The 140,155-nt window shown below is 32.7% G+C and overlaps 10 protein-coding genes and 1 pseudogene across 16 annotated transcripts; 8 read left to right on the top strand and 3 right to left on the bottom strand.

The window, feature by feature from the left end:
- Nucleotides 1–3,348: 3,348 nt before the first annotated feature.
- On the bottom strand, nt 3,349–5,118 carry LOC123891321 (CBL-interacting serine/threonine-protein kinase 14-like). Its single transcript, XM_045941155.1, has one exon. It carries the CDS (start codon nt 4,708–4,710, stop codon nt 3,421–3,423), a length of 1,290 nt encoding a protein of 429 aa, XP_045797111.1. The 5' UTR covers nt 4,711–5,118; the 3' UTR covers nt 3,349–3,420.
- A 29,754-nt stretch (nt 5,119–34,872) lies between these two features.
- On the top strand, nt 34,873–36,344 carry LOC123893126 (transcription repressor OFP1-like). Its single transcript, XM_045943048.1, has one exon. The coding sequence runs from the start codon at nt 35,077–35,079 to the stop codon at nt 36,103–36,105; it is 1,029 nt and encodes a 342-aa protein (XP_045799004.1). The 5' UTR covers nt 34,873–35,076; the 3' UTR covers nt 36,106–36,344.
- Nucleotides 36,345–66,821: 30,477 nt separating this feature from the next.
- Nucleotides 66,822–70,756, bottom strand: LOC123891282. Of its 3 annotated transcripts, XM_045941124.1 has the most exons (4): nt 69,941–70,756; nt 68,831–68,965; nt 68,638–68,678; nt 67,095–67,247 (listed from the first exon to the last, which is right to left on the bottom strand). In XM_045941124.1, exons 1-4 carry the CDS (start codon nt 70,375–70,377, stop codon nt 67,225–67,227), a joined length of 636 nt encoding a protein of 211 aa, XP_045797080.1. In that variant the 5' UTR covers nt 70,378–70,756; the 3' UTR covers nt 67,095–67,224. The 3 variants fall into 3 exon arrangements, with proteins under 3 accessions (XP_045797078.1, XP_045797079.1, XP_045797080.1); XM_045941122.1 differs by having other exon boundaries at nt 66,822–67,247; nt 68,638–68,965; nt 69,941–70,750; XM_045941123.1 differs by having other exon boundaries at nt 66,822–67,247; nt 68,638–68,962; nt 69,941–70,746.
- A 2,925-nt stretch (nt 70,757–73,681) lies between these two features.
- On the bottom strand, nt 73,682–77,796 carry LOC123891281 (probable serine/threonine-protein kinase WNK5). 2 transcript variants are annotated; one of them, XM_045941121.1, is made up of 7 exons: nt 77,708–77,796; nt 76,918–77,183; nt 76,509–76,732; nt 76,100–76,257; nt 75,705–75,996; nt 74,927–75,286; nt 73,682–74,273 (listed from the first exon to the last, which is right to left on the bottom strand). In XM_045941121.1, exons 1-7 carry the CDS (start codon nt 77,792–77,794, stop codon nt 73,852–73,854), a joined length of 1,809 nt encoding a protein of 602 aa, XP_045797077.1. In that variant the 5' UTR covers nt 77,795–77,796; the 3' UTR covers nt 73,682–73,851. The 2 variants fall into 2 exon arrangements, with proteins under 2 accessions (XP_045797077.1, XP_045797076.1); XM_045941120.1 differs by having other exon boundaries at nt 75,116–75,286.
- A 3,282-nt stretch (nt 77,797–81,078) lies between these two features.
- On the top strand, nt 81,079–86,740 carry LOC123892442. Its single transcript, XM_045942223.1, has 9 exons — nt 81,079–81,285; nt 81,387–81,449; nt 81,588–81,643; nt 82,400–82,493; nt 82,636–82,696; nt 84,542–84,623; nt 85,648–85,703; nt 86,209–86,272; nt 86,359–86,740. Exons 1-9 carry the CDS (start codon nt 81,145–81,147, stop codon nt 86,420–86,422), a joined length of 681 nt encoding a protein of 226 aa, XP_045798179.1. The 5' UTR covers nt 81,079–81,144; the 3' UTR covers nt 86,423–86,740.
- Nucleotides 86,741–90,336: 3,596 nt separating this feature from the next.
- On the top strand, nt 90,337–94,284 carry LOC123890479 (serine/threonine-protein kinase STY13-like). Of its 3 annotated transcripts, none has more exons than XM_045940086.1 (8): nt 90,337–90,500; nt 90,656–90,732; nt 90,991–91,195; nt 91,967–92,099; nt 92,259–92,454; nt 92,635–92,759; nt 93,007–93,165; nt 93,744–94,284. In XM_045940086.1, exons 3-8 carry the CDS (start codon nt 91,008–91,010, stop codon nt 94,029–94,031), a joined length of 1,089 nt encoding a protein of 362 aa, XP_045796042.1. In that variant the 5' UTR covers nt 90,337–90,500; nt 90,656–90,732; nt 90,991–91,007; the 3' UTR covers nt 94,032–94,284. The 3 variants fall into 3 exon arrangements, with proteins under 3 accessions (XP_045796042.1, XP_045796044.1, XP_045796043.1); XM_045940087.1 differs by having other exon boundaries at nt 90,339–90,500; nt 91,007–91,195; XM_045940088.1 differs by having other exon boundaries at nt 90,338–90,500; nt 90,656–91,195; nt 93,737–94,284.
- An 11,544-nt stretch (nt 94,285–105,828) lies between these two features.
- Nucleotides 105,829–106,541, top strand: LOC123891875 (non-specific lipid-transfer protein 1-like). Its single transcript, XM_045941748.1, has 2 exons — nt 105,829–106,184; nt 106,523–106,541. The coding sequence occupies exons 1-2, from the start codon at nt 105,829–105,831 to the stop codon at nt 106,539–106,541; spliced, it is 375 nt and encodes a 124-aa protein (XP_045797704.1).
- A 4,540-nt stretch (nt 106,542–111,081) lies between these two features.
- Nucleotides 111,082–112,575, top strand: LOC123889938 (non-specific lipid-transfer protein 1-like). Its single transcript, XM_045939462.1, has 2 exons — nt 111,082–111,518; nt 112,224–112,575. The coding sequence occupies exons 1-2, from the start codon at nt 111,169–111,171 to the stop codon at nt 112,231–112,233; spliced, it is 360 nt and encodes a 119-aa protein (XP_045795418.1). The 5' UTR covers nt 111,082–111,168; the 3' UTR covers nt 112,234–112,575.
- A 2,091-nt stretch (nt 112,576–114,666) lies between these two features.
- LOC123891874 (protein FAR1-RELATED SEQUENCE 5-like) lies at nt 114,667–115,910 on the top strand (the record flags this gene model as incomplete). Its single annotated transcript, XM_045941747.1, has 2 exons — nt 114,667–114,717; nt 115,257–115,910. Coding segments are annotated over exons 1-2 (705 nt in total), but the record flags the coding sequence as incomplete, so codon positions are not given.
- A 6-nt stretch (nt 115,911–115,916) lies between these two features.
- LOC123891873 lies at nt 115,917–117,601 on the top strand (annotated as a pseudogene).
- Nucleotides 117,602–118,384: 783 nt separating this feature from the next.
- Nucleotides 118,385–124,181, top strand: LOC123890538 (serine--tRNA ligase-like). 2 transcript variants are annotated; one of them, XM_045940175.1, is made up of 10 exons: nt 119,202–119,412; nt 119,492–119,562; nt 119,818–119,979; nt 120,067–120,172; nt 120,835–121,028; nt 121,775–121,878; nt 121,960–122,143; nt 122,599–122,778; nt 123,226–123,416; nt 123,845–124,181. In XM_045940175.1, the coding sequence occupies exons 1-10, from the start codon at nt 119,280–119,282 to the stop codon at nt 123,960–123,962; spliced, it is 1,443 nt and encodes a 480-aa protein (XP_045796131.1). In that variant the 5' UTR covers nt 119,202–119,279; the 3' UTR covers nt 123,963–124,181. The 2 variants fall into 2 exon arrangements, with proteins under 2 accessions (XP_045796132.1, XP_045796131.1); XM_045940176.1 differs by lacking the exon at nt 123,845–124,181 and having other exon boundaries at nt 118,385–119,412; nt 123,226–123,703.
- The last annotated feature ends 15,974 nt before the right edge of the window (nt 124,182–140,155 follow it).

Here is a 140,155-nt window from a genome sequence, read left to right as displayed (position 1 = left end):
AACTCAAATTTGGTGAGTGGTGACTATGGGGAGGGTGGGCGATGTTAAGAAATACGATGATAATTTTTCACATCTAAGGCTCCAAATGACAATGATTTATTTATGAGTAATATTGGTAGGTGTGTTAAGGGACGATTTGTAACGTTAATTAGTTAATGCCCCAATATGAAACTCATAAATAGTTAAGGCACCAATTGTCCAATTTAACCTTTTTTTTTATGAGTCATGCTAAACAGTACTTGGGGGCACTTGTTAAACATATTAAAAGAGGAAATCAAAGATAAAATTAATATTGAAAAGATAATTTTGTAGTAGTTTATTTTAAAGTATTAAACACCCAAAATACAAGATGAAATTTCCTTATTAATATATTTAACTAGTATCCGAAGACAATATTTAACACAATATATATCTATATATATGTTTATAAAAAAAATATCAAAAAATTTGGTGTGGCTTTAGCCACACCATGCCCCTTAGTGCATCCGTCCCTGACCGTAATCTAAATTTTGTTCTACTGTTTACTTTGGTTTGCGCAGGGATCCGGGCGTATATACTATGGTATCACTCTCCTACCTCATGTGTTTCAAATTTGTCTGTGTCTGGAAAGCAATTTAAATACTTTTTTCTTTTTTTTCAATAACTGGTATCCGACCTAATAGACCGACTAATCTGGTTTGGAGATCAATTCTGATATGAAGTGATTTATGTCTTCTCCTGACTGTAATTGCGGTATAAAGTTCAACGTCAATCATCACTAAATCAACTGTATTGATACTTTATGTTTCTTTACATGTGGATTATGGAAAAAAGAGTTCATCATAAACTATGTAAAGTTTGAAGGAAGATACTCAAATATAATTTTTGCCAATAGAGGAAGTGATAATTATATTTACCACAAAAAATTCACATACGTAACTGTTAGATTTTATTTTTATATATAATTTAAATTTAAATTTGAATGAAGATCAATGTTCAATCTAATAACATTAATAATTGTTGGTTGAGTTATGTTTTACATATAATATATTTTTGTTTGTTTTTTTTGTTTTTTGTTTTTTAAACCAAAAGAGGAGTAGCAAAGTGCTACTACCTCAAAATAGATAGATAATATATTTTTGTTGGTTTATGTTTTACAGACTTATAAATATATTTTTAACTGAAACTAATTATTTACTTGATGCTGAGACCGCTATTTTTTTAATTAAAACAAAAAATTATTTAATTGATGTTCAATCTTGTCATTTGTAGTTGTTTTAGTAATGACACCATTAAAATGAAATTATAAAATTGGTCAAATAAAAAAGTAGAGGAAACAAACTCTTAATTAGTTATTTTTTTTGACAAACTCTTAATTAGATCCCGTTTGAATTAACTTATTTTTGAGCTTATGCAAACAGCTTATGCAATTTTTATGTATTTTTTTCTTTCTAAAACTTGGTATCCGGCCTTAGGACCGACAAATCCAAGAGGACCAATCCCACCGTCCACTTGTGGGGGCCCCATTTAAAGCCAGAGTTTTTTTTTCTTTGTATGGACTTAACCCACCGAAATTGGCTCCAGGGGGAATCGAACCTGAGATCTTGAGAGGAACATACTCCAAGGACCCATGCCAACACCACTAGACCAACCTCAAGTGGGTTATTTTTATGTATTATTATAAATTTGTCAAAGTAGTTTATAATAAAATAGCTTATAAAAAACATAAGTCTCACTAGTGTGAACTTATAAAATAGCATAAAATCAAATTTATATTGCATAAGCTCAAAAATAAGATAAACCAAACAGGACCTTAGTTAATTAGAAAGACATAAAATAATATTGGGTCAAGTAGAGATGGCAACGGGCGCCCATGGGTGCGAGTTTGACACTTACCAAGCTCACACTCGAAATCATCACCCAAACCCAAACCCAAAGGCTGTTCGGGTGGCAAAACAACACCCACGCCCACACCCATTGGGTTCGGGTTTTTTCCACCCAAACCCACACCCGCAACGCATTTGAAAATAATTTACAAATTTAAGAAATTAAATTTCAACGTAGACTTTGAATTAAATTACAACTAAAATTAAGGTCTTCTAAGGAAATTCAAACATAGACTTTCAAGAAATTACAACATAGACTTTCAAGAAATTAATGTACAACTAAAATTAAGATCTTCCAAGGAAATTGAGGGAAAGTATGAGGGGTAATTAGGAAATTATAAAATATTTCGGGTGAGTGTATGAGTTTCGGGTGTGAGTTTGACCGATACCAAACTCACACCCATATTATCGGGTGTCACCCGAACCCATACCCAAACTCAGTCAACTCGGATTTCGCCCATTAACTTTGGTTTGAGTTCGGGTGGATCTCTCGGGTTTGAGTTTTTCTGTCATCCCCTAGGTTCAACATGTCATTCAACACAAGTCCGTTTGGTTGAGTGGAAAGAAAGAGGGAATAAAAAAAATTACGAAAATCAATAAATGAACTTGAATTAAAATTAATCTAAATCTATTCATTGATTTTCGTAATTTTCTTTTTTCCTCTTTCTTTTCACTCAATCAAACCAACCTATATATCTTCTAAATTTGGTTAAATACTTATCGACCTCTTTTCTTTTTCTGAAAGGTACTTATTCCTTTCTTTAGATTTGGTCCCTTTCCCTTCTACTTGTTTCTTAAGTAAAACACCAAAAGTTCACTTATCACATGGATATTCTCTTCATTTTTTACGGCATGACATGGACATTTTTTTTTACGAAATGGACATTCTTAGTATGTGTTTGGTTTTGCGGTGGACAGAATTGATTTTGACAGAATTGAGTTTGACATAATTGATTTTAATAGAATTGAGTTTGATAGAATTGATTTATGTTTGGATATATTCATACAAAAGTGAGTTGAACAAAGAATTTGAGTGTAAAAATCAATTCTAGAATGAGAAGCTACAATTTCTAGCTTCAAGTAGAATCCATTCTGGAGGCAGAATCAATTCTACTTTTGAGGAACCAAACAAGTCAGAATCCATTTTACATGTCCAGAATCAATTCTGGCTACTCCAGAATTGAAACCAAACATACACTTAAAAGGTTAGTATTAAGTATTTACTATTTTTTTTTTGGTAAAGTCAAATTAAAATAGACAATAAAATTGAATTCATAACGAAATTAAACTTAATATTTTATTATTTTATAGAAATTAACAAAAAATATATCTAATCCTTAAAAAAATTAGAAAGCCAACAACCAGTAAATTGTGAGTATCATACTTCAAAAAAAATTGTTACCAATGGATTATTATTTTATTTTTTTACGGAAGTTATCGATGCAAAGATGTTGGTACTTGGTACCATATACAAAAAACAATATAGATTCCAAATAATAATAATAATAATAATAATAATAATAATCTAATTTAATTTAATAAACTAAACAAGAAGTCACCGAGAAACCGGCACTTTCTGTTTCTTAGTCAACTCAACAAGCAAAGGTTTCAATTTATTTTTCCACAATTGCGCGCCATATTCCTCCCCTTTTCCACGCTTCTTCATTTCAACTACAACTAACTCATCCGTTAACCGGTAAACCACAACAAGAGCAATCAAATTACCTTCTTGCCCTTCCAACTTTGCTCCACCACAATTCTCCATTCTTTTCACCACCACTTTTGTCCCCTTCACCACCTCAACCACCCTCTCCAAAATCCTTGTCGGCACCTCGGCCGAAACAACCCGTTCAATTAAAACTGATTTGTCATTTTCCTCGAACATACTCGACATATCCAACCCAGTTGAAAAAGATATCAAGTCAAATGCATTCATTGGTTTAAATCCGGTTCGATTCTCCTCCTCCAGCTCAGACTTAACTAAAACCCGGTCCAACTTAAATCCACCCGAGCTGAACCACGGGTCTTCAAGAATCTCATCAACGGTTATCCTTGTCTTGGGATTCGTATCCAACAAACGTGATAAGAGATTCTTCAGATCACAAGATATCTCTTTCGGTAAACGAAATTGACCGCGGTAAATTTTTCTATAAAGCACGGTAATATTATAATCATTAAACGGTAAATACCCTGTGGTAAGAGCAAACAAAACGACGCCGCATGACCATACATCAGCTTTCGCACCATCGTAGCCTTTCTTCGCGAGTATCTCCGGTGCCACGTAGGACGGTGTACCACAAACGGTGTGAAGTAAACCGTCGGGTCGGATCTGGTTTTTAACGGCGCTTAAACCGAAATCCGTTACTTTGAGATTATCATTCTCGTCGAGTAAAAGATTATCGAGTTTAAGATCGCGGTGGAAAACGCCGCGAGAGTGACAGTGTTTCACGGCGGAGATGAGTTGCCGGAAGTATCTTCTAGCGTGGCCTTCAGTAAGCTTTTCTTTGCCTGCTACTTCTTCGAAGAGTTCGCCGGCGGCGGCGAATTCAACGATGAAGTAAATTTTGGACTTCGATGCGAGAACTTCAAACAGGTCAATGATGTTAGGGTGGTGGAGACGGCGGAGAATTGAGATCTCGCGTTCAATGTTGGCGGCGAATTCTCCATTGATGAGTTTTTTCTTGCTTATGACTTTCACCGCCACGCTCTTCCCGTTTTCAACGTTTGTCGCGTGATACACCTTCGCGGATGCACCAACGCCCAATAATCTTCCAATTTCGTATTTACCGAACAAAACGACGCGTTTTGACTCGTTTTGTGTTTGAATTTGCGTGTTTTCTGCCATAACGGTGTCGTTTTGTACCTTATATCTAACTGATTTAAGATAGATAAGGATTTGTTTGGGTTTAGAGTTGCCGTGGTTAATGATTATTGGTGCTGGAGATTTTCTAACGTGCTTTTGGAGATTAATGAATAATCTTTAAAGAAACTAAACTTCAAGAGCCACGCACTATTAAAATAATGGCTGTTTTGAAGTATATTTGGGTGAAAGGAAAGGAAAAGAAGAGTAAGTTATGTGGTGTAGTGAAGAGTGGAATACGGAAGCTATTTAAAGATAATCACTTCTAGGTTGGATGCTGCCTTTGAACGTACGACAATACTTAGTACACGATTTTTTTTTTTAATGTAAGTTGTAAACAAACAGGTGTATTATTGATGTTGGTACAATAATAATAGTAATCATTTTCATATACGTAACACAAGTGTTACTTGGGGTCAATGGTTGTGGGATGTCTGATTTTGATAACACACGGTTTATATTTTAAATTTGGTAATTTTACAGTTTTTGATTCTTAATTAAAAAAATAAAATTCTTTTTTAGGTTAATTTAATAAATAATGTATGTGACCTGTAACATATGCCAAATACATTAGAAATCCAATAAAATTAAATAATATTTTAGTACACAAAAATACTTCCACTTTGAAATTATTGATCGATATTCTAGTACACAAAAATATTCCTACTTTATTTAAAAATTGAGGCTAAAATTAGTTTATAAATAACACACATTTTTCAATATAATGAAATGTCTTTTACAAAGATTAGACTTATGATGCCTTGTACAAATCTCAAACACGACAATACCTCAACAATGTAGTATGGTGAAGTTGAAACAATTGGTCTGAACAACCATAAAATTGTTTGAGAGAATTTAAGAAATATTTTATAACATGTTGATAAGTTTTTTCAAATTATTTTTAACATATTTTTTTGTAAATTCTTATTTGTTATAGCTTCTTCACTATCGATTTTCAAAGAGAGATTTACAATTGACCAATTGTTAAGTGATCCAATGATGATCTGTGTTGTTGAATTTGATAGGGAGGATCACAATTCGATTCTCTTTGCAAATGAGATTTGGATGGGCTGAAATCACTTTATGTCAGAACTGATTTTCGAATCTGATTAGACGTTCTAGTAAGCCGGATATAGACAGTGAAAACTAAAATAAAAGAAAAAAAAAAAAAAGAGAAAGAGGCTTAGGATTATGTTAAGGAACCGCGTTGGCAATAATAAGGAAGAAAACACGTTGAAATGAATGTGTCGTGTACATTTTCTTTTGGATGTAAAAGTTGGTGCTTATGGATAATGGTTGTAGTAGCCAAACATTCATTTTAGTGATGTAAAGGGTGTGTGTGAGAGAGACAGAGTGGTGACCACATAACCATTGATGGTAAATGTATATCAGTACAATACATACATGTTCATACTATTGTACCATTCTTTGTCTATAAATGAGCATTAACTGCCTCGTACCTACATGAGGGTATCCCTAAGGCCCATACTTTTTTATTTTGCACTATCAATTACTCCTTGATTTATCTTTCGCTTAAATGCAATTTCAACATTTTTATTTTGATTCAATTTGAACTTTAATCTTCAGAATTTTAGTCTTATGTTTTACTGTGCACTTTTTAGCATTTTGTCGGAGCACATAGTTATTTTAGTTCTTGAAAGTGTCACTCGTTATCATAATAATCCTTGAATCATAAAAAAATATTTTAAAATCTATAAATGTAACTTCCGTTAGTAAGAATAGTCTCTGACATTAATTTTTAGCAAAGAACCGTTTGATAGTGCCGACGACGGTTTGTTGATTTCGTTGACTAATACATGTCACTTCCGTTTAAAATCTGATGCCAAGTAGGCAAAGACCATATTGAAAGCAAAATAGAACAAAAAGGAAGATGGATGGTTATATCTATAGTATATTTCATTTTTCAGACAAACACGTTTTCTCTCACACAAGTATCTCAAAGTAACCTAGCATACTCTCACTCATCTTCTTCTTCAATAACCCTTCCTCCATTGTTCTCATTGAATTTGGATGTATGATAGAAATATCATGGTAGAAGGGAAATTAAAGCGCGTTTTAAAGATGGAGTTGAAGAATTTGTTACTTCCACGATGTAACAAGATATTGTTAAAAGAGCGGGAGAGATAAGATTTTTGTGTCTTAAATATATGTATGAGTTCAAAAGATGTCATAGATCATTTAGAGAAGGTGGGATTTATGAATAATTATTACATGTGGAGAGTGGAGATTATTACGTGAACAAGAGCCACCGAATATATTAATGCTCGGTTTGATGTTAATATGCACGCTTTGAGCAGTGGAGCAAAAAGGAGTGTGAAAACTTTGGCCAGATGGAAGATATGAATGGTGACGCTCTCGGGGTGAACATGTCTTACGAAGGGAGCGGCGAAGAGGAAATAATTGCGAACGAGAAAACGTTGAAGTTTTATTCAATGATGGAGGAAGTAAACGAAGCGTTGTTTGAAGGGTCATCTTGGAAGTTTCTTTGCACTCAAATGAATCTAGGCACGTTGTTGTACACCTACGAACGAGTGGGAAACGTGGCAATTATTGTTCCCTAAAATGTCTCTTCATTTCTGCATAGAGTACACGTCAGCACGTGCTAACCGCTATGAGGAGCAAAAGATATCCCAAAAGTGTTTCACTTTCACAATGTTCCTATGCCACCATAGAGAGTCTATAAAGACACACAAGATAAACGTTTGCTAAAGTACATCCGTACTCTCTAAAATCCATCCTATTGAAGATTTTTCACATATAGTGAACACACTTCCATCTTGATTCCTCAAGAGTGAATATTTAAATCCTTATTATATCACATAGTAAGGACATGAGGGCAACTGTTCTGGACTGGCCAAAGACCCATAGACATAAGTAGCCCATTTCGTCACAACCCATCAACACGTATACATTTAACTAATGTGTATCATCTTCATAGAGCTTCATGCATATATAATGCTTCATGCATAATGTATAAATGACATATCCCGGAAGTCTAATGTATTTGTATAATTCATCAACACTAGCGGATAAATGATCCCCTTATAAGATGTTTGTGACTCATTCCGCTCACATGGAGGGACCCACAAATTGTTATGCACGTCATTATTTTATATATGCACATGCGCATTCATCCTCAAGATACACATTTTTACCCAATTTACAATATCTCACATCGAGCAAATACTTTTTTGAACAAACCAAAATGATATATATATATATATATATATATATATATATATATATATATATATATATATATATATATATATATATATATATATATATATATATATCATCTTCCCAGCACAAGACGTGCCAAGAAAGACTAAGTAAGGATACAAAGAGTCAAGATACATGAACCAAAAGAAACTATACAAGGCCCAAACAAAGCATAAGACTAGACCACCAGCTATGACAGTTCAAAGCTAAAGTACAACTCGTCGCTTTCAACCACATGTAGAAAAAAGTCTTGATCTTGTCCAACATGTGATGCACTGAGAAATCTTGAGACCAAAATGAACATTATTCAGAGCGCGTAACAGCTAGTTTGTGTAGGACTGATTGTGCAAGACTGACTTGAACTATTTTTCACATTGAGCAAATACTAACTTGAACGTTGAATTGCTAACATTTTTACAGGTACATTTTCCAGCCTACTTGAAGGAACCATATGTTCTACTCGTCCGGAACATATAATAATAACTAGAAGGAGTATTATTAATATTTTATTTTAAATAAAGTTTCTACTTGAACATAATAATAAACTTAAATATCATTTGTACAAGTCTCTAGTTTCAATATAAAATTTGAAAAATAGTTGTTAATGATAATTTTATCTAAAGATTACATATTTGAAAAAACTTGTTATTGATAGAGTTTCTTAAAAAATGAGAAGCTCCCTCCCTTCATTTTGTTAAAGCCAATGTTGATGATTGCGGCAAGAATAATCTGGATAATTGTATTTTATTTTTAGTACATTATAAAATTGATTAATTGCTCAATTGAGTTAAAAAAAAATTTGTTAGAAGATATCAACCTCTTATATGAATATCAGTTACTTCGAGGAAATTAATCTTTACAATTGTACACAGAGAGTACATTTGATTTAAAAAAAATGATTAATTGCTCAATTTAGTCCAAAAATAAAAAATAAATTACTCCAAACAATTAATGGAACCAGTAACCATCCTATTTCCACTCCTTTTCCCTTTCTCTGACTTTATTTCCTCTCACTTTCTTCTAAACCACACATAATGTAAGTAAGATACAAATACATACATACCACTGATACTAGAATGTCAAATGAAATTTATATCGCGGTAGAAAAGTACGGATGCTTTTTTCAATATAAGGAGAGAAGTACGGATATTTCAGAAGAATAAAACCAGCCCTGGCTAGCTATTTAATTTTTTTTTTCTTAATTAATAAAATGGTCCCTTAAAGATATTTTTAGTTTCACAATGACCCCTTAAAAAAAAGTCTGAATAGGTCCCTTAAAAAAAAAGTTCGAATAGGTCCTTAAAGACATATCCGTTAATTAGTTTGGTCCTTTTCGTCCAGTTTTTCCAGAAACGCTTAAATGATTTACTACATATATGTCATGTAAGCCGTCACGATTTACCACATAATGTATGCCATGTAAGCAGCCACAGTGCCACGTGTACACTACTTAACGGTTTCTGGAAAAAATGGACGGAAAAAACCAAACTAATTAACGAATATGTATTTAAGGGACCTATTCGAGCCTCTTTTTTTAAGGGACCAATGTGAAACAAAAAAAGTCTTTAAGGGACTATTTTACTAATAAAGCCTTTTTTTTTCTATTATATTTTACCAAGTAATTTAAGGATTGTCTTTCTTTTTCAAGCAAATGATTTTTTTTTATTATATTTTAAGCTTAGATGGAGTTTTATCCCCCTATTTTGATTGAATCAGAATTTATCCCCTATTTTAAAATTCGGAATTTTAACCCTTTTATTTTATGATTTTTTGGATTTTGTCCCATTTTATGATATTTGTCACCAAATAGCTTTATACATGTTGAAATTAAGTAATTAATGTGATTTATCATAGGTGTTTATATATAAATTATTGTATAAGTTGTTTTGTTTACAAAAGTTAATATGAAAAGCTTATTGAAATTGGTATTTTATGAACATGTATCTATTTGATAGCAAATATCATAAGGGCAAAATCCAAATAATTATAAAATAGGAGGGTTAAAATTTCGGATTTTAAATTAGAGAGTAAAATTCCGATTCAACAAAAATAGGGAAATAAAAATGCATTTAAACCTATATTTTACCAAGTAAATTAAAATAGCAACATAAAACTATTTTGATGTGGAAGCTGCATTAGGATCCAAATTCCTAATAATTGCGGTGAGAATGACCGAGAAAATTTTGCAAAACTTAAATTCAAACACCATAAAATCAATGTTTCAAAAAAAAAAAAAAACCATAAAATCAAATTGTAATTCATATTTTTTAACATATATAAAAGTCTTTTTTTTTTTTGTTTTTGAAAAAGTACACAAGGAAAATTTTCTAACATAAAAGTCTCTTTTTTTTTTTTTTTGTTTTTGAAAAAGTAGATTGTATAACAATAATAATAATAATAATAATATAAGTAGAAAGAAATATACCAAAAAAATAAAGACATTTTTTAGAGGACTATATTAGATGAGGATTACAGTTTCATTTTCCCCAGCTTTTTCGTTGATTAATCAGATTTCAAAATGAGGAATAAAAAGAAAAAGGAAAATAAAAACATAATACATATATGATTAATTATGATATAATGATTATCATTATACAAGAAAAGAATTCATAGATCCTACGGGGCTGGTATAATTTTTCAATTAAAAAATAAAATAAAAGCGCTCGTATAACATGCAATTCCATTATCAATTTTTGTTTTTTTAAAACTTTGTGAATTCACATTAATTTTGTGGTTCTTATTCTTATGTAATAGTGGTTCTGTATGACTCATCGAAGTTTCGTGGAAGAAAGATTTTGAGAAAATGCCAAATGAGTGTTCATCAGTCTCCACATGACAAGTCATTATCAATGTATATACTCATGCAAACAAATTTTGCATGTGAACTACTAATTAATTATATCGATTTAATTGGTTTATTACACTAAAAATTAATTACGCATTAAGGATGAAAACTTCCTCAAAACACACACACAAAAAAAAAAAGGAATTTTAGAATATTGAAATAATATCATTTTCCCTTGTGCTTAATTATAATAGACAAACAATATTTTTATAACTAATTTGAAACAATTGTGACTTTCATATATTGTGTTCTTAGGTTTTTTTTTTTCTTTTGGTCAAGAGTGTTCTTACTCTTCCTTCTATCTCTCTTTATTATTTTTTATCCAAAAAGAAGATTTAAAAAGAAAGTTGTCTTAAATATTGTCACAAATTATTCGTTCAAATATAATAACTCTATGACCTTATTTTTGTTGGAATGTCAAAATATTTTTTTCATGTGATAGAGTAATAGCGAGAGTTTGTAAAGTCTTGATGATAATCTTCAACTTGATAGTTCTATTTATAGGTAGAAGAAATAGATTCGTTGAAGATAACCGTTAAGAAGCTTGTTTGAACTTGTAATTTGCGTTCAACAAAAGCAATTGCAATCTGGGTAACAGCCGCTCCAATGACTTTGACGAAGAGGATAATGTCTTCAAATTTCAGGCAAAATGACAACTATTCCAACTGCCGTGACAGCGACGTTGTACTTTCTTCTTTCCTCTTAGTTAACTTTAATGGGAACCTTTGAGTTACAAAAGTCTGATCTTCCAAAATCTGACTAGTTTGGAGTTTGATGTTCACTACTTCTGTCACTCTTCAGCTTCTGAAAGTTGCATTGAAATTTAATAAGCTGGAATGTAATTTTGTTGTCCCTAAGGTATATGATACATTCTCCATTTGATTGCAGGAGATAAATTTGCTTAATCTTCTTTCACATCAAACATTGTTCAATACTATATGGGAGTGAGAACTGGTATGCCAGAAAATTCCAAGTTTTGAGAAATTAAATAATGACCATAAGCATGTGTATGAACTCTTTTGTTCACTCATTTCCTTGTCCTTACTTGATTGTTGCCTCTATTTGTTGAGTTAGTTGATGCCATTTGTACAGGGAATAATGTTTGTGTATGTTGATTTTTTATTTTTTTTTTTAAAATTAAGAGTATTTAGATATCAATATAGGGATAGAAATTCTAAATATATTTGTAACGCCCCAATATTTTATATATGTATTTTATTGATTTATTATTTGATTAATTAGGTTGTTAATAATTTATTTATTCTATTTGATTGACTCAACAAACTTTTTTTTTACTCAATAAACTTGAAAAGATTAAAATATGCTATGAATTATTATAGTGGACCGAAACATAATTTCTCTTCCCTCATGAACCTATCATCCAATGCTATTTAAGTGTTTTGATCATGGTCAACCACAATTATTTCCATTGATTCTTTCATTTAAATTCCACTTAATATAGTTTTAGCATGCCAATGAATCATTTCTCTACGTTTTCTTTCTCACGTGAACTGGCTTTGTGAGAGTCAACGTTGATGAAGCATTGGTAAGTAAGATTGAACAATAATACTAAACATTGGCTCTTTGAGAGTGCGACGTTGTGTTGGTCGTCGTCTTGGTACGGCGTTGTTGATTTTCTGTCTTGTTGCGATGTTCGTTCAGTTCATATTGAAAGATCAACTTCAATCAATTGCAGATTTCATCAATGATTTGGGCATCAACGTTGCAGATCAGAAAACATGGACATTCCGGTGACTTTAATTTTATCATATTATTTGTAGGTATTTTGCCGTTGTATGCTATTAACTTGGATGCTGTGAGTTTGTTCGCAAATTCATCCTTTTTGTTTTTAGCGATGTTGAATTTGTATTTGCATCTGATGTACTCTATCGATTATTGAAATGAATGAATAAAAAAAAAACCTAAATATTGCTATCAATGATATATGCGACACCTCAGTCTCATCAATTCTCTCCAAATTGCTAAAATTGCTACATTGTAACTCTTCAATTGATTATAAATGAGATTCATGTCAATCCTTTATTCCTCACATGATTATTTCTTCAAAAAAGAACAATATAATATCATGATTTTCTCTTGAGTCAAACCTACGTGAAGTTTTGTATTAAGGCTTGCTCATGCTAAATTAATTGTATTAAGCTTTGCCAACTCATTCCCGTTTACTTCTTCCATTCACACGCCTACCTCTTGCCTTGTGTGATTTTCGTGGACGGTAGAGTGCTAGATAGAAAAGCGTCTAAGGTAAAAACTTTTGTCCTATACACTCATTCTTCATAGAAATTGTGTTGTGATATGGTAGTAGATCATTTATTTATCGAGAGAAACTAATAAATTAAAAGAGAAACTAGATAGAAAAACTTTGTTACTATTTGTATGCATTTATGCATTTTGTGGTTCCGTTTATATTTTATTAACTATGCTTCTAATTTGATTAAAATACATCGTTAAAAAGTCTCACATCGGTTGAGAGATGGCATGACTAAGTGTTTATAAACTAGAGGCAATCCTCATCTTACAAGCCGGTTTTGTAAGGATGAGTTAGGCCTCTCATGCATTCATTCATGTCCACTCGATGAAGAATAAACGTCTACGTCTCAACAAGCTTGACGCTTGGTGGAATGTGGTCTGATACAGGTCGACCTCATGAAGAACAAACATCTACTCCTTAATAGGCCGGCTTGACGATTTGTGGACAATGGACTAGTACAAACTGACCCGATGAAGAACAAATGTCTACGTCTTAGTAAGATTAACGCTTAGTAGACTGTGGGCTGATATATATGGAGGACCATACCAAGTGAACTCTATTACATCTTGATCATTTAGGTCACATTAAACTTTAGTTTGAGCATTCTAAGCTCGGCTTGACCATGAGCTCTACATTCAGCAAGCCTAGCTCAACTTGACCACGACCATCAACAGATCCGTTTCTATGATTTTAGTGGTCCATGGCCGAATTTAAAATTTGAGATTGACTACTAAATGGTAGTATAAAAAAATTTAATTCCTCAAAAAACATTGAATTTTTTATTTAATATCAAAATATTCACACACACACACACACAGATATATATATATATATATATATATATATATATATATATATATATATATATATTATTTTTAACACTTAAGAATTTTGGTATATAGAGCCCGTTTGGAATAGCTTATTTATTATACAAAATAATTTATGCAAATAAATAAGTTTTTATGTTAATTTATAAGTTTCAACCAACAAAAATTGTATTTTTATAAGCTACTTTTTTCACAAACTACTTTGAAAAATTTATAATAATACATAAAAAACTATTTATTTATACAAGTTCAAAAATAAGTTATTCTAAATGGACCCTTATTTATTTATTCATTTTTTTTGGCATATATAATATTAATATACCCATAAATAAATTATTTTGGTGTCAAAGTAATGTTTAACACTTGGTGTCAATAAATTATTATTGAAAATGTGCACCTTGCTAATTAAGACCTTCATATTTTTAGATGAGTCTAAATTAACAAACCCCATATTACATCGTTGCGGCCCTTCCCAACATTTTTGTCCAGCTCCGCCACTGCAAGTTCCTGAATAGTCGGTTTCATACACAATCATTTGAAAAATGTTGTAATTATTTTAACATCGTTTTTTTTTTTAATGGCACACTTATTTTAAAATCAGTTGATTCTGTTTGCATTGTCATATTTATTGTAAAATATTTCATGACAAAGGACGCACTATATGTTGAATAACATAGTCTAATTTTAAGAAGCAACTTTCTCTTGTCAAAAAAAAAAAAAAAAAAAGAAAAGAAAAAGAAGCAACTTTGTTACCTTAATTATGAGACACGTACACGACCTAATTTGAGATATTTATGTTGTTTATGCATTTAATATTTTCATATCTGAGGCATGCATTACTATGAAAATAATAAGAAATATTGATGTGAGATATAGAAAAGTTAAACAAGAATTGTTTGTGATCGATGTCATTACCCATTAGCTAGTGTCGGCACTAAGAGATTTTTTATTTTAAAAATTCGTATTACTATTTGAAGTTCAATTATTTTATGATGAAGAACTCAATGGATAAAAAAAAAAGATAGATTTGAATGGTTGTTAATTTGGCATACTATTGTGTGCATTATTTTGAATTCTTGAAATGATGTGTTCTTTTCGGAAGGAACTTTTCGATCGAGTGTCTGGTCAATTAGGTAAAAATCATGGCTCCACCTATTCCTTCTACGAGTGGGGTACTCTACTTTATGTTGGAACTGGTAGAGTTTGTTGTGGTTAGGGGTGGGCATGGTTCGGTTTTTAAGGAAAACCAAACCGAAATGAACCAAATTGTTTTCAAAATTCATAATAACCAAATCGAATTGAACCGTTTGTCTTTTAAACCGAACCGAACCAAACTGTTAAAATGGTTTGGTTTTATGGTTCTGAACCAAACTATAACTAACTTTTGACTAAAAAGAACTGAACCATTAAGATAACCGAACCGAACCAAACCGATAATCATGAACCGAACCAAACTGTTTCATTTTAGTTTTAAAACTGTTAGTTATGGTTCCGTTTTTTTTGGTTTGGTTCAGTTTAGTTCTGCAGTTCGGTTCAGTTTTTGGTTTTTTCCCCACCCCTAGTTGTGGTATCGTGTTGGGTCTTGATGAGTCAGGGGGATTGGATGTCCTCTTATTGTTATGTCTTATCTATGGTTGATCCTTACCTTTCTCATTCTGAGGGGTATTCTTCCTCTCGTGGTGGTGCCTTTGAGGAGCTCTAGTTTGTTGGGGTGGGCATTATTGGTTAGGTTTATTTGTGTGTTTGTTTACTTGTCTTACCTTAGAGTTGAGTTTGGGTTTGGTCAATTTACTACTCATCCATTTGTGATCCATTTATGAAAGAGATAGACACAAGTAAAGATTCCCACCAATTAGTGGGTCCCACTAATATTCATTTGTGTCAATCTCTCTTATAAATGGATGAGTAGTAAATTGATCAAACTCAAATTCCTTAGTGTTTGAGTTCTGGTGAAGTGTATTTATATGGTTCTCTTTGTTTTTTGAACCTCCTCTTATATTTTTTTTTAATTTTTTATATTAACATATAATATAGTTGTCATTAAAAATTATCTTTGTATTATTCTTCTAGTTAATTGCTATACAATTTTTTTTTTGTTTTGAAATATTCAATTTTGTTTTTATGTTTGATTACTTAACATTTCGTTGCTAAACAAGAAAGCCAAAAAATACAAAACAATAATTTTTAATGAAAGATAATTAGTGATGAAGATACAAAACAAGAAAGCCAAAAAATACAAAACAATAATCTTCAATTTTGAAATGATGTATACAATATGCATAAAAAATACAAGAAAGAAAAAACATCTAAATTGAGTAATAACATATACACAAGTTTAGTTTAATAAAGTTAATTAGGAGAATGAAGTCATACTTTATAAAATGTCCCAATCCTCAACTGAAGAGCCTCTTCTAAAGGGTCGTATTTTGTTTAGAGACAACATATAGTTACATTTGTGTTGCGCAGTAAATATAACGTTTGAAGTCCCAAAATGAAGTTTGAGCAAGATATATGTGAGAGGCAAGGTTCAACTAGTTCGTTTGTGTGGTTGTTTTATGAAAAAGGTGTTAAGAATCATGATCCTACATAAATGATCCTTGATTCTCTCTTTGTTTTGTCTGATTTAGTTTACTGTCAATATTTAATTATTGCCTTGTATAGCTACTTCTGATTAGCATAATAGTTAAGTTTCCTTTGTTTTAGGCATAGTTTCATCACTCTCTCGTGTACAAATAGACAGCAACAAGTGTAATTCAAAGATATCAATAATACACTAAAGATATTGTGTTCTTTTACATGGTATCAGGAGCAACCAAACCTCTATAGCTCAAATACCCTTTTAATCATATTTTCCATGGAAAAACATGATGAAACCTTATCAACGCCCAAAGCATCGAACGACACAAAGAAACCCATTATCAATGTGTACGATGATCCAAGCGATCCGCTATATCTGCATCACTCTGACCAACCAGGTTTGGTTCTTGTGACTCAACAATTGTCACAAAGCAATTATCCTCTTTGGAGTCATGCCATGCTCATGGCTCTCACCACTAAAAACAAGGATGGCTTTGTGGATGGATCCATCATGAAGCCATCAACAACATCCTCCAAGGAATACAAGCAATGGATCCGCTGCAACCTTCTTGTCAAAGGCTGGATTCTCAACACTATTTCACCCAACATTGCTCAAAGTGTAATGTACACTGATGATGCCTCTAAGATCTGGATGGAATTGAAAGAGCGTTTCTCTCATACAAATAGTGTGCATCTCTTCCACATTGAAAAAGAGATTCATGAGTGCATTCAAGGAGATATGAGCATTGGTGACTACTACACCAAGTTAAAGGGTCTGTGGGATGCACGTGATGCCCTTAGTTCTCTTCCACAAATTAATGGTGACATGGCTAAAAAATTAAAGGAGTATCAACAATCTCAACGCACCATTCAGTTTCTGATGAAACTCAACCCAGTTTATGCTGGAGCTCGAGGACAAATTTTACTCATGGATCCATTACCACCCGTGAATAAAGTATTTTCCCTCATCATCCAAGATGAAAAACAGAGAAACATTTCTCCACAAACAACATCGGATGCAATGGCATTTGCTGTCAGAAACGAGCCACCAAATTTGAAAGGGAATCATCAACCGAGGAATCCACATATCAAATGTGACCGCTGCAATCTTGTTGGACACATTGCTGAACATTGTCGTCAACATCTAAAATGTGATCATTGTGGCTACAAGGGTCATACCATCGACATTTGTCGCAAGCTGAAGCGAGTAAATGTTCAAGGGGATAAGAAAGATCCTTCAAACTCACTCTCTAAAGCTCATCATGTGAGTTCCAAACTTGACAAGGTCGAAACAACACCCTCCTACAGCCTGACTGCAGAGCAATATCGTGATTTACTTGAACTTATTGATCGGACAAAATCGGTTAGTGTTGCCAATCAAGTGTCGACAATGAACAACCTTTCAGGTATATCCCCTACATCTCCCACATATGGTAAGAGTGTTAGATGGATATTCGATACAGGAGCCACTGATCACATGGTTTGTTCGTCTCAATTTTTCACTACTAGTAGCCCGGTTACAAATCGTTATGTCCATTTACCTAACCATGCCCTTGCTCAAGTCACACATATAGGGACAATACATTTTTCTAAAAGCCTGATACTTTACGATGTGCTTTGTGTACCTTCCTTTGAATTGAATTTAATATCTGTGGCAAAATTAAATCAAACCTCTTTTTGTTATGCAACTTTTACCAACAACCTTTGTTATGTGCAGGACCAACATTCGCGGAAGACGATTGGGACGGGAATTGAGGAAGCTGGACTTTACTACTTGGATACGTCGAAGTTTTCTGGGTGTAGTATTTTCACTGCCACGGTCACTTCAAGAAATCCTCTTCTTTGGCACCAACGACTTGGTCACCCCTCAAATAAAAGCCTGCACGCCATCTCTTTATGTTCTGATTTTGTAAAATTTCATTCTATTAATGATTGTTCCATTTGTCCACTTGCTAAACAAACTAGACAACCATTTTCTGCTAGTTATATTAATACAAAATCTTGTTTTGAATTGATTCATGTTGATATTTGGGGCGGTTATCATGTTCCAACTTTACAAGGGGCAAAATATTTCCTCACTATAGTAGATGATTTTTCTCGATGCACATGGGTTTACCTTTTACATACAAAATCTGAAGCTAGAAATTATCTACTTACGTTTATAAATCTAGTAGAAACCCAATTTGAATCGCGCATTAAAATCATTCGTCGTGACAATGGTCTAGAATTCTCCATTCCAAACACATATCATGACAAGGGAATTATTCACCAAATGAGTTGTGTCTCAACCCCACAACAGAATGGTGTTGTAGAACGAAAACATCGTCACCTTCTCAATGTAGCCCGTGCCTTACTTTTTCAAGCAAACCTTCCCAAAACCTTCTGGGGTGACTCTATCCTTACTGCCGCCTACTTAATCAACCGCACATCAACACCCATTCTACATGGAAAAACACCTTTTGAGATACTATTCCACAAACCACCGACTTACCACCACTTACGGGTTTTTGGTTGTCTATGCTTTGCCTCCAACCACCATCATAAACCAACAAAGTTTGACACTCGTTCAATTCGCTGCATTTTTCTCGGTTACCCTTACGGTACCAAAGGTTATCGAGTATATGATCTAGCCACCGGTAAAACTTGTACTTCTCGAGATGTCATTTTTCATGAGCACATCTTTCCTTATTCTTCCGCTGCCACCATGTCCACTCCTTCAACACACCAAATTCCCCTTCCAAATATTGAGCCTTTTGATTCAAGCTCCCATGAAACTACGCCATCCTTTCCTACACACACACCAACTGCTTTTGATGACCAACAACCAACACCACCTATTGTGACACCAACTATAGAGTCTCAAGATACAATTATTCCTACCATTGTCTCCACTATAGAAGCCTCAACTTCAGATTCTACAACAATAACACCACCAGAAGCACCTCATGACATTCCTCCTCCCGCTCTTATGGCTAAGCGACTCATACGACCACCCAGCTATCTTCGGCAGTACCATGTGGAAGTGTCCTTGCCTACTCGTTCTTCACCGTCGTCTCACTCGGTGTTGACTGCTCCTAAAGGTATTCCTCATCGCTTATCTAGTGTTCTTAATTACGATAGACTTTCTCCTGCACATCGTGCTTTTACCACTTCTATTTCAGCTATCAAAGAACCTACCTCCTTTCACCAAGCAGTCAAGGATCCTAAGTGGCGTTTTGCCATGGATGAAGAACTTCGTGCTCTCCATGATAACGGCACTTGGTCTCTCCAACATTTGCCTCCTAACAAGAATCCAGTGGGTTGCAAATGGGTTTATAAAATCAAATTTAACCCGGATGGAACCATTGAGCGCTACAAAGCTCGTTTGGTTGCAAAAGGGTACAGCCAGATTGAAGGTTTTGATTATCGTGAGACATTTGCACCCGTTGCTAAACTTGTTACTGTTCGGTTATTGCTTGCTGTTGCATCTTCCATGAATTGGCATCTTAGACAACTAGATGTCAACAATGCCTTTCTCCATGGTGATCTTGAGGAAGAGGTATACATGTCCTTACCTCCCGGTTATGGAAGAAAGGGAGAGACACGCGTTTGCAAGCTTCATAAATCTTTGTATGGGCTAAAGCAAGCCTCTCGTCAATGGTTTATCAAATTATCCAAAGTCCTCATCCTTGCTGATTACACTCAATCAAAATCAGATCACTCCTTATTTGTTAGACACCGTGACACTAGTTTTACTGCCCTCCTTATTTACGTCGATGACATCATCTTGGCAGGAAATAATCTCCAAGAAATTGAGAGAATTCAAGCTCATCTCATGGAGCAATTCAAGCTCAAGGATTTGGGTAACTTAAAATATTTTTTGGGCATAGAGGTATCTCGATCCAAACAGGGAATCACTCTTTCACAAAGAAAATATGCACTTGAAATATTAGAGGACATGGGTTACTTGGCTGTAAAGCCAGCCAATTCTCCAATGGAGCAAAATTTGTCTCTTAACAAAACTGATGGTGATTGCATCGATGAGCCATCTTCTTATCGAAGACTTGTTGGGAGATTGATCTACTTAACCATTACAAGGCCAGATTTGGTGTACGCAGTTCACATCCTCAGTCAATTCATGGACAAGCCTCGCATTCCACACTTGGAAGCTGCACAACGGGTACTGCGCTACATCAAGAAAACACCTGGACAAGGTATTCTTTTCCCTTCCACAAGTACATTACAGTTGAACGCTTTCTGTGACGCGGATTGGGCTCGATGTCAAGACACACACAGGTCAACATCAGGTTATTGTGTTTTTATTGGAAATTCCTTGATATCTTGGAAAACCAAGAAGCAAGTCACTGTATCCCGCTCAAGTGCAGAGGCGGAATATCGTTCCATGGCGTCTGTTTGCTGTGAGGTCACTTGGTTGCTATGTGTTCTACATGACCTTGGAATAGAGCATCAACAACCGATTAAGCTATTTTGTGATAACCAAGCCGCTCTGCACATAGCCTCCAATCCGGTATTTCATGAACGGACAAAACACATAGAGATTGATTGTCACCTTGTTCGGGAAAAGGTTCAAGCTGGGGTTGTCAAAACTTACCACATCTCAACATCAGAACAACCAGCAGATGTATTCACTAAAGCATTGAGCGTTCCACAGTTTTCCAACCTCATCAACAAGTTAGGAATGATCAACATCTATTCCAACTTGAGGGGGAGTGTTAAGAATCATGATCCTACATAAATGATCCTTGATTCTCTCTTTGTTTTGTCTGATTTAGTTTACTGTCAATATTTAATTATTGCCTTGTATAGCTACTTCTGATTAGCATAATAGTTAAGTTTCCTTTGTTTTAGGCATAGTTTCATCACTCTCTCGTGTACAAATAGACAGCAACAAGTGTAATTCAAAGATATCAATAATACACTAAAGATATTGTGTTCTTTTACAAAAGGAGCTATCATACACGTTAAATATGTGAGAGGCAAGGGTATGTTAGGTTTGAGATCAACGGAAATCCTAATATTTCTTGTTTGTTTTGGTGTTCAGATGCCTAAGCATCTGTCGGTTTTGGTTGGGTTCAAGCCGAAAATCGTAAAATCGATAAAAACCGCAACCATTTAATTTGGACCCAATTTCGACAGTCTACATTTTCGATTTGTTGGGTGGCGGGTAGAATGAGTCGATTATTACAGATTAGATTGAAACTTTGTTTACATCTAAAACCCCATTATCCAAAAATTTGTAATTTTCAAATAGTTCAAAGAGGGTGAGATGTTGTTACTTTATTTCAAATTTGTAGATCTAAAGACAATAATATATCAAGTAGAAGAGAAGTATTAAATATATTAATTTTTTTTGAAGAGAAGAAGTATTAAATATATATTTCGCACCTCCTTCATCAATATATTATAAGCTTGTAAAATATAACATTTATCTCCTATATCGAATATGGATAAAAACAACATAGCAAAGAGTATACAAGATTAAGTGGGAGAGGGAGAGAAGGAAAAAAAATTAATTTGCATCTTAATGGTTGTTCGATCGGTTACTAAGAGATAGAACTTTCGAGACCCGCATGTGCAACCATTCATGTCCGATTTTTTGCAATTGTTGACCCGAGACCTGACCTGTACCCAAACTTATTTCAAAGAAAATCCATAAAAAATTATTTCAAATTATTTCAAAGAAAATCCATAAAAAATTATTCCAAATTATCATGTTTTACATTTTTCTTAATAACTGTGATTTTTTATTTTTCCCTTATAATTTGGGACAGATGGAGTATTTGTAGTTGATTTTTCGTATTTTAACGCAAAGTAAGGTTATGTTTTGAAAAGTAATAATAATTGTGTCTATGGAATTGAAAATGAGCTTATATTTAAGAACAAATTTTATGTTTAAAATAGTACATATAATTAGGAACGGAAGGAGTACCTATTACACGATATGTTCGGAATATTTGATTTGACTCATGCATGTATGATGGGCATTATGAAGTGTTTTTTGCCTCATAGTGAAGTGGTAATGATAATGATATCCATCCATCCATTGTGACACAGAGAATGCCTTCAAAAGCTAAGTTCCAAAATTTGGTAATTTGGATTGTAATTTCCGAAATACATAAAAAAAACTTAAAAGGTTTATCATAATTCTGACATTGTGTTCCAAAATGATTTTTTTTTTTTTTTTGCCGACATTGCATTCTGAAATGCACATTTTTTATCATAATTCGGAAATTGGTCAATCTTTTTGAAAATTTTGCATTCTCAGTCTTTATTCACTTCCATTGCAGAGGGTTATACTACTATTTTTCATGATTTTCAAAAATGTTGAAACTAGGCATGTGCATGTTCATACATATCATAATAGCTGTTATTGAAGATGGTTGGATTTATGGGAATTGTCTTCCTTTTTTATACTGTTAATAATGTTAATAAAACTAAGTCTCTAAAATAAAAATAAAAAGCACAAACCAGAACACATGAAACCAGCACACATAGCGACCCAACCACATGAAACTTCCATTTCATATATAAGAGATCATTACAATATGAGTTCATACAATAGTCTGGAATGCAACCCAACCAACTACAACAACCACTAATTTTTGACAGGCTAACTAAAACTATTTCCTGCCTCATTACACACCTTCTACACAACTACAACATTTGATAAACTAGTCATAAAATTCAGACAATTTAGAATTACAAACTCAATTTCAGCAATCACAAGAGCACCATAAAGACTTTTAACAATGCTATACTTTTTAGAATATGTTGTTTCATACCAAATACTTTGTTATGAGTAGCAGATGACTCAACCTCTAATAACAAATCATTCAGATAGAGGTTGTGCATTCCTGTAATGTAGTTATATGAGGGAAATTTCCATCAAAATAAACAACAGATGCACAGTTAACTAAGATTGGGTCAGGATCTGACTTCCAATCCCCATTTTAACATTCCATTAGCTTTAAGAGTGAGATTCAATGTTCCAGACATTACATCTCAACTCAATCCAACACTAGTGGATGGTGCAACTATCAAACCATTTGCATATAAAAAAGATGACAGTATATTTGTCTCTAAAATATCCTTGGTCAAATGATTGCACAATTGAATCATTGGTTATTAAATGTCAATTCTCGTGTTTGGGTTTTTTGATAAAAGATCGATTTTCATCGTTGAGATTAGGATTGTTCCTGACAGATTTAATGCTTGGATGTCAAAGAGTTGAAGTGAGAATTGAGGTTTTGTGGGATCGAATGGTCTGAGTTTGAAAATTACAGAAAGGATAAGAAATAAAATTAATGTGAAAAATGTTGTGAATGCACAAAAGATTTTTTTACAATTTTTTAGAGACATGTTCAAACGTGGTTACTAGGTTTCTCGATTTGTTCATAAAAAATTAAGGGAGGAGAGTGTGTGAGGGAGAGAGGTGTTTTGTACATATGATTAATTACCAATTATACGTACCTGGTTAACGTAAAAAAAAATGATAGTACCTGGTTCGTGGAAGTGGAAGAACACTTCAAAGTACATTAGTGTTATTTGATATCTCCTTTTACGTGCGCACTCACACGTACGCACGCACACACGTGCATATACACACATATGGTGATCCATACAAAATTTCAAACTCCGCTATTTACGGTCCTCCCAAAAAAATTAATCTAGCCCCATCACTGTGTCTACGCCATTTTTCTCGGCTTTGAAATGGTTTTCCCCACTTTACTTTTATCACCCTTTGGATTAGATACACTCTCCATGACTCCATCAAAGCATTATAAACCGCTTTAACTATTGATGTATGATATTCACTGAACAACAAGCGATGATGGGGGGCTACTCCATATTATTTTCTGCTACTATTCAGTGACAACAATTCCTCAACAAATTCCTGATGGGGGGCTACTCCACTATTATTTTCTGCTACTATTGCTGTATGCACTCCCTCCTGCGGATTCTAGTCCAATGTGTGATTAAAAGCAGACTGGGCCAGTTCTGGACTCACCGGCCCATTAACACTAGAGCATATTGCTCCTCTGTCTGCTGTTAGCACCCTCTGTTTCTCTGCCGGTCAATCATGTTTTTGGTCGAATATGTTATTAAAAGAAGCAGACTGGGCCTGTTCTGGACTCACCGGCCCATTAATACTAGAGCATATTGCTCATCTATCTGCTGTTTGCACCACCCCACCCCCCTTTTACAGAGTAACATTTTATAAAATCTAGGATATGAATTGATCAAGGAGTTTCTCATCACATTAAACATATATAATCATGTAAGATTATACTCTATTAACTTGAATTTCAAATTAGAGAAGAGACATATTTTGGAACAAGTCATTTCTCTTCTCTTGATTGATGTTTTGGTACTTCTATTTTATTTTGTATGTTTTTTAGAGTTCAGATCCCCTCCATTATAAGGTTTTGCTACATTATTTTGAAGTTTGTGATGAAGATACCACACTAGTATTCAATTTTTTCAAAGTAAATTCAATATAATCTTATAAGCATCACTCTTTTCGACTTAGCTCTTTAAAATAACAAAGGTGAGAAGAGGAGAAACCACAAAGTTACGGGAATTGAGGGTTCAGTACTCAATAATAACTGAAAAAGGAACTTTTTAATGTAAACGTCTCTACTATAAGTGCTATTTGAAGTTAAAATACATCATGTTGAAAGTGGGTTATTATATTGTACAATAACAAATATAAAATTTGGGAAATTTGTAGTTCATACAAATATATTCTACAAACAGTTTAAATCCATTTTTCCTATTCAGTTTAAATCCTTTTTGACTCTACAAATACTTCAACTTTAAAATTTTTCGATAGTTTTATGCAGGTTATCAAACATGAGTGCAGCAGTGCTCCATTTACACCTTTTAATTTCATAAATGTGTAGTAAAAAAAAATTGCATAAATATGTGACATGTGGTAAAAAAATTGGGTTAAATATGTTTTCTTTTCTTATAAATATCTCAAATTTCATTTTTAGTCCCTATAAAATTTTTCAGCAACTTTTGGTCTATAAAGTATTTTCTCTCATGATTTTTTGTCCATACTTTTCAGTCAACTAGTGTATATATCATTCGAAATTTTCACAAAAAAAAATAATTGCAGTTATGTTTAGTATATTATACGAATCTCTCTTGCAAAAATTTAAATTTTTTTAAACAAAAGATGAATTAAATATAATTTTTTTAGTTTTATACGATTAATAGGTGATTATTATTTTTCTCCATGTTGCCTGATATTGACCGGACCCATCTAAGGATGATAACAAAATAAACGGGCCGATAGAAGGAATTGGTCTTCTCCATTTTTATATATGAATTTTTCTCTTCTCATCCTCCGTATTTTTTTTCTACCACCCGCATTTCCATTTTTGTTCTTGGATAAATATTTCGTAACCCGTTTTCTGTTTCTTTTTTTGCGTTGAAAAAATCTTCGAAAAATGTTTTCCAAATTTTTTTCAAATTTGAACTAAAAATTTTCAGAAAAATTCGAAAAACGCGTTCCGAAGTTTTTATACAAGACAAAAATGAAAAAACGGGAGGTAGGAAAGAAACATAGGGATAGGAAGAGAAAAATTCTTCATATAAAAGTAAGAACTTTACATATTTTTTTAATCTTTTATAGGGCCAATTCTAACATGAACAAGCACATCAAGTGATGCATCATTCCGATGTTTACATGTGAAGAACTTTACCCGGATCTGGATGTAGCTATTTCATAGCTATTTCACAAGGTAGACGATCTCAGCCCCACACAAAGTATCAAATGACTCTAATTTATTTAATTAATTTAGTTCATTTTATAGAGTTTAATCTCGTTCATTCATTATTAATTGAATGGTCATAACCAATTACTGCAATAACTAATCCTACTTTAACCATTCTTAATATCACATCACATTAAATGTGAGTCAAATATAACAACTATTATCAAAAGATGGCAACAAATACCCAGAAACGCTTGTGTCTCTTCTAACTTAACCAAGGTCTTGTGTTCGATTGTTGTTATGGGCATTGAGTAGCGTTAAGACTATTAGAGAGAGTTTGCTGCCCATTTGAATCCGACAAAATTCGAGGGATTAGTCTTTGCACCGATTTACGAAAAAAAATCATCATTATCTCAAAATTCTATCACCCCTGTGCCTAAGGAGAATCAATAAATTCATGCATCAATTCCACAAGTCACAACAGTGTCTGAAATGAAGATGAAGTTGTTGCTTCAAAGCCATGTGTAGTATCGATCTTTGTTATGTGACAAAAGTTTGACAATTCATTATGTCTTCTAATGTTCAAATTTCTAAGCTTATTATGTTTTCAAGGTGGTTTTCAGATGTTGAGCAAGAGTTATTACAGGTAAGATCAGAGATTGAAAATGTACCACTTATTCATCACTGATCAATGATCCAAGATTCTATGCTCCTATTCATCACTTAATGAATCATGGACACTCCTCTAATTAAGCGTGCTCTGGAGTCAGACATATTGATAATGCACCAATTGTAAAGAATTATCCAAAACTCTATGGTCCTATTTATCACTTAATCAAGCATGGACACTCCTCGTTCAATTCTTCCGAAGTAATTTGGATCCATTTCCTCGTTCGAGAACTAATTCGGCCAGTATTCATATATTCTAATTGAACACTTTAATTTCCTTTTTTATTATTCTAAAAGGGTTTTTGTATAATATCGAGAAATCTTATTAAGGGGCAAAGAAGTCTCAAATATAAATTTTATAATAAAAGATAGAGATAGAAAATAAATTGAATTATAGGGTACATTTGACTCGCAAAACAGTAAATACTGAATAGACGCAATAATTGCCCCGCTTATAAACTATATACGCAATAACCGCTCGTTTGTCAAAAAAAAATTTATGAAAAAACTTACAAAGAATTAAATTACTGTATAGACGCAATAACTGCCCGCTTTTCTACTTTAACCATACTATCTAGCAAAATTAAGTAACATCACATTCCCATCAATCAAAATAAACAACACACGCATATGAATAGCCTTAACGTTGAATTAGGTTCATTCATTCACTTCATGTTACTAGAAAAAGATATAAAACAATATGGATAATATTTCACAATGTACATGTTGTCCACCCTAAAAATAACAACAATCTGATCAATATTTTTCATCCCTTGAGAGAAACACTCTTTGGTCCCCTCCCTTAAAATAAAACCCATCTTTCTCAATTTGATTTAAGTCCAGTTTAAGACACCTCACATTAGTCAGACCGTTAGGGGTGGCTTATGGTCTTGTACCTTTCTACGGTCACTTAGTAGGGGGACCAATTGACCAGCTTCAACCATTAGGCAAAGTAGCAAAGGCTCATTTTTTAACCATATGATTTTAGGAAGAAAGAAAGAATTTTGTTACAATTATATTCCCAATGCAAATTTACAAGATTGGTAATCAACATTAATTTCCCTCTATGATTGTTGTACAATGTGTACCAATATATCATTCATGATTTAAGGCATTATGGATGCGAATTTGTCAATTTCAAATTCTAGACTTGGTCGAGTTCAGCTAGGCCTAGCAATCTACTAGTATGTCTTAAATAGTTAAATGTCTTTAGTCAAGCAGCAAATAGCAAATATCTTGATAGTCCAGTCTGAGATGAACAAGTGGTTCAAGCACAAGTCTTGGATAACATTATAACGAATACGAATTTTACAAAATCGACCATTAGATTGAAATATTATATCATATAGATCATCCATAGAAATTTTTAGAAAAAATGAAAATCATTTGATATATTATTGAGACCCATCAAAATTAACGGTATTTAATAAAACTCATAAACCGTTAATTTTGATGGATCTCAATACATATCAAATTATTTTTAATTTTTCTAAAAATTTCTATGGATGATCTATATAATATAATCTTTCAATCCAACGGTCGATTTTGTAAAATTCGTATTCGTTATAATGTTATTCGAGACTTGTGCATGGTGCACCACATGAACCACTTGTTCACATTAGAAAAAGCCTATCTGGATGTCTAATTTTAGACCTTGTATTGTAAAAAAAAATATTTAGACCTTGTATGCAATCTCTAAACAAGTTTCTATTTTGTTTCTCATTATTTTGCTTTTTGCTAAATTGTATTTTTGCATCCTAATTTTCATAAACTTGTGATTTTGTCCCTTTAAATGTTACGGTAGCACTTTTGACCTCCTAACTTTAACAAACTTATAATTTTGGTCCCTAACTTTAATTTAGCCCCTTTTACAAAAGGATGACTCCCAATAATTTTGACTATGTCAGCCGACATGTGGCAAACTCACAAGCTACGTCAACATGTCTTGCCACATATATTGAAGTGACAAATGAAAATAAATTCTCAATGAGTTCGTGTCTACATGGATTGTGTCAAAGAGGTCAGTTTCGGTTAGGAACTAGACAGTAAAAGTAAAGTGCACCCGCTTTGTTTATTTGAAAGAGTTTTGATTTAGAAAAGAAAATAAAAGATAAAAGATAAAAGAAATCAGATAAGGAAACTAGGTTAAGCGGTTTCGAATCCCCCCTACTCCTGCTTGTTAAGTGGCGTTATATTGCTTACTATCATTTTTATTATCTAGTGCATTAATCTTTAAGTAGTGAAATGTGTTGTCACATACTAAAATCACCCTATTGCAATTGAGAACGCTTATACTAAATCAATGATAAGAGAACCCTTGTTTGTCACGTGTTAGCCTTTAACAAGTTCTCAACGTAAGCTTACCTTGATTGAACAGTTGTATAACATGCAGAAATTAACTATGTGTTCCATTAATCCTTTGCCCCTAACCTCGGGTACTTGTATTACCGTTCCGAATACTGGCTAGCTATATTATCTCTTAGTTCGGGATTAGAAGTGTTGTCACGATATCACTTAATCCTAAGGACTAGTATTCATTATATGCGCGCGTTCATATATGAAAGTATATTACATCAAAGATAATAATAGATAGAAACTGAATAGTAATTAATATAAACTTTTTAAAACCAAATTACATAGTATCAAACATTCATAGATGAGTTCATCTACTCGGCTTAACCTAAAGAGATTTAGCTACTCATAAACATATTAAAACAAAAAGAGATTTGCGGAGGAAGTTGCCCCTCCCAATGTTGGGGAGAGGGCCCTTCCATAGAGAGCTCATTAGCCCTCATTTGATTCTCCTCATTTTCTCCTTAGAGATTTGTAGTTCTCTAAATTTCTAAATGAATAATTGTGGTGGAGGAGAGCTTTATTTATAGTTAATTTGGACTTGGGTTTCACGCACCATCGTGGCACGATGCATCTCATCATGGCACGATGTCTCACAGAGATGCTTCGTGGCACGATGCACTCTATCGTGGCACGATGAAATTGATTTCTTTCCAAAATTTCGCAAATTTTCTTCAAATAAATGTCCAGCCCATCGTGGTACGATGGCTTCCATTGTGGCACAATATATTCCGCTCTTTTCTTCAATTTTTGCCATTTTTTATGCATTTTCTTCTACTCTTACTTCTTGATCAAGTAACTTCATAACTTTGGATTTTTGCTTGCATTTGATCTTCAAAAGATATTAAAACTAATAAAAACTATCCTAAATAATACTTAAAAACATCATATGAAATTTCTGTTATCAATAAACATCTTGTTAGCACCCTCTTCAAAAGTCACCAACATTTTTTTTTTGTACTCCATCATTATCTTGTTTGAAATCTATTCTATTTCTTGGTGATTTTATGTTTCATTGTTTTTTTTTGTACTTCAAATCTGATTGTTTTTCTTATTTCTAGTTTTTTTTTTATAATCAAATAATGAATTATAAGGAGTACAAGGGATATCCAACCCTTATGATTATAAGAAGCCATTAGATGCTAAAAATCAAGATAATGAATTTTTACACCAATCTGAAAATAAGAGAAGACTTATAAGCTATTCTACCAACAAACCAAAATCAGGAGATATAAATAATTTGATCCATTAAGGTTTGCAAGTTAATAACATCTCCTCTAAACATTATATTATTACGGACTCGCCATAAGTTCCAAGTGGTTGCCAACCAAATTATATGTCGAGCTTTTGCATATGACTTATTTCTAGTTTGTTTCAAGTTCGTGTACTTACTGAAATACATAAGAATGACTCATTTTATCGGTAGTGTATTTTGAGTAAGACTTATGACAGCTATCAACAAATTCAAAATCCTCTCAATCTCACCAATGACATGTCAACATACGATTCAATTGGTCTTCTTAGAGACCTTCAATAGTCGATATATTTGAGCAAACACCTACAATTATTATTATATGGATTGGATTAAAGATTTCTGAATTTGCATTATTATTGACTTTTGCAAAAGAAATTGGCCGTTAAAATTCAATTTTTTTTTGTTACAATGTTGACAATGGAAATCAAACCTAGAACCTCATGCATATTACCTAAGCTCATCATTACTAGATCAAACCTAATGACTTACTCAAATTTTATTTTGTTAACGCCATATTGGCTTTCTAAAACTTCTATGTATCATTATTCATTAGTGCAGGTTCTGATATATCAAAATATGGATGGGGTATGTCCCAACTCAAGATCCTTGTGGTGGTATTATACTAGTATATATTAATGTATTAATGTTAGCATTTCGAATGAGACTTATTTTTACATAAATATTATTTTTAGTATTATGCTAGAAGTAGGGATCAAACCATCAACCTTCTTATCATTCTTTTTAGATCATTTACCCCAAGCACTAAACCATTCATAAATCCCCTTGCTACATAAAAATTATTTTTCACAATCTAATCCAATATTAATTAATATTACAGGGACCAATAAAAATAACGAGAAGGAAAAATATTTTTTTTTGTCATGGACTTTAGCCCTCTTTTTTTACCAAATAAAAAAAATAAAATCAAAAGGAAACTCAGTGCCGTTGCTTCCTTTTTAAACTGATGTATCCTCTACCTATAATTTATCGAAACTAATCTCTTAGATGATTGAGATCCATATAAGGGACTCACCTCTTTTCAATTTTTTTTTTCATTTTCATACAAGCCGATTAGTGGTCGAACCCCTACTAAATAGTTAAGAAATTCGTACATCAATCAATTGAAACTCACATGTTGTTAAAGGCACATTGGTTAATTTATCTTAAATTAACCTATATACTTGTAAAAAAAAAAAAATTAACCTATATATTTTTTATTTTTAAATAATGTATAAATGAATTTGTGTTCAATTACAAAGAGTTTGTTTTTAAAAAACAATCTTCTATTTTATTCACCCTACTCATTACAATCATATTGTTCTAATAAGTGCCAAAAAGTGGTAATCTTACACACACATATATATATAGACACACACACATTTTATGTACTTATTAACTTGTTTTGCAATATATATGTATATAAGTCCCCCAGAACTTGTACATATATGTGTTGATCTATTTTTGGTTAGTTTATCTTTAATCCCAATTATTTTGACAAGTTTTTGTAATTAAAGTTGATTTTTTGATGAAGAATTAATGTTTGAACTTTTAGATGCTCGATGGGCTAGAGAAAGCCAAAGAAAGCTAAAGACATCCAAGAAATGGCAGGGAGTTTCTGGCTCCAGCCAGAGAAAGCCAGAGACAGGTAAGAAATGGCAGGGAGTTTCTGGCTCTAGCCAATGAAAGCTAGAGAAGCTCAGAGGTGACTCTAAGGACTAGTGAGACACGTGTTAACAAACCCAGCTGTGAAGTAATATAGCTGGCTGGGCGAGCTATAACTGGCCGGGCAAGCTTGAATTTCTAGATCTTATAGAAATAGCTTTTGAAAACAGAAAAACAGAGTTGATTCCATTCTAAACACTCAAAAACACCACTAGAAGCAGAGAGAGACCCAAGGAGGCAGATTCAAGGGGATTGAAGGTGGATGCACAACAATAGTTGAGACATCATCATTGATATGTTTGTTCATCTCTTTTCTTCTTTATCCTTTGTAAAGCTATCAGGAAAATGAGTAGTCAATCTTTCTTTTGTTGGGATTAGATGTAACTAACTCTAGTAATATGTATACTTTATTATCATGGTGTTATATATGATTTTAGATCATCCATTAATATTGATATTATCTTTGATTTTCATGTTTTGATCTTAATATTTAAATTGTTATAGACATATACCTTTTGAATCTAAAAGAATTAGGATAATATCTATTAAATTCTAAATTCTAGATATAGATTTAGGTTTAATATTCACTTTTTGTATCGGATCTTAATGCTATTGTATTGATTGATGATCCGAGACATCAGAGGTTAATAGGTACAATAGATATCCCGAAGTTATCTGGACACGAAAACGTTCGACGAGTGATACGTGATAATATGAATGAGTTAGCGATGTCTAAATCCCAGCAAACTTATCACACTGTGATTTCAATCATTTCTTTACAATCACTATATTTTCATACTTTCTCATAAACAAACTCTATCAACCACTTTACTTAAAATTATATTAATTGTTGAACGACATCAATATCGCACCAATCCCTGTGGAGACGATAAAAACAATATTTACTTTTGTACTTCAACATGTTCCTAAAAAATTACAAAACGTAACTTCTCATAAACAAAATAAAATCCTTAAAAATACTTTTTGGGTTAAAAATACTTCTATTTTATCAACAAGTTAAAATCCTTAAAAATACTTCTATTTTATCAACAAATTAATTTCTGACAAATGTACTATTATATATGCACAATAAAAACACATATGCAAACATATTTTTTCTTATTTCTTCTGCAATATAGGAATCTATACTGTATTTAATCTGGTTGAAATATTGATTCCTTTTCTTACTAAATAGTCATGATAGGTCAAGAGTTTTCCAAGAAAATGATGATGGATAAATAGAGTGATAGTGCCAAACCAAGACTCCTTCACAATATATCAACAAACCCATGTTCCTAATTTCCATAAGCATGAAACAAAAACAATGATAAGAAAAGAATATAACAAAAAAAGTATAGTAATCCAAATTTATACAATCTTACTATTAGATGGGCCACTGAAAATTTTCTAAAAATTGAATACATGTATTAAATTTTTCTGACCCACATAACAAGCTTCCAATCCTAAAAGCTTCTATGTGTGTTCCTTTTCCCTTTATCATAAGAACAATTTTTTAACTAAAATTACATTGCTAGCTCAATACAATAATCCAATGATCTTTCAACAAAATAGTATCTTTACCACTTATAAAAGTAAACTGCTTTTTACTTTGCATCTGAGCACTTAACCAATTGGTCAATCTGAGTCAGTTTTTCTTTGTTAGTGTTAGTGTCTGTGTTCATGTCACAACCACTAGCGAGGAAAACACTCCAAATATTGCAGAGAGCACATACACAATTTTGGGGTAATTGTTACTCTACTTTTAGGTCACAATTTTATATAATATATAAACCTTGTTTCATAAGCCCATAAGGACTATAAATTTTGCTAGGAATAAAATATTTTATCAAGGGGTATTTCAACTTTAAACCACTTTTGTGATACTTTGTGGTGTAAATCATTGTTTTTGGTTTTTAAATTTATTAATCTTAGTATAGTTAGTTCTAAATTTAATATTTCTTCAAATATTTTCTTTTTTGTTTGTTTGTATATTTTAGAGAAAAATCTATTTGAAATTAAGCTAACTAACTAAAGACATACATAAAAATCAAAATGATTAATAAAAGACACATTTATATTTTTTTACTAAAGGAAATATTTAGGTGAGTTTGAGAGAGTGGATCAAGGTCACGGTATACTTCAAATATCAAAGATTACCACATAAATAACTTCAAATTATCCACCAAAAAAGTCCTTACATCGATAATGAAATTGAAGCGGAAAAACATAATTATCACAATGTCTTTTGTAATTGCCCTAAAATCTCGAAGATCAGAAAATCACATAAACACTGCAAGTGATGCACTGGGCGCGGTGCGCACCCATCCCGACGCGGGGTGCATTTGCGTGGCCTGTAACCAGTTTTGGTAGTGGCGTTGGCACGGTGCTTGCCCATCTCTTGCGCAAGGCGCAAATCGCGCCTGATGTTTCCTGAAGTTTCTGCTTGCTGCGCGAGGCGCAGGCCAACTGGTGTGATTGTTTTTCCGTTCTTGCTTTATTGGTTGCTTAATCCTATTTTCTTCACACATCAAATTTTATTGATGTGATTTTTCGACCGATTCATAACAATATTTAGCCTATGAGTATTAGTAAATGAACTTTTGTTTAAATTTTTTTGGGATTAGGTAATTAATATATTGTGCACAACAAAACCTAATAAAGTCATTAACCACCTCAACCTCACTTATTTTCTTTATTTTCTCTCAACCTTTTTCTTCTCTTGTGGACCCCATATTAATCCCTACCTCCAATTCCAAAAGTCTCCTCTGTCTCCCTTTTTCTATTTATCTCACAATACCAAGTTTGCCAAATAAAAAAACACTCATAGAGTTACCATGATCACATCCTTCATTCATCACATAGAGAATTAGAAAGCACACAACTATTTAGAGAGAGAGAGAGAATAAACACTAGTTAGTGAGAGAGAGGTGATGGGAAATTACAGGTTCAAATTGTCAGATATGATGCCTAATGCTTGGTTTTACAAGCTTAGAGACATGGGAAGAACAAGAAATCAAACACAAACACAAACAACTCAACAACAAAGGAAGAAAAAGAAATCAACAACCTCAAACACATCAAAATCAAAGCAACCCCACCAAACCAATCCAAGAAAATCTTACTACTTTACAAGAGAACTTAACCAAACAAGCAATAACAACATAATCTACAACACTTCACCTGAACAACCTAGAAAATCATCATCAAAACAACAAAGACCAAAAATAAGAACACCAAAAACATCATCATCAACATCATCTCCACTTGATAGCTTTTCAGAATCAGAATCCCCTGACCCAGAAATCAGAACAGACCGTGTTCTTCTTCCCACAAATGACATCATAATAGATGTTGACAACAATTCTTTAATTTCAACAAGAAAAGATGATAAGCTAAATGGGTATGATTCATTATCAGAACTCATGAAACTTCCACCAATTGTGACAAAACCAGAGAATTTCAATTACTTGCTAAACTATACAAAGAAGAAACAAACAAAACCCAGAAGCAAAATTTCATCAAATGATGAACATAACGTTAAAGGGTCACTAAAAGTCAAGATTTTGAAGGATGAAGAACAGAGGAACATCAACACAAACACACCAAGTAGAAGATTCTCTATGAGTTCACCAAGTGTGAAACTTAGAATCAATTCACCAAGACTTTCTAGCAAGAAAATTCAATCACATGGCCGGAAAAGCGTGTCGTCCACCACTACTAGTTCGGCCGGTAACCGGAGAAGTCTTTCGGATAGTTTGGCAATTGTGAAGTCATCCATGAATCCACAAAGAGATTTCAGAGAATCAATGGTGGAGATGATTGTTCAGAACAATATTAGAACATCAAAGGATTTGGAAGATCTTCTTGCTTGTTACCTTTCTTTGAATTCAGATGAGTATCATGAACTTATCATCAAAGTGTTCAAGCAAATTTGGTTTGATTTGACTGATAATCAGTAGAAGAAGTTTATTAATTAAGTTTCTATTTCACACCAAAAAATTTCATGTTCATAATTCATATGTTAGTGTGAGTAATATTTTGGTTTAGTTCAATACAATTTAGTGCTTAAATTTATGTTCATATATGTTAGTGTAAGACAAATATGGTTGATGCAGTCACAATAAGTCAATAATCATGGCAGAGGTTTAAACCTTGACATTATATAGTGTCTTTGGTTTTACTATAAGGAGTTAAAAGTTATTTTAGTTGCATAAATTTTATTTTGACATTGATTAGAATTTAGAATTGAATTTGTTTTGGGAAATTAATTTTAATTTGAAGATATATGATTTCCATTTTTTACTTCCAATTTAATTTTTATTATCAAAGTTAATATTGAACTCGGATTGAATTGCCGTCAATCATTGTAACTTAATTGATATAAGTTTGATTAAAATAACAAAAAGTAAAGATGTAACTCGTATTGAATTGACGTGAATTATTGTTTTAGTTGTAAAGACGAAAATCATCATGATTTTACTTTTAAGGAGTATTGTGGTATGCAGTTAGAATTTCTTATAATTTTACGCATTTATAAAAGTGGTTCATCATAGCAGTTGCCTTAAACATAAACTACTTACAGTAACATTTAATCTACTTTTAACTAAAATTAATTTTGTACAAAATTAATCGGTTCAAAATCAATTATGATCGCCGCATAATCAAATACTTAAAGCACAAAAAAAAATCAAATACTTAAATAATAGTGACAGTTGTGGTTGTCATTTATTTGTAACTGTTTATAATAATTTATTGACTTGGATTTTAAATTTAACTTATTTTTTAAGGAAACGGGCTTATTTCTTAACTTACTATTAAAATATAGTATATAATTCTTTCATACCCATAAGAAAAATGAATAAAAAAAAACCATAAGAAAATGTGGGCATGCACATGCTAGAATTGTAAGATAATATTAATTCAAAATTATTGATAATATTAAGTGATAAGAACTTTTAAGTCTCTTAAGTATGTAGAGCTTTTTAATGCTTAAAAATAAAAGACAAAAATTTATGAAAATTGGCTCTTAATTGTTACTACTACTTGTAGTACTATAGCAGTATAGCTTTGAGGAAGTGAGTGGGGAACATCATTCAATTCATTGAAGAGTTTCAGAGTTCAGATTGCATGTCACTATTGTCACTGACAAATAAACGTGTAAATGGATTGTAAGGCTTAATTTGGATCATTTCATGTGTGTTTATAAAGTCTAAAAAAAGATTGCCACTATCACACTAACATTGTTTTTTTTCTATTGTCTTCTTCCATAACAAATACTTGGAGCACAAAACTTGCTTCTGATTTTCTGTACACTTTTCCAGTCTCTCATGGACCCAAAGTGGTTTCAGAATAGGACATAACTGGCACAAAATTGTATATATTGTTATTTGTATATATTTTAAGGGACACAATCCCCTCAATGACTGACATTTTCTTCCATTTTATTTTTATTTTATTTTACAAAACTCAAATACTCTAAAATAAGTTGAGAGACCCTTGGTAAAACTCAATAGACCGCTTAATCTGATTCAGAGATCAATCAGCTGTTCATTTAAACACTAATCATATTTAAACAAAAATGATATTGAGTGTTAGAATTCACTCTTCAATAATCAAATATCTTTGCAATCTTTTATTTTTAACATCCGAATCTCACTTATGGTATTGGAAATACCTTAAGTCTAAAATAGGACAACAATAAAATATCAATTTTTTTATATATAAAAATCTCTCATTTTAGTAACATGAATTATGTTCGAGATAAAAACATAATATACAGATCAGATTCAACGTCAACAAAATCTAATATATCAAATTATCATTTGTGAAGATATGCCTTAAAGTCAGATTATTTTGAGGATGTTTTGCGCAATATTCTCTTTATTTTTAAAATTATATTTAAAAAGTACAGGATATTCTATTTGTTTTAAATTGAATGTGTTTAAAAATAAACGAGATTCTATTTATTTTTAAATTGGATATATTTAAAAACAAAGTAAGATTTATTTTATTTTAAAACAGACCATGAGCACCATGAGTTCAAGGTGGGAAATCGAAATAATTTCCAAATAAAATTTTGAATTATGGAAGTGAAGATGGAGTCAATATTAATCCAACAGAAGTGTGCAAAAAGTTTGATAGGTGAGGCGTTGATGTTGGTAAACCTATTACAGACAAAGAAATTTAGGATAATAGATAAGACACGTAGTGTTGTTATTTTTGCCTCGGAGATAGAGAGATAATGAAGATCGCAAAGGAGAAGGTCATCCTGGAGAGCGGTGATAATAATACTCAACATCATCCTAAAGAGACGGTGGTTATAATGCTCCACATCATCCTGGAGATGCGGTGCTAAGAATATTCATGTTACGTATGAAACAAGTTTGTCCATTCAGGATCATAGAGTCAAAATCTATAGTGAATCGGTTGGTTTTCTCATAGGAGAATAGAAGTGGAGGCGCTAGTGGTTTCAAGTTAAGAACCAGATGAGAGTTGGGTCATAAACTTTGGATGCTCCTTTCACATAATAGAGATAGGTCAAAGCGCGCACACACCTCATAATAGCATTAGTCAACACAATAGGGAAACCCATACTATCCATATATTTTGCTTTTTAAAAATTCTCATTCAATTATGTTGTAGGCTTTAGCCATATCTAACTTAATACCAACAAAACCTTGTTTACCTTGCTTTAAATGATCCAAAAAGTGAAAAGCTTCGAAAGCGAGCAGGGCATTATCAATAATCAATCTATCGGGAATAAAAGCACTTTGGTATTGACTAATAATATTTGGTAGAATGATATAAAAAAATAATATTTGGTAGAATGTGTTTAAGTCTGTTTGCAATGGTTTTGGTAACAATTTTCAAGATAACGTTACACAACGATATAATAGATCTATAATCCGAAGGATTTATGGATTTATTCTTAATCATACTTTCATCTGTCTCATTTCTAAAGGAGTTTTCTCTTGGTATAATAATAATGGTGGGACAATTATCTTTGTATTCATCTTGAAAATACTAAATCATTGAGTCTCTTTGCGATAAGTAGAAGTTCAGGAAAATGGTAGAATTAAGATTGAAAGCTAATTCTTGTAATTGCTTTTGAATCTTGTTGTAATGAAATTCATTGATATAGTAAAACGGCGGGTTGCTCTCTCCTCATACGTAAGTAATTGTTGGACCGAGAACTCGATAAACAAATATAATGTATTCTTTCTTCTACTCCTTTATTTTGTTTGCGATTATCTTATAGTTATTGGTTGCCGTTAATTTTTTCCACGCATCAAATTATTGGTGTGACTGAATTCAAAGTAAATTTATACATTATTATTTGATTATACCCCTAAAAGAAATATCCCTTTTAAGATTTAAGTACACAAGCCCTTGATTTTGCGTCTTTCATTCAATAATGTAAAGGGATTCTTTACTAGCCAGAGCATGCAGCTTTTAAGTTCTTGTATATCTACCTTCACAAATAATTACACAGGAGAAAGCTATATATTCACTAGAAGATTTATTATTACTTACAAGTACTTTTTTGTCTTTATTATAAACCACTTTTTTCAGTGGAAAATTAAATGTACAATCCCTAAAAAAAAAAATGTACAATCCCCTGTTTTATTAAAAATAAATAAATAATATGCAAGTGTATTAAAGGAGCTAAAGTAAAAGTTCTAGTAATATTTGTACACAAAAAAAAAAAAAAATCTACCGTAACTCAATTAATAAAAATATTACAATATATAAGTGTTAGTATTTAAATCTGGATTTCTCCACTCATTCACTTTAAGAAATAAAATTCTAACTACTAATCTACTTAAGAAAAGAAAAAAAAAACTAGTACAAAATTACAATAGTTAAAATAAAAATATTAAAGACTTTATATCAAACCAAATAAACCACAAGGACCTTACCAAAAAATATAAATCACAAGGCTAATATGAATGGCGAATTTTGAAGGGGATGACTATTTTTTCTTTTCTAAATGAAGAAAATCAAGAAATGTTTTTTAAAATTTAAAAAATTAAATGTGATTGAAATATTATATAATCATCTAAATGAAGAAAATCAAGAAATATTTTTTAAAATTAAAACATTAAATGTGATTGAAATATTATACAATCATCTATTATATTATATATTCTTTGATCTTATTTATATTATATATTCTTCCAACACCAAAAAAAAAAATGATGGAAATATATATCAAAATATATACATATTGCTCTCTAGAATTCTCCCTTTCAAGAACAAAAAAAAAAATTCGCCCCTTCAAAACATTGCATCTAAACATTACTGCCTAAAATAATAATTAATATTTCAAGGAGAAAAGATTATTTAAGCCACAACATCACAGATCATCAGAAGATTAACCCCCTAACAAAGAATTTGAATTCAAATTGCTACACATTTTCAAATTGTGTTAGACCCTATGATACTATGGATGAGAAAAATATAAAAATTTGTCTAAAAGTTGTGTTTGATTTTCAAAAGCTAAAAAGCTACTTCGTTTATTACAAAAGGTGGTTCCAAACTTTATCCAGAGGCACAGGCTTATTTTCACTTTGTATTGTGCAATATAGGCTTACATTACATGGACCTCCGAAGAAGAGTGGGTTCAATAGTTCACATATAATATAGAAATTCAACTTTAGTAGTATTTGTTTATTTATTATATTATATAGTGTAAAGACTATACTATTCTCAGCCCCACTTACCTAATGGAATTGTCATGCAAGGTTTGACCTATAAATACACACATATATCTAAACCCTTAATAAGTATGCAATATTCACCCAATTTACTTAGCATTTTCATCTTTTTCAAACACTAACTTGAGCATTGGAGTGTTAACAATCTTGCAGATACATTTCCCCTCCCCTCCATATACAAGCTGCAACACCATATCAACCACTTGTTTCTACCATTTGAAATAATCAGTTATGCCCATTCAAAACAAAAAGATTATAAATTTTTAATTGGATTACAATCAAGAACGTAGTAGATAATGTGCTGGTAGCTAAATCTAATTGATATGAGGTCTTGCTAACGATCTGAGACATTCTTTAAGAATTATTTTATTCAATGCGTTGATTTTACGTATTTCCATAAAAATTATACAAAAAACTTACTATTTAATGTCTGAAAGAGTGCTCTGGGCACTCATTAGTATTTTCCTAATAATATTATTAAAAATTATGTCTTTAATAACATTTTCCTTAAAAGCGTTATCGTAGGCAACTTTAGCACAACTTGTAGAGTCTTTTAACAGAATTTAATAGCGCTCTATCTAAAAATTCTATTAAAGACAAAAAAATAAAAATTTGTCTTTACGACTATAGTTCAGCTGATAGAAGTATTATATGTAATATGTAGGGATCAGAGTTTGAACTCTGATATATATTCCAGCTTATTCACTTTAAATAGTGAAATTCTAACTATTAGACCACTGACCATAAAAAAAACAAATCTTTAATAGCTATTTTTTAAAAACACTATTATAGCTAGCTTTCTTTTTTAATCCTACTAATAAAAGCTTAATGAGAGGGTTTGTAATCTAATACGGTAGCTAAAACAACCAAATCATTTTTTTAATCATGCTGAAATTTATGTGAAGAAAGAGGAACCGATGAATTTTTTGATTGACCTACCAGAAAGGATATCGACACACACCTAGTGGATGTTCTACTGTTTGGATGGGTGTGTGAACATGCTTGTGTGACCTTATTGGAGTTTCCCCTCTTGTAGGACCGGGGATTGAGGATTTTACTACAGAATAGACAACTCTCAAAGCTGTTACAAGTAAAATGACCAAATATGATAAAACATGCATTTATATCATTTGTATTTGACAATTTTGTCTTTCTTGCACTAAAAGTTGTGGGGACCTTTTAAATGGTGATGTTGTGTTTCCTATTATAAATATTGTTTTTCAAATTATTGATTTTGTTGCTCATTCGTTAGCAAAAATGTTTATTTTTTACGCTTCTAACTATAATTTTAAATTATGTTCATCAGTGTGTATCTCAAAAACTTTATGCAATGAAATGAGTTAACCTAATTTGAGTAATAAAAAATATGTGTCCTTCCGGTAAAAATAATACATGAATTCTTTAAATCCTTGAGGAAAAGGAAAAACTTATGCCTATATGCACCGTCCAAGGATTAAACCCATGACTAAATGCTTAAGAGACCTAAGTATCTACCACTTGTGTTACACTATGTTGGTTGTTCATATGAAACTCTATGCCATATTATATTATTAACTGCAGAGTGAAAGTTTTTATTCATTAAACTTTCTTTTTTTATGTTACCTATTTTTACTTTCTTAAATATGGGAGAAACCAGCTCCTTAAATGATTGTCAATTATTTTAAAGAATTAATCTCTGCAGTTACGCGAAGAAAATACTTTTGATTTACTAAAAAAATGGGCTCAATTAAATGACCACTAAATACAATACAAAATCATGAATAACAATACAAAATATTTATATTACTCTAAATTATATATTCCTTTTCCTAATGGTTAAATAGTTTTGAAGTTTTGAAAAAAAGTTCTAAAGTTTGTCTTCTTCTTGAAAGCCAAAAAAATAAACAATATTAGCTTCTCTCCTATCCCTATATCAAAAGTAAAACTATATTTTGGTCATAAATGTTGTAATTTTTTATTTTTGTTGAGCAGATAAAGGTGTAATTTGACACTTGAAAGGAAAGCCCCAATTGATATTGTTGTCTCTTTCTAGGACAAAGAAGAGGTTCTAGCTTGACAGCCCGACCAGAAGATGATCAAGAGATCCAATTATAGAATAACTTACATAGTTATTTACTATTTTTTTCCTCAAAGTTTCCGATTTAGTGATTCTGGGCAGTGCCTACTCAGCTTTAAGATCTCCCTCGTTGCAGTACAAAAGTCTTGGGTAGTACAATTATATGGAAAATTTAATAGATATCAGAACTACAAGTAGTGAATTGTAGATCAGAATTTAAAAAATATTTAAAATTTTAACGACTATATATGTTGTTATTTAGATGTATAAATTAATGGTTATTTTTATTTTTATAATTAAAATAATTATTTAATTGATATCAATTTGATTATCTACAGTAACTTATATTGAGCTGACACAAATCATGTCATCTTTTTTGGTTGTAAGATTATGAAAATCGCTTTTTTTTTTTAGTTTTAAAAAGTATTATCGACAATTGTTTAACTTTTTATAATTATATTATGTGCCACGGTGGAACACTTAAGAAGGTAGTCCACCATAGCCACGGTGAAGAGACCGATGATGGAGAAGTGTTTCCGGAGCCTAAGGAAGCGGCGGTCTTGAAGGATCAAAAGAGAAGCAGCGGCAACGACGAGATTTGTGAATAAAAATTGATCTTACGGAGAAAGAAAAGATGAATCTGTAAGAAAAGATGAATAGGATTTGTGAAAAGTGTTTTTTAGTAGATGATAAGAATATGTGTAACCTAAAATATAATTTAATGAAAAGTAGTAATCTAAAATATAATTATTTGAAAATTAAAGTAGTTAAAATTATTTATGTTTGACTTGGACACATATAGCTGAATTTAATTTGTGTCATGTCAGTATAGGGCAGCTACCCTCAATTTATGTGATGGTTAATTAGAAAAAACCAATATTAAATGTTTGTTTTTTAGTTAAGTTAAGAGAATAGCGGATCCAAAAACTCTTATCGTCTACCATATTCTCGTAATAATATATATTAAAAAACCACAAATAACATTTGGGGACATAACCCTGACCAATAAAACCTTACAAAAGTGCATGTCAACTCAAACAATGATAAATAATTCAACCTAATCATAAGTTATTGATCGCGGAAATGTATTTGACCGCCAAAACGATAACAAATCCATGCACCAACCGTTTATTGCGTCAATTAACGGCAAATTTAAAATTATTTATGGCAAAATAGTCCAAATTGGATCGCAACAAAACCGAATCGGATTTGAGAACTATGACACTATACCAAAGACAAGAAAATTTCCGATCTCAACAGATCTGAAAGATCTAGAGATCAAGGCAGCGCACCAATCAACAGAAGCCAATTTATGGCCAATTTTGGGGACACCGAGGAGGAGATGGTTCAAAACTAGGTACGGATCTATGGCCAGTTAATTGGGGCAGCTGCCCCCACTTTGTTTTATTTTCTTTTGTTAAACTATAGGACTTTTATATAATGATCCTACTTATAAAGGAGTGTTGCCCCCACTAATTAAATACCTAAGTGAATAAAGATGATATTTTTAATAATTGTTTGGTAGCATAATTAGAGATACTTTTGACTTGTATATCGTAAATGTAAAAAATTGTTTGCACATGTTCATAAGTTTTAATTTCAACCGATAAAAAATGTTGAAATTGTTATATCAAACATTATGATTGGGGTTTGAATTCTATTTCAATTCACTTGTACGTGTGTTTATAATGATTTTGACGTCATTTAGTCTATCTATAAAAAAAAAAAAATCATTTGCACCAACAAATATAAATTAGTTTAAGTGATAAGAGATTTAGACTTTTTAATAAATGGTTGCGTTTGAAAAAAAAATAGTTTGAAAGAGAGGATATACCTATGTGTCTCATAGGTTTCTCAACGGATATTAGCCACCGTAAAATGAAAATGAAAATGAAAATCTCATACCAATATCATAGTAATTAAAAAAAAACAAAATCTTACCACTTGGAAAATTTACATAAATACTAAGTTTAAAAGAAGGAAATTACTAGCTCGAACCACATACCAATATATCAAATATTTATGCAATTCTTATAATCATATAAATTTCACTTACGAGATAATCCTATAACATCTTTAAAATATGAATATACATTGACAACAATTATAATTTGGCGATATATATCGACGTCTTCAATTTTTGGGATATACAACGGTAATTTTTTTTAATCTTCAATATTGGTTGAATAATAAACATGCCTTTTTTTATTTCTAATAAATTTAAATCTCCAAATTTTTATAAATATTAATATATATTGTTTATATAAAAATTTATAGTATATAATCTTTGCTAAAAATTTATGGATCCATCTCTGTTCAAAACTACCCTACGTACCCATTTCTATTTGAGAAAAGATAACAAGCTTTTTTTTTGTCCACAGGAAAGATAACAAGCTATGAACATCTAAACATAAGAGAAAAACAAATCACAAGCCTTCCACCTTCCACCACCGCAAACCTCAGAATCCGGCGACAAGAGAATCATGGCGGTTCCAATTGACAACAAACAAAATCAAATCTACAACAAGAAAACACTAGTTTGAAGCTGGAATATCTCAGACCGATATTCATGTTTGAAGAAGGAGTATTAAGTGTGTATTTAATTCTACAATGATAATAATTAATTTTAATAGAATTGATTTTAACATATTTAGTTTTAATTAAATTAAAGTGAGTTGAAAATACATTAATTTATGTTTAAATACATTTTTTTTAAGGATTATGTTTAAATACATCTACATAAAGTGAGTTGAAATTATATTTACTAAAGGAAACAACAAATTTTCACAATTGATCTTGAGTCAGTGTGGAAGCTTGGAATTTTAGTTTCTAGTTAAGTTTAGTTTGGATGTTAGATTGATTCACTTTTATTTTAACCAATTTGTTGATCAAACCACGTTTGACCAATATGAACGCACAGTAGCAGCAACTCATAGCCAGCCAAACATTTTTTCTAAGGGTTGATTTTCTCTCTTTTTATTCTTTCTAATTTACCAACACTTAGATTAATAAAAAAAAGAAAAAATATGAAGGAAAATTGAAGAGGATCCAAATCCCAACTATATTAATTATTTTTTTGTTACCTTTTGTGTAGGGAATTGTGATGCATGGTTGAAACTTGAAACATCGAAATATTTATTTATTTTTATTTTTTATTATATTATAATTATATTTGATGGTTTTTTTTTGTTTTTTTAACAGTAAAATATATTATTAATCAGGTCTTTGCATGAGACGAACAAACACCAAAACAAGCCACCCGAGACGACACAATCCCGACCCAAAAAGTTGCCACCAAACACTAACTCTCGAACTCAAAGCAAAAACTCTCGGCCCATCAGACTCCAATAAACAGCTCCATGAGACAAAGATTGACACGACCCGAGTAAAATCAGTCGCCACCAGCGCAGTATAGGTCAACCAGAGACAAAGATTCCTACAAATTTCAATAGATTTGAAAATAATTAAAGAATCAAATACCTAGAGAACCAAATACACGCGGCAGCAACGAAAACACCAAAGACTAAAAACCACCACCACAAGAGCTACAGTACCAAAATCCGCTACAACCAAGCACCAAAAAAACATAAACATGACCCGAGAAAATCAATTGCCACCGGCGCAGTAGAGTTCAACCAGACAGAGAATCCTGCAAATCTCAACAGATTTTGGGGAAACAATCAGAGAATTAAATATTCTAGAGAACCAACCACACGCGTAGGCCACCGAAACACCAAGGACTATAAACTATAATCACCAAAAACGTCACCGGAGCAACAAACCACACCATCAAAACCGTTCTCAGAACAACCACACCTCCATCACCTCCACCAAAACCAAAAACCACTGTGCTGCCAAAAACCACCGATGTCACGCCACCACCAAAGCCACCACCAGAACAGGGCCACCAAAACCGAGCATAAAAACAACATCCAGATCCCAACCACACATAGGACATAGAATCGTCCAAAAACATACAAAACGACAACCAATTTTGATATGTTATGAAGTCTCACATGGGATGCGAGATGATATGAATATATGTTTATAAGTAAGGGCAAGACAATCCTCACTATACAAGCCAATTTTATAAGATTGGGTTATTATACACAATACTAAATTCTAAGATGGTATTAGAGCATCTCCACGATCCGTTGGGCCATCTGTTATCATGTTTCCGCTATCGGGTCATCCACCGTTTATATTCACGCATCAAGCTCAATAGTATTAGGCGCTAGGGGGTGTCTTTATAAGAAGTTTCACATCGGATACGAGATGTCCTGCATACGTGTTTACAAGGGAGGATAATTCTCACCATACAAATCGGTTTTATAAGGTTGAGTTATAGTCAATAGTTAATTCTAAGAATGTAATTGTCCTCTGGTTTGGTATGAGTAGTGTATGCTAATAATAACTTGTTACATGCATGTTATTTAACTTCAACCGGTTTGGTGGTCCATGGTAAAGCATTATGTGAATCCTTCCTTTCACGATATGAATATGATGATCTGTATTTGGTCAATATGAAAGTTCCATTAGTTTTCGGTTAACAAGATTGAATCACATGTCCTATCATTGACATCAATTAGTTATTTACATGGTCATGAATTAAAGCAAATTTCTAAATTTTTCTTTTGCTTTCCATCGTTGGACCATTCAACCTCTGATAGAGTTAGGTTTTGGTTCCCGTTGTTTTCCCCCTATTTTTCTTCTTTTGGACAGTGTTTATGTTCCGAATTAGACGAAGGCTCACAATGTTGACAGCTCAATAATGTCCTCCAGGTTCAACACAGTTCACCCTCGTTTCAAGCTAAGGCGCACCAGCATCTTACAATGCACAACTTTTAGCGGATAAATGATCACTATAGCAGTCTTTATGGTGCATTATGTACAGCTCACAAATCATAATGATCCATTTACGGAAAAATATACTCTTCATTCAACTCACACTATGGGGCTCTCAAGACGTTTATTCGCACTACTTTCTATATATGTGTTTGTTATTGCACACTTTTTTAAGGTACACATATTTCACTCATATACACAATTATCTTGAATCATAATTGACTTGAACGTTTGAGTGCTAAAATTTTTGCAATGTAGACTTTCACTGGGGGCATCTTTGTCTCGCTTTGCTTATGATGACTTCATCATGGATCGATTAGGTTGTACTCGGTTACGATTTTCTTAGGTTTTATCCTCTTGTTTTTTGCTTTGTTGTTTTGTTTGTTCTAGCTGGGTTTGGTCTTGCCCCCCAGCTTGTACGCTTTTTTTTCTTTTTTTTTTATATATATATTATTATGAGCACTTGGAGTAGAATGAGGATCTACGAGAGGTGCCAACCTAGTTGGGATTTCTTCTAGATTCTTTGACGTCATTATGCTCTTAGTTCACCAAAAAAAATGGACGGAAATTCATTGCGGACCCATATATATATAGTAATATACTACGTACTAGTCCTAGGGTTATAGGGGAGGCCAGTTGACATAAATTTTGGAATTTTATCAACCACAATTGTGTTGAATTTCGGTATATGTCTAAATACAATCACCATAAAGGAACAAATTAAGCAAACAGATATGACAAAATATTAATTCGTATCTTTGTTTTTGAACCTACTGGTGGTCCAGTTTTACTTTTCTCTCTTCGGTTTTTAAATGAGTTTTTCATCTCGCAAATGGTTTCTATTTTCTTACTATTTTCGTTGAACAATTAAAATTTATTAAACTCACCAAGTTTTATTTATTGGTAAAGAATTTAAGTAGTATTAATAATATACTCCCTACATGAAGTCTTGGGTTTAAATTTCATCGGCTACAATGTGACCAAATTTTTTTTAGAGTTAAATATATTTATAGGGACATAAAATTATCAAATTTTGTTTTTGATCTCTATAAGAAAAAAACATGTTTTGATCCCAGCAAAATTTGTACATATGCAGTTTTAGTCCCTATTATTTATTAAAATTTTAAATATTCTTTAATCATCCTTAAACTTTTACATTTTTGAATAATTTTATAAGGCCTAAAACCATATTTAACCATTTTTTTATTAATATATACATAAAGGTATATATTTTTATTTTTTCACTCAATAAGAGGTATGTGATTTTTTTTTTTACTAAATAAGGTTTTTTTTTAATGTCAAATATATTATATATTAATATAAAAACGAAAAAAGTATAAAAGAAAATTCATAACAACAAAGAGATACCAGAAGTATACTTCACCATAACCCAACAATTTTTAGGGTAACTAAATAAGGTATATGTTTAAGAAGTATAAAAAACATATAATAAGAAATGTATTTTATATGTATAGTAAAATATTTTTTTATGTTGTAATTATTGTCCCCAACACAACTCGGGAGAAAAATGAAAAATAGAAGAAGAAAAAGGTGGTTTTACAAATTCTCCTAAGAAAAATATGCACAAGCTAGAGAAAAATAATGTTAAAATAAGATAAGAACAAAAAAAAATGATATAAGGTTAGTTTAGTAGTTGAAATGAGTGAGTTATTTTTTTTTGACTAAAAAAACAACATTATTCATTCATTCAAATTCATAAAGAGTACATCAATCGAAATTATTATATATTCAATTTCACTAAAAATTAATAAGAATAAATTTGCGAACAAACTCACAACATCCGAGTTAATAAAATAAAACGGTCTAATGTCTATGACAAAGCCTACAATTGATATGACAAATTTTAAATGCCCGAAATAGTCATGCATCCAGATCTACAACATTTACGACACTAAAGTCATTGAATCTGCACTGAATTCGGATCGAAGCAAATCTGCAAGTTAACAAAACAAACACCGTACCAAGACGGGAAATCAAAACAAATACCGTACCAAGATGAGAAAATAAAACAAAACACCGCACTAAAACGAGAAATCACGAAGAAGAAAACTTGAATGAAACCTAAAAATATGTGAATACACTTATTTAAATATAAAGAAATAAAAAAAACAATCAAGAGGGATAATTTTGAATTAAAATTGATCATAAATCACTTCTCTCTAATTGATAAACAAAAAGAAGAAGAAGAAGAAGAAGAAGAAGAAGAAGAAGAAGAAGAAGAAAGGTATTAATTGTGTGGCGGCAGAGAGAAGAAAGATTAGTGATGATGACAATGAGATAATTATTGTACCTGAAACACACGTGGTTAATGATGAGGAATTTGATGAGGAGGTACAAAAGGAGTTAAAAGTGGTGAAATAACTCTGGCAAACTTGACAGAGTAAGAGAAGCCATTTACGCCATTTGTTTCGAGAAGTCGGAAGAAAAAAGATAAACAGGAAGTGAGGAGTGTTGGTCAGAACAGCTCGAAGGGTGCATGTCTTTATGAACATTTGGTAATCCAGACACTAGAACAGCTTTAAGGAATTATTGTTTTTTCTCATAAGCCTGGTAAAGAGATATCATAGTACTTGAACTTTGTTTTTTCATCTTTTTTCTTTGGGTAACTTACCCGAACTTTATGGGTTTGGGTTTGGGGAGGGAAAAATTCGTTTTCACCTCGCCCCATTGTCATGTCTAGGGGTAAGGCCTAGTCCCCTTTGTAATTATCTTCTTTTGCTTCTTTTTTAATAATAACATGAGTTATATATAGGTGGAGGATGGGGAAAGATAGGGCTGCCAACTTAGTTGAAATGTCTATCCCTATCTTAATATCTAAATGTTTTTAATTTATAAAAAAAAATGTAAATGATATGATTAATGGTTTCAAGTTTAATTTTCACCTCTTACAAATACTAACATATAACAATTAATATATATATATATATATATATATATATATATATATATATATCAAACTTGTGTACAGAGCTGTCAAAGGGGTCGGCCCGGTCCAGCCCGACCCGGCCCGAGGGGGCCCGTTCATATAAAGGGGCTGGCCCGGCCTGGCCCGTTAACTTCGTGGCCCAGCCCGCCTAGCCCGGCCCAATAAGTAAAAGCCTATATGGCCCGATGGACCGGCCCACTAATTTTCAGTTTTTTTTTTTTGAAAAAAAAAACAGATTCTAGTACTAAATTTATTTTATATCTAAATATCCCTATATTTTCTCACATAATCTCCCAAACAATAATATCATCCTCTTTATCCTCATCAAACAAACAAACAAATCTCTAACAAATAATCTCATCATAATCCAAAAAGTTTTTTGTCATATTATTATTATTATTATTATTATTATTATTATTATTATTAGCGGCCAGTGTCAGTTTGTGTGATCCACATTTTCTATTTTGCCTTATGTTTTGGTGAGTTTGTTAATAAAAGATTTTTACAGCTAAAAAAAAAAGACGCGTCTTATGTTATGGTGAGTTTGTTAATAAAAGTTTTTTGGTGCCCAAAAAAAAATTAAGGGTATTGTTGTTATTATGAAAAGTTCACACCAAATTTTTTTGTATCCTCTTTATACATAGGTATAGATTTCCACCTCGTATCTCAGTATTTTATATCTACTTCTAATATAATCAAATTAATTACTACCAAAGTTACTAATTTATCCTTAGTAGTTTTAACTATATTCCAAGTTTTATATCCTTCATTGTAATTTCACAACAAAAAAATATAGAAAGAATATAAGATAAATACAATAAAAACATGATATGCTTAGAAATATGAATAAAACAGATTATAGATAGGAACAAAGCACAAATAATAACAATAAAACGATAATTTGTTTTAAAAAAAATAATAAAACGACAAAACTAATAAAAAAGATTATATATAATTTATGCGTAAAAATAGGATCAAAATATAACAATAAAAAAATTATAGAGTTTTTTAAAAATTTTTTTAAATTTTTTAAGGGGCCGGCCCAGAAGCCCATGGGCCGGCCCATGACGGCCCATGAAAAAGCCTGGCCCGATAAGGTCTGGCCCGATAAGGCCCGGCCCGCTAAAGTCTGGCCCGATAAGGTCTGGCCCGATAGGCCTAATAGGCCGGCCCAATAGCCCAACCCATTTTGACAGCTCTACAGTTCCATATACACAGTTCTTACTGTGCTAGATATATAGGGGGAAGTTATTTTTATTTAAAAACAATTTTCTTTTTCTTTTTTTAATTAAAAAATATAAATAACTACCTTTTTATAAGAGGAACAGGAAAAACTGCATCTAAAAAAGGATATTCTTATAAGAAATGCAATTTATATTCCTTACTCTAAATAATTTGAATTAATAACTTAAGACAATTGATTGATATAAGGGGTGTATTACATTTTATAAAAGGTGGAGTAGAGTATTCATATTTTGATGATGAATTGATCTCTATATGTTTCGATCTAACCTCAAATTCACATTCCTAAGAGATTTTTCGTTTTGGGTTAATCCGTCACGGTTTTGTCCTTTATAGAAAAGACGCCTCGGTGGTTTGAAAGGTGTAAGTGTTGCATATAAACTACTCTTAGTCTCGACTACAAAGCGATGTGGGACTATTTTGGTGTATCCATAACAGTAGCCCCTAGTCGAGGCTAAGGGGCTAAAGGGTGTCGACCCACGAGCATGCGTGGCTTCGTTCCCCGCAGACGATGCCAAAGTCCTGATCTAACCTCAAGTCCATATCTCTGAGTGTTGGGTCATGAGGGGGTCTGGGCGATCATCACATCGGACCTTGAACAACTACACAAGTGATTTGGACACCACACTTTAACTCAAAAGCTTTAAGGCATTAGGTTTACGGGCTCACTTATAAACCATTTAACATTCACTGTTTCATCCGATGTGAGACTCAACTCACACTTGAAATACCAACATCTTCCCCCTCAAGTGTGAGTCAATCCATTATTTTAAGGGTATATGTTTCCCCCTCGAACAGAAGTTTTTTTATCCACTTGTGCTTGGTCTCTCAACGGGACACGCCGTCTGAACACCTTGTCAGGATGACTTTCGACACAAGGAGTCGGATCAACAACCATCGGCTCTGATACCACTGTTGGGTCATGAGGGGGTCCAGGGGATCATCACATCGGGCCTTGAACAACTACACGAGTGAGTTGGACACCACACTTTAACCCAAAAACCTTAAGACATTAGGTTTATGGGTCCTCTCACTTATAAACCATTCAACATTGTTACATCCGATGTGGGACTCAACTCACGCTTGAAATACCAACACTGAGAGATTGTCCGCTTTGGTTAACCCATCACGCAGTTTTATCCTTTGTATAAAAGGCATCTCGATGATTTGAAATGTGTGAATGTTGTACTATATAAATTATTTTTAGCCTCAATTACCAAACGATATGAAATTATTTTGGTGTATCCAAAACACTATCTTCAATAAAATCTCCAGCAATTGAAAGAGAAAAAAAAAAAACTGGTGTGTACAAATAACTTTAAAACGACAAATAAAAAACGAATGACAAAGATTATGTTTTGCTTAAATTTCGGAATGGGATAGTGTCACGTCGCTCTTTAGGTCCTGTTTTAGAATTTTGTTGTTACTTCAACAGTGAAAATGAACCACACCAAATAGCATGAAAATATACGTAGAAAGCAATCACAACAAACAAAAATAGAAAAGGAACCGACATATCTGGCTTATAGCAAGATTGTAGATTCTTCCCGGCTAGAGGCTGCAAAATACTTCTTCAAGTTCTTTTTATAATAAATACTTAAAAAAAAATTATCATTTTTATAAGGAACATTCTTTAAATTTATTCTTTATTAAATACACAATTTTATTTGCAACCTTAATAAATAAATTAATCAATTTCAATGCTAATGAATTAATTAGTGAGATATATTTTTCATGCTAGTCCAGAGTTAGTTTTCTAGATTTGGTAGGGAGGACTACGATTCGATCCTCCGTAACTGTGATTGGGAGGAAGTTGTAATCACTTGATGTCAAAACTGACCTTAACCAAAATAGACGATCTAATAGATCAAATACTAATGGTGAAAACAAAAAAAAAAATTAAAAAAATATAAAATTTTATAATTGTTAATGAAAAATTAGCTTCTTTAATCTATGTGATTTTTTCAAATGGTTGATTGAAAAACGACAGGAGGGAGTATGTTTTTCAATTATTGGTTTTTTACTTTTTTTGACTAAATGTTGTTCAATTATTGCTAATTGCTATAAAGACACAAAAACCTTTTACTTTTGTTGCACGGTTCAAATTCCTGGCGGGGGTTTGGCCACACAGCATTAAGACAAAATTAAAGTTTTTTCTTTTTATTTTGGTAAAAAAAAAAAAACTGAAGATTTCTTTTGTTAAGTACTGTAGCTTGATGACTAAAAATTTATCTTTAAGTCACTATATTTAATCTAGTGATGAAAAATTTGGATAGTATGTTAGAGGATTTAAGGTTGGATCTTCAGAATGTCTTATGTGTATGGAAGAGGAGGATGATTGACATATATTTTTTGGATGTGAGGTGAGTAAAAATATGTGGGCTAAAGTAGGTCTTTGGAGAATAACTGAATTGCGTGTGCAAATCTTTACCACTCTACAAGAAATATTATTCCATATATGTTGTACGTGAAGCTATGGCATAACCGTGAAGTGGTTACACAAGGATGACCAATGTGATGTTTGAAAGTGGTTCTAAAATAGTTGTTGATGCTTTATCAGTGGTATATCAGAATTTAGCTCCATTGTTTCTTCTCTTAGGTTGTTATTAGAAGTCAATTCTAGCTTTGAGGTCAAGCTTATTAAGCGACAGGCAAACATGGAAGCTCACTCTTTAGCTAAGGCGGTCATGTCGTGGCTAGTTGCAATGTTTATGTTCCTCATTGTATTCAAAACGTTATTATTAATGAAATGAGTTGAATTTATTTTTGGAAAAAAAAAACTAAAGTTATTAATAATCAAAATTGTACATTAACAAATGTGAATCGGTCGGCTATGTCATTTATTTTTGGATAAAAGAGTAAGTAGTTTTTCACTAGTATCTAAGTGAAAATGAGATTAAGGTATCCTTGGGAGTACTTTTTTACTTGTGTCAAAGTGAAAATGGGGAACCGAATTGTATACAGTTAAAATTGCATGCAGTCATGCAGTTATGAAGGATTTGACCGCCCGATTAAAATAAAACGGTTCAAATATAAGAAACATTTAATCAAATTATAACTGAGTTTGAACCGATGGTCGAATCTTCCTTAACTATATAACAGTATGCAGTTTTGACCGCATACCATCCGTCCGAATCCGAAAATTTGGGTTAAGGTATCGGTAAAAAGCACAATCTTTGTGCATGCTTTGTTTGTAATAGATAACGGTTCTTGTTTACTTTATCATCATCATGCATGTAACATGTTTATAATACTAGTAGTAGTGTAGTAGAAGTAGTACTACACTTCTATGACTATCTATGAGTATCTAATTCATTCACACTTTGTTGAAATTGGTAACCAAACCCACCTCTGCCAAGATCTTTGCCTTGTGTCGATGTCAAATCCAGCTCACTAGCTATATTTCTAGCTCATACCTTACCCTATAGTATAGCCTAGCATGTCATTATCAACTTATGTATCTATGAATGAATCAATGTGAATGGTCCATGTTTCTGCGCATATATACATATATACTCATTCTTTCACGCCAACAATTAAAAAGAAAAAAAATTACATCAATATTTGTCATTAGCCACCCATTAAATAATTTTAACAAAAATCCAAAGGCATCCGTGCATATAAACAAGAATTATCCAGCCAGCTAATTTTGTAAAGTTCTTTCAAGGACATGACTTTGGTATTTTTAGCATTAATCAATTAAATCTCAATCACTAAATAATACTACTATTATTAAATTTTCATTATAAATTATTATTAATATATAATACAATGCAAGTAGTTTAACTTTAACAAATTCACTGGAACTTTAACAAAAAAGATATGCAAGTAGTTTAATCTTCATGTAATTATATTAATATTAACAAATGCAGGTGGCAAGTGCATCAAAAGCGTAATTTAGTCAAAAATAGAAAAAAAATGTAATTAGTTTAAGTGATAAGGATTTTGGTCTTCTTAAGTATGTAGTTAGGGGGTTTGATTTATGGCTCTTGTATATGGAGAAATTTCGTTTGGAAGAGGAGAACCTACCTTACTTGTCCCACAAGTTTCCCGATAAAGATTAGTTATCGCTAACGATAGTAAAAACTTCGTATCAATATCATAGTAAAAAAAATATATAATAACCGCTTAATTTACCTCTAATTCTAAATTATGACCTTTGCATTTTGTCTGATGTGATCCTTTGCTGAGCTATCATTGATTAGGCAATAATCAAGATGTTCCTATCGTAATCTTTCTGTAAGATTATGTTGGGATTTTCTAATATGACCGACCAGCCCATAATACAAGATATTTTGGAAGGATTAAGAAAACTTGAGTTACCTTCAAATTAGAATTAGATTCTCATGCACGGGGGTCTCTCTCTCTTTCTAATACGACATCGTAACCGCCATATAAACCTTTTTTTTATTCGCACGATTAACGAAACTTCACCTTCCCCCAATAAAAATAGATTGAGATTAGTACGTTACGTAACGAACATTTTCTAAAAACTTTCATTTGATCATGCCACACAAAAACAAAATTGCTGTAAAGGATCATGCATGGAGTAAAACATTAATACTGGTACTCAGGTTAGCACCAAAACAATACGTATGACACCACGCCTCTATTCAGTAAAAAGTAACCGATGGCTCATGAGGTAACTTTTAACCTACTGTAAATAAGCCATTTGATTGAATTTATAGTGTTTTGTAAAACTAATAGTTGAACTAGCTTATAAGTATGAAAATGGCATAAAAAATATGTTTAATTAATATTTAATTTTTTCAAGTAAGATGATAGGTGTTAAATTGGAAGAAATAACTTATAAGCTCATAAACTCCTTGAAACAACATTTGAAAAATAAGCTATAACTTCTTTATTAAAAAAATTTACCAATTAGAGATTTTAAATTATAAGCTATAAGCTATAAATTAGCTTATTTATCTTTCCAAACAGAGCCTAAATATATAATTTGACCTTTTTTTTTCAAACACTTTTGAATCTATTTTAATTACCCCTTCCGGTTAGGGCTGACAATAAGTAGGGTACTATAGTACTCATCCCCATACCCGCAATTTGAAAAAAAAAAAATACTTGTACCCATCCTCATACTCGCGTGGATAACAACCTTTGTACCCTGTCCATACCCTATGGGAACTTAAGTAACCATACCCGTACCCGCATTTTTACGAAAAATAAATCGATCAATAATGAAACATCGTATCATTTTAATAGAATTAAAAAAATCAAATATTTTAATGTTGACTAATGAAAATTATAAAAAAATCATTACTAACCTCGTGCTAAATTTCATATCTTTGTTGACATATTCACATTGTGTTTGCATTATCTTATAAATGAGCATTTTTATTAAGAATGTATTAAGAGTTTAAATAGAGTTTTATTTTTAAAAATTGATATGCATATATTACTATATAATAATCTAAATAAAATAAATAAATAAATATATATTATGTGGATATATGTGGCGGGATGGGTACTAAGGAATCCGTACCCACACCCATACCCGCTCATTTTTATGGGTAACTATCCATACTCGTGCTCGTACCCAAAATACGGGTTTTTACCCTACCCGCTCATTTTTATGGGTAACTATCCATACTCGTGCTCGTACCCAAAATATTATTTTTCGCCACTAATTCCACTGTTTTTAGTAGTGTGTGTACCTTGAGAATGAGTATGGTCGCACATATATAGGAGATAGTGGGAAGAATCGTCTTCAGGGTCCTATTGATAGTTATCCCCTTTGGATATTGTACCATAGTGGATACACCTTAGCTTGGGGTGAGGGTGAGTTGTCTTGACAAAGGTCTTTTATCGGCTATGGATATTGTACCATAGCGGATACACCTTAGCTTGGGGTGAGGGTGAGTTGTCTTGAGCTTAGGATATCTTCTTTCACAACATAGAAGGACCTCTCTCTTACCATAAAAAAAGGACCTCTTATTGAGAAAATTTGTTTATCGGTGACCATTTGGTGTTTCAAGAAAGGGTCATGTTAACTTGTGCCCTAAGGGCACATGTTAAGCTACCTAAAAATAGAAATATAGTATTTAATGATACAAAGAATTTAATGTTTAGATAATTGAATACACCACAAGTTCAATAAATTTTTTCCACATTTATCTTCTTAACATGTGCCCTTAAGGGCACAAGTTAACATTCTCCTTCAAGAAATGAGTTTGAGTTTACTCAATTTATTATTGTTCCATTTATTGTCCAATTAAGAAAAGAAAAAGATAGACAAACATAAAGATTCGTGGGACCCATTAATTAATGGGATCAACTTTTAATGAGTCTCACTACTACTAGTTTCCATTTTGTTTATTTCTCTCCTAAATGAAAAACAAATGAAAAAATAGTAAATAGAGCAAATCCAAATTCTGAAAAATTGTGTCCAACAACTATATCTTCATTTCAAATCTCATGAAGAAGTCTTCTTCATCTATAAATAGAAGAAGCCAAAAAACTTGAATGATCAACTCACTTATCTTTCTAAGCACTCAAGGGCGGCCCTGAGAAAGAGCATCACGGCCCTTGCCCAGGGCCTCACAAAATAGACGGTCTCAAAATTTTAATTTGTTGTATATTTTTAAAATATTTGTTAGAAATAATTAATTATTAGTTAACCGTAAATTATAAAACAATGTAGTTTAGTTGTTGTGTCAAGTTGTTCAAAAAGTTGTTGTGTCATTTGTGTTAAATATTTTGTGTGTTTATGGGTTTGATTCCTACTATCTGCATTTTTTGTATTTAATTTTATAAAGTGCCCCATGTGTTTGCATTTTTTTTTATTTTATTAAGAGTCCATTTTTTAATTATCGATGAATTAATAGAAATTTTGTTACGAAATTATAAAAGTTGATAAGAGAAATCCCCCGGGGCCTCAAAATGTGTCGAGACCGTTGTATATTTTGATCTAAATAATTTATTTTAAAGTTATTTTAATATTATACAATTATTATTATTATTATTAATGAAATGAGGTTTTTATTACTTAGTAAATATACGTTTATCTTTTAATATCCATTATGTAGTTTCAATCCTAATTAGTAGGTTTTACGTTATGCTTTGCAACGACATTACTGCAGCATGAGTAATTGAGTATATATATAACACATGATTGAGGGAAAAATATATAGAGAGAGGAGTTGTTGAACTGATTGTGACTTGAAGCTAACTTGCCCGACAAGCAAGCTAGTTAGTTAATAGTTTTTCAGTTAGTTTGTTATGTTGAGTGTTTTTAGGGAATTCAGTTAGCTTGTATTCCTATATAATGAGCCTCTTGGCATGTAACTACACATTGATTTGAATGCAAAAGCTATTTTTCTCCAACAAGTGGTATCATCGCCACATCTGGTGGTGCATTCAATCAGAAATCCAGGGAAACACTGTGTGAGCTTGAGTGTTTTTGTTTGATTTTTCTTCTTGAGGGAGGGAAACAAGTGTGTGTGTGTGTGCATACACAACATCTGGGTGTGTTCTTTAAACTCAATTGGTGATTTCTTGAAGGTTCTTCAATGGCGGAGAACAAGGATTTTGGTTTTCCAATTCCAAAATTCGATGGTCACTATGATCATTGGAGCATGTTGATGGAAAACTTGCTTCAATCGAAGGAATATTGGAGCATTGTAGAAACAGGTGTGCCAATTCTTGCAGCAAATGCTAATGCTGAACAAACAAGAATTGTTAATGAAGCAAGATTGAAGGATCTCAAAGCCAAGAATTATTTGTTTCAAGCAATTGATAGAATAATCATTGAAACAATTCTTGACAAATCTTCATCAAAGGCAATTTGGGATTCCATGAAGCACAAGTATCAAGGATCAACTAAGGTCAGGAGGGCTCAGTTGCAGGCTTTGAGAGGAGAATTTGAGATCTTGCGTATGAAAGACGAGGAATCAGTGAATGATTACTTTGGAAGAGTTCTTGCCACTGTAAACAAGATGAAGATTCAAGGAGAAACAATGGAACAACGCATTGTGGTTGAGAAAATTCTTAGATCCATGACTAGAAGATTTAACTATGTGGTCTGTGCTATAGAAGAATCAAATAATGTGGAGACTTTGTCTATTGATGAACTCCGAGGATCTTTGTTGGTTCATGAGCAGAAGATGAAACCAGCAAAAGAAGAAGATCAAGCCTTAAAGATCACACATGGAGGTGGAAACTCAACTAGAGGCAGAGGTCGTGGTGGCAGAACTAACCAAGGAAGAGGTAAAAGATTGAATAAAGAAAGCATAGAATGTTATAAATGTCATAAACTTGGTCACTTTCAATATGAATGTCCTGATAGTGAAGATTATGCAAATTATGCTGACTATAATGAAAGTAGAGAGGTTTTGCTGATGGCATTTGATAGATCTTTAACCAATAGTGCAAAGAGTAAAATTTGGTATCTAGATTCAGGTTGTAGTAACCATATGTGTGGAATTAAGGAATGGTTCTTTGATCTTGATACAAATTTTAGAGAAACTGTAAGATTGGGAGATAACTCACAAATGAGTGTGGTAGGAAGAGGCAATGTTAAGCTGCAAATGAATGGTTTGACACAAGTCATCACTGCAGTATATTACATCCCTGAGTTGAAAAATAATCTGCTGAGTATAGGACAACTTCAAAAGAAAAATCTCACTTTTGTGTTCAAGAATAACTGGTGTAAAGTTTACCATCAAGAAGAGGGGTTGATTATGTCTTCTCAAATTGCTTCCAACAATCTCTATCCCATCATCACTGAAGCAAAAATGGCATGTTTTCAAGAGAAAATTGAAGACATGAATCATCTCTGGCACTGCAGATATGGCCACCTTAACTACAAAGGTCTGCAACTCTTGAATCAGAAGAACATGGTAAGAGACTTACTTAAGATAGAAGACTCAAAACTTGTGTGTGAAGATTGCTTAATTGGCAAGCAACACAGAGACAGCATTCCAAAGACTAGTAACTGGAAATCAACAAAGAGGTTAGAATTGATTCACTCTGACATATGTGGTCCCATAACTCCTTCATCCAACAGTGACAACAAATATGTACTTACTTTTATTGATGATTTCAGTAGGAAAACTTGGGTGTATTTTCTGAAAAATAAATCAAGTGCCTTTGACTACTTTAAGAAGTTCAAAAGCATGGTGGAGAAGGAAACTAGTGAAGCTATCTGCTGCTTAAGAACTGATAGAGGAGGTGAATTCAACTCCAATGAATTCAAAGAATTTTGTGAAGAAAATGGTATCAAAAGACAGCTCACAGCAGCCTACACACCTCAATAGAATGGGATAGCAGAGAGAAAGAATAGAACCATTATGGATATGGTAAGAAGCATGTTGGCAAGCAAAAGTATACCTAAAGAATTCTGGCCTGAAGCAGTCAATTGGGCTATATATGTGCTAAATAGAAGTCCTGCAGCTGCTATACCTGACAAAACACCTGAAGAAGCATGGAGTTTCAACAAGCCCACTGTGAAACACTTCAAGGTCTTTGGATGCATTGCATACACACATGTTCCAGATGCTCAAAGAAAAAAGCTAGATGATAAGAGTATAAAGTGTATTTTTCTTGGAATCAGTGAAGAATCTAAGGCATATAGACTTTACCACCCACCAACAAAAAGAATCATTATTAGCAGAGATGTGAAGTTTGCTGAACAAGAAAAATGGAAATGGAATAACTCAAAGGATCCTGCCAACACTATGAGCACAGATAGTGATGAAGAAGCAGGTGGAAGAGACAATGTGAATGAAGAACTTGCTGACAACACACAGGAAGATACATCTGCAGATGTACCAATCACTGAACACACAGGTACTTCTACTACAACAAATGCAAGTGCTTCTAATTCAAACTTGGATCAAGGGAGAATTAGAAAGCCACCATCATGGCATGCTGATTATGATACTACAATGGATGAAGAGGATTTTATAGATGAAGAATCTATGAATTTGATAGTCTTTGGTCCCTGTATTCAAGAAGATCCTGTAAAATTTGAAGATGCAGAAAAAAGTCAAGAATGGAAAGCTGCTATGAAAAATGAAATTGAATCTATAGAAAAAAATAACACTTGGGAACTCACTGACCTCCCTAAAGGAGCCAAAGTTATTGGAGTTAAATGGATATACAAGACCAAGTTAAATGAAAAAGGAGAGATTGAAAAATTCAAAGCTAGACTTGTCACTACAAGAAAACCTGAAATTATTGACCAATTTTTTTGAGGGCTAAAAGCCCTCAGTAATGTATTGATCATTTATTGAAGGCTAAAAGCCCTCAGTAATGCACAAAACTGTTCTACAAATTGATTTAAAAAAAAAAACAAATAAAAGTATCATTATTGAAGGCTAATGGCCGTCAATAATGTACATCGTGAGAAGCAAAGTCAGAAAAGTTGTAAAAAGCTGTCTTGCACATACAAAATCAAACAAATCTCCACAATAGCATAACCTCACTCCTAATCCTCTATCCACAAGTTCTTCAATTTTACAACCTTTCTTCAATTTTCTAGAATCCCAACAACAAATAAAAGAGCAGCTTTTGTAGATCTAGATCTACAAGTTCCGGTTTCTTTAACAAAAGGCTTGTCCGTTCCAAAACAAAAAATGAGAGAGAGGTTTGCGGATTTCGGTTTCGTGGTGGTGGTTGCGTTTGATTCCGGCGGCAGTTCATCTTTCTCTCACTTTTCTTGATTGATTTTTTCTTTTTGGGTTGTTTTTCTGGTTATAGATTAGAATAAGCAAGAGATTTTTTAATAAAATTGTTGAAGATGATTGATCGAATTGATAGAAATGGAAGAAATTTGGAGGTGTTTTTAGATCTATGAATTTCTATTGAAATGGAAGATGATTGAACGTAGAAATTGTTGAAGATAATTGAACTAATGCATAGAAATTGATATGAATTTGTGATTATTTTTAGATCTAAGAATTTGTGATAATTTAATTATTTAATTATTTAAAAATTAGAATTTCTGATTTTTAAATAATTATATAATTATTTTTTTTTAATTCTCATAGACAACTTATTGAGGGTCCTGGGCCGTCAGTAATGCTTACTGGCGAACATTTTTGTGAGGGTCCAAGGCCGTCAATAATGTTTGCATTTGTGACGAATTTTGTACATTATTGAGGGCTTTTGGCCCTCAATAATCCTTTGTTTTCTTGTAGTGTGTAGCCAAAGGGTATGCTCAGAAATATGGCACTGACTACAAGGAGGTGTTTGCACCTGTGGCTAGATGGGACACAATAAGATGCTTATTGGCTATTGCAGCAATGAAGGGGTGGATAGTATACCAACTAGATGTGAAGAGTGCTTTCCTCCATGGAGAACTAAATGAGACAGTTTATGTAGAACAGCCTTTAGGCTACATAAAGGAAGGTAGTGAGAACAAAGTTTATAGACTTCACAAAGCACTATATGGATTGAAACAAGCTCCAAGAGCTTGGTATAGCAAAATTGAGCAATACTTCACTAAGGAAGGATTTGAAAAATGCCCTCATGAACACACTTTATTTGTAAAGAGAAATGGTGATGCTGATTTGTTGATCATTAGCCTCTATGTTGATGACTTGATTTTTACTGGAAACAATAGTGTTATGGTCAAGAGATTCAAGGAATCTATGATGAAAACTTTTGACATGACAGATTTGGGAAAAATGAGGCACTTTCTTGGCATTGAAGTAATTCAAAGTGAAAAAGGAATTTTTGTATGTCAACAAAGATATGCTAAAGAAGTATTGGAAAGATTCAAGATGGATAAAAGTAATGTTGTGTGTAGCCCTATAGTAACTGGTACTAAACTCTCAAAGCATGATAAAGGTGAAGAAGTAAACCCTACACAGTTCAAACAAATTGTAGGAAGCTTGATGTATTTGACTGCTACTAGACCAGATCTGATGTTTGCTGTACATATGATAGCTAGATTCATGGAACACCCTGTTGAAACTCACATGATGGCAGCCAAACGAATACTAAGGTACATAAGAAGCACTCTTGAGGTTGGAATTCTCTACAGGAAAGACAATCAAACTGAACTCATAGCTTATTCTGATAGTGATTATGGTGGAGATGTGGATGATAGAAAGAGTACATCAGGGTATGTATTCATGCTTGGATCAGGTGCAGTATCATGGTCATCAAGAAAACAACCTATTGTCACACTATCTACTACAGAAGCTGAATTCATTGCTGCAGCACATTGTGTATGTCAAGGAATCTGGTTGAAAAGAATACTTGAAAGTATGGGTTTGAAGCAGCAAAAGTGTCTAGATGTTTTCTGTGATAACAGCTCAACCATCAAATTGAGCAAAAACCCTGTGCTTCATGGAAGGAGTAAACATATAGATATAAGATTTCATTTCTTAAGAAATCTGAGTTGTGAAGGAATTGTTGAATTAAAGCATTGTGCTTCTCAAAATCAAATTGCTGACATAATGACAAAAGCTTTAAAGTTGGAATCGTTTGAAAAGCTGAAACAGATGTTGGGCTTGTGCAACAGCTCAAATATGGCAGAAGATGTAAACTCAGTTGAATGACAAAAGCTTTAAAGTTGGAATCGTTTGAAAAGCTGAAACAGATGTTGGGCTTGTGCAACAGCTCAAATATGGCAGAAGATGTAAACTCAGTTGATCAGCACAACTAAGTTTAAGGGAGGGAATGTTGAACTAATTGTGACTTGAAGCTAACTTGCCCGACAAGCAAGCTAGTTAGTTAGTAGTTTTTCAGTTAGTTTGTTATGTTGAGTGTTTTTAGGGAATTCACTTAGCTTGTATTCCTATATAATGAGCCTCTTGGCATGTAACTACACATTGATTTGAATGCAAAAGCTATTTTTCTCCAACAGGAGTAACTAGCCATATAACTTTTTTCTGTCAATGGCTCCTCCTTCGTTTGTTTTCATGAGATTATTTATTTTCTTCTTCCCCACAAATTGAGTTACTACTTCCTGGGTTACATCACTGGTGCCTATTATATCTTGCTAGTTCTGTCACCTCGGATATGATTCATATCCGGGAAGGACCTGTTGAATCCTGGGGTATTTGCGCTTGTGAGGCGGATAAATCCTTAAGGACAGTGCGATCAGCACGCCTCAGGTATTGTTTCATGGTTCACTATTTTGCAGGTCATTCATGGTTTGAAAGATCAAGGTTGCTTATGTTGCGGTTGACGAAATCAATAAAGATAAGTTCTATAATATCTATTATTATTTTTATGTCATTCTTTATTTGATTATTACTTATATAAATATATGATTTATTATTGTGATTAGGTCCAATTTTTACAACAGAGACGGCCCTGTAAGCGCTATCGGAGGTTCTTTTTATCAATCACAAATTTTGAGTGTGTTGATTTTATCATTTTACCTCAAACTAGCTTTTAGCGCCATTTAGATCCCAATTACAACATCATCACTTGAAACTTTTTCTCAAGTATTTTTTTATAGATAGATTGAGTGTTTGTTTTGTGTTAGACCTATTAAGATAAGTTTGTATAGTACATGTTGGATAGCCGGTGGTGATCTAAGATTGAAAATGTAAAAACTGAGAACGTTTTCATCTCAACAAGATAGTGAGAACTAAATGTAGACCAAGTTGAAAGTGAACCAAAATAAATAGTGTGATTCTCATTCCTTCATTCTTTACATTTTTATGTTTAAGCAAATCACACAACTCTCATATCTCATTGAGCTTAAAATCAAAGTGGTTTTTGTAGTTAAGAACATTCTAATCAAGAGAAAATTCACTAACAAATTTTTTATCTAAGTATACACCGGAGATTAATTTTGTTATGTGCATATTTTAAAATTTTAAAAAATAAATAAATCAAAATTCAAACTTTCTCTCTTATGATAAACACTCTCATTTCAAGTTCTTCCAAAGATAACTCCCTACATTCTCATTAGCAGCTTCTTCAGACTTGTATATTAAGGGAAACATATTTGCACAATATGAAATTTACAACTAGGGTCCAAAACACTAGCAATGGCCATTAAAATATTACATTTCAACCCAGATTTATCAAACTATATAGATGTTTTCTCTCCCCACCCCCGTGATTCTTTTATACCCCCTGAATTTTCAATTTTACCCTTGCAAAAAACTTCGGTTTATAGAAACTGAAGTTTTTTTTGCCTTGAAACCCGAAATTTACTTTGAATTTGTACTAGAAAAAATTCGGTTTCTGCGAACCGAAGTTTTTTGCAAGGGCAAAATCGAAATATTGGGGGGTATAAAAGAATCACGGGGGGTGGGGAGAGAAAACATCAACTATATATTCATTATCGCTTCCATTTATCTCATAAAGATATTTGTATCCTGTCACATTATCTTTTACTTAATTTACCCCTCCAAACTTCTGCAAGATACAAATTAACAGAAATCCAATAATGTGGCAAAACTAAAATACATGAGTAGCTAAGCTAAAATACTTCTAATGGCTTACAAACTTTCTCAATCTTAACCCAATATTCATTTATAGGTGCATAATTATAATATGGCTTTCTTTCTTTGTAAGCAAGAAATGCAATCTTAATAAAATTTTGAGCATCCTTCTCAATCTCCTTCATATATCTAATAAAACATTGACAAGCAAGTAACAAGGATTCTACCAAAAAAAAAAAAACATTGACAAGCAAGAAATCCAATAATTTTCTTAATAAACAAGTGTTAATTGTTAGCATGTTTGTTAGTAGCATATATTGAAAATTTGAACATCCTTCTCAAACTGTTTCCTATATCTCATTCCGCAATTACAATAATAATAATACAAACAAATTATGAGCCGCATGTTTAAATTGCCAATATACAAATCTCTGCTTTTTGTGTTTTGTGAAGTTCAATATTGTATGGCATTATACATCAATTTTGCTAATTTCACCTCAGAAAATCATGTCAATATCTCATAACTGGTATGTTTTAAACTAAAACCCACAACCTTTACACTCAATCAAACTGTACATAAAAATGGCCTTTGTAAATAAAGTAGGGAGAAAAATATGTAACTAGGTAGCGCAACATCATGACCACACTGCACACAAAAGGCATCCAAGGAAAAGAAAATGGTGCAACCATGTTCTGAGGATCAGGAGAAGATGTAGTATATAAATTTGTATAAAAATACAAGACAAAATACAATAAGGATTTGATCGTTTAAGGATATTATCTTGTCAAAATTGTTTGTTATTTGATTTAGATTTGAAGAGACCAAGCATGTAAGCTCTATGGAGAAAGATGCATTGCTACTCTGTAAACTCGGCATGAAGATCATTTCCCCAGGAACACATTTAAATACACCGTGGCTCCACTCCTATACATTCATAAATTCAAATTCTTTGTTAGTTTCTGGTCGATCAAATAAAAGAACCTCTAATTCTAGACCTAAAAAACGATACTCCACTAGTAATTGGATCTTTGAGTTTGTATGTATTACTTTGATTTATTTCCTCCAATCTCTTTCCTTTTGCAATCTATTGGTACATATTTTTTAGGCATAGGTAGGAAACCAATTTTGCCAAGTATTTCATAACCAGTACACCATCTTAAATTTCAGTAACTCTTCAAAAAATACCAATCTATCTTATATTGGACAATAAACCCCCAATAACCTTATCAACTACTTGTTGCTATGACAGAAAGTTGTTGCTATGACAGAAAGTTCTTTTCGTCTGGTTTTATTCAGTTAGTTTTTTTTTTTAATAGACAAATATTAGTGGTGAGTTTGTTTGAGGGAGGAGGATATGTTAGTGGTAGATATTGAACCTGAACCTCATACAAAATACTCCTTTGGTGTCCCACTACCTTATAGTTAAATATAAGGATTTAATCTTCATGTAGTGGTTAATGCTAAAATTACAAGGTTTTTACTTTTGTCACCCTACCGGTTACTCGCGCGCCCTACACGTTTTCTATTTTATCCTTCCGCTACTTAAGTAGCAGACGTTATAAAAATGAGATTTTTTTGAAAATGTTGTCCGCTACCTAAGTAGCGGACAGGGGTATTTTGGTGATTTGGTAGGGCACGTGAGGAAACCAATAGGGTGGCAAAAGTAAATCTCAAATTACAATATCAGCCCAGTTTAAGAATATGTTTTGATTGTCACATATTCATATACCCAACCCAGTCTAACTCTTCTATTCTCTGTTATCACATACTCCCTCTTATTTTTTTTATTTTTTTGGTACAATACTCCCTCTTATTTTTAATGTAAGAGAAAATTTACTTTTTAGATACATTGAATAACTAATGCATCTAAAAAGTAAATTTTCTCTTATATTAAGGACCAGTGGTAATATTTATATAGGACAACACGTTCTGTCAAAAAAAATATAGGATAGCTCGTTTACAAATTAAAAGTGGACGCACCATTCATCTATATGTTATGACTGTTAAATTGATATAAAATTTTCATCTATCTAAAACTGTAGTACATGGTGTTCCAGCTGTAAATATTAATAAGAATGTGTAAATGTTAATGATAGAACCCTCTACTCTAATACTCTTTTCCATCTATTTCTCTAAGATTGTGTAAAATTCATATCTTTTGCTATATTTAGAGGCACTCATTTTAAAAGTGGTGAGAACCACATGAATCTTACCCAATCATACAAAACTTACTGCATATACTATAATTTAAGTTCCAAATATAAAAATACCCAATACAATACTAAACTTGCTAACAAAAGATGATAATAATTACCTGTAATTGCTTGCCAACGGTGACAACTATGTGCTCTGGACCTGCATCAAATGACAGAGGACCTCTTTCAGTTTGAACGTAAAATATGCAATGCTCCAATGGAAGGTAGAAGCGCAAAGCATGTTCACATAATACGCCCTTTGTGTTATCCGAGACGTGTTCATTTCGTTTGGGGGTATTGTTGTGGGGATACCTGCAAAGGCAAATCACAGACTCTGTCTCTTGAATCCTCTCCTTAAAATCTTGAGATGTGTTCTGTTGTAGAGCTACTATGACTTGCTCCACTATACTATCCAAACAACTTGCTACTTTTCCCATATGAACCCTGCTTGTGTTACATAAAAACAAGTTAGCACCTTGTTTTGTCTCCATTGGAGATGAATGACAATGTAGTTGACCATTTATTAACGGTTATTCATTATTTTTAGTTATAGAATATAAAGTAACATATTTTCTGATGATTTATTATAAATCATTTTTTTTATTCTTTCATGTAGAGCAATACGCAAAAAAATTAAAAATAATTAATTTTCATCAACAGTATACCAAAGAAAAACATTACCTCTACTAAAATTCTCCAACATAATAAGTTTAAGATTTAGAATATTAGTTCTGTTTTGGAATACTGTCTGATTTTTTTTTTTTTTTTTAAATTTAACTAAACAGCTGTGCATTAAATAATTGGTGCCAATCAAGTAAGATGGTTGCTCTTTGCCCCCTAAATTGATCGGAATCCCCCCATGTCCCTCTATCTTCCGGCAGATATTCGGTAGTGTTTTTTCCGGTGTGAGCAATCCAGGAGGCAAAGAGCAACCATCATCAAGTAAAAAAGTGCATAGTTGTGATTTGTGTAAATTACTATTGATCGCTAAAATTGATACATACAAATGTATCATAAATTATACTAAGTGATTGATCAATTGATCATATAGTAGTATAAAAATTGTGAGTAAGCAACCATTTTGATCCCTAAAAATGTCACTAATCATAACTTATACTAAGTGATTAATCAATTGATCATATAGTAGTATAAAAATTGTGAGTAAGCAACCATTTTGATCCCTAAAAATGTCACTAGCTGTCATATATATATATATATATATATATATATATATATATATATATATATATATATATATATATATATATATATATATATATATATATATATATATATATATGCAGAGTCGCGGTTCTAACCCGTACACTCCACTTATGGAAATTTCAAAGTAAAAAAGGAAAGTGATTTGCATGCAATAGGTACTACATTGATTCAAAATTCAAACAAGTGAAAATTCAATACCAAAATTTCCGATGCGTTTGGTTGTGAGCGGTGAATTCCAGTGCTCCATTGCTGGATCGAACACAGGGAATCATCCCACCGCACCGTCCGTTACGCTCAACGTAAACCTTTTTAGATTCTTTGAAAACACACTCAACTTCTTCGGTTATAGCTTCGAGTTCGTAGTTGGAGATTCCATGGCACCGTATTCGGAACGCGCCGAACTCTTTAGCGGAGCGCAGAAGCAGACCAGCGGATGCATATGGAAGAAACCGGAGGTCAATTTCCGCCGGTGCAGTCTGGATTTGACATTCCGGCAGTATAAGTTCCGGTAACTGAAGCTGCTTTTCAAGAAACTGGCTGAAGATCTCGTTAGCGGCGGAGCGCGATCCTCTTGCGGTAGGAATCGGCGACGGAAGTGGCACCGGAATCTGGCTGTTACATCGTGTGAACGGCATTGCGACGAAAACGACGTCGTTATAACGTCTTTGTTTTCGTTGCAAATGTTACCGTAACGAGAATCACCGACTCGAAATTTCAAAAGCGATTTGATCAGCGACGACGTCGTTTTGTGGTGGTCTGAAACTAATGGTGTGTTTTGATGAATCGATCGTCGATGATGATGATTATGAAAAGAGGTTATTAAAGGAGATAAGGATGATCGTATACGACGTCGTTGGAAGAAAGAAAAAATTGCAATGGTGATGATTATTGTTGTTGTTGGAGTTAGAAAGAAGCTTTTTTGGAAGGCTGAAAAATGGGAAGGAGAGGGACCCTGTACATGATTTCACGTGGGTCGCACGACTTTTGAGTTACGTGCTTCTCTGCTGTGGAGAACACTATTGTGTCTCATGGACATTAACTGTTCTTTTGCCACCTGCCTTTGCGATTATTATTTATTTTATTTTTTTGAAGAAAAAGAAAATGTTAATTCATGAGATTGTTGTATACACTATACAGTATTTGTTTTTAGAATCTTGAGATTTTTTTTTTTTTTTAGAAAATACTAGTATAAATAGGTAAATTCTAATATGGGTCACTTTATCAAGTGGTTCATGGTAAAACAGTCGTGAATAACATTATAACGAATACGAATTTTACAAAATTCACTGTTGGATTCAAAGTTTATATCATATAGATCATCCATAGAAAAATTTAGAAAAATTGAAAATTATTTGATATGTTATTGAGACACATCAAGATTAACGGTTTATTAAATAACGTAAATCTTGATGGGTCTCAATAACATATCAAATGATTTTCAAAAAATTTTAAAAAATTTATGCATGATCTATACGATATAAACTTTCAATCCAATAGTGAATTTCGTAAAATTCATATTCGGTAGATCACTTGTCCACGGTGGACCACTTGTAAAGGTGGTCCACCGTAGCCTTAGCCGTATACGTTGAGATGATGCAAATCAAAAATCATCAAGCATATTAATTTTATGATATGATAAATTGACAGCTTTATATTGAATGACAATGTAAAATTATTTAAAATTGTCGATGCATATCTATCATATATTATTTCTTCTCTTAATCTTGACTTAAATTACAATTTTTTCTGTGCACGAAGGAAATCAGGAAGGGTTATGAAATTTCCTTCTAGCGATTTCTTCTGATAAACGCAACACTTCATCATCAGAAAAGGATGTTTATCGGTAGTTTCAAAAAAGTTTTTCCTCCTACGAAAAAGCGAATCATCGAAAACATTACGCACCATAGCGGTAGAAGGCTCGGTTGACACTTCACCATAAGTGAAACCCCTGCACACCTGGTACAATTCGACTCTCAGGTGAGAACGATCCTATTCACCCTAGTGTTCTTCTCATTCTCGGGGTTATCAAATTCATCTAAATCATGTCTCAAACGTCCTTTCAATATACTCCATGTTGGCCATTATCAAGCCTCAAGCGTCCTTTCAATACTCCATGTCGCCTCCTCAATCTTGAAATGCATATAATGCGCCATATTTCTCAAAAATAGGAAGAGACAACACTACACTAACAAAGCACGTCTAGAGTGGACAATCTAGATGGACCATTGGTCGGCTAATCTTTAGACAAAAAGCAACTGGGGGGATCTTTTTTTGACTTTGTACCAGCGATTCCACTATTATTATAACATTCTATATGTAATTTTGAGTGTGGGGTGGGGGGAACTATTCGGGACTAGGTCAAGGCCCAATACCAACGGCCTATATATGTACTCTAAGTCCAGTCCAAAACCACTTCATTTTGGTGGCTTCCTATGTAAGCTATGTGCCATGAACATCAATGTTCATGTGTTCCCCCTGTAGTTAATACCCTCTTTACAACGCCATTAGGACCGTCAAATTCATCTCAAAGGATCCCCTCGCTCAGTGTCGGCCAAACATAATATGAGATCTAAAACGAACTTCAGAAAGAGGAATTTACATATTCTAATAATTATAATTTTAGTTAAAAGAAAAGGGATGGGTGATGGAGTTCTTATATATAGAGAATCCGATAAAACAAAAAATCATGAATTATTAACTCTTTTTTTTATGGTTGACTCTTGATATGATACATTTTTTCTCAGCGTAAACTTCTTTTTTTGACCTTTGGACTATTCAGCTTGTCACTAGTATGAAACTTTATTTTTTCCTTGCTAAAAATTTTGTTTTTGTTTTTTGGCCTAAAAGCTTTGCTTGGATCGCTTGACCCTTGGGCCCGGCCCTCGCCCTATGCCGGTTGTTGCCAATTGTCACCGACTGTTATAATTGTATTCCTCTATATATAAGACTTTGGCGCCAAGGTACACAATTCAAACACCTTTCACTTAACTCTTCCTTGATCACATATTGACTTAAGCGATGAAGTGCTAACTTGTTTTGCCCTTTCCCCACCGCGAACCACCGTATTAGAAGCCTAACACCACCATAACCACTTCGAGCCTCACCATCGGATTCATCTAGTTCTATTCCATTTAGAGCAAATTTTATCGTTCATAATAGATATATTCGAGTTGAAAGATTAGATACACATACAATTTTGAATTAAAAAAAGTATATACATACAATAAATTCAAAAGTTATACACCGTAAATGTAAATTAATTTTTCAGAGACAACTAATAAAAATGATTCATTTTTTATATCATTTCAAAAAAAACAGGGTTAAATGGAGTGACATAGCAAAAATTATTATTGTTATTAGTTGACTGTAAAAAAGTTATTCTTACAATATGAGGCATGCTCTTTTTTTTCTCACATAAAATTGTGCACAAATTGTTAAAAAAAATTCTGCACACAGAAACTCTCACTCACACTCACCAAAAAAAACCCTCACTCACACAAAAAGCTTGATTGTTAGTATTTTTTTTTATACATTTAATTTAATTTTATGGGCTAAGGGGTCTACGCGCATGCTGATTCCGTTGGACTTGGGCCACCCAGGGCAAAAATGTCTAGAAAAAGAAGAAAAAAAATAAAGTAGTGATGTTTTTGTCTTTTTAGTTATTACATGAAAAAAAGAAAAGAAGAACACTTTATAAGCTTTTTAAAGAATAAATACATTGTGTAAAAAAAAAGAAGAATAAATACATTGAAGATAATCACTCTTTTATTTTGCTTACATTTTAATTCGTTGAGCTTAAACTAAAAAATAAGAGTTTTTTTTTTTAAAGAAAGTAAATAGCTTGTATCTTCTTAATTTTTGACATAATACATATTTTACGTACCAAATATTTCATATGAGATATAAGTAGAAATCACTATTGCATTTTAAATTTTAATCACAGCGTTCAATACATCTCATCAAATGGTAAAAATGCTTAATTTTATTACTTTTCTAATAAATACTTTCACACATCAAATCAAATATTATAAAGCGAAGCAATTCAAGACAACAACAAACACATAAAAACCAACTTTTTTTCCTTCCAAATTTCAATATTGTATAAATTTTCAACGTGTACGACGTCCATCCGGATATTGAAATCCAATTCCCTCCATGGTGGCAATTGTGTTGATCATCCGTCTCTTGTACACCTCCAATAATTGTGATCGTTGAAGTTGCAAGCTCCTATGTTCGTCGATGTTTAAACGATTCTTTGTTATCCTCGACAATTTGTGGTGGCTCGACCCATGCCCACCACCACATCTACAACCACCACAGGAGTCCATTTTCGGGTACAAAAATTGTTTAGTGAAATTACTTGTTTTTCCCTCTTCTATTTGGCATGATCTTGTGCAATTTTGATTGTTATGCTTGAATATGGCTTCTTCAACTATTGTTGGACAATGCTCATCTTCATGATATTGGATATTTGAACACTTGTAGGAATTCATTGAGCTTGGAGAGCTTCCATCATCATTAATAAATAGATCTGCAAATATTATAGATCATAGGTGACACAATATAGTATGAGCAAATATATTTTAGATCATAGTACTAAAATTATGAGCTGTAAAATTCAAAAATTAAAATTAGTATTTTGATTCTTAGTTTATTTTTTTTTATTTAAGATTTTCTCAAAGATAAGACTTTTTTTTTGAGAAAAATTCTCAAATATACGACTCGAAGAGTATAGATGCGGAGATATCTCTTAAAAATAATAAAAAATTAATTATTTTTTATATTTATGAGTCGCCTCTCGACCAAGATCTGTAGGTACAAGGAAAAAAATCCTTAAGATTAGGAACAGAGACATGAACAGAGGCACTTTGAGTGGTGGTGGTGGAGTACTCACCACCATCGTCCGACCCGATTGACTTCCTTACTCTGAAAATATAAATACTTATTTCAAACTCAATTATCTTAGCTGGTAATTATTTAACTGACCTAATCAATTATTTTATAATCAATGACAAATATTAATTTAAAAAATTAACTCATTATTTATCAAAAAATATAAAAATAAAATTAACTCATCACTAATTCTCGTTACTTTAGTTAAAAAAATAAAAAATAAATCTTGTTATTAGTTACTAATTCTTGTGCAACAAATGAAGCAATATTTACTATTTAGTGTACATGTACCTTGATTCCATTCTTGAGGAAACAAGCCATGCTTCCCACAAAAGTGGGTCTTAGAGATAGACTTGGTGAGAGAATCATGAGGTGAAGAAGGACAAGATGATGACAAGACAAAAGGATTTTGGTTATTAACATCATCATCATCATCTTCTTCATAGTTAAAGCTATGTTGTAGTTGATTCTCACACTTACCATGAGTATCCATCCAAGTTGGAAATAATGTTGAAATCTCATTATCTATCATTGTAGCTATCTCTAATGGATCCAAGTGACTAATTTCAAGTTCTTCTACCATCTCCATTGCCACCTTAATAGCAGTGTCTTTTTTTGTGTCAAATGGAAAGAATATATGCCTTGTTTGCCCTGTATTTAAAAATCACTACAAATTTTAGGATTTTACTATAAGAAAAATTAAGGCATTTAAATCCGAATTTGGATCGTACTATCACAATTTACATCCACTCACATAGTTAGTACATCGATTATTATTGGATCGAGATCAGACGGTGTCTAAAAGTCAATGCAGATTGAGTTCTTAAAAACAATGAAATTAATACTGAGCCTGAAATTTAGATTGTCTAATCTCGATCCAACGGTCACTGTTGCACTGACTTCGTTAATGCGTAAAAATTGTGAAAAAGGAACCGAAGTTTCTAATATATGAGTGACAACTATTGAGGTTGCATCCGTCTTTCTTATTTTTAAATGTCATATTTTCTCCCTAAAGACTAAAGAGAGATATCCAAATTAATTTCAAGTGTTGAGAAGAAATTTTGCACACCTATTTCATCAGATATCCGCACTTTAAGGAAAATTGTGTTATTCTCTTCATTTATGGACCCAGTGATTGTCATATTTCTACTTGTTCGATCACCTATAGAAAGATGCTTAAATGTTTGATTTGTAGATAATGTTGTGCTTGGCAATGACAATTCAAGTTGTTCCTTGGCAAAAAATGGGTCCATCAATAGTTCTTTTGCTGATGGTCTCTTTGAGGCATGTGATAAACATCTTCCCACAAACCTTTGTGCTTCTAAATCTTTGATTTTGAAAAATGCATTTGGTAGCTTCCCCTAGTACATCAAATTAGACAAAGTTTGTGAATGAACTTGGATCAAATTAATGCTTTTGAAAATATAGTTAAGTCAAAGTGTGCTTTTTTTAAATTAAGCTTACCGCGGTTACTTTCTTGTATATTTGAGCTGGATTTGAGCACTCGCTGTATGGAAAATCAAGTGTAAACATCTCTATCATACACATCCCAAAAGAATATATATCTACAAGTTCATTGTATTTCTCTTCGTATAGTTCTGGTGCCATGAACTCCGGAGTACCTGATTATTGGTCACATCAAACATAATTTTTTAATTTATAAATATCTCACGGTCACCGGTCACTATAATCGGTACATCTTGACTGTATGGTATAGATCTAACAGCCAATACTTTGCTTTCACCATATCAATTTTCCAATACAAATTGTTCGATCTCAGACCAATGGTCAAGATGTGTTGATGCGGCGAGAGGCTTTACCCTTTACTAATTGCATAATTACCAAAACAAAAAAACGAGCAAGAGGCTTTTACCTATGACACTTTGAGCAACTTGGGATCTAGAAAGTATAGCTGCAAGACCTAAGTCACCAATCTTGACCTCTCCTTTATGGCCATTGACAAATATATTATCACATTTGAGGTCTCGATGTATCACGGGAGGATTATTGTTATGTAAATACTCCAAACCACTTAGAATCTGGCGCGCCCAATTCTTCAATGCTCGAATATCTACTTTGTTATACCTTTGCCTATATCTGTATAGGCGAAAATGTTATCGAAAAATCTAGATGACAAATTAAGTGCATGTTTAGTATTACAATAGGCTTGTCAGAATTACGGTGATTCAACGTAATTCTGGCAAACACAACTTATATATACTAAGTCTACAATAACATATAAGATGGATTAAGAAATATTGAATGGTTGGTTAGTTGATTACTCTCTAAGAGTGCCGGAGGTGAACAATTCAGTGATGAAGTTGAAGGTTTTTCCATTGATATCGATCCAAGAACCATAGAAGATCATCATGGACTTATGGTTGAGGTTCTTAAGAAGATGAACTTCGGAATAAAGGCGTTGAAGTTGATCCGGTGAATGAGAAACATCACCAAGTTTGACTTGGTTCCAAGCCACTTCAATCCCAAGGAACTCATCAAATGCTCTGTATACAGTTTTCATAGCTCCCCTGCCAAGAATGTCCTTGAACTACAAGCACCAAAAACATACTAATATTGAATACTGGATACACTTTTAATCAAAATTATCAGTGTAAAAAAAGCTAGTGTATCAAATTACATGTATATAGTAAAGTCCCCAGCTAGTAGATTTGTCTAGTGGTAATGGGTTTGGGTAGTATACATGAGGTTCTATGTTCGATTCTCATTGACTTCATTGTAAATAAATAAAAAGAGTTAAGTCCTTATGTCCCAACTTCCCAAGCCTATGGACCAAACTCAAATGAGAATCAAACATATGCTATTTAACTGCTTAAATTAGCTAATAGTAGAAATCAATGTTTTAAAATACGGTTATAGTTATGCGATCTCAATTGCGATTGGTTTAAAGTTGTGGAGACATAGAAAAACCCTAATACAATTGTCGAAGTTACACTCACAAACTTTTTGTACTCAACAAATTAGTTACCTTTTTGCATATCACATCAAACAGTAAAAAGAAAAAAAAATAATCATAACTCCATATATAAAAATGAGTATGATGAGAGAACTTACTCGACCGTATCGACCAGTTGGGTCAGTTTCAGCATATCCAAGGGGAGCCTTAATCTCACCTGAAGTGCAAAATCTCCCCTTGTACATAGTTTTAGACTTTTAGTGACTATATCACACAATTATGATTGTAGAATAATGTAGATAATAGAACTAAGAGGTTTAGTAACAAAATAATATAGTTATATATAATCTCAAGGGAGAAGACACCAAGTAATAATAGCCTTGAGTAGACAACAACACTAACACTAAACATTGTCATTGTCATTGTCATCATTTCAACAATTCCACGTGAAAATTTGTAGATGTGGGTTGTTAGCATTGGTGTAAGAGTGTCAAGAAGAAACTACAGGGGAGAAAAGAGAGACAGAGAGAGAGATAACACATATATTGGAGGACAAAGAAATCGTTTTGTATAAATCATACATGTGAGTAATTAAAGTTATAAAACAAATAATGTTTTATGAGTTATTATGATCTAGAATGTGACCACACACTACATAATTCGAATTATGAGTAAGAGGGTTTAATTAATTGTGTATGTATATAGGTGGTGCTTGGTGTAATATGAGATGATTGTAGACAAAGTGTGTTTGAAGAGAGTGAAGAGTCTCTTCAGAAAATGAAAAGACTACATAAAGTTATAGGAAAGTAACATAACATGGCTTATAAATTTGAAGAAAAGATGGACATGGTTTGATGAAAATATTTGTGGATATTAGAGCAAGGTTTTGATGTATGGGAAATATTATGGTAGGGAAAATAAGAGAGAATGGATTGCACATATACTTTTCATGGTGGTAGGGAAAAAAGAAAGGAAATAATGAGGACTTTAATTTGTATGAATTATGGATTGTGTAAGAAAGTTGGTGGGTGACTTGGAGAAAGATAGTGATGTTGGGTTATTAAGGAGTTTGGATGATCATCATATTGGACTTTTCCTTTTTTTTATTTTTTTATTTTTTGTCGTTTTAGTTTGATGGTGTTTGTTTTGATTTTATATCATACTTTTCCGTCTTGGTAAGGTGATTTTTTTCGCCTTGGTGCGGTGTTCATTTATTTTAGGTTGAAGGATTAAGTCAATCTAGTGGAAATCCAATCAATGACTTTAATGTCATCAATAATACAGATCCAGTTGAATGGATATTATGAAACTTCAATACAGTCGAAGCGACATTTATTGGGTACATTGATCGAGGGAGAAAGAAAATGTAACTTATAGACTAAAGTAAGTTCCTCTCTATTTGTTGGATCCACACTATTTAATATTTAAAAATTGAAATGTGTCTTTTCGACTTTTTTTTGTACAAGTTCTCTTTTTGACTTTAATTATAAGTAAATGCTTCGTTCTCATACTTTAGTGAATCCTCCGTCCCAAAATATAACTAAAAGTGTGTCAAACAAACTTGATGTATTTGGTTTAAAATTTGGACTAAATACATTTACATTTGTTGACTCACTTTTGCTTATATTTTTTTAGTATTATTTTTTTAGATGCCGAGTTTATTAGATACTATTATTAAAATAGGATCATGCTAACTAATATTCCTGTACACTAATTACGAAAACAAAAACAGAGTAAATTTAAATTGAAAATAATATTTTTTTTAATATTTGAAAAATATTGACTTGATTATACAAATTCTAAAATAATATAATATTACTATATTTGGTTGAGACTTATTTACCCCGAAAACATGAGTTAACATTTTCTATTAAAAAAATTATAAATAAGTGATATATGCGGATGAGACCCGGTTAAATACCTAAAATTACATTTCTTTATTATATATAGATCTAATCCTACCACCACAAAAATATTAAATTTCCATGTATTATTATTTTTTTTTCACCACTCGCATTTGGCAAACTGGATTGCCTAATCTGATTTGAGGTCAGTTCTGACATCAAGTGGTTTCAACCTCATTCCGATTGCAGTTGAAGGGAATGAAATTGTGATAATCTCTACCAAATCCAACGCTAATTACCACTGGACCAATTGATAATTTGGATGTACTATTATATTTATGTTCAAATAGACTCATGCAACTCTTTTAAGAGATGAAGAGAACTTGAAAGGGAATATATGATTGTCATAGTCAATGAATTGTGTGACTTCTGTCTATCTCCCACTTTGGATCCCAAGTGGTGTACTATGAATTTCTGATTTGCTCACTTTGTGGCAATAATGAAGTTAATGATGATGCTTTTGTCGACATATTGCAACGACAATTGTCCATGCATGCATAACCTTTGCCTTTGCTTTGTAGCTGTCAATGTAATCAACACCAACTTTGAATTGCTCTTGGCTATTTCTTCTAAAAGCGGAGACAACGGTTGCTGTTCTATGGTAGAGACTGGAGAAGTACTGTAAATCGTAAAGTAGACTACACACTGCGCAGGTAGAGAGATACATAAAAACAGTCAAAACTCTAACCAATTATTCAGAATTTTTAATTTCACATCAATATACACTTTGAATGAAAATGCGAGAAAGAGCATGAAAAATAATTCAAAATGTAAGAATTTTTTAGTTGTTTTAATTGGAAAAAATAATCTTTTACCAATGGTCCAATAGAACTAAATTTGGATTTGGATCTTTTAAATAAGTTATCGGGTTGGAGTCTTGTGGATGAATAAAAAGTGATTGAGAGGGAAGACTCTACTAAATGATCAATCAGGATCTTCGATGGAGATTACTCCCTCCGTCCCAAAATATAAGAACTACTTTGACTACTGCATATATATGCCAACGCACAATTTTGATTACTAATATATTTAATTATCTATTAGTAAAAATTATAAAAACTTGATATTTTGAAAATACTCATCAAAACAAATCAAACAAGATCTTATTTAAATCTATATACTATTAAAAAATATATGGTCAAAACAAGATAAGTGAATAGTATCATTTAGTCAAACTGGCTCTTATAAAATTGAACGGATGGAGTAATTATTAGCAAAGTCGATAAATACATCATACCAAGGCCGGTCTTTGAGAAGTGCAACCAGCTCTATGATGTGAGCCTCCATTTTTGAGGGCCTCAAAATATTTATTACATGGCTAGGTTACCTTATGATACTACGCCATACTTCTACATTCATACACATTTTGCTTTAATTTGTAGAAAAATAAGCTAGCTAGGTGCCTTATGTCGACGAAAACATGGTACCTTATTTAAATTACTACAATTTTTATGTCAATTACTTTTTCCAAATTTGAACTAGAATAATTTCGGAAAATGTATTCCGAAGTTTTTATACAACGAAAAATTCTATGTGCTGGTCATAGCTAGGCCCAATTCAAAGGCCCAACAAACATAGAGAACATCACACTCCAAAACGACGCAGAATGAACAATAATACGACACAGAACTCAACTTCGGAACCGAATCTTCTGAGTTCATAGTTCAATTGGTAGCTTCTATTAGTCAGCTATGGCTACAACCACCGTCAAACCGCTTCTTTCGCCACCGTCGCTACTACTACTACTTCTATTTTCGTCACTACTTTCGATCTCTATCGCTTACAAACCCGGTGACATAGTCCCTATGAGCCGCATGGGTCAATACCACTCCGTTCGTCTCTTCAATCATTTTTTTCGCTATTCTACAATACTCTCTTGTTCTCTTCATTCTCATACGACACCGTTTCATCTATCTTTTCTTTCAAATTGCAGTCGAGAACCGTGTGGCAGGATCTCATTGGTCGCCATTGTCCCATCTTCGCAGTGAATCGTGAGGTGCGCGTCTTCTAGTTTTGTCAAATTAGGGTTTTGTTTTTGTTATTTCTTATTTCTTAATTTATCTAATTTTATTTATTTTTTGTTGTATAATTATTGTGATTTTAATTAATTTTCTATTTGAATTGGATTTTGCAGGTTTTGATACCTATACCTAAGCCAACTGGTTACACTGGAGCTGATCCGTATAAATTGTGAGAAATTTGTTTCAATAAAATGTTTGAATTTGCTTGATTTATATTAATTTTCATTTTAATTAAACTGAAAATTGTTTTCGTTCAAAATGCACTAAGCAAGAAGTAGTAGTTAAAACTCTTTGGGAGAGTTTGCCACCCATTTGGGTCCCATAAGACCCGAGGGGTTAGTCTCTGCAGTTGCGCACGGAGAATACCCAGTTTACAACAAACAAAAAAAAGTAGTAGTTTGATAAAAAAAGGTATTTGATTCAGATGCATCAACTTGAGATTCTAATTAAGGATCTATATACTGTGGATATGTACTAGGTCGTCTAAGACTGTGTTTGCTGTGGTTCTCTATAAATGAATGTTTTGTTATAGTTCTAACTTATGAATGTCGATTGACTGTTTGGGTTTTCGATTGGACTGTAATTAGGATGGAAAAATAGATAAAATAAAGTATGGTGAAAATGTGTGTCAAATCAGAGGCTGTAGAGCTTCTTAATTAATTAGTTGAGTGATTTGCTAGTAAGAGATGGTGTTTTCCTTGTAGTGTGGATTGGTGAGACGTGTCGGTAAAAATGGAATGCTCATAGTAGGAAATTAAAGGAATAACTAATCGATGAAATGAAATTTTCGGCTGTTGTACCAAATTATGCAATATGGGGGAGAATTTTGTTGTTTTCTGATTTTTTGTGACTTTCTTGTCTCTTCTCTTAAATTGAAGAAGAAATTTTGGTTATGATTTTTTATTTTAAATAAATGTATATGCAGATCATTTCAAGTTGGAAGGGAGAAGTTTTATATCCCATGGCTTCTAGTGGTAAATCGGAAAAGTACAGAGGTTCCAATGATTGATATAGAACTGGTAATGACATGTTAAAGATAGGTCATTTACTTCTAGTAGTGCAATTCAGCCAATTATTGCACTGGATTATATGAGTTAGTAAGTGCTAAACAGTAAAATAGACATTTGGAAAGGGATTAACTGGAATTTTTATGTCGTGCAGAAATATTCAGGAAGTGATTTGCTTGGTGTTACTGCAAAAGTTGTTGATATGCCACATCACTGTACGTTGTTCTTCTCAATTTATAAAAATGTAATTAAGTTCTTTATGTACTCTTTACTGGGTAATGACATGCTGCAACAATATTATTATTAGCTTTTGCATGTGAGTGATGGGCCACCGACCTATGTTTATAGGAGAGGAATTAATCAAAATGATGTGCCTATCAGTAGAGAAGGCCTGTTACAGTATTAGTAGAGGATACATGGTATGAGCTGAGAGGGAAAGGGACATTGCAGGATCAGAGGAAGACTAGGAGACCTTTTGCGAGGAAAGGGGTTAGGACAGTGTTTGCGTTTTAAAGCCCTGTTTTCTTCTGTTCCTTTATTTTGTTGGTATACAGGTTTTGAAGTCTCCATTGGAGTTAATATCTATGTTGTTAATATCGGATAGCAGCCGGACTCCGAAACAGCTATAGAGGTATAACAGATAGCGGGATAGCCGCTATTGCAAAGACTAAATTCAATATACAAACTAAACATAAATTCGAACAGGATATGTAAATACTCAAATATAGCAAAATACAAAAAATAAAAGGGGTAATCTTAGTAATTATAATTAACTTTTGCTATTTTCATTTACATTAAAAATCAAAACCCGATATAACTTAACTACTAATTAAAGTTCTAAAAGTTATCAAAATCACAAATGAATAGAGAAGAACAGCAGTAAAGGAAACCAATAGAACAGAGAAGAACAGTGGGCTTGACACACAGAAGTAGAAATGTAGGGCATGTCTGTTGGCACGCCGAAGAAAAAGGAGAAACAGTGCTTTGCAGAAAAACAGTAGCAGAACAGGCTCACGCTCATGAAGAAGAATTAAATAGGTCACTTAAAATAATACAAAATGACCAATAAACCCTTAAAAAAATAAACATAACCGTTAAAAAAGGTATATATGGAGATTTTGCAAGCAAAGCTTAAAGGCAGATTCTAACCTGCGATTTAGACGCAATTCCCGGCTGTGAGCTGCACCTCTTGAACGCAGTTATCCAGCTGATTGTGTTGCAGTGGAGCTCCCCTTTTTGGCCCTAGAATTGCTAGCTTTGTTTTTCCTTCGCAAAATGTATAAGCCAAGTCTTGTTCTGGTTAATAACAAGAGCCCATTAGCCGATGAAAACAAATAAGAGACATTTTGTTTATTATAGCGGAGTTTTTCAATTCAACCGAAACTCCGAAGTTAGATTCGTGGATGCCCCACACCAGGGGAAATCCCGGCACCTTGCCGTCGTTTCATGATCGTGTGTGAAAACTGTGCGATTTTTTTTTTGAAACGGACAATGTTAGTAATTATTTGTTGGGTTAGAGTTTTTTTTCTCCTTTGTCCGGATTTGAACCCAGGATCTCCAACTCCATAAACCATTAACACAAACTTGTTGAGCTATTCACCCCACTCCGTGAAAGCTGCACGATTGTCAACATAGGTTAATATTCAGTAGAACATTTTTGGTGTGTGCAACTGAGCTACATTATCTTTAAGTAAATTTCTGTTGAAATTTAGATTCTATCTTCAATGACATTCTGCCGATGTTCTCCTGATATGTGCTGGAAATGTCAAAATCTGTGCTTGTATACTGCTTGTGGATCTTAAAGCTTTTTTATTTAATGTTCCTAAGGTTTATTTGAAATTTATCAACATTTTATTTTTATTGTTCATTTTCTCCTAAATTTGTGTTCATTTAATGAATTACAAATAAGTCAATACCTTAGACTTTGGTAAATACCAATATACCATTAGTCATATACATTTAAGAGAAACTTTAGGTAGTATTTACCTAAGCTATGCTATTATAACATACTTTTATTTTTAAGCTTTTATTGTTCTAAAACATTTGTGTTGGATTTACAGATGTTGAAGTTCATCCTGATATCCGTAAACACTTTTGGGATGCTCAGCATTGGCCAAAACATATACTTGCCCGATACACATGGTTGGTGTTATTTGATTTTATTTATTTTGAACTCAATTTATTGCTATGAAGCATCTGCCATTTGGTGGGGATTATAATGCCCAGACTTTTGATTATATTTGCAATCTTGTTTTGCCAGTAGTGTTATTCAACTGGATTTTTATTTGAGTTGTGTTACACTAGTACATGACCGTAATGCTGTGATCGACCTGTGAATATGCAAGACAAGATAGGATTAGGAATTTAGGAGTGAAAGTATTAGAGTGGTAGAGTCTCCTTAGATGGTTTGGACATATGTGGAGAGGACTTATCATTAAGGAGGGTATAATAGATTAAAGATGTTTCACTAGTTAAATATAAAGAGAGACCAAAGAAACCTAATAGGAAACTCATTAAGAATATTTAGATATAATTTGTTTGTCCTTAGACGTGATTTATGATAAGAACACCGGTATTGTTTGAGTAGGCGGAAACCTCATTGGAAAAGGTTTTCATTGTTGTTTTTGCGTTACGATGCACTAGTACATGAGTTCTGGTCAAATCTTAAAGAGTAGTGGTCAGCATTTTTTTTGCAAAATCAGTTAACATTTTCCACAAGTCAAAATAACATCTTAAAACCTTTTTTCTTAATGTCTTAGCAAACATGTTGGAAAGTAAGGGGTAGTTCTTGTGGCACAGTTACTGTCACTACACATCATATCTTTTGTTCTTTACTTTTGGTTTGCAATGTACAAATCTTGATGATACTGTCAATTGTCTTCCATTTATTTACATGTAGGCTCTAAATGCATCTAAATTTTCAACAACACTTTTCCTGAAGACCTTAATAACATTCTCAGTTCCTAAAATTGGAGTGCTTTTTAAGCATCAGAATTATCACACACTCAAATGTTTTGGATCAGTTAGTGATGGATGTATGAACTTTCTTTAACTATTAGCATTTGAACTTTGAATGATACGCTATAGATATTCAGCATTCTCATTTAAACTTTGTATATTATAGCTTGTAGAAAAATTGCTAAGTATGCATTCTGAAATATTTCAGGAAGGAACATTCCGAGATAGATGTAACTTCAGGATTTTTTGTTCTGTTTGGTTCAGGTAAATAAATATCATTCTTACTTTTATTGATATACTTATAAAGATAGGGTATCTTGTTAGCTTGGTATCTTGTTAGCTTTCATTTTGTTCTTGCAATATGTTAGCTTTTAGTGTTAGCTTTCATGGACGAGTGGGTGTTTTGATAACTCATTTGTTTTATGTTTTGTAAAGGCGCTTCTAAAGCAAACCATGAAAAATTATCACTCACCACCATTCTATATCTTATTCTTTTAAATAAACTGCTTAAATTTCAATATATTCAACGTCTGGCCCGGACACATCAGTTTGGTGATTACAGATATACCTGCAGCACAACTTTGTTTTTACTATTAATTTGACTGATATGATTTTAAGGTGATTTTAGATATTGATTGAAATTACTTGAAACATTATATTTCAAAGCAAGGAGGCTTGATCACATTCTAAATGAACTAAGTTGCATTTTACCTATAGAATACATTTTTGTTGCTACTGTTTATTAATAATGTCCATTGGATATATCCAGGGCTCTTGCTGTCTTTCATCCTCTCAATCTATACATTGCAATCTTCGCGTGACAAATTGGAAAGGTATTTTATTCTTTGTTCAAGGTTGTAGAAAACAACTTTTTTGTTGGTCTATTAACAACCATAATTTCTTGGTCTTGAATATCCAGATTCGTAAGGGAAACGGTTGTAGAAAGCAGCATCCCTGTTGGAGAGATAGCAAAAGTTGAATGATGCTTACCTAATGTCATTAACAAGGTCAGTTGGAAGTGGGAAGTTGTTCTTGCATTATGCATACACAACTAAGAACCAGTCGTTTCTTTTCTTGATGGAGGTGGGCGTGAAATGGAGTGGGTTGATTTTATCAAGGACAAGGGATGTGTTGTAAGTAACAGAAAATGTTGATATTCAATATATTACAATTCATATGGAAGGCTGGATTTGTAACATTGTATTAGGTTAAAAATGCTTGAAAGGCTATACAAAAACAAATCAAAACATAGCATATTAAGTTTAAACTCTTTTATCATTGAACTTAATTTCATTATTGAATTTTGCTCGTCTTGAGATGGTTATGGACTGCCGGCCAAGTGTGGAGAAAATGGAAATAATAGAAAATGGAGAGGATTTTAACTCAGCCTAAGTGATTCACTGCAAATCATTACTGTAGAAACTGTTATTTATGTAAATTGATGACCACATCTCACTCGTCTCTCCGAAGATCTCGCATTGCGTTTGCCGGTTGGTTAGAGTCTCTCTCTATCGTCTCCCAGTTTCTATCTTCTTAGACAAGATTCTCAATATTATTTCTTATTGTTGTTGATTGTGTTGCTGTGTATTTCCTTGATTTCTTGATTGTGTTGGTATTGATTTATTGAACTTGTCACCATCGCATAAAAAAAATGATGAAGATTAGAAAAATTGACATTGTTTCAAGAGGAAAAGTTTATTAGAATGAAAGAGATGAAGAAATGTAATTCCTACATTTGAACATGTAACACTCCAAGAATTGAAGTTGAAGAAATGACAACTTCTACTATATTTGTTAGCGTTCTAAGAATTGAAGAATTTAACAACTATTCAAGAACTATGCTCATGCTTAGTTATAACTAAAAAGTCTGAAATTTACTCCGTCTTATCATGTCTCTTCCGATTTTTCTAGCAACAACTGATAGATCTTTTTTAGCAATGAAATTTATCAAGAGTAAGTTGAAAAATAAGATGAATGCTGATTTTCTAGCAGATAGCATGTCAGTTGATATTGAAAGGAAAATTGTTGCCAGTAAGGGTGGACAGTGGGCGGATATAGGCGATTCAGGCCCAAAGTTGTCACACGGTCTAAACCGCAGAGTTGAAAAATAAGGCCCAATGCACCCGTAAAACGAAGAACGGTTTTTACGGGTTTGAGTTTGCGGTTTAAGCGGGTTGTCGGGCGGTTTGAAGCAGTTAGACATAATAAAATAAAATAAAATAAAATAAAATAAAAACAATAACAAACCTAAAATTTGGATATTATATCCAGAAAATATGGAACCAGACATGAGAGAATTATGAAACAAACACAAAAGGAAAGTCTTAAAAACCCTAAATCGACGTAAAAAGTAAGAAAAAAAAAATTAAAATCTCAAATAAAATTAAAATATAACCTTTGATGTCAATGAAGTTAAACAAACAAGATGAAAACTGATCAAGTTTTGGGTTTCAAAATGTTTTAGTCTCCGTGGGTTTGAGGTGAAGTGAGAAAGTGTGAAGAGGAGACGTGAGAAGAGCTTAGATTCGGCGTTTTGATTTACTCATGCGGGCGAATTTCGGGTATCGTCGGTTCAATTTTCTCTACACGAACTCACCCGTAACAACACAGTCTAAACCGAATTTTTCAACCCGCTAACCCGCGACCCATTATAAACCGCCCAAATCTCTAATTTTTGGGCGGCTTTTTACCCAGCCCGTACAACTCATTGAAAAAAGGCATATGCATGTATTCAAGAACAACAGGTTGATGGAGACCTATAGTCTCGAATCAAAAGTGAACGGCCCATCAGAATCCAAAAATTGATGGAGCAATGGTAGAGTGAAAATTTAGGCAAATAAGTCACAGCTCGCAGTTCATCTCCAAACAGTCAACACCAATGCGGAAGCGGTCTACCATGAAGGTGTGAAAACACAAGAAGGGGGGTTGAATTGTGTTTTGAGGTAAACTAAATTTTTTTCGAAGTTTAAGCTTTGTTCAAGATAGCAGCGGATAACACAAGACAAACACAATATTAAAGAGATCAGAGAGAGAGAGAAAAGACACAAGCAATTTTATCCTGGTTCCTCTCACAAATCGAGAGTAGTCCAGTCCCTTTGCACTTCCAAGGGATTTCCACTATAATCAGACAAGATTACAAATGCTCAAGCACACAACAAGAGACTTCTACACAATGCTCAAGCACACAACAAGAGACTTCTCAAACTTAAGAATAAATAAAGTTTGTTGTGATAATACAAAGCACTAATGAAACCTTAGAGCTAAAATACAATGAGTAGATACAGACTTCAAAGTATTTTTGATATGAATGAGATTCAAAGGTTCAGAGGTTAAGTGCTTGTAATATCGAAGTGAGTGTTCAAAGGATAGATAATGTATTCGTCAAAGGATCTTTTCAATTGGAGTGTTGTTTATATAGTCAAGTAGTACGCTCCATGTGAAGATGATCGTTGTGCAAGGATCAGGTAGCCAGCTAAGTTTGACTGAGCAGTCTGAAGATGAAAACAACATGTCATACCAAAGTGATAGTGAATTTCCTCTACTTTGTCACTCCATGAAGTGTTTATACTAAACAGAGAAACTTTCACAGTTTGACTCAACGCTCAACCATCATTGGAATAAGGTTGATAAGCTTGATTATCCATTTTGAATTCCTTATACCATATCCAAGTAAGATCCTTTTAACTTGGCTCCAACGTTCTCTGAATTTGACTGTCATGAAAGCAACTTATCATTGCACAGAGAACTAAACATTCTGAAGACTTCTAGCTTCTGAAGTACTATTGCTTCAGAGCCAAAGGTCTCTCAGATCATCCTTGCTTCTGAATCCTTTCTCAGAGCATGTTTGTTTTCTTTAGAACTTAAGGTTATCAGAATTTACTTATAATAAATATGCACACTAGTTTAAAATGTTAGTGCTTCCGATTGTTCATTTAATACTTATTGTTATCATCAAAACTTATAGATTTAAAATTCGGGGCTTTAGAACCAATTTTGTTCCAACATACCAGATACAAAGAAACTTGCAAATCTCAGCAGGTTTGGAAACACCATCTGAGACTCAAAAAAGAATCCTACAAATCTCAACAGATTTTTAACCGCTAAGAAAATCACGTATCGAAGAAAGCCAATTAATTAGACACAACATCAACCACACACCAGCGGCGCATATCCAACACCTCCATGTCAACACCTCGCCACAACACCCCCACATCACCTCCATCTCAGAACCGTCACAGCCACCACTTCCTTCACACCACCACCCCTCTTAACACCAACATCCACTAAAACCGAACCTCAACCCAAAAAAGAAGAGGTTCTTGGAGATTTACATACCACCCTTAAGAAGATGAAGAAAACAACATCATCAGTAGCTGATGAGCCACAAACACCATCAAAACACAGACGATGAGCCACCCTACATCACATCACTACCTCAGCCACCGACGATAACCATCAAAACCTCAGCAGCCACCAAAAGGCAAAGCAGACAATATCTAAAAAATGCAATATTGTGGACTTGATGTTGAAATACCAAAATCATATTTTGGGTAAAAATTATATGTATTATTTCAATATAATTATAATTATTTATTATTAATTTATTATATAAAAAATAATAATTTACTACATATTTGTCACGAGGAAAAATAGAAAGAGAAGAGAGAGAAAACGGTGATACATGTCCGTACATAGTGCCCCAAAATCAAATCATACATATCCAAAAACATCAACCAAACAAAAACCCAAACCCAATATCTGAGGCTGCCGCGTCCGCCAAAAACCATCTCTTTTCTTTTTTCAATGTTCTCCACGTGTCTCCTTTTCATTCGCTTTCACTTTCTTTTTTCTTTTTCTTTTTCTTTTTTTCCCTCACGCACATTACCATTATTAGTCCACACGCACGCACCCATAACATAAAAGAACATTATATTATACTCCATAGAATATCTTCTTTTTCTTCTTCAATCAATCTTCTCCATCCAAATTTATTCTTCAAATTTCATCTCTTCTATGTTACAAATTCATCACCTTCAAGAAACTTATGTAACTAACTCTATGGTTTGTATTTTTTTTTTTTTTTTTTTTTCATTTTTCAACTGCCAAATTTCTAGGAAATTTATTTATTTATTTATATATTTATTAATTAATATTCTTTAGTAAGATACTTTTTTTATTTTTTAATATTTTATAATATTATTGTTTTGTTTCTTTAGATGAACTGCACCGAAAGGTCTTTGTGCTTGTAACTGAAGAGTTTGAAACAAGGGACATATGCAAGCTACTTTTCAGGGTAGGAGAAAGAAGAAATTTATTATGGATTATTTTAATGTTTATCTATGATGATGTAATAATATTTATTAATAATAAAGTTTGCGTTTTTATTTTATTTATTTATTTATTATTATTGTCTTTGGTTGGTAAAGTTTGAATTTTGAACAAGTTATAGCTCTAAGATGCTTTTGGGGTTTCATTTGTAGAAAACAAGTTTTGTTTTTGTTTTGTCAAAAAATTTTGTGGGTAACAATTGAAATGAGGAATTGGGGTATAGTTTAAGGTTGTTGCAGAATGAGTTTCAGAAACAGGAACATTGAAGTGGAAGAGAGGGAATGTGAAAAATCAGTGTTGGGGACAAATGGGTCATTAACAAGTACTACACAGTTTACAATTGATGAGAATCTTCTAGTTGACCCTAAATTGCTCTTTATTGGTTCCAAAATTGGTGAAGGAGCTCATGGAAAAGTTTATCAAGGAAGGTTAGTGGTAAAGCCTTGGATGTATGATATCATATTTTGGATTTTTTTTTTATGGGAATATTTTTATATAATATAGTTTTCATAATGATGTTAATATTTGCCTCATTAGTTAGAGAAATTTCTCTATTTTGGTGTTTTGGATGAATGCTAAATTAGAAGTCAATGTTTGTTATTATGGTTAATATTTCAGTTAAAAATTGGTTCTGTTTTGTTGTTGTGTTGTGTAATGACTGTGTGAGTGAGTGGTTGTTTGTTCAAGACGTGAATAACTAGATGTCACAAATTTCAACCAAGGGGCATGAGCTTAAGTGGTTAATGAGCTCTAGCTAAGGACAAATAGTTCGAGAAAACCCGAGTTTGAGTCTTGGCTGGAACAATCCTTGGCCAGACTTTTTTTGGCGTTAACCCTTTGGTTCCCAAGGGAAATGGGCTCCGGTAATCCAGAGTTCAGCCGCGAGGTAAGTAAAGCCTGACCAAGAATTGTTCTTACCACGAATCGAACTCGGGTTCTCCCGAACGATTCGTCTTAGGGGGAGCTCATTAACCACTTGAATCCAATGTCTTGGTTATCCTTGGCCAGACTTTACTTACCTTACTAGGGCCCTTTTTACCCTGAGATCCAAAGGGTTAAAAACAAAAAAAAGATGTCCCAAGTTTCACTATTTGAGTGTGGGGTTTCTGTTTTCTACTGATTTGACATGTCTTGGTTCTACAATAATAAGGTCATTTATATGCTGTTGATTGATTATAACTGACTTAATGATTTACCAGATATGTAGATCAAATTGTTGCTATCAAAGTTCTGCAGCGTGGGAGCACCTCAGAAGAAAGAGCTTCGCTTGAAAATCGTTTTGCACGGGAAGTTAATATGATGTCTCGTGTCCACCATGACAATCTTGTAAAGGTAGTAAATGCCATCAAAGCATATGTATCTATGTGAAGTATGCTATAGTGTATTCACTGTATTGTCCTTTGTGCTAGCATGTGATTGTTGGTTTCCTCTGATAGAAGATAATGATATCATTAAGTTGATTTTTATTTTCTTCTGGTTATTATTTTGCAGTTTATCGGAGCATGTAAGGATCCTCTAATGGTGATAGTTACAGAGCTATTACCTGGGATGTCACTGCGAAAATACTTGACGAGTATCCGTCCTAATCCATTAGACATTCACGTGGCTATAAACTTTGCCCTTGATATTGCTCGAGCGATGGATTGGCTTCATGCTAACGGGATCATCCATAGAGATCTAAAACCTGGTATTCCTATGATATGTAGTAGAAATTTATTATGAACACGAGATAAATTTTATGTAAATGTTTTGTTATTGATTTCATGGCATTAGCTTTTTGCATTAATGGTAGAATATTAATTTAAGGTATATACCGAGGAGTTCTAAACTTAATAAGTGATATGTTTTTGAAACTGTCACAATGCAGACAATCTGTTGCTTACAGCAAATCAGAAGTCTGTAAAACTTGCAGATTTTGGTCTTGCAAGAGAAGAATCGGTGACCGAAATGATGACTGCAGAAACAGGAACATACCGATGGATGGCACCAGAGGTATGCCGTCTTTTTGGAACGCGATTTTAATTTTTCATTGACAACTATCGAAAAATGTGCTCCGGAGGGTTCAATGATGATCGCACTTTATAATGTATCATTAGTAAATTCTTGTATCCTGTAATTTATGCAATACAAATTTAGGACACTCTAGGCCACTGACTTCTTTGCATTAAAAATGAATTTTAGATTTCTTGACAATACTTTGTATCTGTAGAATTTCTATTGACAGTTCATGTTTTTGCAGTTGTACAGTACTGTAACATTGCGTCAAGGAGAGAAAAAGCACTATAACAACAAGGTTGATGTGTATAGCTTCGGAATTGTTTTGTGGGAGCTACTAACAAATCGGATGCCTTTTGAAGGAATGTCTAATTTACAGGCTGCTTATGCTGCTGCCTTCAAGGTATTCAATTCGAAATTACCGATTGCTTATTCATCAGTCATCAGTCAGCTGGTTATATTTTTGCTATAAGTTAGAAATGTTGATACAAATTTCTCTACCATGATCTAAGGTAGTTGTAATAGACCTTATTACCTTAATGTTGATACAATTTTGCCTACGTCTCTGACTGCAGAGTAGCTGCAGTGCCTTTCTATAAATCAAGATTAGGGTTATACTTTGCAACTTGTGTTTATTTTTTGGGTTTTCACCACCAGTATCCGGCCCACTTGACCGCTCAATCCGGTTTGGGGGTCAGTTCTGGCATCGATTGGTTCCAGCCCCCTCCTGATCGCAATTGCGGGGGATCGAACCGTGGTCCTCCCTACCAAGTCTAGCTTGAAACTTGCGTTTAAATACTACTATTGTTTAGTTTACAAGATTAACCATGAATCAGACCCAACACTTACCTTAATCATGTTATACATGTTGAAGGATTAAATTTAATATATTAGTATGCACACTTTCAAAGCTGTTTTTTTGGATGTTATTAGAATGTTTCTATTTGTTAATCATGAAATGGTTTGCATTTGAGATTGCAGCAAGAGAGGCCAAAAATTCCAGATGATATATCACCTGATCTTGCTTTTATCATACAATCATGCTGGGTTGAAGATCCGAACATGAGACCAAGCTTTAGTCAGATCATCCGAATGCTCAACGCGTTTCTCTTCACACTCTCACCAGTATCTCCTCCCTTGCCAGAACCCGACAATGAGCCTGAGGCGGCAACAACGAGTAATGGGACCATTACTGAGTTTTCTGCCCGGAACAAAGGAAAGTTTGCTTTTCTTCGCCAGTTGTTTACTTCAAAAAGGATAAAAAACTAACAGTAAGTGCTAAACCGTTTACCATTCCATTTTGCTACAGTATATAAATTTTAGTACATTCATTGAGTAACCTCTAAGCAGAAAGTTGTAACAATTTCCACAAAAGAATAGAATGTTGTTTATAGACTTTTTGAAAAAGCAAGGTAAAACAAAAAGGATTGTTTACATTACACTATCTAATTGAACTTGTTGTAAAGGAACACATTGGTTTAGCATTTCATGTGTCGAGAATTAAATGTTATTTTTAATGTGTCGAGTAATTCGTTGTAAAGTTGGTGTATGCAAAGGGTATTGAAAGGTTAGCTTATGCTTGATTGGTTTCATTAGTTAAAAAATGACAGCAACGTATATTGCGCTACTGCTGCATTCGGTGGATTCGAATCTCAGTCCCTATATATTACAACGTCTCTACCAACCGAGTCATGCTCACGGGGTATTAGATGGTTTTTATCTTTATATAGTTAGTTTCAGACTTTCAGTTCCTTGTTTACATAATTTTTCAATTGAGTAAACTTGGTCCCATTGTTAATGTTATGCTCAATTGCTAATAGAATGTTAGCATATTCCTTTAGCAATTAAAAGAAATATTGACAAACAAAATTTGGCTTCTATTTTTGTGGCTTCTATTTTTTTGTTGTAAAAGTCGTGGCTTCTAATTATCCACGTTATCTTTTGAAAAGAATAATCAAAGACAAAAAGAAAAGAAACATCAAGACAAAATATGCATCTTTTTTGGACAATAGTGCGGTCTTGATACCTAAGGTCAGATTTAACCTTTTGTTCTCAGATTTCACTATTATTTTGTTGTTGCAAATAGTGACACTCCAAATTTATATTCACCACTTTTAATTTCTAATCTTATCTTATTATCTTGTCCTTTTGTGGCAACTTGGTCACTTATACTTCATATTTTATTTATTGATTATTCTATATTTTATTAAGTGAGTGCTATATTTGAGTTCTCGTAGCATTTTATCAAGAATATTATGATAGGATTTCATCTAAAAAACAGAATATTATGATAGGATACCTGAGTTCTATGGCTGGAGGATGATATTGTAAATTGTTTTCCAGTCCGTTTAAGGAGTCGAATCCCTATAATAGTGCAAAACATGCCATTCTTTTATTAACTCTGGTTTCCGAGAGAATATCTTAGTGCAAAACAGAATATCTTAGTTTAGTATGCTATTTTTCCACATTAAGTCATTATTATTGTTGAATCCTTTGAGGTCAAATTTGTAAAACGACGAGCGAATATGTTGAATCCTAATAACTCTATGAAAAGTTGGCGTATTTTCGAGTCGATTCCTCGTTATATTGAGAACTATTTTATTAATGAAATGAATTAAGCGTCATTGTCAGAAAAAAAATATGCAATGATTAGATAATTAAAAAATAATAAAATTATAAATAAAATTGTTTTTTAATCGGCCAAAATCATTAATTAATCATTAGTATTTATGTCCTTTACCGGAACTTGTATCCTTTTATACCTTAACACTTTTAACGCTTAATTTAAACCAATTGAACTACCTATCTCACCTCTATAAAGTATAATTGTTTAAATAAAAGAAAATTAAATAAAAAAGTTTCATCAAAACTTAGTATTACACACACATATATTTTTGAAATAGTCTTATTATGGTATGACAGCACCATGGTTAATTTGGGATACCAGATGTGAAGGCATGATCTCTATAGCATATTTGTCACACCTCAAAATATAGACAAAAGAAACACCTAATGAATCATATTGACCATCAATATCTATGGTTTACCGATTTTCATGAACCAAAACAACAACTACAAAAGACATCAAAATAACATCAAAATATCCATAAACATCTTTAATTAATTGATTCATTGCATACCAATTTTCAATTAAATTTGCTAGCCATCATCATCCCTTCAAGATCTTAATAATTTTTTAATTGTAAATGATGGCTAGCTCAAAGGTTATGAAATACAATAACATTGCACTCATAATATGCATAGCATTAATGTGTGCACCATTGCGATCTACGGCACTTACTTGTTGTGATTTGAAACGTGCTTTTGATGCATGCAGAGAGTATTCAATAAATGGTGGAACTTGTGTACCAAAAGATTGTTGTTTCGAAGCTTTGAACGTTAGAAACATGATCATGAGTAATCATAAAGATACCGTCGATGCTTGCCATTGTATTCTCGATGCTGCCGGTAAACTCCCTAATATCAATGGTACCGCTTTTGCACATATTCCTGAAGGTTGCGGAATTCACTTGCCCTTCAATTTCCATATCGGCATGAATTGCCAAAGGTACAATATCTTTACTAATTATTACGTGATTAGTTGTCGAATTCATTAGTAAACATTAATAAAGTGCATTACATAATCAAATTAACGTAACTTTAACATGCGTTTTGATACGATAAAAATGAGTTGACGACAAATAAGTTAGCTGATAGAGGATAAATTTAGTTTCGATAATAAATAAACTAGTTGATATTGTTCAAAGTTTTCGATAAACTTAACGGTTATATTAGGTAATAAATATAAAATAATATAAAAAGCGATTGAAATTGCAACGGTGAGCCTCCTTTGTGGCTCAGGGTGGCAACGGACAATAAAACGCTATTTGAAACAGCGGGTCAGAGAAAAACGGGAGGATTGGAACCGTTCTTGTTCGACGGGAAAAACTTTAAGAAAAGGAGAATTCTAAAGAGAAGAAGATCAAGTTTCGATGATAGTTCCAACACAACACAAAGTTCAAGCAGCGGGATGAATAGCCCTTCATTCTTAATGGTTCATACATGTCTTGTAGCAATTGTGGAAGCTCTGCTAATAGCTTTTCACAATGCTTAATATCTTCGGGGTCTATTTTGCAATTTCAATTAAACCTATACTACCGGATATAGATTGCCTATAGTAAAATATCAACAAAGATATATGCAATTTTCGATCTAGACCGTTGATATCAGATTGGTTGGGTAAGATTGAAAATTGTGTTTTTTATATTAAAATAATCTCAACAGTTAATTTTAGATCGGACAACTGAGATTGATTACAGCGTCCTGCTGTAAGAGCAGTAAATCTGTTTCCCAGTATTACTAGGTATCCAATTATTTATTCTATTTGTTTAGCTAATGGCTAAAATTTATATGATGACCCTATATATGTTAATAAAATTACACTTACTGAACTAATTTTTAATAAATTATAAAATTTTCAATTATTTATTCACTTATATTTTTCTTATTTCCTTTATTCTTATTATATCCTACTATGTGAAGATGCATACATGTTTAAATTTAAATTAGAAATCCAAGATTGTTAATCTCACATTCACTTGTTAATTTTTACTTGTGTTGCAGCGTGTATTAGCAACTTGATGGCTTCAAGTTGTATGATGCTCCGGTGCTTAAAAACAAACTTATTATTATTACTATTTAAATGGAATATATTTGGTTTTTGAATGTATAGTATACCTATTATTGTATCAACATTTTCATCAATGGAATATATTTGGTTTTGACCAGTTTCTTCAAAAAGGGTTTAGTTACTCTTTTATTTTTGAATGGTAATTTGTTACTATGTTAGGTTTTTTTTAACCAAAGTTTTGGGTTGGACCTCTGGCTTTGGCATGCTGGCATGTAGTAGTGGTAATTGGTAAAACTCTTAGGAAGAGTTTGTCACCCGTTTGAGTCCCACAAGACTTAAAAGATTAATTTCTACAATTGCACGTAGATGATACTCAATTTACGCAAACAAAAAAAAAATATCATTGTATTAACGAAACAAGTCCTTGAATGCATGTTACAGAAGAGTGCATAAACTATACTCCTAATCATATATGACCCTTTTATGAAATTGTTTTTCTCTAAATATAATATCCTCTCTATAAATTTCTAGACACATTTATTACATCTTTTTCAAATATATCTCTTACAAAGACTACTAATTTATATTAAAATATAAAAAATCAACATTAAATACAATTAATACGTACAAAGAATAATTTAGTAACAATAATACACATTTCAAATAAATTTATTAGGTTAAATTGCACTTTTTGCCCCCTAAGTTTCAGAAACTTGCAATTTTGGCCCCTTATGTTTCAAAATAGCACTTCTAGCCCCTTAAGTTTCAGAAAGTTGCGATTTTGTTCCCCTATGTTTCAAAAAAACCAATTTTGGCCCCCTAAGTTTCAGTAGTTGCGATTTTGGCCACCTATGTTTCAAAATAGCACTTTTGACCCCTTATCTTTACCCCTTTTGCAAAAGGTCAATTTTGATCGAGTCAAAGTTGATGTGGCAAGTCACTTAAGTGACTCAGCTGCCACGTCAGCATATTTTTGTCATCTTATAATTAAAAAAACTAAAAGAATAAAAAAATAAAAGGAAGAAGTCACGTGCTTTAAATTTATTTTTTCACTAACACACATATAATCTCAAATCCTAAAGAATTAACCTAATCCTTCGTGACGTTTATTCAAAAGGATTTCTCACTATACGTAAAAAAAAAACCTAATCCCAAATCCAAAAATAGGAAACAATGGAAATTGGAAACCCTTCGTGCTTTTTATTATGTCATTTTGATTATGTTATTTTGATTATGTAATGACTTCTTATATGTAATGACTTGATTTGTTATGTCATTTTGATTTAGAAAAGTGTCTCGAACTTCTATTTTGAATGTAATTTCTTATATGTAATAAGTTTGACTTGTTATGTCATTTTAATTATGTTATTTTGCCTCTGCAGTTTTTGCTTAACAGGTTTATATATTATTATGCCACATCAATTTTGACTTGGTCAAAATTAACTTTTTGCAAAAAGGGTAAAGATAGGGGGTCAAGAGTGCTATTTTGAAACATAGGGGGTCAAAATTGCAACTTTCTGAAACTTAGGGTGCCAAAAATGCTATTTTAAAACATAAGGGGTCAAAATCGCAACTTTTTGAAATTTAGGGGGCCAAAAGTGCTATTTTGAAACATAAGGGGCCAAAATCGCAAGTTTCTGAAACTTAGGGGGCCAAAAGTGCAATTTAGCCAATTTATTACTTCAACAATTTTTTAGTATTCGTATTTTTTAGTAATTTTTATATTAAAGGGAGAATAAGTGGGTCCCATGTCGAAAAAATAAAAATCATATTTACTCCTTCTAGCGTTGATTATATATAATTAAAAATAACTAAATTCATATTTTGGATGAAGATGTATTGAGCCCAACTTGAAGTTCAATTCACATGATAAGAAGAATCCATGAGCTGATTTGTAGTCTAATAATATTGGGCTAACTAGAAAACAATTAAGTCCAATTTTCTTTATTTTGATTGCAATTTTCATTTTTGGAATTAGGAGGATTATTATGAGGACATTTTAAAATAAATTAGAACTAAAATGAATAATTTTGACATTTTAAAATAATTATGAGGATAATTATGTCAAAATAATTAAAATTTTAATGATATCTTTCTCTTTCCCTCCCCTTTCCTCCAAATCCCCCAAATTTGGGGGGAAGCAAAAATTGGGATTTGGAGGGATTTTGCTCACCTCCTCTCCCCTCCTAAAAATTGAACCAAACACAATTAATTTAAAATATCCCTGCACCCCCCTCCCCTCCTCTCCAAAACCCCCGAACCAAACAGACCTTTAGCTTCTTTCAAGCCTCTCTAGATGCTTCCTAGTGGTGCACTAAGTCATTATAGTTGCTAGTGGGAATTTATAAGCATGTTAGTGTTCATTTTCTAAGGTCTATGATGAATGTATGGTAGTGGACAATAAATCCTACTATGTAAGGATAGACTATAAATAAGGGTCTCATGTACTTCTCAAAACATAACTTGAATATTATCAATTTGAGAGTTTTCTATTGTGAGAACTTTTTCTTTGTTCTTTAAGATAAGAACTTGATAGTGTTGGTTCTACCAGCAGGTCACGGTTAGAGTCACACTTTTCTTGATAACTTTGATTCTACCGGCAGATCGCGGTTAGGGTCAAGTTCCTTTACCTGTTTTCAAGACGATCCTTAGCAGTCCCATATCACAAGGTACATTTGTTTACACTTAAAAAAAAATTAATACATATTGGCTTGTTCAAAAAAAATAAATTAATACACATCAAATTAAATCGGCAAGACATACGATTAAGATGGTAGCCAAATGAGCATGGACTGAAGTACAATAGGTCTTTCTCAAGTTTACCGAGGTCAATCATATAGTTGCAAAGACCTTAGCCATGGTCGGAAGGCAATAGGACTCAACAATTAGACGTTTTGTCCAGGCTCCATCGTTTATAAGTTATAACACCATTAGGCTTAGTCCTTACAGGGTGAGAATTGTGGACACCACTTTGTAGGAAAATTGTGCACCGCGGATCATACCGTAAAATGGAAGAATTTCAACCGAACGTGAGGAGTCATGATCACCCATGAAGGGAAAATTTTACGCACTTACTTACTGTAAAGATAAGATAGCCAAATGAGGCAAAACTCTATAGGCCACAAATTTATAGCCAATAGGGTTAGTATTTGCTTTAAATATCAAAGTTGTCCTCAAGTTTACGTCATATATAATGAATCGATCCAACAGTGAATTTCGTAAAATTCATATTCGATAGATTACTTGTCCACGATGGACCACTTGTAAAGGTGGTCCACCGTAACATTAGCCATGAATGAATCGATCAAGTTATTTTTCAATTTTACTTTATTTATATGCATTTCTTAAGTTAGCAGGAAAATATCCCCATACACTATGTTTAATGCACTGTGCTTAATGCTCTTTGGAGTAATTAAAGAATCTTCAGTTGAAGAACTTCAAAAAATTGGGGCCTTCAAAAAAAAATATTTAGGTAATAGATAGTTATATATAGGGGTTTAAGGAAAATTTCTCATCCCACCTACCCACTTTCTCTCCCACCCCCTGTTTTTCCATTTTTGCCCTTGGTCAAAAAATTCGGAACGCGTTTTCCGAATTTTTTTAGTTCAAATTTGAAAAAAAATTGGAAAACACATTCCGAAGTTGTTTTTAAAGGCAAAAAAAATTCGGAAAACGCGTTCCGAATTTTTTGACTAATGACAAAAATAGAAAAACAGAGGGGTGGGTGAGAAAGTGAGTAGGTGGGATGAGAAATTTTCGGGTTTAAGTACTAAATAGAAGCCCAACAACATTAAAAACCGGAAAAAAAAAATTATACCAACCAAAATTTTTTTCCCTTCACGTGTTTGTGAAGTTTCTTCCTTACTTCACATGTTTCTCTTCCCTTGCAAGAGCCTTTTATACTCCTTGTGGTTTATAGTCTTAATTTGACATCGTGTGATACGGCTAATTCTTGTGGTAAAGCTAAAGATTTTTTTGGAGTTGTTCAAAGCATTTATATACTATTTTTGCTAATTGTACTAAGAGATGACAAATTTTGAAAGATAATTTAAAAGGCTTGACTCCAAAATCATTATCATCCAATGTCAAATTTTACAGAAGCTTTACTTGAAGTGTCAGAAAATGATCTTGATTCTAAAACAAGAAGTGAAGCTCAATCCTTAGCAACAAATGAGCTTGGTGATTTTGAGTTTTTAATGGCGATAATTATTTGATTTGAAATATTATCTACAATTAATGAGGTTAGCAAGCTCTTACAATCAAGAAATATGGCTATTGATGTTGTTATGAAACAATTAGGGGGTTGATTTCAATTTTTAAGGAATATAGAGAAATTGGTATTAAAAATGCCATGTTACGAAAATTGCTATTGAATTGAATATCGATCTTGTATTTCCTCAAAGGTGTATAATTTAAAGAAAAAGACAGTTTGATGATGAGAATTATTGCATGTCAACGTTCTACCATTCTTTGATTTGAAACTATTAAAAATAGAGTTTGGTGTTGGTATTATTTCCCGAAAAGGGATTCTTGTGTCGTGACATAATATAGCTGAAATGATCGCAAATTTAGATGACATGTACTTCGACGTTTTCTTTTAATGATCATAGCGAATTATTTTTTGAAAATGCACTATAAACCACTTGTGTTGGTATAGCGAATTTTTTGTATTACATGAGGGGCTTGGAGAATTTTAGTTAGCACAGTAGATAAATTTAGTGTAATAATTTTGAATTTATCGATTTGCATAGTTTGAATAGTATTTGAAAAGAAAGACAAAATTTGAAAAAGGAGCAACTTTAAAAAAAAAAAAATGTTTGCCCCGATTATTATGGGACAATGTTTAATGTGTTATTTAGCCACGGTTACAAGTGCCACACTTGTAATTGTAGTCAAATCATTTTTTCTTAATTCTCCTAACCACTATTTGTCACGGCTTTCCCGTGGCTAATTGATAAATCCGTGGTTTGTAAAAATAAATTATAATTTCTAAATATTATCGGTGATTTTTTTAAAAACATACATCCGATTAATTCATGAGAAATAGATAATTGCAAAGATAATTTCTATGTATTGTACTGTGATTTGATTAGAATTATGTGTAAATATTTTCACACAGTCGGTATACACAAATTTTTTTAAAGGATTTAATATATTTTATTTTATTCTGAAAAATTATTAAGCATTTAATTTTTTTCTAAAAAAATAGATGAGATGCTGATGTTTCATCTAAGTTAGTAGTTGTGTAATCACTATGTTATAATTAAATACATGAAATTATTAGAATTAAACTTTGAGAGTTGGAGAATAGAGATAGAGAAAATAATAATTTTGTATTATTATTTTTATATGTGTGTCATCACCATTTTATAATTAACTCACTAATAAAAATATATGTTTCTCTTATTCTCATTGCTTATTATATAATTTTATTTAGCTATCGAAAAAAAAAAATACATGATATATATTAACATGAAAGTGATAAATATAATTTCCGTAAAAAAAATTAAGAATAAAGTGATAAATATAATATGAATTAAATAGTAAAATTAGAAAATAAGTAATTTTTTTTTGCCATTAAAAAAAAGTAACTAGTGTACCACAAAAAAGGATTGCATTATAAATATAAAAGACCACACATATTGAGACAATTCTTTACTAGGACGAATGAAAGGATTGTACAAATGGATGCTTTGTATGTCTTGTAGCTTAAATTTGTAGGTGACGGTCAGGAGCCATTAACAGCATTCAAGAAACTAATTAGTATTATCTACCAACCATTGCTTATTTTAAAAGAAAAATTAACATATGTCCTAAAAACATATGTTAAACCGTCAAATATAAAAAATATTTTCTTCAAACCGGTGGATTTAAATTTTTAAAAATTAATTTTTTTGAATTATTAAATGAAAATGTTCTCTACTTAAATATATTAATATTATCTTTAAAGCACAAATTAACGTGGGGCGGGAACCTCGTGTGCGGATAGCTTGCTAAACTTCGACATGTTTACATTCAAATGAAATAATGAAAATCATTACTTTACCGCGTGATGATATTTTGCAGACAATTTTGAATTCCCCTATTATCGAAAATTTTAATTGACTCTTTTGTTTTTTTTTTTGTTCTTCGGGGTAAAGTATAATTTTTTTTTTTCCTTTTATTAATCTAATATATATATATAGGATATGGATGGGTAAGAGTGCAAACATAGTTGGGATATACCTACCCCTACTTTTTCAATAATTATCAAATACGTCTTCAGTTTCACAACGATTTTTTTTTAATGGCAAATTTATTACTTGTACACAACTCAAAGCACAAAAAATGGCAATAAAACACTAAGGCAGCCTACAACAAGGCATACAAAAGGGCAATAAAACCCCAAATTAACAAGTAAACTGGGCACTAAAAGTCAAGCACGCTATATCAAGGCTCATGCTACGTTTATCTTTTTATTTTAAACACCTGTCGAGATAAAAATATGTCTATTGTTTTATTTTATTTTAAAACAATAAATTGTTGTGATAAGTTTGAGGTATGGTGCTATATTGCTTAGAAAAGTAAATGTTTGACATTTTATAAGTGAGAGATCAATTGATAAACTTAATGCTTTAAAATTTATATATATTTTTAGTTTATTTTGATAATAACGAGTATTTTAAAAATTAGTTAATATATTAAGAAAATATTTATATTTATATAAATTTAATTTTATCTTAAAATGGAACGATGATTTATTAGGATTCTTTTATTTTTTTTAGAATTATGAGACATTCTTCATATAATAGAATCAGTAAACATGCATTTTGTGGTAAATTAAATATCCGACAAAATAGTTTGTTTTTTTTAATGGCAAATATAATTATATATATAAATAAGAAAAACTGATACACCAAGAGAGTTCACAAAAGAGAGTACAAGAAGTAGAGCTGTAAAAAGGGCCTTAAGGGGCCGGCCCTTTAAGGGGCGGACCCACTTATTCCTGATTATTAATTTTATTTAAATTTTAAACAATTTTTCTAGTGTCGTGAACTTATTCTCGTTTTCTTCAATCAGCACTGTCCACGATCGGCACCCTAAAAAAAACTGTGTTTAAAATTTAAATAAAATTAATAATCAGGAATAAGTGGGTCCGCCCCTTAAAGGGCCGGCCCCTTAAGGCCCTTTTTACAGCTCTAACAAGAAGTACCGAACCTCAAAGTAAAGAGAAAAATACAAAGAAATTTATAGATAAAAAAACTCCTAAAACTTTCCTGACTAGACCGAGAGTCACCAAATCTCCAAAACCGACGAAATAGTTTGTGTTATTTCTTTTCAAAACTCACCAATCTTGCCTATCTAAAAAAAAATTAGGGGACGCAACTATCTTACTTACCATTTCATTTGTACAGAATTTAATTTATTAGAAATTTGACTATTTTTCTACCCAAAAAAAAATATAAATTTGACCATATATTTCGGTAAATTTTCACATTAAGTTTTGATAAAAAATAAGGAAACCAATTAGTCTCTAAAAATGAAAAGAATAAAATATCAATTTGGATTTTAAGAATCACAAAATTTAATCAAAATAGTCTCTTTTTTTTTCTTTCAGAATTTTGGTTTTAAATAAATTTGGTCCCTCTTTAGAAAAAAAGAATTGATGAATTACTGATTTTTTAAACCAATTAATTTGACTCTAGTAGTTAATAAACTTTAGTAATTTAGTAAAAAATGAATTAATTGAGGAAATGGAAATTTCAACTCTAATTGAAATTCCAATTTTGGTGGGCTAATTTAGCTTCTTAAAAAAAACTCTAATTGAAATCAACTACTCCCTCTGTCCCTAAATATAAGACATAGTTTGATCACTGCACGTACGTCAATATACAATTTTGATCACTAATACCTTTAATTGTGTATTAGTAAAAATTATAAAAACTTAATATTTTGAAAATACTCATCAAAACAAATTAAATAAGATCTTATATGCTAATATTTACATCTATGTATCTTGTCCAAAAATATTTACATATCTATATATTATTAAAAAAAAAACGGTAAAAACAAAATAAATGAATATTACATTTTAACCAAAGTAGTTCTTATAAAAAGGGAGGAGAGAGTATGATATTTGACTTTACTTGCTTGGTGAACAATACCTAATTAGATTTAAAGCATTTTATAAAAAAAATATAAGAAAAATGCTTACAAGTGCTTATGGGGCACTATTTAAGCATCTTAAATTATAGTTTTACAAAATTTTATGCAAATATGTAAACACATTGAAAATTGAAATGGACAATAAATGTTAAAAACCAAAGTTGAATGAGTATAATATTCTCTATAAATATATACACTCCTTATGCAGGCACCATAACACAATCATCACCTCCAAATTAAACTCACTCATTCACTAACACATTCAAAGTACATTTCATTTCCAAGTCCATCATGGTTAGCTCAATGTTCATCAAGGTTACTTGCTTGGTCGTGGCATGCTTGATTTTGGGCATTCCATTAGCCAATGCTGGCGAGTTATGTGATAAAGTTCGAATGGCTTTTATACCTACATGTTTTCCGTACCTTAGAAATGGGGGTCCATCTGTACCTATACCATGTTGCAATGCGCTTAAAGATATAAATGAGGAGATCCCAGATACTGATCAACGTATAGAGGCATGCAAGTGCATGCAATTCGTTATAACTATAACGCCCGGAGCTGAACTTCCTGACAGAGCCATCGCCCTCCCTACCAACTGTGGTATCGACTTTCCCTTTGAGATTAGCCCTTGGGTGGAATGTGACCGGTACATCTCTCGCCATCAACCTTCCATTTCAATTATATTTCTCACACACACACACATAATCTTTCAAGTGTAGTTATTTTGTTTGATGAGGCTTATCTAAATTGAGTAGTCCATTTTAGAAAACAAAGTGAGAAATATATATCAGTCTTTTGATTTTTTATTTTTTATGAACTACTCATATATAGTTTGTCAGGTATATATGAAAATAATATACATTTTCTAATGTTTTATAACATTAAAAATATGTTAAGGACTAAACGGGACATATAGCATATGTTTTATGGACGACTAATAAAAAATGTTATGAATTACATATTATTTTTATATGTTTTTGGCAGAGCTGTCAAAATGGGCTAGCACGAATGAGCCGGCCCGCCAAGCCCGATTTTTTTCCCGGACTCGGGCTTTGAAAATCCTAGCCCGAATTATTTACGGGCTTTTTAGCCCGGCCCGACAAAGCCCAATTAAAATATGGGCTAGCCCGAATGGGCCGTGGGCAGCCCGCAAGCCCGAAAAAATTAAAATAAAAAAAAATAAAATAAAATATAAATATAAATAATTTGTTTTGGATGATTTGAAATTAGTTTCTAATATAAATTATAAAACACCGTCCGCTACTTAAGTAGAAAATGAGTAAAAATAGGGCACCCAAGAAACTCGTAGGTAGCAGATGAGTAAAAATAGGACGCGCGAGAAACTCGTACGTAGTGGATAAATAAAAATAGGGCGCGCGAGAAACTCGTACGTAGCGGATGAGTAAAAATAAGGCGCGCGAGAAAGGTGTAGGTAGAGGATGAGTAAAAATAGGGCGCGCGAGAAACTCGTACGTAGTGGATGAATAAAAATAGGGCGCGCGAGAAACTCGTACGTAGCGGATGAGTAAAAATATGACGCGCGAGAAACTCGTAAGTATTGGATGAGTAAAAATAGGGCGCGCGAGAAACTCGTAGATAGGGCATGAGTAAAAATACGACGCGCGAGAATTATTATATATATACCTGAGATGGCAGCATCCGTCATAAATTCCATCGTTAATTTTTTTTAATCTCATTTTTTATGTAAGTTTCCTAATTCCCTCTCAAATTCCATAATAAATAGTGAGGGCGGGAAACGGATCCCTCCCTAAAATTGATCGCTAATTAATTTTTTTTAGTAGTGATAGTAAATTTTTTGTAGTGTTAGTTATAATTTGTTGACCGTCGTATGCAATAATATCAACTGATTGTTTATATTATTTGAAGAACTTGAACATTTTAAAACTTTATTTATCCTTTTTTTTAAAAGAAACTTTATTTATCCTTGTTATAATTAAGAAAGTGAAGTTTTCTTGTATATAATAAGTACATAGATAGATTTGTCAATAAAACTAATGTCAACTTCACTTTACTCATTGCAGGGTAAAGTATTGAGCAGCTTGCATGGTTTGCGCTTGATGAATGAATAATACTGTATTTGGTTTGTTGTATAACCGAATCCCCATTAGGGATCACTATAATATGTATTTCGATAATACCAAATTAAATCAAATCTACAAGGTTTCAAATTAAAATATTTATACTATATCCCCATTAGAAATCAACCCCACTTTTTTTATACAACTCCAATATTCACTTCAAAATTAATTTAAATAAAATTCCTTATAGATTTGCATTTGAGTTATATATATATATATATATATATATATATATATATTAACGTCTTCTATTCATGTTATTCATTGTAATCATCTCAAGTTCAACTATTTTCAATCATACATTTTATTTTTCTTGCAAATTTTGATAATGTCTTACAATTTAATTGAAACAAATCTTGATATACATTGTTTGAGAGGTGCATTTTTGTCATATGCTTTGTTTCTTATATTTGTTTTCTTATTCACTTCATTTAGTAATTGTTTTCTTTATGGTATAATAAGGCCATTAGATCCAAATCTCATAACTGATCAAGACAAATACATCAATGATATATTTTTTGTCACATTTTTTTTTGTGTTTTTCTTTTCGCCACCAGTCTTCGGCGCACTGGACTACCTAATTTGGTTTGGGGGTCAGTTTCTGGCATCAAGTCAGTCCCTCCTGATCGCAGTTGCGGAGAATCGAACTGAGGTCCTCTCTACATCACTTTTTTTAAAGACACCTTCAACCATTGATGTTATTGCTATATGCCATGATTTATGTTGTTATATACCTATACCATATTAATTAATACAAATTCAATTAAAATTCTATTAGCAATATGATAATTATCATTAAGTCAAATTTTAAATATGATATTCATCTACTTCTATTGAAAACCAATATAAACTCAATATCTTAAGCCCACATTAATTCAATTGAAATTTTATTAGCAATATGATAATTACCATTTCTGCCCATTTTATTTGAAACTCAAAGCATTTTTAATAGAAAATATTTATGTGTTTTTTTCTATTACTTTCTCATTTTCACGGTAAATATACAAATAAAATTTCTAATATAGTTTATAAGAAAGTATTTCGTAATATATCATAATTTCTGTTGTATGAAAATTTATTCAAATTTATTGTTGAACTAATGATTAATATTACTCTAATTTTTCATATACCTTTTAATATTAAAATTTTTCTACCGTATTTTCTATTATTACATATTACAGCTAATCAGACTCGTGCGTGCACGGATCGAAGTTCTAGTATAAACTCAATATCTTAAGCACACATTAATATTATATCTAACGGGGAATATGATGTATACAAAGCGGGTTCAGCCCTCATGACTAAATTTTTTTCATATATGAGAGTCATAAATTTAATTACCAACCACTTACTTAAAAGGTCCAAATTCTTTAGTATTTGGACTAACCTATCGTTAATTTTGTTAATTTTCAATATAATTAACCGTTAAATGTTTATTTTCCGGCATACTACTTATCTTCTTTATCTTTTTTCTTTTGTCAAAAAACGTTTAGTATTTTTTTTTATGTAGCCTAGTGGCTAGAAATTTCACACTTAAGATCGATAAGTGGAATGACTGAGATTCGAACCTCGACCCCCTACATATATATAATACAATATCCTGTCAACTGAATTAAGCTCATCCATGCATATTTAATTAGGTTTTAATTAGCGGAAAGTGTCACCAGCTCATGCACCAGCTCATTTAGGTCCCAAATAACCTTTTTGGGGAAAGTAGAAACCTGACAAGGATTTTCCAAACCACATGGTTTACATATATTGAAATTATAGAGTAAATGAGTGATCATTTTTACCAATTTTGAACCAACAGGTAAGGTGCTCATTGTGTTGTATCCTTATCTTGTAGCCTTGTAGATATTAGTTCAGTAAGCGTCATTAGCAACCTCTAAATGAAAACCAATTGGTCCCCGAACTCACAACGATTTAAATGCAATTTTGATCCATCTATTTTATTTTTTAATTTTAATCCTCCTGTTTTAAAAACAAGTATTTTCATCCCCTATTTTAATTTTTTATGACTTTTGGGCCCTGATCCCACTTTAGCTTGAATTTTGATGACATGTGACAAAAACACTCATGTCATGGCAGATACCACCAAGTTCATTCATTGGTCGTAATTTTTTTCGTCTCACTTTCTTTTCATCATATCAAACGAATTCTTAAGGTAAGTGGGATGTCCGATGTTTAAACTCAATCATGCATATGTAATGAGATGTACATATACCAATCGAGCTAAACTGCCAATATACCAATCATGCCTTCATTACTTCACATTGTTGTGGTAAATGTTTGGATATTTGATCTTTTAACTATTTGATTCTGAGTTCGAACACTAGTTAGTGCGTATGAAAAAATATTAAAAAGTAAGGTTATTCCTTAAATAAATATATATTAGTTAATTACCCTTAAATATATATATATATATATATATATATATATATATATATATTATACCCTTTTTATGTGACAAATACTATACTTTTCGCGGTGAAATTAAGCACACGATGAAATGGTTTGTATTATTTACCATCTCACATGTAAGAAAAATAATTTGTTTATTTGAGATTCAATTTTTTTAGGTAAATTAGATTTGAATTTTGACTTGATTATTACATTACTTTTTGATAAAAAAAACACAACACAACAAACTTTCTACTTACTATAAAAGAATATTGAAAAAACAGCCTTTAAAAAAATATCAATTTTGTATAAAAAAAAAATCAATTTGGCTTAAGAATCTCCAAAATGAATTGAATCTAATTTTTTTTTTACAATAAACATTTAGAATATTGTAGTCCCTATTTTTTTCAGCCAATTACGATCTCTGTAGCAGATGATTCTTGGTTTTGGAAGCATGGTCCAAGTGGTGACTATTCAGTTAAGTCAGCTTTTTTTGCGCTTAGTCGTTCCATTGCTGATGAAGTGATCTTCTCTGTAGAGGAAAAAAGCTGCTTCAAAAAGTGTGAAATACTTAGGCCCCTTCAAAAGTGACAGTCTTTTCTTGGCAACTTCTACCGGATAAGTTGTCGACTCGTCAAAATAATGGTGGTGCATTTTAGGGATTCTAATTTGTTGGTGGTGTGCCTCCTTATTTCCTTATTCTAGTGGAGTGTACTTCTGGTACTCGTTAATTTACTCAACTTCCTCTAGTACTTTATTTTTATATATTATCAACAGTGAATATTTTATATTTCTCATAATTAAATAGGAATCCAAATTTTTACCGTGTTATAATTATTTTTGAGAATTGTGTTTGTTACATCGAAGCCAATAAGACTTGGATCTAAAATTTTATCCATACTACCGAAGACAAAATTTAGTGGCTTTGTACATTCTTAAGATTTTGATTGTTGTGGAAAAACTTTCCTCAAATAATAAATGTTAAACATTGTAACCAAAGTTAAATTGGTCATATATATATTCTCTATATAAATACTCCTTAGCTAGGTACCATAACACAATCATCACTTTCACATTCATTCACACACTTGAAGTGCAATATTTCCTCTATCAAAATTTTCCAAATCTATCATGGCTAGCTCAATGCTCGTCAAAGTTATTTGCTTGTCTATGATATGTTTGGTTTTGGACATTCCCTTGGCCAACGCTGCCCTTTCTTGTGGTCAGATACAACTTACTGTAGCACCATGCCTTGGGTACCTTAGGAACCCAGGACCATCTGTCTCAGCACCATGTTGCAATGGACTTAGGAGTATTTATGGCCAGAGTAAGTCTATTGCTGATCGTCAAAGTGTTTGCAGGTGCGTCAAAGGAACTATATTCGGCTTACCTGGAATCAATCTTTCGGCCCTTTCTAGCATCGCTCCTAAGTGTGGTATCAATTTGCCTTACAAGATTAGCCCCTCCATTAACTGCAACACGTACTTCTCTAATCTCTAACCATTAATTAACACCCTCGTTTTTTTTTTCTTTCTCTAATACACATACACACACACACTACCATATATATATGTGTGTGTGTGTTGTTTATGATATGACCAAATTAATTTCTAACTTATTTTTTTTTATAGAAAAACAATTTATGTACAGATTTTATTAATATTAGTCCTTGCAATTATGTTTCCTTTTTATTTTTAGCCTAAGCTAATAAAATGTTTGTGATTCTTGAAAAATGAAAACAAGAAAAACTAAGTTTAACCTATCAAGTATTACTCTTTTCTTCTTGTAAAAAAAAAGTATTACTCTTTTCTACTTGTAAGTATCTAAATACAAAAAAAAAAAAAAAATATATGTATGAATTCCCTATCATGAAAATTTATCATATTAATATACATCGACAAGATGTTAGCGACTAAGCGAGATAAATATTGTATGCTTTATGGATTACTTATAAAAATAATGATATGATTTTTTTTTTTTGAAGAAGCATTATGATTTTTTTTTTATAGACATGATGAATTATTTATTATTCTTATATATTTTAGGAACTTTGTACAAAAAATATTAAAAAAGGGACTAGAAATATTTAAAACTTTTTTGTCAATTTTAAAACTTATTTTTCATGCATAATAAGTAATTATTATGCGTAAAGAAAATTAATGTCAATTTCACTTTACTCGTTGCAGGATTCCCTAATTGCGTCAAGAAATTACAGAGTCACGCAATGAGCAACTCGTGAGGCTTCATTTGATGAATAAATAATACTACTTTGGTTTGTGAAAATAACCAAAGACAGAATAAAGAGGAAGATGGCTTAATTTCCCCTGTTGTAATCGAATCCCAACTAGGGATCACTATAGTACTATGCATTTCAATATTAATTATAAATGAAATTTATTAAGCACAACTTATGCTGCACAACGTGTGGCTATCTATAGTTATTTGTAGTTTTGTACCATAGTTTCCGGACATAAAATTTTGGTGTGGCCAAAATTTTAAAAATACAATCAACTAAATTATTCCCTCCGGTTCTTAATATAATTTTTTTTTCATTTTTTAGGTTCATAAAATGATTGATGTATTTGGTCTAAAAAATCGACTAGATATATCAATTATTCCATGTATCTAGAAAACAAAAGTTTTCTTATATAAGTGACTAGAGGGAGTATACTGAAAATAAAATATAATATTTATAATTTAATACATTTACAATGAAACCACCTATTATCCATTTCTTGAAAATGAGCTAAAATAATATCACTCATTTTGTTGCATAGCGGACCCTTCACTAAATTCATAACTGAAAAAACATGTTCCACGTTTGCAGTTGCTACCGGCAATATTAAAGTTAACTTCAAAAGCTTATAAATTATATCAAATGTGTTGCACTTATTTGTTTCCACAAGTTTTGCACAAAGATATAGAAGTCCTTTTAACTTTGCAAACTTAGAGTCAGATCAAACATCTCTTACATAAGTCCAAAGTTGATGTCGCACCACCACTTCCGGCATATCTACAAAATCATTTGGATAAAGCTCAATCATCCTCAATAATTTTTTGACATCAAAAGCTGCAAATGACGATAAGGGACTCAAACATAAAACACACCGTAAAAATTCAGTATTCTCTTCATCAAACCTAGCATTGAGCTCATGCAACTACAAACCTAAAACACTAAACAAACAATCATGCTTATAATGATGCAAATTAGAAACACTAGAAACACTAAGAACGTTTAGTTTTCCTCCGCACATAGAGTGCATCCATATCAGATATGGCCAAGGCCCTATATTATCGGAACATGTGTCCGCCCCTGTATACAAGATACATATAAGTTTTAAAATTTTACATTTTATTCTAAACATTGTATGTATCCTAAATTCTTAGATCGATTAAATTATATATTATGTGTAGTGTAGCTATATATATATATATATATATATATATATTGCCCATACTATTCTACAGAAGGAATCATGTAGTTAAGGAATTAAAGGAAAAAATGAGTAGCTAGCTCTTACACACTAGATCAAGTATAAGTAAAAAAACTTAAAAAACTTAAAAAACAAGTGTGGCCAAGGCCACACAAGGCCTTAACATGTGTCCGCCTCTGGTATTGGTAGTTGCGGATACAATAGTAGTTGCGGTTGTTGCGATGCGCATTACGATTGTCTTTGGCGTGAAAAATAATTTAAAGTTTTCACATACTCTATCAAGTGGCATTACTATATCTATAACACTATTTTCTCACACTAGCTAGCTAGGAGAGTCTCATTTTATTCCATACATATTTATGGAAAGATCATTAAAATACACGGTTAAGATATTATTAAAGGTAAAATTATTTATTACATTTGACATAATTTAGAATTTGTAGGGGTGAGCATGGTTCAGTTCTGGAGAAAAATCGAGCTGAACCAAAATTGTTTTCAAAAGTCATAGTAATAGAACCAAACTGAATTGTTTGTCTTTCAAACCGAACCGAACCAAACTGTTAAAATGGTTCGGTTTTATGGTTCTGAACCAAACCACAGCTAACTTTTAACTAAAACAAACCGAACCATTAAAGTGAATCGAACCAAGCCAAACTGATAATCATGAACCAAACCGAATTATTTCAGTTTAGTTTAAAAACAGTTAGTTATGGTTCAGCTTTTTTGGTTCGGTTCAGTTTAGTTCGCCTGTTTAGTTCGGGGCTTTTGCCCACCCTAAGAATTTGGGGTTCATAAATATTAATTTATTGTGAAAATATTTGAATGAATATGATTGAAATCGTCTGATATAGTTTTTGATGCAATTAAGATGCGACTGTATGTATGATTAAAAATCACACCGTGATTGCTATGTTATGCATTTGCGGTGACTTTTGCATCAGTTGTACTGCGACCGCAAATGTGGATGTGGACCACAAATTTAAAACCGTAAATTTTACTATGATTTTTTTAAACAATAAAATTTGAACTCGATATTTTATGGTTTGCGCAACACTCTAAAAAAACAACTTGCGCTATTCCTCATGTTTCTTATTTTGAGTTAGATACCTTATAGACCTTTCGAGCAAGCCGGCACTGAAATGATTTGAAAATCACCAAATCGCAAGGCCTAGCCCTTTTGAGTAACACAAGAACAATGTGGTATAAAGCAAATGCAAGACTAGAGGATGCTGAAGAAAAAATGAAGGTGAGAAAAACACAAGAAGTGAGGTTGAATTGTGTTTTCTTTTTCTTTGTTTTGAAACTCAAGTGCTTGAAAGATATAGAGCAGAGTACTTGCGGCGGATAAGTAAACACAAGAGAGAGAGAGAGAGGGGGGGGGGGGGGGGGTACACACGAAATGTTTATTCTGGTTCCTCCCAAAATTGAGAGTAGTCCAGTCCCTTGACTCTTCGAAGGAGTTCACTATAATTACAACTGATTACAAATCCCCAAACACCTTACTTAGGACTTTGTTGCCCAACTTCACAACTTAGGACTTCCTTGCCCAAGTACACCACCTAAGACTTCTTGCCCAAACACCAAGTTTAGAACTTCCTTGCCTGGACTCTCTAGCCTATTTAGATGAACTTATAATTTATTTAGACCAAATGCACCTTGCCTTTATCTTCGCGGATAACATGGGTTATAATTTATATAAAGGGGTCTATTTCAGACGGGAGAGGAGGCTAGGGGTAATCAAAACAGATTTAAATATTCCTGTTTTTGTTGATTTTCTTGAACAAGGTGTTTAAACTACGAAAACTATATAGATATTTCAAAAATTGGATGGTTCATGATTTTGTGGTAGAACATAACCATATGTTACACACACAAGAAACAACTCATATGTTGTCATCTCAACGAAAAGTTTTAGAAATTCACTGCCAACAAATTGATCTAGCGGATGACGCCGGTCTTCAACAAAGGAGTTCATTTGATTTGATGAGTAAAGAAGTGGGTGGCAGAACCAACTTGGGATTTACACGCCTTGATCAAAAGAATTATCTAAAAAAAAGAAGGCAAAACAGTTTAGTAAATGGGGAAGCCGGGTATCTATTGCAATACTTTCAAAAAATGTCGCTTGATAGTCCTTCCTTTTATCATGCTTATCAAATGGATGTGGAAGATCAAATTACTAATGTATTTTGGGCAGATGCGAGAATGCTCTTTGATTATGGATATTTTGGTGATGTGGTTTCTCTTGATTCAACATATTGCACAAATAGTTCATATAGACCACTAGCAGTGTTCTCGGGATTTAACCACCATCGAAAAGCGGTGAACTTTGGGGCTGCATTATTGTACGACGAAACTGCAGAGTCGTTCAAGTGGCTTTTTGAGACGTTTCTAGAGGCACATAAGCAAAAAACGCCTCAAACAGTTTTTACTGATCAAGATCAAGCAATGGCAAAAGCACTTGTCCACGTAATGCCAGAGCTTACCATGGCCTGTGTACATGGCACTTAATGCAAAATTGTATCAAACACTTAAGTCATTTAATGAAAGGTGAATCTCATTTTCTTAGTGACTTTAAGAAGTGCATGTATGGGTATGATGATGAAAAACAATTTGAAGAAAGTTGGAGAACCCTCCTTGTAAACTATAATGGTGATGAAGAGCCATGGTTGAGGAGAGCATACAGTTTGAAGGAGAAATGGGCATCTTGTTACATGAATAAGGCTTTTACATTAGGAATGCGAAGCACCCAACTTAGTGAAAGTGTGAATGCAGACATCAAGAGTTTTATGAATGTGGATTTGGATATAATCAAGTTTTTGAAACGCTTTGAGGACGTTGTAGAAGAAATGAGATATAACGAATTGAGGTGTGAATTTGAATCACGTCAAAAAATACCAAGACTTATAAATTCATATTCTGATATATTGCAACAAATGTCTGAGATATATACTCCCACTATTTTTTATCGATTTCAAAAGGAGTTTGAGCTATTTGCAGCATGTTCTGTCAAAAGTATGAATATACAAACATCATCAAGTGAATATGTCATTGCCATGGCAAGGGATTTGGGAGAATGGAAAGTGTTATTTGATTTTGATAAGAAGTTAATTTGTTGCTCTTGTCGTAAGTTTGAGAGCTTTGGTATACTTTGTTGTCATTGTTTAAGAGTCTTTATTCATATGGATGTGAAATCAGTGCCTGAACCTTATATCATGAAGAGGTGGACAAAGTCTGCAAGAAGTGGTGAATTACCTATTGTTGGTATTAGTCATTTGGTGGAAGATATTGATTTGTCCCCAAAGCAACGGTACCATAAGATTTGTCCCCGCCTTATTAGGATTGCCAGTGAAGCATGTAGAAGTCCGGAAACATTCACCTTTTATTACCAAAGTTGTTGATGAATTGGAGAGGCAGATACTACGATTTCAAAATAGTCAAGTAAGTAAGGCTCAAGTGAATGAGTTTCTTAGCACAATTGAAGAAATTGAAAATGGCATTGATGGTTCAACACAAGTACATAAATTTAAAAAAAGGGAAAGCCAGAAAGGCAGAAAGCGTATGAAAAGTTGGGTAGAGAGCAGACTTACAAAAAAAAACAGAAAAGTGGTGGTTCAGGTGCTTCACAAATTAAGGTATTATTAAATTATATAACTATTGAATTTTACTATTAGATTTAGTCAACTAAATAAATTCACATTGTTTTTTTTTTTTTTTTTTTTTTTATGTTTTTACATGCAGAACAACAATAGAAAAGTGGTAAAGGGTAAACTGTCCAAAAACAGAAAAAATAATGACTCAAGTTATTCACAAAGACATGTGCAACATATGGTGTCTAATACAAGTGCACCTATATGGCTCAATGATGTATCCATGGTTAGATTATAGCAATTTCAGTATGTGAATGAACTACAAATTGTTTACTGATTAAATGTTTTTGAATTTTATGCAGGAAAACAATGACAATTTAAGTTCATTTTGTGTCACTAATTATACTAGCTTATTAATGGTAAGTTTCAATTCTATGTAATTGTCACTTTCAACAAAGCCAAATCTTGTATTTTATGCTAATCCTATGTTATGAATTATAGGATAACCTTCATGAGGATACCACAACAATGATCAATCCATAAAGATGTGAAGCAAATCTTTTTTTTTTGGGAATCTACTTCTGGTTGTGTTTTGGACATATATGCAATATCACTTTAGTTGCTACAAGTGTCAATTCAAGAAATAGTATAAGTATAAATACAATATAAGTTTTCTGGTTTTTCTGTATAATATGACTTTAGTTGCTACAAAGTGTAAATTCAAGATGAAGTAATTTATTGGTTTTTCTGTACAATATCAGAAACATCATTCATTATGATATCATATTTTCTTGATTTTTCTAGTTTAGTGGTTTAGAGATAAAGTAATTTGAGAACAAAACCAAATCTTTTTACATTAGAGTAGCCATAAACCAAATCAAAGCCCCTTTACAACCATTGACCCCTTTTATTCAATATGATAAAACTTTCTGTACAATGTTCCCAACTTCACCACATATCATTAATCTTTTTTTTTTAAAGTTAAACATCATTCATCAGATAAAAGCTGGAACACAGCCATTTGGAATACATATAGAAACAGGATCACCTGTATAATTTGAAATACCAGACACAATGGGAGTTACACCTATTCATGTTCTAATACCCACAACTTTACGAGGCCAGGCTATGAGCATCACCATTTTGTTCTCTTCTAACAAACATAACACTAACATTTAACAAACTAGAAATTAAAGCTCTACAATCTTGGACCACCATATCAATTGCTGCTATCTTTGCCTTCTTTCTTGTTAATACAATCCACCAAATGTAGCTGCATCAGAGAAAATGGAGACATAATTTAGGCCTAGATCTCGAGCTAGTTGGATGGCCCGTCTAATACCCAAAGCCTCAGCCATAATTGGATCGACTGAAATGTCGTCTCTTTTACAAGCACTGAAGGTTGTTACACTATTGTGATCTTTGAAAACCAAACCCCAGCCTGTTGGTGCATTCACACTACATCCAGCATCAACAAAAATTGAAACAGACCCAGCAATAGCAGCAAGATGGTTTGTGTGCAGTGGCTGTGATATTCGCAACAAAACACTACATCAATACACCATTTGATGACAAACCAATTTTCTCCATTGGGCTTCAATAATTTCATTATCTTCCAGTCAATAAATACAAAAGAAACAAAATCAATAGAGAAAGATAGAAACAAACAAATCAGAAAAAAGGAAGGAAATAAATTTCACATTTTTATCATTCATCTTATGTTGCGTTTTCTCTGCTTTGCTGACCACTTATCGTCTTTTTGTCGACCACCGCATAAACCATCGTCTCTTGTCGCTGCGTCTTCGACCTTTGCGTCATCTCCAACCACAGCGCCGCTGCTTCACCCACCGCAGCGTCATCTCCGACCACATCGCCGCTGCTTCACCCACCGTTGCGCCGCTGCCCAAGTTGGTGGTGTTGTCTGAATCGTTCGCACGCAGAGGATTTTCTATTTTAAGTTTAGGATTACATGTAATATTTGCAGTACGCTTGTTTTGTCAAAATAGATTTTGACTGCAAGATTGATCTAACGGGTCAGAATTGGAGAAGGAGACAATGGATGATGGAGAGAATCCGGATCCAAAGTAAAAAGTAAAAACTCAATGCATGTAATTTTTAGTTTTTTGCGAATGTCCAAAAAAACCACCTGAAGGCCCTTCTTCTACTATCTGCTTTCACACTCTTTCACTCTCACTCATTACGACGCCGCGAGAACCATAACATGCTGGACATCAACCTATTCCGGGAAGAAAAGGGTCACAACCCCGAACTCATCCGGGAATCCCAACGCCGTCGTTTCGCCAGCGTCGAAGTCGTCGATGAAATCATCAATCTCGACAAAGAATGGCGAAAACGTACTCATCTCCTCTTCCCTTTTAACATTTACAATCTCATCATCTTTAACCTAATCCTTTCAATTTTCTTTTTTCTCAGGTCAATTCGAGTTGGAAAATCTCCGCAAAGAAGTCAACAAGATCAACAAAGAAGTTTCCAAACTCAAGCGTGTAAGTATCTATCACTATCTTCATTTTCATCTTTTTACATGCAATTTCAAATCCTCGTTACATTAAATTCGATTGTAAATTCAGTCCCCGTGAGCTTAACTTAGTTGGTAGGGATATCGCAACAGAGCCGGTGTTCGAACTTCGGACACTCCACTTATCTACCTTTAAGGTGGATTTTCTAGCAACTAGGCTATTTGACCAAAAAAAATAAAAAATTAAATTCAATTGTGAATTCCATTGTTGTGTATGTGTTAGGCTGGTGAAGATGCAACCAAGCTCATTGCTGATTCTGAAGAGACTAAGAAGAAGATAGCTGAGAAAGAGGTCGAGGCTCGGGAAACCCTAAGCCTTTTGAATTCCAAATTGGAAACTATTGGAAACCTCATCCATGATTCTGTTCGAGTCGACAATGATGAGGTATTTTCTATTTTTATTATATATATGGATTTTTTTTCTTTGATATTGTAATCATTGTTTTAAAATTTATGGGATGATATGTTTTAGGCCAATAATGAAGTGATTAGAACATGGGGGGAGAAAAGGGTTGAGCCTAAACTCAAGAATCATGTGGAACTAGTTGACCTACTTGGGATAGCTGATTTGAAGAAAGGTTTGAATTTATTCATTTTTCCTAGTCAGATTATTTATTTATTTATTTATTTATTTATTTATTTATTTATCAATTTTATAAAATTGATTCTGACCAAAATTGAGTTGAATGTAAAGTGATTTATGTTTGGATACATTCCTGTAAAAGTGAGTTGACCGATAAATTTTAGTGTAAAAATCAATTTTTGAATGAAAAGCAACCATTTCTAGCTTTAAGTAGAATCAATTCTGGCGAATTCTACTCTAGAGAAACCAAATATGTCAAAATCAATTCTACACCTTGGCCTTTCTAGAAGTGGAATGAAACGTACACGAAAGTGTGTTTGTTGGTTTAGTTGTTGCAGTAGTGCGTGATTTGCACAATATCTTTCTGCCACTATACTGAATTTGGACACTGTTGAGTATTTTGATTTGTTCTGACATGTTGCTTGATTCATTAGAATCTAATTATCAGAGTATGATTTCTTTAAGTTAATTGTGTGCATCATCGTTTTTGCTGTATTTGTGTTTCCCACCTGATGCCTTTTATGTTAATCACCAATGGAACACTGCTCTCTTTCAACTTTAGTAGCTAAGGCTTTCAATAGTTTCTGCATTTCTGGTCAGATACCTTCTCCGAATGTAACCTAGTCTTTTTTTGTCATGTTGTTTGATGCATTATAGGAGCTGATGTAGCTGGAGGTAGAGGTTACTACCTCAAAGGAGATGGTGTTCGTCTTAATCAAGCTCTAATCAACTTTGGGCTTGAGTTTTTAGAGAAAAGGGAATATACTTTATTACAAACTCCTTTCTTCATGAGAAAAGATATGATGTCCAAGTGTGCTCAATTAGCTCAATTTGATGAAGAACTTTATAAGGTAAAATTGTTTATTCCATTATTATTGATCTGGGTGTCCATGTAAGAATTTGATTTTATTATAAGACATATCAGCAAGGCCTCTGTATATAGATGATATTCTATTACGAGCTTATAATTTGTGTTTTAGATGCTTATGTTTTATCTTTTTAAAGTGCGAAACTGCCAATAACATTATTGTAGATTTTCCTTTTTCTGTTTATTTGTTTTCATTCACCTTCTTTTCATTATATTTTCCATTTTTAAAATTTTGTAATGGAAATGATTTCCTTTTCCTTGCTAAAACTTTAAAACAAGCATAGTGGTGGCCTTTTTGTATTATCCTCTCCAGTCTTGATTTAAAGCAAAAGTACCTAACCTCCCACTTACTAAGAAATTTAGTTAAGTGCAATTAATTTTCTCAATCTCATGCAAAATGTGTGCATTCTTTCTCTCTATTTTTGACGGTTAAAATGTGTGCATTCTGAAAAGCGATATTGATGAAAACTTGTTTCATGAGAACAAGAATCATTGAAAAAGAAAACTTATATTATTATAGGTGTATTTCAGTAATGGCATCATTAAATATATTGAAAGTTGTTTTATATTCGAGGCCACCAAATATGAATACTTTTATGCTTACATTAGAGACTGGAGGAGTTAATGTCTTAATGGTTATACTGTCTGAAATTGAAACTACATAACAAGCCAAAGATCACCCAATCTTTTCTTCTGATCTGAACATATCTAAGGAATTATTATTTTTAGGTAACTGGTGAAGGAGATGATAAATATCTGATTGCAACAGCAGAGCAGCCACTTTGTGCATATCATATAGACGATTGGATCCACCCTACCCAGCTACCCCTAAGGTAACATGAATTTAGTTGCACGTTTAATATTAAAACTGGAAAAATATGTTAGTTTAAATTTTGGAAACATGCTTTCTGCAGGTATGCTGGATATTCTTCTTGCTTTAGGAAAGAAGCTGGATCTCACGGTCGAGATACTCTAGGAATATTCCGAGTTCACCAATTTGAGAAAGTGGAACAGTTTTGTATTACTTCCCCAAATGACAATGATTCATGGGACATGCATGAGGAAATGCTTAAGAACTCTGAGGAGTTTTACAAGGCGGTACGACAATTTCCTTCATTATAAAGCCATTCTTTCATTTGAGTGCTTATTTCAAAAGAATTTATAATAGAGTAATTTACGTTCTCCTTCCCTAAGAGATAGGAGTGCTATATATTATACTATAATATGGTTTTGAATAGTTGCTGAATTCCAGGGTAATTAATCTACGGGATTAAGCCACCTTGTCTTTGATATGCCAAACACGTCTAACCAGAGGAATGTTTAATGCATCTCTATATTTCTTTTAAATTTTGATATATATGACTTTGTTGTATGTTTATGATTATTGTCTGTCTTATGTATTGGCTAAGTACTAATACATTATGTTGATATTATTGCCATTGCATATAGATTATTCTCTTGGTTGTTATTGACCTAAACTGTACGCTTTATTTGCCCTCCTTTTTATTTTACATCTACTCTTAAGTAGTTACATTTTGTTTTACTTGCTGCAGTTGAACATTCCATATCAAATTGTTTCCATTGTATCTGGGGCTTTAAATGATGCTGCAGCAAAGAAGTATGATCTTGAAGCATGGTTTCCAGCTTCTCAAACTTACAGAGAGTTGGTATCCTGTTCAAATTGTACAGACTACCAGGCCAGAAAATTAGAAATTCGATATGGTCAGAAAAAGGTCAGTTATGCCCAGGTTCATCATATTTATGCCGTTATTACTTGGTATTATTCAGTAACTTTTGGATGAAGTTAATTTCCAGAGAGAGGAGGGGGAGAGATCTTTCCCTGTATATGTAAGAATGTTGTAATATCAATTTATGAAACCCATTCTTCCTGAAATTTCTATGTTTTTTCATTGAAAATTGAAATGATAGTTTGCAGACAAGTAAAATTTTGTATCTTTGTTAAAAACATTTTGAGAATAACTGTCGGTGATGATGGTGCTTACTTATATGGCCTGATATGTTATGATGCTAGACTCCGATAGCTTAAAGTGTGTCAATGACCACACTTGTGTTGCCATCAGCAATATGTTTATTTTTTTTGGCTACTGATTTCAACCCTCTACAAGAATGTAATTTCATAATTTTAACTGTTAGCCTTTACATCTTTTTTCGTGTTGCAGAGCAATGAGCAGTTGAAGCAATATGTTCATTTGTTGAACTCTACTCTCACTGCTACTGAAAGGACCATTTGCTGCATACTAGAGAACAACCAAAAGGAGGATGGGGTAGAGATACCAGAAGTCCTCAGGCCATTCATGGGTGGAAAGACTTTCCTACCCTTCAAGAACCAACCGAGTAGTGAAACCAAAGGGAAGAAATCGAAGGCCTAATTGCATTATTTTTAGTCTGAATGATATTTATTAAGAGCTAGTTCAGAATTGTAGGTTATGACCAATGTTATTCCTTCCATCATAACCTGTTTTCAACCGCCTCCATCCCCTTCTCGTTGTATGCTTTAAATTAAATATTAAATTATCTTTAAGGAACACAATATTTTGCAGAAAGGACATACTTGGCATGATCTGTAACTCATGTTGTGGTGGTTTTATACATTGTGAAAGACTAAGACTCCGATCGGATGTCCAGTTTTGCATGAAAGATTCTGTTGCAAAAAATGGCAAAACATGTTAATTTTTGTTGCCATAGTATGAATAGCGAGATTTGAGTGTAATGTAGTGCAAGGGAGTCCTGGTTTATGGGACTATAATTCTGAAGTCTGCATTGGTTTCTATCTTGCAGGGCATTGAAACATGTTCAATTTAATCGAGCTGCTCATATACTAAATTCAGTTATGAATTTCATTGGAAAGAGGAATGCAGTCTGGAAAATTGGGACTAGGATATTCAATGTATTGTAGTAGGAAGGGAATGGGGTGTGGCTTTGTTTGGTGGCCAGCCTTATGGCTGGTTCTTTACAGGGTTACATTAGAGTTATAATGCCTAGTTTTACAACTAAGGTTATATATTATACGGATAGTTTTTTCAACTGCGATAATTGATTTTACCCTAAACCTTTGCACGATTCCTATGTGGTCAAAGATTGCAAATCTTTCAAAAATTGCTTAAATTATTCAAAAGTCATGTATCATGGATGTTACTTCTTTAATTTGTTCTTTGTGTTTTTTAGATTTACTCCTAGTAAGTAGTAAAAAATGAAGTATGGATGCTACTGCAACTATTTTCCCTCACACACACACCTCAAAGAATTCTCCAAATCAGATGGGTTTGCATACATGTATAGAATTAATAGAAACATAGTAGGTGCTCATTGCTTTGTATCCTTGTAGGTCGCCCCGGTCAGGGGTACGCTATAATCTTAATATGTTACTGTTCTGCTAAAAAACATAGGGGGTTTGTATTATTCAAGATTGATAATGGATACAAGTATGATTAGAGGAAAAAATATTTTCTCTTTACAAGATTGAAAGAATTGTGTCTGTACAAGAATGAAAGTATGGTGGTTTCTCAGAATGAGAGCCTCCCTAGAATCAGTGAAAAAATCCCCCCTCTTCTCTTGAAACAGACCCTATTTATAGGCAAAAAATCTCTTCTTGCTTCTTAAGTAACTGCCTTGCTTGGAGAGGAATTCATGGGTAGTGGGCGGTTTCTTTTCCTTCTTCTCCAAGCTTCTTCCTTCTTCTCCAAGGCATGGTGGATCATCATGTGTTTTTCATGGTTATTTTCACGCTTCTCCTTTAGATGCTCCCATTGGGCTTTCTTTGTATTGGGCCTTAACAAATCACCTTTTGGTCCATGGCCCGGTACACAGCCCCCCAAGCACGAGGCTTCGGGAAGGCGAAGTGCTTTTAATTGAAATCACTTGGCGATTATTATGCCTCGGCGTTGTTCTATGTCGCCTATTTGTTGCCGACTTATATTCTTCGTTTGCTTGTCGCCTTATCCTTCCTTTTGTTGTTGATATTTCTTAGCTAATTTGTACGCCCTTCTATGACTTTTGAATATCTTGATGTACGCCATTTGTGGCTTTGAATATTGTTGTCATTGTTTCTTGGCGACTTTGAGCAAGTTAGCGAGTCGCCCTTCCTCTTTTTTCATTGTATTTGCATTTTCAAGCTAGCGTTGTCACCAATCTCGCCTCTTCGTCTTTCGCGATTCGTCTCGCCTGTTCCGTTGTATTTGCATTTTTACGTTGGCGTTGACAACAATCTCGCCTGTTGCCTTTTTGGCGATTGTAAATGATTCGGCGTCATTATGACTCGCCCTTCTTTGTTGTAGTTGATTTTCGTACTGCCAGGCTTGCACGCCTTATTTTGTGACTTCTTGGCAATTTAAAAAGAATTGGCGCTGCTCGGAGTCGTACTTCCACTATACTTTGTGTCTGGTGTTGACAATAATCTCGCATTTGAAAATTTTTAACTTTGCACCTGCAATGTCTTTAGCTCTTTAAATATAATTATATATCATTTATGAATAACTTTATACCTGTTGTCATTTGGCGTTATAATGAATCGCCTTGCTTTGGTTGTGTGTAAGCTTCTTCTGGCGGTGTTGATAATCTCGCCTTTCTTTGCTGTATCTTTTTCTGACGCACCCAACTCGTAAGACTTACAGGTAACGCCAAGGCCTCGCAACCTTGTTTAATTTTTCTTTTTCTGACGTACCCCACTCGTAAGACTTACAGGTAACGCCAAGGCCTTGCAACCTTGTTTAATTTTTCTTTTTCTGACGTACCCAACTCGTAAGACTTACAGGTAACGCCAAGGTCTTGCAACCTTGTTTAATGTATCTTTTTCTGACGCACCCAACTCGTAAGACTTACAGGTAACGCCAAGGCCTCGCAACCTTGTTTAATTTTTCTTTTTCTGACGTACCCCACTCGTAAGACTTACAGGTAACGCCAAGGCCTTGCAACCTTGTTTAATTTTTCTTTTTCTGACGTACCCAACTCGTAAGACTTACAGGTAACGCCAAGGTCTTGCAACCTTGTTTAATTTTTCTTTTTCTGACGTACCCAACTCGTAAGACTTACAGGTAACGCCAAGGTCTTGCAACCTTGTTTAATGTATCTTTTTCTGACGCACCCAACTCGTAAGACTTACAGGTAACGCCAAGGCCTCGCAACCTTGTTTAATTTTTCTTTTTCTGACGTACCCCACTCGTAAGACTTACAGGTAACGCCAAGGCCTGGCAACCTTGTTTAATTTTTCTTTTTCTGACGTACCCAACTCGTAAGACTTACAGGTAACGCCAAGGTCTTGCAACCTTGTTTAATTTTTCTTTTTCTGACGTACCCAACTCGTAAGACTTACAGGTAACGCCAAGGTCTTGCAACCTTGTTTAATTTTTCTTTTTCTGATGTACCCAACTCGTAAGACTTACAGGTAACGCCAAGGTCTTGCAACCTTGTTTAATGTATCTTTTTCTGACGCACCCAACTCGTAAGACTTACAGGTAACGCCAAGGCCTCGCAACCTTGTTTAATTTTTCTTTTTCTGACGTACCCAACTCGTAAGACTTACAGGTAACGCCAAGGCCTTGCAACCTTGATTAATTTTTCTTTTTCTGACGTACCCAACTCGTAAGACTTACAGGTAACGCCAAGGCCTTGCAACCTTGTTTAATTTTTCTTTTTCTGACGTACCCAACTCGTAAGACTTACAGGTAACGCCAAGGTCTTGCAACCTTGTTTAATTTTTCTTTTTCTGACGTACCCAACTCGTAAGACTTACAGGTAACGCCAAGGTCTTGCAACCTTGTTTAATTTTTCTTTTTCTGACGTACCCAACTCGTAAGACTTACAGGTAACGCCAAGGCCTTGCAACCTTGTTTAATTTTTCTTTTTCTGACGTACCCAACTCGTAAGACTTACAGGTAACGCCAAAGCCTTGCAACCTTACATTTGGTTCAGAGCTTTCATATGAGTTGATCTTGAATAATTTTTTGTTCAGAGTCCGCAGCTTAATCATGATTACTGCAAATAAGCTTTGATACATTAGAGGTTCAACGATAATAATATATGAAAAATAAAATAAACGAAAATGATACCGCCATGGGCGGTTTGTCGCGGCGCTCCTCGCCTAGTAAGAAAAGCAATTATGTTTTGACGTGGCGAGACTGAGCTCCATTGCGGTAGTTATCGCGGAATATGCTTCAACCTGAAATATTAGTTGGCGGCTTCTTTCTCGCCGAGTGGCAACAATGACCAACTGCTTGTGTTTTAAGATCGCCGCTTGAAAGGGTGTTGATGTTTATTTTGACCATATAAGAAAAGTACAGACAATGTTGATGCTTAACTTGGTTGTATGTGTGTGTAAGGCTTGATTGCGCAGATTTGTGGTGAAATTTATATCTCATCAAATACAAAATGCAGCCCCTAAGCATGAAACTTATTTTGGGACATTTTGAAAGAGTGAGAACACTCAATAGACATTAATAATAATAACAGTAAGCACATTATTATACAAATAATAAATAGATGAATATTAATCTAAAGTAATGGATCATCATATGCTCAATAGCAATGGGTATTCTAAGTTATCATCATTCCTTTGATAAAAATACTAAAATGAGATAAAACAAATCCAAATATCCGTCAAAATAGTTGTAAGTTGTCGAAAACAGAAAGTAAAGGATTGAAGGCACCTGGATTATGGTCGTTCAAGCCGGCAGATGATCTGTATATGTTCGCTTTATAACTTGAATCGTTTACCATTGTACTTGTCCTCCTCACGTCTCTTTACCTCTCACGTTGTGGTCTACATTGCATCGTATTCATCCTTAAATCGCCATAGTTCCAAAATTTGCTCCAGTTTCCACAAAACAGTTACATGATTTTGACGGCGACGATGTCCACGTTTGAAACAATCGATAAGCGAAGTTGCGCCATCAGGCAATTGGTGGCAGGATGGCGATATTGGACGACGACAACAATTTGGCGAGACGGCGAGTTTAGATTCATGAAACCAAACATAAAAGAAACAAAGTAAAATAGAAACAATAGATGATGAACCAAATTAAAGTGAGTTAGTCATCAACGAACAAGTACGCCAGTACACAAACATTATAGCGACAAAACAAAGGGCAGTTACATGTTGATAGTTTATTTTGAAGCAACAAGACACAGTGCTATGCTCCGTTGTAGCCAATTAGCACAAATCAAATCAATAAAATATACCATGACGGAAAATTGTTAAAGGCTTCATAATTGTGTTAGTCTGTTAGATTTAAGTTATACTCATCGATTTCCACTCATGAATTATACTCATGAATTATACTAAGGTCATCAATTGAAAATATATAAATCAAATCAAATTAAATTAAATAGAATATAAGCACAGGCAATTACCGTGGCAAAAGGGGTTATATTATATTAACAGGTACCGAAAATTATTGAGAGGATTCCATGAAATCAAGAGTACACAGTTGAGAAAACTTAGCTTTTAACAGAAAAACGAGTCAATCGATTACCGCTGTGGGCGTCTTTCTTTATCTCTATGATGGCCTTCCAGAGAACAGCATGAGGACAAGAATTTGTTGAATCAACTATGACTTCCCAAACGAGCCAACGACGGCGGTGACATCGTCAGAACTCAAATGGAAAGGTTGGTATGACGGCAAAGCAATATCACCGTGTTTATTCAAAAAGAGAGTGGTAGGCTGGGAAACAATAATTTTACCGCAGCCCCACGGTGGGCGCCAAAATGTTCTGCTAAAAAACATAGGGGGTTTGTATTATTCAAGATTGATAATGGATACAAGTATGATTAGAGAAAAAAATATTTTCTCTTTACAAGATTGAAAGAATTGTGTCTGTACAAGAATGAAAGTATGGTGGTTTCTCAGAATGAGAGCCTCCCTAGAATCAGTGAAAAAATCCCCCCTCTTCTCTTGAAACAGACCCTATTTATAGGCAAAAAATCTCTTCTTGCTTCTTAAGTAACTGCCTTGCTTGGAGAGGAATTCATGGGTAGTGGGCGGTTTCTTTTCCTTCTTCTCCAAGCTTCTTCCTTCTTCTCCAAGGCATGGTGGATCATCATGTGTTTTTCATGGTTATTTTCACGCTTCTCCTTTAGATGCTCCCATTGGGCTTTCTTTGTATTGGGCCTTAACAAATCACCTTTTGGTCCATGGCCCGGTACAGTTACCGCAGTTGGCAATTGCTGCACCTTTTTTTTTTCTTTCCTATTTTTGGTGTTAACACCTTCTTATGTCCGGATCAAATCAAATTTTAGAGCATAGACTCTTACAACTTGGATCAAATTATTATTGATATTTTTCGACCCTCTCTATTATACTGTATGTTAAACAACGATCAAACTTTAGTCCACTCTCCCTCAAACTTAATGATATTTAACCAACTAAGTCACAATATTTAGATTCTTTAATGGGGGAATTTGTACCCCTTATACTCTACTCCTCCATTCTCCCTTCTTATATTTTTAATACACTTTACCCAAAAATAAATACTTCGTTTGTAGTATTAACCAAGACAGAATAAAGATGATTTGTAAATTTCTCGGGTTGTAACCTATTCCCCATTACCATTAGGGATAATAATATTATGCATCTCAATAATAATTTGAATAGATGAGTCAAAATTTCAATCATAAGAGACATGCATACAAATTTCAATTTACCTAACAGAAGTGAAATTAGATCAAAATAACAAAACATTAGAATAGAGTAAACTTAGGGCACAACATAACAGTGAAATCAGAAGAAATTATGAACAGTGAAATTTGAAGATCGAAATCGAATGGAAGAGAGAGAGAGAGAGAGAGAGAGAGAGAGAGAGAGAGAGAGAGAGAGAAGAAATTGAGAGATTTGGAAAATTGAGGTTTGTGAAAAATTGAAAAATTCAGGAAAAAGAATGAGAGAATAAATTGAGGAAGGAAAATGAAAATAGAAAATATAAAATTGCAAAATAGGTTAGCCATGGTTTATCCGTGGCAAACTATATATTTAAACACAGTTGTTTTGACCATGGCTAATAGGTAAATTTTTTGTAGTGACAGTGACATTTAGATTCTCTATCGTCTCTCGTGATTCTTATTTTTTTTCTTGCTGGAATTCATCTCGTGTTTTTTTTTTCTTTAGCGTTAAATATATTTTTCGTTCAATAAAATTAGCAAATTTTGAATTACGTTCTTACAAAAATTTCTTGTTTTGTTTGTTAGTAAAGTAGTATGGTGAAGCTTTAATGTTATTGACATTGCATTTCAAAGGCATGAATATGACTCAAGCGTTAAAGATGTTATATCAGAAGAATATGATGAGAGATCTCCTATACTTGAAGGAAAGTAATGAAGCTTGTGAAGGATGTCTTTTCGAAAAGCAACATCGATTGACATTTCTAACAAGAGAATCGTGGAGAACTAAAGATGTGTTAGAGCTTATCCACACTGACATTTGTGGACCGATGAGGACAATATCAGTCAACAACAATAGGTATTTCATTCTCATCATTGATGACTTTTCTAGAATGACTTTGATATATACTGCAGCATGGAAAAATCAGAAGTCTTTGGAATATTCAAGAAGTTAAAGGCCTTTGTTGAGAAGCAGTGGTAAACATATATAAAGCTAAGAAGTGATCAAACAAAAACTCTGGACGTACCAACTAATTTGGTGTGTCTAAATATATGCGTGTGTGTTAGTTATTGAATATCTTATTGTGCATATAGATTGGAACTGTCTGATTTTAAAGGACTTGGATGCTCTCTGTCTCTCTCCTTCCATATTTTGTTTTTATCTCTCCTTAAAAAAAAGATCGAGAGAGAGAGAGAATATCAAGAGAGAGATTGAAACAAAATGTGAAGGACAACGATGGAGCCAATGAATTGAAGGAGAGGATCCATTTTAGATTTTAAATTGGTGGCCGAAATTATTTTCATTTAATTTTATTAGGTTTGAAAATGAACTGTTCAATTTCAAATTAAGAATTGAAATATTTTATTACAGCAAATTGTGTGATCTTCCTACTAAAAACAATTCAAATTTGTATACTTGTAAATAAGGGACTGAATTCTCTTCAGCGACAAGAGAGGTCCCGTTAAATCACCACCCTTCAAAACAAAAAAATTTAAATTTATTTTTTGGAACAACAAAAGATTTTATTAGAAGTGATCTAAGCACAAGGAGTGCTAGAACACTAAAAAAGAGAAATCTGGTACAAATACATCATTCATTCCTATTAACAATATCCACACAAAAAATTTTAAAATATGAGAGTTAAATATTTAATAGAGTTGATATATGTACACATAAAAAAATTAATGGGAGATATATATATATATATATATATATATATATATATATATATATATATATATATATATATATATATATATTGTTTCTTAATTTGTTACCCGAGTTGCTGGGTAGGCATAAAAACCAAAAAAACCAAACTTGTGAACTGAACCAAACTAAACCATTTAAAATTGAACCAAATTTTAAAAAATAAAAACCAAACTATTTGTGAGAACACACAGTTCAGTTAACCGGTTTGTTTTGTAAAAACTGTGTGAACCTTTAACTGAACCAAAACCAATAAACCAAAATCACTTAAACTCTAAATAAAATGAAAAACCTAAAATCATAATTTGAAAACCATATAAGCTGCAGCTCCTCCGCCGCAGCTCTTCTACTCTTCTCCTCCGCCGTCACCGACCTCATCACCACCGAACTGCACCGCAGCTTTGTCCTCTCTTGCACCACCTCGCGCCTCCCTTTGCTTCGTCTGCAACTCCACTGAACTATGTTATTTTGAGAGCAGGTTTGAACTAGTTGTATTTCTTTAGTTGTTGTGACTAGTGCCAATTCATGAAAACAAGAAAGATCCAAAGATATTGTGTTAAAATGATGAGAGACATGAAGATGGCATGCGGTGATGATGGTTTGTTGAAGAAGTAGAATCACCTTAAATAAATTGTCACAAATGTAATTATTATTATTATTATTATTATTATTATTATTATTATTATTATTATTATTATTATTATTATTATTATTATTATTATTATTAAGACTAATAAAGATGCAGAATGAAAAGCGAGGAAGAGAGATAGAGTTTTGAAGAGCTTATAGAGAGAAGGGAAAGATGGTGGCATTGGTTCAATTAAATCCAATTAAATTAAAAACGGTTCAGATCGGTTTTTTTTACACAAAACTGGTTAACTAGTTAACTGGATCAGTTCAGTTTGGTTCTTGTCAAATAATTATGGTTTGATTCGGTTCTAACAAACTGGAAAAATAGTTTGGTTCAATTCACATGCAGTTTTGGTTTTAAACCAAACTTTGCCCACCCCTATTTCCCCTATATATTATTAACACAAGTTTGGACCTCTTAACCGCTGACTTCCGACTTTATTCTAAATTTTGATTGTACCAATTTGAAGACTCTTATCAAGCCTAATGTTACGGTGGACCACCTTTACAAGTGATCTACCGAATATGAATTTTACGAAATTCACTGTTGGATTGAAATTTTATATCGTATAGATCATCCATAAATTTTTGAAAATTTTTTGAAAATTATTTGATATGTTATTGAGACCCGTCAAGATTTACGTTATTTAATAAACCGTTAATCTTGATGTGTCTCAATAACATATCAAATGATTTTCAATTTTTCTAAATTTTTCTATGGATTATCTATATGATATAAACTTTCAATCCAACGGTGGATTTTGTAAAATTCGTATTCGTTATAATGTTATTCATGACTGGTTCACCATGGACCACTTCATCAAGTGGTCCATATTAGAATTTAATGCTACGGTGGACCACCTTCACAAGTGGTCCACCGTGGACAAGTGATCTACCAAATATGAATTTTCCGAAATTCACCGTTGGATTGAAAGTTTATATCGTATAGATCATCCATAAATTTTTTAAAATTTTTTAAAAACTATTTGATATGTTATTGAGACCCATCAAGATTTACGTTATTTAATAAACCGTTAATCTTGATGTGTCTCAATAACATATCAAATGATTTTCAATTTTTCTAAATTTTTCTATCGATGATCTATATGATGTAAACTTTTAATTCAACGGTGGATTTTGTAAAATTCGTATTCGTTATAATGTTATTCATGACTGGTCCACCATGGACCACTTGATGAAGTAGTCCATATTAGAATTTACCATAAAGTGGTCCGTATTGTATATTTATTCTTTGAAATTTTGATAGGCAGAAAAACTCACCTCACGCAAAAAATCTTATACCTTGGATCCAAAATCTCTATAAATAGTCGTTAGCTATGAACTCATTCACCTCCACACTCATTAACACATCTGAAGTGAGTTTCCTCTTCCACATTTTCCAAACCAATCATGCCTAGCTCAATGCTTGCCAAAATTACTTGCTTGGTTGTGATATGCTTTGTTATAGGCATTCCCTTAGCCAATGCTGATCTTTCATGTGGTCAAGTCGTATCGAGCATATCAACATGCTTTGAGTACATTAGGAACCCAGCTTCGTCCGTCCCTAGACCTTGTTGCGATGGGATTAGGAGTTTGAATGACCAAGCAAAAACTATCACCGATCGTCGAAGTATTTGTAGGTGCATCCAATGTCGTATAGTAATAGTCACCACATTTCCCCAACCCATTCTTGCTGCATTTCCACTAGATCCCATCCCTACCTTTTGTGGTGTCGACTTATTCATGGGGATTATTAGTCTCTCCACGGACTGCAACACGTACATATCTCTAAATCAACTCTTGTTCTTTTCATAAAATTGAAAATTTAATTTTATGGCTTAAATTTTAAGCACGCAAAATTTCACGATTGTTTGAATTTAGCTCGGATTCGAACTCTTACTTCACCACTTCTGTGTGTTAATTTTTAATGGCTATTGTCATTTCATCATATTTACAAAAAAAATATAAACTACTACTTCTTCTTAAACTATAAATTGAAAATAAATTTTCTTTCAAAAAAATAAAAATAAATTTATCATCTCTAGTCCCATCCTTAAGTTTTAGAGACAAAAAATTATTGAATCTTTATTACGAAAGTTTCTAATAAATATACATCATATTATAAATGCAAAAAAAAATTCATGCATTGTCGATCAATCCTAATCATCATATGATTACAAAGTGTTTGGTTATTAATTGTTGATAATGTAAACTTTTCTTCTCTTTGTTCTTAAAAATATGAACTTTCCATGTATAATAATAATCTTGTAAAGAAAACTAATATCAAATTCACTTTACTCATTGCAGGGTAATATAACCGAGCAGCTTGCAGGAAGCACTAGGTTGGGGTAATAACATCAAATTAATAAAGTGTATTTTTGCATTTTATCTTCATATTATATACTCTTATTTTAATCCACCAATAAATTTTTATTTTTTTGCACACACTTTCTCTTCAGAATAAATTTAATATATTATGTAAAAAAATTAATATGTTATTTACCAAAAACAATTTTTTTTTTAAAAAACAAACTTTAGTTTTTCAAATATATAGCAATTTTTTTTTGAACAAGTTCAAATATATAGCAATAATTAGTTTTATGGAAAAAGATAATAGTAATTAGTAATTAACAATTGGTATAATTGACAAATCAAACCCTTAAAATACCAAAAGAACAGTTAAATAGGAACGTTAAATCCGACGTCAAAAGACTCATAAAAGAGAATGAAAGGGAGTATAAAATATTTCGGTTTAAGATATTTATTATCACGGTAATATTTTTTTTATAAATAAAATTGAATTATAAGAAGTACAAAATGTACTCATATGAGACTAATGCATCATATTACACTAATGCGTCATATTACACCAATCAGAAAAAATAAAATGTTAAGTCTTTCCTTCGCGCCCTATAAATCAAAACCAGAAAATAAAAATAATATTATCGAATAATGAGGACAAATTAAGTGCTTTAACTCTAAACATGATATTATTGCGTGGCCGCAGCCATAAACTTCACGTCGTGGCTAACCAAATTAATTAAATGACGAACATTTGCATATTTCTTGTTCTTCAACAAAGCACCAAAGTTGTTGAAATGAATCCAACACTCCTCAAAAGGTATAAAATCTACATTTAACCATCTATATATAAATTTTCTTTCAGTTTGGTTCTTGTCAAATAATTATGGTTTGATTCGGTTCTAACAAACTGAAAAAATAGTTTGGTTCAGTTCACATGCAGTTTTAGTTTTGGTTTTAAACAAAACTTTGCCCACCCCTATTTCCCCTATATATTATTAACACAAGTTTGGACCTCTTAACCACTGACTTTATTCTAAATTATATAGTAGGCTACTAAATATTATTAACACAAGTTTGGACCTCTTAACCACTGACTTTTGACTTTATTCTAAATTTTGATTGTACCAATTTGAAGACTCTTATCAAGCCTAATGTTACGGTGGACCACCTTCACAAGTGGTTCACCATGGACAAGTGATCTACCGAATATGAATTTTACGAAATTCATTGTTGGATTGAAAGTTTATATCGTATAGATCATCCATAAATTTTTTTAAATTTTTTGAAAATTATTTGATTTGTTATTGAGACCCACCAAGATTTACATTATTTAATAAACCGTTAATCTTGATGTGTCTCAATAACATATATCAAATGATTTTCAATTTTTCTAAATTTTTCTATGGATGATTTATATGATGTAAACTTTCAATCCAACGGTGGATTTTGTAAAATTTGTATTCGTTATAATGTTATTCATGACTGGTCCACCATGGACCACTTGATGAAGTGGTCCATATTAAAATTTACCATAAAGTGGTCTGTATTGTATATTTATTCTTTGAAATTTTGATAGGCAGAAAAACTCTCCTGACGCAAAAAATCTTATATCTTGGATCCAAAATCTCTATAAATAGTCGTTAGCTATGAACTCATTCACCTCCACACTCATTAACAAATTTGAAGTGAGTTTCCTCTTCCACATTTTCCAAACCAATCATGCCTAGCTCAATGCTTGCCAAAATTACTTGCTTGGTTGTGATATGCTTTGTTATAGGCATTCCCTTAGCCAATGCAGATCTTTCATGTGGTCAAGTCGTATCGAGCGTATCAACATGCTTTGAGTACATTAGGAACCCAGCTTCGTCCGTCCCTAGACCTTGTTGCAATGGGATTAGGTTTTTGAATGACCAAGCAAAAACTATCACCGATCGTCGAAGTATATGTAGGTGCATCCAATGTGCTACAGTCACCACATTTCCCGGACCCATTCTTTCTTCATTTCCACAAGGAAGCGTCCGTACCATGTGTGGTGTCGACTTATTCATGCAGGTTAGTGTCTCCACGGACTGCAACACGTACATATCTCTAAATCAACTCTTGTTCTTTTCATAAAATTGAAAATTTGATTTTAAGCTAATGCTACCGTTGACCACCTTCACAAGTGGTCCCGTGGATAAGTGATCTACCGAATAAGAATTTTACGAAATTCACTGTTGGATTGAAAGTTTATATAGATCATCCATAAATTTTTAAAAATTTTTTGAAAATCATTTGATATGTGACCCATCATGATTTACGTTATTTAATAAACCGTTAATCTTGATGTGTCTCGATAACATATCAAATGATTTTCAATTTTTCTAAATTTTTCTATAGATGATCTATATGATATAAACTTTCAATCCAACGGTGGATTTTGTAAAATTCGTATTCGTTTTAATATTATTCATGACTGGTCCACCATTGACCACTTGATGAAGTGGTCCATATTAGAATTTACCTTAATTTTATGGCTTAAATTTTAAGCACGCAAAATTTCACAATTGTTTGAATTTAGCCCGGATTCAAACTCCGACTTCACCACTTCGGTGTGTTAATTTTTAATGGCTATTGTCATTTCATCATATTTTCAAAAAAATATAAACTACTACTTCTTCTTAAACTATAAATTGAAAATAAATTTTCTTTCAAAAAAATAAAAATAAATTTATCATCTCTAGTCCCATCCTTAAGTTTTAGAGACAAAAAATTATTGAATCTTTATTACGAAAGTTTCTAATAAATATACATCATATTATAAATGCAAAAAAAAAAAATTCATGCATTGTCGATCAATCCTAATCGTCATATGATTACAAAGTGTTTGGTTATTATTTGTTGATAATGTAAACTTTTCTTCTCTTTTTTCTTAAAAATATGAACTTTCCATGTATAATAATAATCTTGCAAAGAAAACTAATATCAAATTCACTCTACTCATTGCAGGGTAAATTAAACTACCGAGCAGCTTGCAAGAAGCACTAGGTTGGGGTAATATAACCAAGACAAAATAAAGATGATTTATAAATTTCTCCGGTTGTATATAAATAAAACTGAAGTGTCTTTTAAATAAAATATACTATATCCGTTCCTTTTTAAGTGTTTCTTTAAAATAATAACACCAAATTAATAAAGTGTATTTTTGCATTTTATCTTCATATTATACTCTTATTTTAATCCACCAATAAATTTTTATTTTTTTGCACACACTTTCTCTTTCCAATAAATTTAATATATTATATAAAAAATAAAATGTTAAGTCTTTCCTTTGCGCCCTATAAATGAAAACCAGAAAATAAAAATAATATTATCGACTAATGAGGACAAATTAAGTGTTTTAACTCTAAACACAATATTATTGCGTGGCCGCAGCCATAAACTCCACGTCATGGCTAACCAAATCAAATGACGAACTTTTGCATATTTCTTGTTCTTCAACAAAGCACCAAAGTTGTTGAAATGAATCCCAACACTCCTCAAAAGGTATAAAATCTACATTTAATCATCTATATATAAATTTTCTTTCACACTTGTAAAGAAAAAGTGCGATTGAAAAATAGAATATGATTGACATCTTCTTCTTCTCTAAAACAAAAATCACAACAACATTCACCCGGATTAATAATCTACATTGTCGTGAATTCGTAGTAAAATCACTCCAATGAAATACATGATGTGTGGAAAAGAACGACAATCAATATCAACAGGAATAGCAATAATAATAATAACACGATAAAAGCGATAAAGGAGAAGAAAGAACACACGATATTTGTTTACTCAGTTCGATCCACATTGACCTACACTAGGGGAGAGAGCAGCCCTTTGTTCCACTATATCAATGAGTTTGGTTACAAAGAGATTCCAAAGGCATTTACAAGAATTATCCTTCAATCATATATTCTACACTTTTTCCCGAATCTCTTCCCGTGACCAAGAAACTCAATGATTTAGACTATCCAAGGTCCAAGGTGTATTCAATAACCCTTTGCCTAACTCTAGAGTTATACCAAGATAGAGACAACCCCTCTTGTTTCTCTCTAAAACCCTAGCCTTTGTATTGACGGAAAATCCTAATTTAAATTACCTACATCTTGCTCTCTTTCTATACTCTCTTATTTTTCTATGAATAAAACATCCTCTATTTATAGAAAAATATATGCCTAAATATTAGAAATAAATCTGCTTTAAAATAAAACAGAATTCAAGTCAGATATCCTCTAAAAACTATTTTTTCCAAAAAAACATCAACAACCAAACATATATATCTATGCAAGTCACGTGCGTCTGCGCCGCGCGCAGCAGGTAGTGACAAAAGAAGAAAATGCGCATAGGAATTACGTGCCGCACCCGCCATATTGCGCGCCACGCCTAGACCAACTTGTGCCAAGGGTTTTCTGAGTTTTGTGGTTGAGATTTCAAGGTATGTTTCAACATACATCCAAATATGTTAATTTTTGATGGAATATCGTTGACCCAAAGTTGATTAAACACATTCACCACATTACCAAAAATGACTACACCTTCAAGACGATTTTGGAGGAACTGATACGTCGAATGCACAGAGAAAAATCCAAACTTGCTCGGTATCCATTTCTAGCGGTCTGTTGTATCCATAACAAGTGTGACATATGCAAATAAAACCAGTAAATTAGTTGTTGCATCTATACTTGGTCGATGATCTTGTTTGCTTGTTTGACAATCACCATCTTCATCTTCTTCTCAAGTATTTTTCTCTCAAGTTTTTTTTTAAATAGGAGACATTTTTAAATGTCTCAACTGTCACCTTCTTGACTAGATCTTGACCACTATAGTTGAATATTTTGGATTTACTTTAATTAGTTTATTAAAATATAATTAAATGCGTATAAAATCAAATATATTATCTTGTCATTATTATAAGGCTTAATGTTGAACGGGCCGTGATGGGTTGGGTCGTTCTTTCTAGTCAGCCTATTGAGAGGTCCTTGCCTCCACTGATGAGTATATATTCTAGTCATCTCATTAAGCTAGACACACTGAAAAACATAACACGCATAAGGACTCATCAGTGAAAGGTAGAAGCACCGTCTCAACTCTCTTACTCTCTCAGATTTAAGTAACGAATGATTGATCCGCTGCCATTCCAGGTAAACCGTTCCCATATATATTCTCTAATATTACAATATGCTATAACTTGTATCTATTGATCTAAGGTCATTATATTTAGACAGATTTCTCCTTATATGCAATTATGTAACATAAGTCACAAGGTTTTAAAAGTAATTAAATTGCACTGTCCTTTGAGAGTGTGACTTTTATCCTTGTAAGTAGAGTCATAACTTTAGCCAAATTCCATGAAGTCTTTTGCGACGTCATCTCAAGCGGTTCATAAAAGTAATCAAAGAGAAAACCATTATACCAAATCATAAAACTCTATTTTAATAAATCAATACAAGGATGTTATAATTTAGGGGGGTGTATTGGATTGAGATTTCATGAGACAATTTTGGCATAAAAAGTCTTGATGATTTTATGAGATTTTGTTGGACTATATTGATTTTGTGAGATTTTAAAGACTTTTTTACAGAGACTTTTTTACAATCAAGATTTTTAACACATGATTTGAATGGATTTTGAGAGATTTTTTTCAAAAAACTTTTTACAATCAAGATTTCATAATACTTTATATATTAAGAAACTTTTGTATATTAAGCAAATTTTAAAAGAATCAATAAATTTTAATAAAAGAAATTATATTTTTTTGGGAATCCAAATTTTTAAACAAAAAAAAAGCCTTACATTTTTTCACGTATATGTTTCTAATCACAAATAAAAACCA

The sequence above is a fragment of the Trifolium pratense genome, linkage group LG6 (assembly GCF_020283565.1).
Source record: "Trifolium pratense cultivar HEN17-A07 linkage group LG6, ARS_RC_1.1, whole genome shotgun sequence".
In the NCBI taxonomy this organism is placed as follows: Eukaryota; Viridiplantae; Streptophyta; class Magnoliopsida; order Fabales; family Fabaceae; genus Trifolium; species Trifolium pratense.
The sequence above is the reverse complement of the archived record's forward strand: the minus strand, read 5'-3'. Positions and strand labels throughout refer to the sequence as shown.

Bases quoted from the DNA above. Each gene is read 5' to 3' on its own strand.
- LOC123891321 (XM_045941155.1), bottom strand. From the start codon at position 4,710: ATGGCAGAAAACACGCAAATTCAAACACAAAACGAGTCAAAACGCGTC.
- LOC123893126 (XM_045943048.1), top strand. From the start codon at position 35,077: ATGGGAAATTACAGGTTCAAATTGTCAGATATGATGCCTAATGCTTGG.
- LOC123891282 (XM_045941122.1), bottom strand. From the start codon at position 70,377: ATGCCGTTCACACGATGTAACAGCCAGATTCCGGTGCCACTTCCGTCG. The intron at 68,966-69,940 runs GTATTGAATTTT...ATGTAACACAAG, and splicing joins CAAACGCATCGGAAATTTTG to CAGGGTTCATATGGGAAAAG. The intron at 67,248-68,637 runs GTAATTATTATC...ATGAATGTATAG, and splicing joins CCGTTGGCAAGCAATTACAG to GAGTGGAGCCACGGTGTATT.
- LOC123891281 (XM_045941121.1), bottom strand. From the start codon at position 77,794: ATGTACAAGGGGAGATTTTGCACTTCAGGTGAGATTAAGGCTCCCCTT. The intron at 76,258-76,508 runs GTAAAAGCCTCT...ACCAATAATCAG, and splicing joins AGTTGCTCAAAGTGTCATAG to GTACTCCGGAGTTCATGGCA. The intron at 75,997-76,099 runs GTAAGCTTAATT...TTGATGTACTAG, and splicing joins TATACAAGAAAGTAACCGCG to GGGAAGCTACCAAATGCATT.
- LOC123892442 (XM_045942223.1), top strand. From the start codon at position 81,145: ATGGCTACAACCACCGTCAAACCGCTTCTTTCGCCACCGTCGCTACTA. The intron at 82,697-84,541 runs GTACGTTGTTCT...TTGGATTTACAG, and splicing joins TGTTGATATGCCACATCACT to ATGTTGAAGTTCATCCTGAT. The intron at 84,624-85,647 runs GTTGGTGTTATT...GAAATATTTCAG, and splicing joins ATACTTGCCCGATACACATG to GAAGGAACATTCCGAGATAG.
- LOC123890479 (XM_045940086.1), top strand. From the start codon at position 91,008: ATGAGTTTCAGAAACAGGAACATTGAAGTGGAAGAGAGGGAATGTGAA. The intron at 92,760-93,006 runs GTATGCCGTCTT...ATGTTTTTGCAG, and splicing joins ACCGATGGATGGCACCAGAG to TTGTACAGTACTGTAACATT. The intron at 93,166-93,743 runs GTATTCAATTCG...TTGAGATTGCAG, and splicing joins CTTATGCTGCTGCCTTCAAG to CAAGAGAGGCCAAAAATTCC.
- LOC123891875 (XM_045941748.1), top strand. From the start codon at position 105,829: ATGGTTAGCTCAATGTTCATCAAGGTTACTTGCTTGGTCGTGGCATGC.
- LOC123889938 (XM_045939462.1), top strand. From the start codon at position 111,169: ATGGCTAGCTCAATGCTCGTCAAAGTTATTTGCTTGTCTATGATATGT.
- LOC123890538 (XM_045940175.1), top strand. From the start codon at position 119,280: ATGCTGGACATCAACCTATTCCGGGAAGAAAAGGGTCACAACCCCGAA. The intron at 120,173-120,834 runs GTTTGAATTTAT...GATGCATTATAG, and splicing joins GATAGCTGATTTGAAGAAAG to GAGCTGATGTAGCTGGAGGT. The intron at 122,779-123,225 runs GTCAGTTATGCC...TTCGTGTTGCAG, and splicing joins TTCGATATGGTCAGAAAAAG to AGCAATGAGCAGTTGAAGCA.